This window comes from Marmota monax, unplaced genomic scaffold (assembly GCF_021218885.2).
Source record: "Marmota monax isolate L192 unplaced genomic scaffold, Marmota_monax_Labrador192_F-V1.1 WCK01_AAM20220418_F8-fsc00054, whole genome shotgun sequence".
NCBI lineage: Eukaryota > Metazoa > Chordata > Mammalia > Rodentia > Sciuridae > Marmota > Marmota monax.
Window position 1 is genome coordinate 4,601,934 of NW_026692145.1, and position 102,350 is coordinate 4,704,283.

The 102,350-nt window shown below is 35.7% G+C and overlaps 1 protein-coding gene across 3 annotated transcripts; it reads left to right on the top strand.

Moving 5' to 3' along the window:
* The first annotated feature begins 39,793 nt into the window (after positions 1 to 39,793).
* On the top strand, positions 39,794 to 101,816 carry Znf280c (zinc finger protein 280C). 3 transcript variants are annotated; one of them, XM_046468314.2, is made up of 21 exons: positions 39,794 to 39,972; positions 41,613 to 41,682; positions 42,038 to 42,118; positions 48,534 to 48,580; positions 53,521 to 53,670; positions 56,854 to 56,919; positions 57,019 to 57,155; positions 61,353 to 61,443; positions 64,358 to 64,534; positions 64,680 to 64,786; positions 68,669 to 68,889; positions 71,765 to 71,922; positions 72,364 to 72,464; positions 73,197 to 73,343; positions 80,224 to 80,355; positions 83,084 to 83,394; positions 84,448 to 84,588; positions 96,692 to 96,754; positions 99,716 to 99,834; positions 99,981 to 100,017; positions 100,143 to 101,816. In XM_046468314.2, the coding sequence occupies exons 4-21, from the start codon at positions 48,550 to 48,552 to the stop codon at positions 100,156 to 100,158; spliced, it is 2,205 nt and encodes a 734-aa protein (XP_046324270.1). In that variant the 5' UTR covers positions 39,794 to 39,972; positions 41,613 to 41,682; positions 42,038 to 42,118; positions 48,534 to 48,549; the 3' UTR covers positions 100,159 to 101,816. The 3 variants fall into 3 exon arrangements, with proteins under 3 accessions (XP_046324270.1, XP_046324269.1, XP_046324267.1); XM_046468313.2 differs by lacking the exon at positions 41,613 to 41,682; XM_046468311.2 differs by lacking the exons at positions 41,613 to 41,682; positions 42,038 to 42,118.
* The last annotated feature ends 534 nt before the right edge of the window (positions 101,817 to 102,350 follow it).

Consider the following 102,350-nt stretch of genomic DNA (forward strand, 5'->3'; position numbering starts at 1 on the left):
TAAACATGATGGAAAATGTGCAAGACCTGCACATTGGAAACTAAAAACAAATTGCTAAGAGAAATTTAAAGAAGGCTTAAATACAAAGATTTACTGTATTCATCATTTGGAAGACCAAATAGTATGAAAATATCAGTTCTCCTCAAATTGATCAATAGATTCAACACAATACCAACCAAAATCCCAGGAGACTTCCTTACAAAAATGAGAAGCTGATAATAAAATGTTTACAAACGAACCTAAAATAGACAAAACTCTTTTTTTAAAATAAAGAGTATAAAATTTAAAGGAGTTGCACTTGCCTTATCTCAAGATTTATTAGGTTAAAGTATTCAAGATAGGGTAGTTCTGGCAGAAAGATGGACACATAGATTAATGGAACAGAATGCAGGGTCTAGAAATTGACCCACAAATATTATAACTGATATTCCTTAGCAATCCAATAGGGGAAAGAATATTTTCAACATGATTCTGTCAAAATAGAATAATGTTATATGAAAAAATAAAAACAGGTTAGAGCCTAATTTCATGACATATTAAAAATTAAAATTTCAAATAATCACAGACTTAAGGGTAAGAGTTATGTAAACTATTTCTTGAGAAAATTGTGTAGCAAACTGAATTCATAACTGACACAATTAATAACTCTGTTCCATAGTACAGAGAGATTCCATAGTGTAAAAAATTATGAACAATTATATTCCCTTCTTAAGGATTTATAATTTATAACAACTCATTAAAACTTGGCAAATTCATTAATAAATAAATCTAATTTTGCTAAACCCAGTAATATTCAAATATATTTGACCACACAGCTCTTTATTTATGCATTAGAAATATTCTATGTAACATACTTGGGAGACTGTAATCTTGTTCAAAACTTTTGCTTTAAATATGATAAATCTAAATGTGCAGAGAGTAATTCCCTTGACTAAGATCATTCATCTAATGGGAAATATCTTCAGGAATAAATCCTCTGCTCCTTAAATTACATAGTAGATTTTTATTTTCATTGGCATGCAATATATCTTGAAGGTTTTTTTTTTATCTTGAATTTTCCATAAACAAATATTGCTTTTATTTCTCTGCTTTCACTATTTCCTGGGCCAACCCTATAATAGCATTCATCCTATAAAATAATTTGTCTTCCCCATAAGACTGAGGACTCCTTCTGCCCAGGAGATGCTTAAATCCCACGAGCAATCTATTCAAGAGATATGGCATGTCATAAAAAAAACAAATTTGAGAGTCATCGGGATAGAAGAAGGCATAGAGATTCAAACCAAAGGAATGGACAACATATTAAATGAAATAATTCTAGAAAACTTCCCAGAGATGAAAGATGGAATGGATTGCCAAATCCTGGAAGCCTACAGGAACCCAAGCATTCAAAACTGTAATAGACCAACTCCAAGACAAATAATTATGAAGATAGCCAACATACAGAACAAGGAGAGACTATTAAAAGCTAAGAGAGAAAGGATGCAGATTACATTCAGGGGTAAACCAATTAGGTTAACAACTGATTTTTCATCACAGACTTTGAAAGCAAGAAGATCCTGGAACAATGTATTTCAAATGCTGAAAAATAATGGATTCCAACCAAGAATACTGTATCCAGCAAAATTAAGCTTCAGATGTGACAATGAAATTAAAATCTTTCATGATAAACAAAAGCTGAAAGAATTCGCAGCCAGAAAATCAGCACTGGAAAGCATTTTGAGCAAAATACTACAAGAAGAGGAATTGAAAAATAGTGCCCAAAGCTAACAGCAGGAGGTATCTAAGTAAAGGGGGAGGAAAATAACCAAAAAGTAAAAACTAGCCAAACTAAAATAAATAAATAAATAAACATGACTGGAAGTACAAATCATATTTCAATTGTAACCTTAAATGTTAATGGCCTAAACTCACTAATCAAGAGACATAGGCTAGTAACCTGGATCAAAAAAACAAATCCAACAATATGCTGCCTTAAGGAGACTCATATGATAGGAAAAGACATACACAGGCTGAAGGTAAAAGGTTGGGAAAAATCATACCACTCACATGGCCCTCGGAAGCAAGCAGGAGTGGCCATACTCATATTGAATAAAATCAACTTCAAACCTAAGTTAATCAAAAGGGATAAAGAAGGACACTATATACTGTTAAAAGGAACCATCCACCAACAAGACATAACAATTATCAATTTGTATGCACCAAAAAATGGAGCTGCAACGTTCATAAAACAAACTCTCCTCAAGTTCAAGAGTCAAATAGACTACAACACAATAATTATGGGTGACTTCAACACACCGCTCTCGCCATTAGACAGATCCTCTAGACAAAAGCTGAATAAAGAAACTATAGAACTCAACAGCACAATCAATAACCTAGACTTAACAGACATATATAGAATATATCAACTATCATCAAGTGGATACACGTTCTTCTCAGCAGCACATGGATCCTACTCAAAGATAGACCATATATTATGCCATAGGGCAACTCTTAGTAAATATAAAGGCAAGGAGATAATACCATGCACCATATCTGATCATAATGGAATTAAACTGGAAATCAATGATAAAAGAAGGAAGGAAAAATCCTACATCACATGGAAAATGAACAATATGTTACTGAATGATCAATGGGTTACAGAAGACATAAAGGAGGAAATCAAAAAATTCTTAGAGATAAATGAAAATACAGACACAACATATCGGAATCTATGGGACACAATGAAAGCAGTTTTAAGAGGGAAATTCATCGCCTGGAGGTCATTCCTCAAAAAAAGGAAAAACCAACAAATAAATGAGCTCACACTTCATCTCAAAGCCCTAGAAAAGGAAGAGCAAAACAACAGCAAATGTAGCAGAAGGCAAGAAATAATTAAAATCAGAGCGGAAATCAATGAAATTGAAACAAAAGAAACTATTGAAAAAATTAACAAAACTAAAAGTTGGTTCTTTGAAAAAATAAACAAAATCGACAGACCCTTAGCCATGCTAGCGAAGAGAAGAAGAGAGAGAACTCAAATTACTAGCATACGGGATGAAAAAGGCAATATCACAACAGACACTTCAGAAATACAGAAGATAATTAGAAATTATTTTGAATCCTTATACTCCAATAAATTAGAAGATAGTGAAGGCATCGATAAATTTCTTAAGTCATATGATTTGCCCAGACTGAGTCAGGAGGATAGTCACAACTTAAACAGACCAATATCAATGGATGAAATCGAAGAAGCAATCAAAAGACTACCAACTAAGAAAAGCCCAGGACCGGATGGGTATACAGCGGAGTTTTACAAAACCTTCAAAGAAGAATTAATACCAATACTTTTCAAGTTATTTCAGGAAATAGAAAAAGAGGGAGCTCTGCCAAATTCATTCTATGAGGCCAACATCACCCTGATCCCGAAACCAGACAAAGACACCTCAAAGAAAGAAAACTACAGACCAATATCTCTGATGAACCTAGTTGCAAAAATCCTCAATAAAATTCTGGCGAATCGGATACAAAGGCACATCAAAAAAATTGTGCACCATGATCAAGTAGGATTCATCCCTGGGATGCAAGGCTGGTTCAATATACGGAAATCAATAAATGTTATTCACCACATCAATAGACTTAAAGACAAGAACCATATGATCATCTCGATAGATGCAGAAAAAGCATTCGACAAAGTACAGCATCCCTTTATGTTCAAAACATTAGAAAAACTAGGGATAACAGGAACTTACCTCGACATTGTAAAAGCTATCTATGCTAAGCCTCAGGCTAGCATCATTCTGAATGGAGAAAAATTGAAGGCATTCCCTCTAAAATCTGGAACAAGACAGGGATGCCCTCTATCACCACTTCTATTCAATATAGTTCTCGAAACACTGGCCAGAGCAATTAGACAGACGAAAGAAATTAAAGGCATAAAAATAGGAAAAGAAGAACTTAAATTATCACTATTTGCGGTGACATGATTCTATACCTAGAAGACCCAAAAGGGTCTACAAAAAAACTACTAGAACTAATAAATGAATTCAGTAAAATGGCAGGATATAAAATCAACACGCATAAATCAAAGGCATTTCTGTATATCAGCAACAAAACTTCTGAAAAGGAAATGAGGAAAAACACTCCATTCACAATATCCTCAAAAAAAATGAAATACTTGGGAATCAACCTAACAAAAGAGGTGAAAGATTTATACAATGAAAATTACAGAACCCTAAAAAGAGAAGTAGAAGATCTTAGAAGATGGAAAAATATACCCTGTTCATGGATAGGCAGAACTAACATCATCAAAATGGCGATATTACCAAAAGTTCTCTATAGGTTTAATGCAATGCCAATCAAAATCCCAACAGCATTTCTTGTAGAAATAGATAAAGCAATCATGAAATTCATATGGAAAAATAAAAGACCCAGAATAGCAAAAGCAATTCTAAGCAGGAAGTGTGAATCTGGAGGTATAGCGATACCAGACTTCAAACTATACTACAGAGCAATAGTAACAAAAACAGTATGGTACTGGTACCAAAATAGGCGGGTGGACCAATGGTACAGAATAGAGGACACAGAGACTAATCCACAAAGCTACAACTATCTTATATTTGATAAAAGAGCTAAAAGCATACAATGGAGGAAGGATAGCATCTTCAACAAATGGTGTTGGGAAAACTGGAAATCCATATGCAACAAAATGAAACTGAATCCCCTCCTCTCGCCATGCACAAAAGTTAACTCAAAGTGGATCAAGGAGCTAGATATCAAATCAGAGACTCTGAGTCTGATAGAAGAAAAAGTTGGCTCCGATCTACATACTGTGGGATCGGGCTCCAAATTCCTTAATAGGACACCCATAGCACAAGAGTTAATAACAAGAATCAACAAATGGGACTTACTCAAACTGAAAAGTTTTTTCTCAGCAAGAGAAACAATAAGAGAGGTAAGTAGGGAGCCTACATCATGGGAACAAATCTTTACTCCTCACACTTCAGATAGAGCCCTAATATCCAGAGTATACAAAGAACTCGAAAAATTAGACAATAAGATAACAAACAACCCAATCAACAAATGGGCCAAGTACCTGAACAGACACTTCTCAGAGGAGGACATACAATCAATCAACAAGTACATGAAAAAATGCTCACCATCTCTAGCAGTTAGAAAAATGCAAATCAAAACCACTCTAAGATACCATCTCACTCCAGTAAGATTGGCAGCCATTATGAAGTCAAACAACAACAAGTGCTGGTGAGGATGTGGGGAAAAGGGTACACTTGTACATTGCTGGTGGGACTGCAAACTGGTGCTGCCAATTTGGAAAGCAGTATGGAGATTCCTGGGAAAGCTGGGAATGGAACCATCATTTGACCCAGCTATTGCCCTTCTCGGACTATTCCCTGAAGACCTTAAAAGAGCGTACTACAGGGATACTGCTACATCGATGTTCATAGCAGCACAATTCACAATTGCTAGACTGTGGAACCAACCCAGATGCCCTTCAATAGATGAATGGATAAAAAAAAAATGTGGCATTTATACACCATGGAGTATTACGCAACACTAAGAAATGACAAAATCATGGCATTTGCAGGGAAATGGATGGCACTAGAGCAGATTATGCTTAGTGAAGCTAGCCAATCCCTAAAAAGCAAATACCAAATGTCTTCTTTGATATAATGAGAGCAACTAAGAACAGAGCAGGGAGGAAGAGCAGGAAGAAAAGATTAACATTAAACAGAGACATGAGGTGGGAGGGAAAGGGAGAGAAAAGGGAAATTGCATGGTAATGGAGGGAGACCCTCATTGTTATACAAAATTACATATAAGAGGTTGTGAGGGGAATGGGAAGATAAACAAGGAGAGAAATGAATTACAGTAGATGGGGTAGAGAGAGAAGATGGGAGGGGAGGGGAGCGGGGATGGTAGAGGATAGGAAAGGTAGCAGAATACAACAGTTACTAATAGGGCATTATGTAAAAATGTGGATGTGTAACCGATGTGATTCTGCAATCTGTATTTGGGGTAAAAATGGGAGTTCATAACCAACTTGAATCTAATGTATGAAATATGATATGTCAAGAGCTTTGTAATGTTTTGAACAACCAATAAAAAAAAATGAACATCCTAAAAAAAATAATAATAAACAAATGGGACTTACTTAAACTAAAAAGTTTTTTCTCAGCAAGAGAAACAATAAGGGCTGGGGATGTGGCTCAAGCGGTAGCGTGTTCGCCTCGCATGCGTGCGGCCCAGGTTCGATCCTCAGCACCACATACAAACAGAGATGTTGTGTCCGCCGAAAACTAAAAAATAAATATTAAAAAAAAAATTCTTTAAAAAAAAAAGAGAGAAACAATACGAGAGGTAAATAGAGAGCATACATCCTGGGAACAAATTTTTACCCCTCACACTTCAGATAGAGCCCTAATATCCAGAGTATACAAAGAACTCAAAAAATTAAGCAATAAGAAAACAAATAACCCAATCAACAAATGGGCCAAGTACCTGAACAGACACTTCTCAGAGGAGGACATACAATCAATCAACAAGTACATGAAAAAATGCTCACCATCTCTAGCAGTCAGAGAAATGCAAATCAAAACCACCCTAAGATACCATCTCACTCCAGTAAGATTGGCAGCCATTGTGAAGTCAAACAACAACAAGTGCTGGCGAGGATGTGGGGAAAAGGGTACACTTGTACACTGCTGGTGGGACTGCAAATTGGTGAGGCCAATTTGGAAAGCAGTATGGAGATTCCTGGGAAATCTGGGAATGGATCCACCATTTGACCCAGCTATTGCCCTTCTCGGACTATTCCCTGAGGATCTTAAAAGAGCGTACTATAGGGATACTGCCACATCAATGATCATAGCAGCACAATTCACAATAGCAAGACTGTGGAACCAACCTAGATGCCCTTCAATAGACGAATGGATAAAAGAAAATGTGGCATCTATACACAATGGAGTATTATGCAGCACTAAAAAATGACAAAATCATGGAATTTGCAGGGAAATGGATGGCATTAGAGCAGACTATGCTAAGCAAAGCTAGCCAATCCTTAAAAAACAAATGTCAAATGTCTTCTTTGATATAAAGAGAGCAGCTAAGAACAGAACAGGGAGGAAGAACATGAGGAAAAGATTAACATTAAACAAACACGAGTGGGGGGAGAGAAAGGGAGAGAGAAGGGAAAGCATATGGAAATGGTAGGAGACCCTCAATGTTACACAAAATTACATATAAGTGGTTGTGAGGGGAAAGCGGGGGGAACAAGGGAGAGAATTAAACAACAGCAGATGAGGTAGAGAGGGAAGATGGGAGGGGAGGGGAGGGAGGATAGTAGGGGATAGGAAAGGTAGCAGAATACAACAGTCGCTAATATGCCATTATGTAAAAATGTGAGTGTGTAACCGATGTGATTCTGCAATTTGTATTTGGGGTAAAAATGGGAGTTCAGAACCCAATTGAGTCAAATGTATGAAAGATGATATATCATGAGCTTTGTAATGTTTTGAACAACCAATAAAAAAAGATATTGTGTCCACCTAAAACCATAAAATAAATATTTAAAAAACTATTTTTAAAAAAAGTATCAATTAAATATGCCAAAGGAAATAATTTCATTTATTTATTTGTTTTTCTCGTCTGGGGATCAAACCCAGGGCCTTGCGCAAAAGGGCTCTACCATTGGGCTACACCCTCAGCCCTATTTATTTTATTTTAAAAAAAATAGATTTTTAGTTGTAGATGGACACAATACCTTTATTTTATCTGTTTATTTTTATGTGGTGCTGAGGATTGAACCCAGTGCCTCACACATGCCAGGCAAACACTCCACCACAGAGCCACAACCCCAGCCCCAGCCCTACTTATTTTTTGAGAGCAAAGGTCTTACTACATTTCCCAGGCTGGCCTTGAACTCCTATGTTCAAGTGATCCTCTGGCCTAAGCAGCTGTGACCATAGACTAGGAAATCATTTAAAACTTGTTTTCAAAATGAAAATCATAGAATAAAGGGAAAATGTCGCAGATGAGACAAAGGGGAATGAAGAGAAGGGAAGGGGAATGGGAATAAGAAAGACAGTAGAATGAACTGGACATAACTTTCCTATGTTCATATATGAATATACCACGAGTGTAACTCCACATCATGTACAACCACAAGAATGGGAAGTTACACTCCATGTATGTATAATATGTTAAAATACATTCTACTGTCATGTATAACTAAAAAGAACAAATAAAAATTATTTAATGTATGTCACAAAAGAAATTAACATTTATTGACCTTGGCATACATAAGCTCATCAAGATTCTATACCTACTCTGTCAGGTAAGTATCTTCCTTCCCTTTAAAGGGTTAAGAAACTTATGCATTATCATTGTACATATGCAGGGATACATTCATGCAAATAATATAGTTTGATCAATCTTATTTCCCAGTGCCTTCCCTTTCCCTCAGGCATGAACTTTTCCTTTTCATATACTTAATTTTTTATATTATTTTAGCTATGATGTATTTATTTATTGTAAATTATTATTACATTATTACATTAAATTATTATTGTTCAAATATAACATACACAGAAAATGCACAAGGAAGTTTACTGCAACTGCACTTCAATGAATTTTCACACAATGAACACACATAACTGGCATCAAGTTCAAGAAAAATCATTACCAGCACCTCAGAAGCCTGTCAAACCACCTTCTAGTAACTAGTATCTTCCCAAGGTAATCACTTTGCCAGTATAACACTGTGGGCTCTTTTGTCTCTGTTGAACTATATTTAAGAGCTATCATAAAATAGCTCTTGACTTCTTTCACTGACCATGATGTTTGTTAACCCATCCATGTTGTTGCATATTTTTGTAGTTTATTCATTCCTGTTGCTGCATGGGTTTCCATTTAATGAGCATGGTTCAAATTTATTCATCTAACTAATCACAGATGAACATTTGGCTTATTTTCAGTTTTTCATTATTTTGAGTAGTACTATGTATCATCCTTAGGATAATAACACACCATGTCCCTGGAACACTCCTTTAGTTACCAGAAACCCTGGCCAAGTCAAGGGAAGAGGGAGCAGATCCAGACTCAGAATGTCTAGAAAATAGAACAACACTGACTTTCTCTCACATGTGAGAGGATATATGTACATAGTGCTAGCTGTAGAAAGCTGCTGCTTTGCATGTATGCCTGGACAGCTGCTCCTTGGCATGCTGGTCACACAAGGAACAAAGCAGACTAAGAAAGCTAATGCTGATGATGTCACTGCTTCTATAGACTAATTTATGAAACCCCTCTCTATGGTAACTGGTGCAGAAATGAGGGCACTTTGGAAAGAATATATGTCCCTCATCCAGCTATTCACCACAAGATAAGATGTTCTGAGGGGGAGAATATGTTCTTTTTCTGGTGTAGTGTTATGAGGAGAGGAGGTACTACTTGGCAAAGCACCATGAGGGACAGAGGTGTTCCTATCCAGCCATTGCCCCTGAACTCTCTGGTAAAGTTACCTTCAGGATTTCCCAATAAACCTTATGTCTCAACTCCCCCACAAAACAAATCTTTATTAAAAGATAAAGATTTACGAAACTGAAGTATCCTCTCTTCTAAAATCTGCAATCTGTCTTAAATATCTAGGTTGCCCCATTTTTCCCACAACAATTTCCAAATCACAACATTTTTAATGCAGTGAGACTTTATAGTGAACCCATTTTTTAAAATAGTTTGATTTTCATGACTTGCAGAACCTCTTATGGGACACTTAAAAATGATAGTGTAGGGCTGAGGCTGTAGCTCAGTGGCAGAGTACTTGCCTAGCATGTGTAAGGTACTGGGTTTGATCCTCAGCACCACATAAAAATAAACAAATAAAATAAAGGCATTCTGTCCATTTACAACTACAAAAATAAAAATAAAAATAAAAATAATGATAATGATAATGTAGCTCAGTGGTACAATGCATGCTTAGCCTTCCTAAGGCCCTGGGTTTAGTCTTTAGCACACACACAAAAAAAGGGTAACAGGCCCATCGTCTTGTTCAGAACATACTCTAGAAATTCAAAACAGTCCCTGTCCAAGGAGCATCCAAGACTTGAAGAAGTTCCTAACAGTTTTAGGTCAAAATCAATTTGTAACTGTTCATGGAATCACAAGTAAAAAGGAAATGAACACTTATACAGTGTTTAATAAATTCTACATATTATGTTAAACACTTTATAAAGCTTCCCCTAACTTAATTCTCACACTCTCCTTATGATCTTTTAAAAATGGACTTTGCTTCTTGAATGTTTATTTAAAATTATGAGTTTCCAAAAGTTAGAAAAACAAAATACATAAATGGAAAAATGTTTAATAATGGAGATTAGTCATAAGTACACAAAAATAGGGCTGATGATGTAGCTCAGTATTTGAGTGCTTGCCTAATATGCTTGAGGCCCTGGGTTCAATCCCCAGTACTGAAAAAAAAAAAAACTTGATAAATACACAAAAAAATAAATTTAAGACAGAATTATTGTAGGAATTAGAATCTAACTTACTCTAGATACTAGTAATATAATATGAATACAGGACAATATAATAGGTTGCATGTGAAGATCAATCTAAACTTCTATTCATTTGTATAATTTGTTTCATTAATAGTCTACAAATAATAGGCCAATACATCAAGAAATACTATTTACTAAGACTATTTGAAAATTACTGATTATGTTCTGGAAAACCAGTCAATTATACAAAAGGTTCTACCATTATATAATCTGTAAAATTTTGCCTATAAACTTCACTTTGGAATAAAATGAATCAAATTAAATTTACATTATTTACCAATGTGCAGGAAAAATTCATGTCCAATGAAATTAATACAAACAGAAACTCCAGAGGTAGTGGAGCACAGCTGTAATTTCAGTTACTCTGGAGAGTAAGGTAGAAAGATCTTGAGTTACAATAGCACAGTTTGGACAACACAGGGATACCCTGACTGGAAAAACCAAAAAGAAAGAAAGAAAGAAAAGGAGGGGGAGGGAAGAGAATACAGAAAAAAAAAGCATAAAAATTCAATTCTAGGGGCAGGGGTTGTGACTCAGTGGTAGAGCCCTTGCCTAGAACGTGTGAGACACTGTGTTCAATTCTCAGCACTGAATATTAATTAATTAATTAATTAATTAATTAATTAAAAGTCCATCAACAACTTAAAAAATATTAAAAAAAAGATTCAGTTCTACAGGGCAGGTGTTGGTCTTGCTTCCTACCAGCAGTTAATGATGAAATTCAACCCATTAAAAGTAAGGGCACACAGTCTTTTGCTTTTAGTTGATATTTTTGACACTAAATATTTCCCATGTCAAAAAAAAAAAAAAAAATCCTGAAGCAGTCTTAACAAAAAAAGTTGCACAGCTTAAAAGGCTGGAAACTCTTGTCCTGAACAGGCTTTCTTGTAACTGACATCTTTCCCATATCATAAATTCTATCAAGCAGATCTTCGAGAGGAGAATGTACAGAGATGTTGAAAAATTTTATTGTCTATATATATAAAATTTCAAATTCCTAAATCTCTAATAAACATCAGGGTCAGAGGGTGACTCGTGTTTACACTGTTTTCCTTTTCACTAGGTAAATCAAATGACTGCTCCAGCATTAAAGTTTTAAATCTGCAAGTCTAGACATGACATCAAAGTTCAGATATCCACTTTGGGAAGCTGGACTCTAGTCCCAGAAATGCTCAAAGCAAATGTAGTTGACGCTGCCTAATTTCCACATCGCTTCCCTCCCTCCCTTGTTCCTTCCTTCCTCCCTCCCTTTGTTTCTTTGTAAACCTCAGCAAAACCCCAAGAAGCCAAAGAAAAGTCCACACTGCACTAAAGTCGGTCAGATTACTCAGCTACTTGTGGGCCCCTATAGCAGCCAAATGCTGCTGCTGGGATTTATCTTTGATCCTAAGGCGAAGAAAAAGAGTTCAGGGAGAGATCACCAAAGCCCAGTGTGGGGAGTGGGGATTTGGGGGCAGGCCTTAGAGAAGAGGAAGAACAAACTTCCAACACCCTCCACTGGTTCACAAAGCCCTGAGAGAATGGGCGGTAGAGACCAATGCCCGAACCCAGGGCGCTTAGTCCACGTGTTCCTCCACGCTGCCGAAAACTGGAGGCCTTTCTTACAAAAATGCTGGCAGAGTTTTGGCGGTCTCCAGCTACCCTTACCCAGGGGTGACTCGGGTTCCCAGGAGTGTGGGGTCCAAGTCCTATGAGTGGTCAGTTAGGCTTTTATGTAGCAGAGCAGCGGCAGCCAGAGATTTTTTTTTAAATTTTTTTATTAGTTATTGTTGGACCCTTATTGATTGATTTACCTTTATATGGTGCTGAGAATCAAACCCCGGGCCTCACACTAGCTAGGCAAGCGCTCTACCGCTGGGGCACAGCCACAGCCCCAACCCTGGCAGCCAGAGATTTTAAATGACCCGCTCCTCCAGCAATGGCAACAATAGAATTGACAAGTTGGAAGGAGCTTAGGCTCTGTCAGGAACATGTCTGCGGCCACCACACTCGGACGTCCCCTGAGGGTCCCCGGGGATCAGAAAGCTCCCCTTTGGATGTCCTAGGCTTGTTATTAAAAACAACACACAAACAGGCGTCCTCCTCCCCAGTTCAGCCTCCTCCCTCTTTGGCTACCCTGCCCGCGGCACCAGTCGCTCCGCAATCAAAGTCTCCAGCTGTTTCACATGTCCCAGACCCTGGGAGCCCGCCTGAGCCAAGCACGGAGTGGAAGGCGCAAAGTGAGTGCTCCAAGTTCCGGTCCTCGACCTGGGACATAAGCCTTGGGACCCACTCAGCACCCCAGTGTAGAGAGGACTCTGGACTTGGTGCTTTGCAAAGGAGCGCCAGGGTGCCGCTTCTTCACCTCCAACAGGCCCCCACCACCCACCAGCCCGAAATTGCCCGCTGCCCCATCACCACATCCAACCACTCCAATTAAAATTTCCTTGGCCTAATGGAGCGGGCTCGGGTTTCCCCTTCCAATACCTGCCTCAGGGTTCCCTATTCCCGGCACTGGCTCTGTGATATGAGTGGGGGAGGTGGCTTTCATGTCTGGCTGCCCTTTCCTCCCAAGGAGGGCTGGCTGTCCCTCTGAAAACAACTGGTGGGACTTAGGCGGACATTTTTTTTTTCCCCTGGGGTGGTTTCAGCACAGAGTCCGGCCCCATCTCCTCCGGTGCCCGCGCCTTCCACCCCTGGCTGGGCGAGGGGTAGGAGGAAAGGCCTTAGAGAACCATTTAGTCCCAATTCGCTCCAGCCACCTCACAAAGGAAGTGGGAGGCCGCGGGGGCAGGTGTGGAAGGGCCACTGCATAGTTGCCAGACAAAGCGCCCAGTTGGGGGTTGGGGAGAAAGGCGCCACCGAGACCCTGCCAGCCTGGGCAGCAGAGGACAGCCCTCTTGAGAGCGTGGCGCCTCCTCCCTCTCTCTCTTCTCACTCCTTCCTGAGGCCCTAAGGGGGACCCAGAGGAGATGTAGGAGAGGACACATCTGGATCATAGGCTCAGGCTACACAGAAGGATGACATGCCTGAGCCAGCCGCCTTTGAAGACGATGGCACAGGTCTAGAAGGCTCCACTGAGCGAAACGCAAAAGATGCTTGAGACAAGGGAGGGAGGATTCTGGTACATTGGTCAAATTCAGGGCTGAGCTCTATGCAAGAGAAAAGGGAAAGCCCCACTCAAACCCCACAAAGCCAGGTGGGCTTCCAAACATTCCATTCATTCAAACTCTCATGTCTACAGTGACTGAATAATTTGATTCAGGGCCACAGAATTGCACAGCTGGATGAGTCCTTAGAAAATAGATCAGGACAACCTCTTTAAATTTTCAGAGGAGAACCAGACAGCTTTTGTCACACAACCACTATGGGCACAAGTTCTGAATTTGTCCTGAGGAAGAACCCTCAAATGGAGTAAAAAGGAAACAATTAATTGCTCAGCACTAAAAAAGAACAAGATAATAGCATTTGCAGGTAAATGGATGGCGTTAGAGAAGATAATGCTAAGTGAAGTTAGCCAATCCCAAAAAAACAAATGCCGAATATTTTCTCTGATATAAGGGGGGTGACTCAAAGTGGGGTAGGGAGGGAGAGCATGGGAGTAAGATTATTTCTAGATAGGAAAGAGGGGTGGGAGGGAAAGGGAGGGGAAGGGGAATATCAAGGATGGTGGAAGGTGATGGTCATCATTATACAAAATACATGTATGAAGATTTGAATTTGGTGTCAACATACCTTACATACAAACAAAGATATGATAAATTGTGGTATATATGTGTATTAAGAATTGTAATGCAAAAAAGAGAGTACATGTATAATGGCATAATTTGGCATGAACATATTTTATATACAGAGTTATGAAAAATTGTGCTGTACATGGGTAATAATGAGTGTAATGCATTCCAATATTGTCATGTAAGTAAGTAAGTAAGTAAATAAATAAATAAATAAATAAAAAGAAACAATTAAACGTCAGTACTGTTAAATCCAGGAGTGAAAGTGAAAATGTCTCCAGAGATAGCCAGTCAGTTTGAGGTCAGTCAATGCAGTAAAGGCCTGTGAGGCCCAGGCAGAAGAGACATTGATGAGAAAGAAGTAATAAATTGCAAGAAACAGACAGGGTCTAAGGACAATAGCATAGCAAGAATGAACCATTGGATCTCAGAGTTGGATAGGAACAAGGAAGTGGATTCAGAGAAAGATATGAAAACCCTTCCTTACAACCAGAGTTGTTGTGCAAAGGAAGGAAATTGCAGCTTGGGATGGAGATTTTCCTGATTTTGTCAATGGCTAAACCAAAACCCTGTGCCAGACCCTGTGTAGCCACCCCAGTGTTCATTCCTTTTTCTTGGTGCCCACCCCATGTTCTTTAGTGTCCATCCCTACTCTGGCCCCCTTTGGAACACTTGAGTCCAATATAGGCAAATTAGCATAATTCATATCCAAATAAATCAGGGTAGTCCTGTGAGCCTATGCTAGCACAAACAGCATAATTCCTATCTAAATAAATCAGCATAGGGGCTGGGGTTGTGGCTCAGTGGTAGAGCGCTTGCCTGGCATGTGTGAGGCACTGGGTTCTATCCCTGGCACCACATAAAAATAAAAACAAATAAAATTAAGTTATTGTGTCCATATATATATTTATGCCTCAAAGACAGCCCAGAGATTAAGAGAATAATATTTAAAAATCGTAATTTTCAAAGGCCTACTATGTAAAATATTCAAATAATTATCATACCTAAAATATATATATCACCATAGTCCCAGCTATGAGCTGGCTATGACCATGACCCAGCTGAGGCCAATGAAAACAGTTACTTCCTGAGAGTGAGGGGGAAAGAAAAGTTTTTCTTTTTCACTCTAGAGGGGTTTCAGAGGTGACCCTCTCTTTTGCATGACTCAAAGAAACAAGATCCCTGGGGCTATAAGCATCCATATTCCAGCCACAAGAGGCAAGTTAAAATTAGGCAGACATCAAGAAAGCATAGACAGAAAGAAACTGACTTTGGTGCTATTTTTGAGTCTCAAAATGAAACAGCTTCCAAGCCTACATTTATTCATTAGGTCAAAGAGATTAGAGTTTTCTGTTACTTAGAATCTAGTTTTTTAACTAATATAAGCCCTATGGTTACTTTTGGTAACAAAAGGCCCAAGCATGAAATAGGCAGATGAATTAGATAAGTTTTAAGGACTCATTCCAGTGGCAAAATGCCACAACTCTGTGGGAGATTGCACAGCTCAGTCGTAGAGCTAGACAGAAATCCTGGGGAAGGAGGAGGCATGTAATCTGATGTGGTGGATTAGTATTTGGTTTCAAGAGTAATGGAGAGCCAACTTTTCACCCTTCATCTACAACTGATTCAGAGGAAAAAATAGCCATCTGCTCAAATACACAGTCATAACAACTCCAGTGGGGAACTAACTGGTGAAAAGGTTTCATATTTATTAAGGCCCATAATGGATTATTTTATACTTTCTTTTCCTCGTTAAACTTTGAATTCCTTAAAGATTAGGGCTGCTAGGCATCTTTCTGCACCATTCAATGAATAAATTAGACACTAAAAATGAGGGCTGAAATGAAATCTATCAATCATTGGACATAAAAGGCAATTTTTTTCATGCTCTAAAACAGCCTTTGCATGTGTCATTTTGATGGGGAAATATTATTCCTACCAGCATATTTCCTATAATATCTCTATCCACCTGGGACTAACAGGCACAATGCAATGTAAAAATCAGTTTAATAACAATTGAATCCTTCAGTTCATGGTGTACCAGTCACAGTTGAATTCTCATGATTCTTGAAAAGCCAGCAAGAATATATCACATCTGAGATTTCCTATAGAAAATGTATTTACATTTACTCTTCTGCACATTTTAGATGTGGATTTCCCTAAACCTTGCTACCATGCTTGTTTCTTTTAAAAGTGAAATTCAGGGCTGGGGATGTGGCTCAAGCGGTAGCACGCTCGCCTGGTATGCACGCGGCGCTGGGTTCGATCCTCAGCACCACATACAAACAAAGATGTTGTGTCCTCCGGAAACTAAAAAATAAATATTAAAATTCTCTCTCTCTCTTAAAAAAAAAAGAATAGTTTCAATTAAATTCATTGTTAGTGTTCCTAAGTCAAAACAAATAAAAATTATAAATAAACTTAAAAAAAGTGAAATTCACCTAAACAATTAACCATTTTGAAGTGTTCAATTCAATGGCATCTAGTACTTTCACAATGCTTTGCAACAACCATCTCTCTGCAGTTTCAACTCCTTTTATGATCCCAGAATACTTTATACCCAGTAGGTAATCATTTCTCATTCACTCCTCCACCCATGCTCTGGGAATTACTCATCTTCTGCCTACCTGTATGGATTTGACTAATCTGGATAGATCATATTTTTAAAAATCATAATAATTGGCTTTTGTGTCTGGATTCTTTCAGTTAGCATTACATTTTCAAGGTTCTTCCATATCATAGCATGTATCAGTACTTTCTTCCACTTTATCGATAAATAATATTCTTTTTGTGAATATACCATAAACCCATGACCACTTAATGAGGAAAAATAGTCTTTTCAACAAATGGTTCTTTTTTTTTTTTTTTTTTTAAAGAGAGAGTGAGAGAGATAGAGGTAGAGAATTTTTTTTTAATATTTATTTTTTAGTATTTGGCGGACACAACATCTTTGTTTGTATGTGGTGCTGAGGATCGAACCCGGGCCGCACGCACGCCAGGCGAGCGCGCTACCACTTGAGCCACATCCCCAGCCCAACAAATGGTTCTTGAAGAAACAGATATCTACATGCAAAAGAAGGATTTTTTTTGGGGGGGGTGGGTACCAGGGGCAAAAAAGAAGGATTATATGCCATACCTCATACTGTAAATAAAAATTAATTCAAAAGATATCAAAGATCTAAATATAAGATTTAAAACTCTAAATATTTAAGAAGAAATATAGATGTCAAATCTTATTACCTTAGATAATAACATGGTTTCTTAAATATACCAAAAACAGGGGCTGGGGTTGTGGCTCAGTGGTAGAGCACTTGCCTAGCATGTGTGAGGCAGTGGGTTTGATTCTCAGTACCACATATAAATAAATAAAATAAATTTCCATCGACAACTAAAAGAATAAAAAATTATATATATATATATATATATATATATGTGTGTGTATATATATATATATATATATATATATATATACCAAAAACATGAAAAGAGGAAGTATATAAATTGGTCTTCATCAAAATAAAAATTTATGCCTCAAAGAACACCCTCAAGAAAGTGAAAAGACAGCACAGAGATTAAGAGAATAATATTTAAAAATCATAATTTTCAAAGAGCCTACTATGTAAAATATTCACATAATTATCATACCTAAAAAAGGTAAACAATTTAGTTAAAAATTAGCAAAGGACATAATATGTATTTCTCCAAGGAAAGTAAACCAATGACCAGTAAATACATGAAAAGATGCTTAGTGCTATTAATCCTTAGGGGGTTATCTGGTTTGGTTCATATGTTGGAAGCTTGGTCCCCAGTGTAGCAATGTTAACAAGTAGCAGGACCTTGCAAGAGGCAGGGTGTAGTCAAAAGTCTTTAGGTCATTAAGGGCATTGCCCTGGGAAGAAATTGATAAATTCTCATCAAGTCCTGGTTAGTTCTCACAAGAAGGCTGTTATAAAAGAACAAGATTGGGGCTGGGGCTGTAGCTCAGTTGTAGAATGCTTGCCTTGCACATGTGAGGCACTGGATTCGATCCTCAGCACCACATATAAATAAATAAAAATATTGTGTCCATCTACAACTAAAAATATATTTTTAAAAAGGAACAAGCTTGGCCACTCCCCAGCTGTCCTAACTTCCTGTCTTGCCATGTGATCCCTCTTGCTTGTGCTCCTTCCATGATGCCATCCACCATAAGGCTTTAATCACAGCCAGCAAATGCAAGGGTCTTTCCCTCAAACCTCCAAAACTGTCAACTAAACAAAACCCTTTTCTTTAGAAAGTACCCAGCCTCAGGTATTTAGTTATAGTAATAGAAAATCAATTAATACAGGGAAATACAAGTTAAACCCGCAAGGAGGTACCACGTTATACCTAAGAAAATAGGTATAAGTTTTTAAGTGTTTGGAAAGAATGTGTGGAAATTCCACACTCATTCAAATGGGAAAGAATATTAAAAATATGTGGCCATAATGGAGATAGATTTAGCAGTATCTCACAAAGTTAAACCACAGTTGTCAGGTGCAGTGGTGCATGCCTGTAATCCCAGTGGTTTGGAAGGCTAAGGCAGGAATATCACAATTTCAAAGCCAGCCTCAGCAACTGTGCGAGGCTCTGCAACTTACTGAGACCCTGCCTCAAAATAAAAATATTAAAAAGGGAGGGGATGTTGCTCAGTGGTTAAGTTCCCCTGGGTTCAATCCAGTTACCATATAAAAAGTTAAGCTATAGTGACCATATGACTCATCAATCCCACTTCTAGATATATACCAAAAGAACTGAAAACATATGTTCACACAATAACCTGAACACCAATGTTCATTTCAGTTATATTCTTAATACACAAAAAGGGCTAACAACCCAAATGTTCACCAACTGATGAATGGAATAAAAATGGTATATACTCATATATGGGATATTTATCATGTAGCCATTAAGAGGAATGAAATAATGCTCCATGCTATCCCATGGAGGAAATTTGCTAATGTTAAGTGAAGGGATACAGAGACAGAAGCCCACATATGGTATGATTCCAGTGATAAATATTCAAAAGAGGCAAACAAGTAGAGTCAGCTAGGAGATTCATGGTTGACTAGGGCTGGGACAGAGGGTGGGAATGACAGATGATAGACATAAAAAGTATAGGGGGGTTTCATTTTAAAGTGATCAATTATAGGGGGTTCATTTTGAGGTGATTAAATTGTATTTTGATTAACTGCAGTATTGATTGCATATTCCTATAACTGAAATAAAAATTATTGAATGTGTAAAATATAGGCCTGTAATTTATAGCTCAGTTGTTTTAAAAGACTATTATTTTTATATTCTAACACTAATCTGTCAGTACTCTGTCTATATTTTTCTCTTTTTAAATATTTTATATAAATAGGATCACACGTGATATTTTGTGTCTGGGCTATTTTCACATAGCATAATGTTTACAGGGTTCGTTCATGTGGTAGCATGTAGTAGTGCTTCATTCTTTTTATGACTGAATAACATCTATTGTCTACCTTATTTTATCAATCTATTCATCATGTAATAAACATTTTTTGTTTTTCTACTTTTTTGCATTAAGAATATTATTTCTATGAATATTCATTGATAAGTTATTGTATGTTTTCATATCTCTTGGGCATACACATAGGAGTGGAATCTGGGTCAAATGGCAACTCCACCCTCTGTCTCACTGATTACAAAAATCACCTCAAAATGGATTAAAGACTTAAATGTAAGACCCCAAAACTTATGAAAATGCTATAGGAAAACATAGGGGAAATGCTTCAGAACATTGGAATGGGCAAGGATTTTTTGGATGAGGTCCCAGATGCACAAGAAACAAAAGCAAAAAATAGACATATGGGATTACATCAAATTTAAAAAGCTTTTGCACAACAAAGGAAGCAATCAACAGAATGAAGAGACAAGCTACAGAATGGAAGAAAAATTGGCAAATTTAAACATCTGACAAGGGGTTGATATCCAGAATACATAAGGAACTTAAAAAAACTCCATAGCAACCCTCCTCCAAATAACCTGATTTTAAAATGTTTAATAAGCCTAAATAGTTATTTCTTAAAAGAAGACAAAAGATGGGCATAGTGGCTCATGCCTATAATCCCAGCAACTCTGGAGGATGGGACAGGATTGCAAGTTTGAGATTAGGCTGGGCAACTTAGTGAGACCCTGTCTCAAAATTAAAAATGAAAAGTACTGACGAGGTAGCTCAGTAGCAGATGCCCCTGGGTTTAATCCCCAGTATTGAGGGAAAAAATCAAAAGACAAACACATGGTTAACAGGTATGTGAAAACAATACTCAACATTATTAATTGTCATGGAAATGCAAATCAAAACCAAAATGATGGTGAGATTCACATACTGGAGACTGAATTAGAATCAATTATATTCCATGCTTTTATAATCATGTCAAAATGAGTGTAATATTATGTATAGCTAAAAAGAACCAATAAAAAGGAAAAAAAAATCACAATGAGCTATCACCTCAACACAGTAAAAATTGGTATTATTGAAAAGACAAAAGAGAGCAAGTGCTTGTGGGTATGTGGAGAAAAGAGAGCCCTTGCATATTGTTGGTGGGAATATAAATTAGCATAGCTATTGTGGAAAACAGTATGAGGATCGACAAAAAATTAAAAATAGAACTACCCTATGATCCAGCAATCCCATTCCTGGGTATACAGCCAAAGGAAATGAAATCAATATGTCTAAGAGACAGCTGCTCTTTCATGTTCACTACACCACTGTTCACAGTAATCAAGATATGGAATCAACCTAGAAGTCCAACAACTGATGAATGGATAAAGAAAATATGTATACTGGTAGTCAGCTTCTCTTTTTTTTTTTAAAGATAGAGTGAGGGAGGGAGGGAGAGAGAGAGAATTTTTAATATTTATTTTTTAGTTCTCGGCGGACACAACATCTTTGTTTTGTATGTGGTGCTGAGGATCGAACCCGGGCCGCACGCATGCCAGGAGAGCGCGCTACCGCTTGAGCCACATCCCCAGCCCCTCAGCTTCTCTTTTTCTGTGACAAACTAACTGAGAAACACAGCCTAAAGAAGGATTGATTTATTTGGCTTGGGATTTCAGGGTATTCAGTTCCATTGCTTTTAGGCCTGTGATGAGAAAGAAACATCATGGCAGAAGGGCATGGTGGAAGAAGGCTGTTCACCTAACGGTGGTTGGGAAACAGAGAGTGAGAATGAGGAAAGATCGAGGGCAAGATATATTCTTCCAGAGCATGCCTCCAACTAGGCCCCACTTCCAATATTTTCTACTGTTAGAGTCTGTAAACAAGTCTGGATGGCGCCTGGTATTTTGCCAGGGGGAGTGGTTTGTGAGGTGGCACCAGCGAGCCATTAAGTGTGGAGATTCCTTATTGGTTGACTGATGTATCTAGTTTATGTTAATTAAGATAAGCTGTGTGTAATGTATATATACCCCTCCTGTCCTACAATAAAGGGCTCCCACTCCTGCTGTATCAATCTACACAAGTTGTTCGACACCCCCCGGTTATTCTGCTGCAGCCGGACTGCGGCAGATGGTGGCCCATACGGGGAGCCCCGGGACACTCGGGGGTAAGTGATGAAAAAAAAAAAAAAAGCTGCCCATCCATAGATAGGACGGGAGCAAATCTGCTCGTCCCTAGGCAGATAGGGCGAGAGGAAAAATGGCCATTTCGAGAAAATGGAGAAGATTGATACAGTATGTTTGTGCCTTGTTTTCTCTTGAAATGTTGTATTGTCTTTGTGATGAAAATATGGAAGGGGTGTTAAGTAAATTACTAAGGGAAGAAGGCACCCCAATGGAACCAAGAATAGTTAGGGCATGTGTTGATGGAAGCCCAGGAACTTTAGTCAGAAAGAAAAAGAAAGTTCAGAAGAAGAAGGATTATCAGGAAAAAAGTTGCAGCAAAAGGCTATTACTGAATACTTTTTGTTACCGGAGGGTGCATAAATCGGCACAGCGGCTGCCATGTGCGCGAGCTGGTTATGGCGCAGCAAGGACTTTTCAAGTGGCGGCAGCGGGCTCTTCCCCGCCCCCCGCCCGGGGAGCAGGACACCACTGCCGGGAGCCCAAATCTAGACCTGACCTGGAGGCACAGTCTCCCAGGCTCTTGCTCCCTGTGCTGGGAAGCAGTTTGAGCCCTGGACTCTCCCCAGTGGCAGTTTGAGTCCGGAACACTCCCCAGGGCCATCTGGGGCTGCCCGGGAGGCTGCAGGCAGAAGATGGCCCGCGTCCCTGAAGTTTGATCGCTTCCAAGGCCAGTAACTACAATGGTTCTCCCACACTTGGCAGCTAATGAGTAATGAGCACTATTAAGGCTTATTTCAAATGTAAAAAACCTTGAGATAATGTACTAAATTGTTCAGAAGGTTGTTTTCTTAGCGCCTGCTGGAATACTACAGGATTTTCTTTAACATCATTGCTGGAGTTCCTGCATTCGTCCCAGTGCTGGTGAAAACGAGGGTGGAAGAATGTCCAGTGTTGCTGAAAACCGGAGGAGACTTCGGCTGAGAACCAGACGGGACTTCGGATTAAGCTAGCTGCCTGCAGAACTTACCTGGACTGTGATTTATTTACCTGGATTGTGAGTTAATCTATTGAAACACTGCTTTACCTGGACTGAGACAACAAACTGTAATCTACAACAAATTTTAACTCGGTATCTTTGCTAACGGTGTCATTGCTGGTATAATTTTCCAAAGGGCTTCTTGCATGGAGCCATCAAGTGGTTTGGTATTGTGACATTTTGTATCCTCCCCTTCTGCTTGTAGCAGATTATTTATGGTGTTTGTGTAAAAACCACTATGGTCGTTATTTAAATTAAACAAAAGGGGGAAATGTTAGAGTCTGTAAACAAGTCTAGATGGCGCCTGGCATTTTGCCAGAGGGAGTGGTTTGTGAAGTAACGCCAGCGAGCCATTAAGTGTGGAGATTCCTTATTGGTTGACTGATGGAGTTTATGTTAATTAAGATAAGCTGTGTGGAATGTATATATAGCGCTCCTGTTCTACAATAAAGGGCTCCCACTCCTGCTGTATCAATGTATACAAGTTGTTCGTCACCCCCCAGTTATTTTGCTGCAGCCAGACTGTGGAATTCCACCATGTCTCACTAATGCTATCAAATTATTAATCCACCAATGGATTACTCGATCAGTGAGGTTAGAGACCTCATGATCCAATCAATTGCCCAAATCCCCACCTCTGGACATTGTTACATGGGAGGACAAGTCTTCAACCATAAATCTTTAAGGTATACTTCATAACAAACCCATAACATACATAATGGAATACTATTCAGCCATAAAAAGAATGAAATCCCATCATTTTCAATAACATAGTTGGAAATAGAGATCATTATGTTAAATTAATTAAGCCAGACACGGAAAGACAAGTGACACACATTCTCACTCATGTGGAATCTAAAACAGTTGATCTCATAAAAAACAGTGATTACCAGAAGCTGGAGTGGAGCAGAGAAGGTTGAGAAAGGATGACAGAAGAATGAAGAAAGGTTGATCAATGGGTACTAAGTTATAGTTAAATAGGAACAAGAAATTCTGCGTGCTATTGCACAGTAGGATGAATATAAAGAGCAATAATGTACTATATGTGTCATAAACCTAAAGGAAAGTTTTTTGAGAGTTTTCATCTAAAAATGATAAGTGTTTGAGGAAATAAATATGTTTAACCTGATTTAATATTTCCCTCAGTATACATGTATGGAAACATAACGTAGTTCTCCATTAATATGTACAACTTTTAATGTGTTGTTGTTGCTGTTCCAGTACTGAGGATTGAAACCAGGGCCTTTCACATGTTAGGCCAGCGTGCTACCAATGAGCTACATCCTCAGCCCATTTAAAATTTTTCATTTTGAGCCAAAGTCTTGCTACATTGCCCAGGCTGGACTCAAACTTGCCATCCACCTGCCTCAGCCTCCTTAGTAGCTGGAATTACAGGCACACACCACCATGCCAGGCTTATTTATTTATTTAATTACTGGGGATTTAATATAGGGATGCTTTACCATTGAGCTACATTCTCAACCCTTTCTCTTATTTTAAATTTTGAGACAGGGTCTCTCTGAATATCTAAGGCTGGCCTCAAACTTTCAACCCCCCTGCCCCAATATCCCAAATCATTGGGATTAAAGATATGTACCACTGGACCCAGCTTTAAAAAAAAAAAAAAGATACATAAAAACATAAAAGTTGTAGCCAGGTACAGTAGTGAATGCCTGAAATACACATCACAACAATCACAATGAGATACTACTTCACACCTACTAAACTAGCTATAGTTTTTTAAAAAAGTACAAATAGCTAGGTGCAGTGGTGCACACACCTGCAATCCTACCAATTTAAGAGGCTGAGTGATGGAGGAGGATTACAAGTTCAAGGCCAGCCTCAGCAACTTAGTGAGGCCCTAAGCAACTTATTGAGACCCTGTCTCAAAATAAAAAATAAATAGGGCTGGGGGATGTAGCTCAGTGTTAAAATGCCCCTGGTTTCCATCCCCATTACAAAAACAAAATAAAATAAATGTTGGAAAAGATATTGAGAACTGGGAAACTTCATGCAATATGGTGGGATTGTAAAATGGTAGAGTTGCTTTGGAAATACTTTAAACTCAGCCATTCCACTCTAGATGTATACATTAGAGAATGGAAAACATATGTCCATATGATAATTTATACCCAGGAGCATTATTTATGTTCACTTCAAAATGGAAAAAGAAATACCAATGTGAATTAATCTGTTTCTCTGCAGCCCTGTTCTAAGAAAATTACATTTCCTCAACACATTCAGGGAAGATAATGTGGTCAATAATTGAAACAGCCCACATGTCAATCAGTTGACAAGTGGCTAACAAAAAGGAGATATACCAGGGCTGGGGTTGTGGTTCAGAAGAAGAGCGCTCACCTAGCATGTGTGAGGCACTGGGTTCAATTCTCAGAACCACATAAAAATAAAATGAAGGTATTGTGTCCACTTACAACTAAAAAATTAAATGTTTAAAAAAAGTTATACTCATGCAATGAAAAATTATAGTAATAAAAAGGTATGAAGTATCATTTTGTGCTACTACATGGATGAACCTTGAAAACATGATAATTAAAAGAAGCCAGACACACAAGACTACATATTATATGCTCCCATTTGTATGAAATGTCCAAAATAGATATAACTTTATAGACACCAACTCTCATGGAAGTTGTTTATGACTAGGAAAGAAAAGGAGGTTAGCAAGTTACAACCTAATGGGCATGAGTTTTCTTTTCTGCATAAGTGAAAATGTTCTGGCACTGGATTGGTAATAGTTGCACAATATTTTGAATACATTAAGAAGCAATTAATTGTATACCTTACAAGTGTTAATTGTATGGTACATGGATTTTGGATCTCAATTAAAAATGTTTCCCATATACAAAAAACACAGAATCCAATAAAAAATATATTTCATATTTAATCCTACCAACAGTAGGGATTTTTTATGCTTTCTTATACCCCTAATCTATGTATGCTCATATGCCTATATAATGTATATTTCAACATAAAAAATAAGAACTTTTTCTAAGTACAATTTTACAGCCTAAATATATTTTATGAAAAGCAATACCTTTCTTTAAATATTCTTTTTTAGTTGTAGGTGATATAACCTTTATTTTATTTTTAAGTGGTGCTGAGGATTGATCTTAGTTCCTCCCACCTGCTAGGTGAGCGCTTTACAACAAACCCACAACCCCAGCCCAAATAATACCTTTTTAATGTGAATACAACAGTATAATTAGCTCTTATGTATTTACCATCTAGATGAACAATTTTTTAATAATTATTTTTTCAGTTTTCGGTGGATACAACTTCTTTATTTTATTTTTTTATGTGGTGCTGAGGATCGAACCCAGCACCCTGCGCATACCAGGCGAGCACGCTACTGCTTGAGCCACATCCCCAGCCCTAGATGAACAAATATTCATCTCATGGCCAATTTTGGTTCATCCTTACTTTTTGATTAATTTAAATCAAACAAATTTGTAAAGATCCAGCACACATATCTAAAAAATAAGGATACTTCTAAAAATGTAATAATAATAACTTTATTATACCTGTAATTTTTATAATGAAATTTTAAAATTTTATTAATGCATTATAGTTATACATAATACTGGGGTTCACTTTGACATAATTATATAAGCATGGAACATAATTTACTCTAATTTAGTCCCCAGTACTTCCACATTCCCTCCCTCCCTCCCCCTGTTCCCTTTCCTCTATTCTGCTAATTTTTCTTCTATTTATTTACAGTTTTTAATTTAGTGCATTATAGGTATACATAAAGGTGAAATTCACTGTGATATGTTCAATATGTACACAGGATAGTTTGGTCAGTTTCATTCCACCATTCCTCCCTTTTCCTGTCCCTCCTCCCTTCCCCTAAATCCCCTTCCTCTACTCCACTGATCTCTCTTCTGTTTTCATGGGGTCCTCCCCCCTTTTATTTCCTCATTTTGGTCTAGCTTCAGTGGTAGAGCACTTGCTTAACATGCTCAAGGCTTTGGGTTCAATCCCCACTACCACAAAACAAGTTATAATAAGTTTTTTTTTTTTTTTTTTTTTTTTAAAGAGAGAGTGAGAGAGATAGAGGTAGAGAGAGAGAGAGAATTTTTTAATATTTATTTTTTAGTATTTGGCGGACTATAATAAGTTTTAATAGCAACAATAGTCAGTGTTCAAACCCTCCCCAATTGTGTCATGAATGTTTTTGTTACAGTTAGTTTACTCAAACTGAGATCCAAATACATTTCATATACCACACTTGTTTGATAGGTCTTAACTGTCTTTTAATCTAGAGTGCCTCTTCCCTCTTTCAATTTATTGACACAATACTGGGTTGTCTGTCCTATGCAGCTTTCCATAGTCTGTGTTTTTTGATTGTGTCACTTATTCTCTGCATTTTTTGTAAGTCATTCTATAGACTTAGAGGCTTGGTGGGATTTTAGTTTGATTTTTTTTTTACAAGAACTTTTTATATGTGGTGCAATACACAAGGCATCAGGGCAATGTTTTCATGAAGTTAACACTTGCGGATTCTGTCTGAGCTGCACTGTTTCATTAGGGATACTAAAATGATGACATTCTATCATCTGTTCCTCATTTATTAGCTGGAATGTTTCTGTAAACAGAAATGTCCCTTTTTAAACTATGTGTTTACCCTCAGGTAAAACATGTAAATGAAAGTGGACTAAATACTTGCTATATTCTTTTATTTTTGCTTCCCAAACCATACTGATTCCCTAGTATTGATTTAGATTATCAATCTGAAGAATTCCTTGAATTCAATTTGATATATTTAAATCCATTTTCATTATTATTCCAACTGATGCTCTAATTGCCCCCTTTGAAGCAGCAGGAGAATCTTCAAGTTGGCTCCTGAGTTTTTGACCTGACCCAATGACCTTTGATATTTAACTTCTGGTACAAGATGTTCCAGGATTATCTTGTAATTTCTTGCTGCAATCATATTTAATATTTAACAAAAATCTACTCAATTGGCTCCTTTATGGCTTGATACAAAAAATAAACTAGGGTGGATCATTCGCCCATTAGGAGTACATGCCTATAAAGTGAGGCTTGTAAACATTGAATTAAAAGGTGGCTGGACAGTTGGGTGTAGAGGCGCATGCCTGTAATCCCAGGAGGCTGAGGCAGAAGAATCACGAGTTCAAAGCCAGCCTCAGTCCAGCAAGGCACTAAGCAACTCAGTGCGACCCTGTCTCTAAATAAAATACAAAATAGGGCTGGGAATGTGGCTCAGTGCTCAAGTACCCCTGAGTTCACTCCCCATACCCCCCACCACCACCAAAAATAAAAGGTGGCAGGACACATGAAAATAAAACCTCTGTGAAGAAAAGTGTGTTTACTTAGTCCCTGATTCTCATTAGTCCTTCATTATATTCTGCTTCTTGGAAACATAGTCCCTCTGACAGTTCCTGGACATTTCATCATCAGTCAAGAACAAAAGATTTGGTGGGAGTATCATATAATAAATGAACAGTTTTGTTGGTAAGCTTCTTTGGAGGTGGCTCATTTCTTGTTCATCCATGCAAGAAGTTTATATTTAGAAAACTACTCCTATAAACAGAAAGCACTGAAAATTCACTGTGTGGTTGCTTGACAATAATTATACTGGCTAAAATGTTGAGGTGAATTAAGCAATCTTACACATAAAGGCAATTGGTATATATCTTTGGTTCCTAAAAGTTTTCTTTAATTTTTGAACATGATGCTTCTAATTATGATTGATATATCATTCAATCTGCCTCCTAGATAGAACTTTTTTTATTATTAGTTGTTCAAAACATTACATAGCTCTTGACATATCATATTTCATACATTTGATTCAAGTGGGTTATGAACTCCCATTTTTACCCTGTATACAGATTGCAGAATCACATCGGTTACACATCCACATTTTTACATTTTGCCATACTAGTGTCTGTTGTATTCTGCTGTCTTTCCTATCCTCTACTATCCCCCTCCCCTCCCCTCCCCTCCCATCTTCTCTCTCTACCCCATCTACTGTAATTCATTTCTCTCCCTTGTTTATTTCCCTTTCCCCTCACTTCCTCTTATATGTAATTTTGTATAACAATGAGGGTCTCCTTCCATTTCCATGCAATTGCCCTTCTCTCTCCCTTTCCCTCCTACCTCTCGTCCCTGTTTAATGTTAATCTTTTTCTCATGCTCTTCCTCCCTGCTCTGTTCTAAGTTGCTCTCCTTATATCAGAGAAGACATTTGGCATTTGTTTTTTAGGGATTGGCTAGCTTCACTTAGCATAATCTGCTCTAATGCCATCCATTTCCCTGCAAATGCCATGATTTTGTCATTTTTTTTAGTGCAGAGTAATACTCCATTGTGTATAAAAGCCACATTTTTTTATCCATTCATCTATTGAAGGGCATCTAGGTTGGTTCCACAGTCTAGCCATTGTGAATTGTGCTGCTATGAACATCGATGTAGCAGTATCCCTATAGTACGCTCTTTTAAGGTCTTTAGGGAATAGTCCGAGAAGGGGAATAGCTGGGTCAAATGGTGGTTCCATTCCCAGCTTTCCAAGGAATCTCCATACTGCTTTCCAAATTGGCTGCACCAATTTGCAGTTCCACCAGCAATGTACAAGTGTACCCTTTTCCCCACATCCTCGCCAGCACTTGTTGTTGTTTGACTTCATAATGGCTGCCAATCTTACTGGAGTGAGATGGTATCTTAGGGTGGTTTTGATTTGCATTTCTCTGACTGCTAGAGATGGTGAGCATTTTTTCATGTACTTGTTGATTGATTGTATGTCCTCCTCTGAGAAGTGTCTGTTCAGGTACTTGGCCCATTTGTTGATTGGGTTATTTGTTTTCTTATTGCTTAATTTTTTGAGTTCTTTGTATACTCTGGATATTAGGGCTCTATCTGAAGTGTGAGGAGTAAAAATTTGTTCCCAGGATGTAGGCTCCCTGTTTACCTCTCTTATTGTTTCTCTTTAGATAGAACTTTTGAAACCTATTTTTTTCTAAGACTCCTAGAGAGAAGGGCAAAAACTCTATCTTTAGAAAAAAAATGAAGTTGTTTCCAGAGGGTGACCAGCATGTATTTTCATATATTATCACACATCTTTATGATTATTTTTATTTGTTCTAATTAGTTATACATGACAGTATAATCTATTTGTATATGTTTATGTAAGCATGAAACATATCTTATTCTAATTAGAATCCCCGTCTTGTGAATATACACAATGATGAGATTGACTGTAGTGTATTCATATATGTACATAAGAAAGTTTTGTCAGCTTTATTACATTGTCTTTCCTAATCTTATCCCCCCACCTTCCCTTCATTCACCTTTGTCTCATCTACTGACCTTCTATTCTTTCCTCCCCCCTTTATTGTAGGTTAGCATCCACATATCAGAGAAAATATTCGAACTTTGGTTTGGGGGGATTGGCTTATTTCACTTAGCATGATAGTTTCCAGATTCATCCATTTATTGGCAAATGTCATAAAATCAGTCTTGTTTATGGCTGAGAAATAGTCCATTGTTCATATATACCACAATTTATTTATCTATTCATCTGTTGATGGGCATCTAGGTTGATTCTGGAGCTTATCTATAAGACTCAGTTCACAACAATAAACAATATGGAAAATAAATAAACAAAAAAGGAGACTCGGTTCATCCATAATTTAAAAAGATTGAAAGTAAGGTTCTGTGGGATACAAGTATTGTAGCTCAGCTGGAGAGCACTCTCCCAGCACACACAGGCCCTGGATTCCATCTCCAGCAAAAAGAAAAAAAAATGTACTGTTGGTCAAAATTAAGTAAAAGTAATTGAAATTCATAAGTATACTTTTAAAACAAAACCTTATTCAATGGAACAATCAATAGAGGAAGCCATACATCCTTCAAATTATAGGGACCTCAGGTATGCTTATGCAGAACTCAGAGTGCGTTTGAAATTGTAGTCTACATGTTCTGCTCTCATGCTGGTTATAATCTCCAGTACTCCAATAAAAAGTTGGTGTGCATACATTCCTATAGGCTATCATATCCATTTCTCCTGGATTGGTTCATTTTGCTAATTGTGGGGCCAGGGCTATGTGGATGAGTTGGGTTGCCAAAAAAAAAAAAATACAGCACATAATTATACTAAAAATGATTCACTGTTTATCTTGAAATTCAAATCTAAGTGGGAGTCTCATTTTTTAATTTGCTAACTCTAGCAACTCTGTGGATGAGTGGAGAATAATTGTGACTATTCTTTGAAAATTAAAAGGGACTGCATATTATATAATGTATAGCAGCACTTCTTTTTGGGGGGGATGGGTAGCAGGAATTGAACTCAGGGGTACTCGACCACTGAGTCACATCCCCAACCCTATTTTGTATTTTATTTAGAGACAGGGTCTCACTGAGTTGCTTACTACCTCGCTTTTGCTGAGGCTGGCTTTGAACTCGTGATCCTTCTGTCTCAGCCTCCTGAGCTGCTGGGATTACAAGCGTGTGCCACCGTGCCCAGCGTAAAGCAGTACTTCTAAACTTTAATGGACACACAAATTGTCTGAAGTGTTTATTTTATAATAATCTAATTCTGATTCTGAAGACATAGAGCAGGACTAGAGGTTCTGCAGATGCTGGTGTGAGGATTTCAGTTTGAGCAAGGCTAGAATAAAAAGCATGGTGGGGAGGGGGGAGCAGTGTGAGCACGCATGTGCATATATTCCACCAACCCCTGCACTCTCTTTCTGCACTAAGGAAATTCATCAATATATGAGTCTTGGAAGAAAGTGAACATGGTTTCGAATATGGAAGCTAATAGAGATGTCAAATTCTCACTTCACCTTTCTTGAAGTGTAGATTTAGTTGCATGAACTAAACACCACCAATCACAATTCCCACATAGGAATTTTCATCAGGAATTAGCAACCCAGAAAAGCTAAGATAGCAGTGAATTATCTCTATTTCAATAGCGACAGCTGTGGGCAAATTGAATGCCCAGGGCAGTGATGGTGCTGGAGAAAGGGGGAGAGTTCAGTATATACTCAGCACTATCTGTTAAAGCAGTCTTCTCACTGGGCTGAATCTGCATCATGCTTTAGGGTGTGGACCATTTTTAGAGAGGAATAACTTCTACTGTGGAACTATACTATTTCCAGGTATACACCTCTATGTCTCTTTTATTACTACCTTGGTTGATGACTGATCTTCACATAGCAACACTAGATTCATATGCTAACTCTATCATAACTATTTGTGTTACTTTTGGAAAATTCCTTAGACTCCATTTCCTTGGTTGTTAAAGGAGGATAAGTCTCCATAATACTGTTGTTGCATATATTCACATTGTACCATATGTTTTTTCAACTTTTATTGATGTGCAAACTGCCCTTTTCAAGTTACAGTTCAGTGACTTCTAGTAAATTTATCAAGTTACACAACCATCACTGTAATCCAGTTTTAGAATATTTCCATCACTTCATCCAAATCCTTCAGGCACATTTACAATTAATAATTTTTTGAGAATTTTTTTAATATTTACTTTTTAGTTTTTGGCAGACACAACATCTTTATTTGTATGTGGTGCTGAGGATCGAACCCAGTGACACGCATGCCAGGCGAGCTTGAGCCACATCCCCAGCCCCTACAATTAATAATTAATCCCCATATCCACCCCAGCCCCAGGTGACCATTAATCTAATTTCTGTGTCCATAGATTTTCTTTTTCTAGCCATTTCAAATAAATTGGCTCATACAATCACAATGATTTATTACACAAGTTTTTTTTTTCTGCTAAATAGTGAGTTTCCAAACGGCCTATGTCTATGAGCAGAAATCAATGCAATTGAAAAGAAAAACAATAATGAAACCAATTTAAAAAAAAAAAAAAACCCTCGGGCTGAATGTAGTTCAGTGGCAAAGCATCTGCCTTGAATTTGAAAAGCCCTGGATTTGACCCCCAGTTCCAAAAAAGGCGCACACACACACCCCACACACATACACAAAGAGATGGATCTTTTTAAATATCAATACAATTGGCAAACCTCCAGCAAGTCTGACAAAAAAAAAAAGACACAGATTACAGATATCAAGCATGAAATGACAGGGCACAGTAGCGCATGCTTGTTATCCCAGTGGCTCTCAGCAAAAGCAAGGCACTATGCAACTCATTGAGACCCTGTCTCTAAATAAATTACAAAATAGGGCTGGGAATGTGGCTCAGTGGTCAAGTGCCCCTGAGTTCAATCCCCAGTCCCCCCCCTCCCCCGCAAAAAAAGAATGAATCAGTTCAGGCATGCCTGTAATTCCAGCGGTTTGAGAAGCTGAGGCAGGAGGATTGAGAGTTCAAAGTCAGCCTCAGAAACTTAGTGAGGCCCTAAGCAATTTAGAGATACCCTATCTCTAAATAAATATTTAAAAATGGCTGGGGATGTTGCTTAGTGATTAAGCACATCTGGGTTCAATCCATAGTTTAAAAAAAAAAGAATGCAGTACAGAGTATCACTACCAATCCTGCAGCCATCAAAAGGATAGCAAGGGAATAATACAAAGGCTTCTACATGAATATGTTTTAGACCTTATATGAAGCAGAACAACTGCTTAAAAATCACAAAATAATAACATGGATTGAAGACAAAATAGATCATCTGAGTATTCATATAATTATTAAAGAATGTGAATTCATAATTTTTAATTGTTCTTTTTAGGTATTCATGACAGTAGAGTGTATTTTGGTATATTATACATACTTGGAGTATAACTTATTCTAATTAGGATCCCACTCTTGTGGTTGTACATGATGTGGTTTCACTTATCGTGTATTCATATATGACATAGGAAAGTATGTCCTATTAATTCTACTGTGAATTCGTGCTTTAAAACCTTCTCAAAAGCAATCGCCAGGTTCATATGATTTTTAGATGAATAATTTAATAACATTTTCAGAGAAATCACATTAATTCTCAAAATCTCCTCCAGAAAGCAGAATGGGAGATAACATTTCCCAACTAGTTTATGAGCTCAGTGTCACCCTGATAACAAAGCCAGACAGATGGTGCAAAATAAATAAATAAATAAAATTATGGACGAATATCTCCTATGAACTTCAATGCAAAATCCTCAGCAAAATCCTACCAAACTTAATCCAACAATGTGTAAAAAGAATTATACACCACGAGCTACTGGGATTTATCCTGTGCATGAAAGGCTTAGTCAACATTTAAAAATTATTATACATAATCAATCGTATTAATAGCCTAAAAAGGGAAAATTCTATGATTCTAGCAATTGAAGCTGAAAAATCATTTGGCAAAATCCAATTCCCCATTCATGAGAAGCACTCTGAGTAATCTAGGAATGGAGGAGAACTTCCTCAAGTTGATAAAGAACAGCTACAAAAGCCTTCAGCTAACACCATGCTTAAGGATTAAAAAAAATCCTACTTAACCATAGAAGGCTGTTTTCTCAGAGGTGCAAAATCCACACCAGAGAGGAGCAGAGTCTAGCCCACTCACATTCCTCTGTCCTAGCTTCTGGTCGGTGCCCCAAACCCTGTAGGAGTGACTATTTGTCCTTCCAAGTGGTCCCCCACAGCAAGAAGTTGTGGCCCCAGCATCTTTGTCTGCAAGGATGTATAGCAGTACATTAGGTTAGTGCTAATCCACAATCACCTCACTCAAAGCCTCAATCTTCTTCACACATGCTCCCTTTCTACCCTGCACACTTTTCTTCTAAGACTTTTCTGCCTTGCACCTCCTCCAAGACCAGATCCCTTGATTTCTCTCTCTAAAGTGAAAATAAATGAGAAAATAAGTCAAATTGTTGGTTAGGTAAACAGTACTTAGCATTTCTATTAAGGTTTAGAACTAAATCTTCCACCAGCGTCCAGGCCTTTTTCACAGACTGCTTGCAGAGTGAAGCCCTTGAGACTCTTCTGTGAGGAGGAAGCAAAGGTATCCCTTCTGATTTCTTAGACACTGTGGAGAACTCTTCCAACACTCTTGAGTGTCCTATGGAAAGAATGTTAAATTGGTTAATTTCTCAGCTAATTTCCGGCTGTGTTCCAATCAGAGCACTTGTTACATGTTTCTTTTCACATCTGGAGAAAACAAAAAGCACACAACTAAAACACCACCACATTCTCCTGAACACGTTTTCAGACTTATGAGGCCACAGTTGATATATCTGTGAAGGTAGATTCAACAGAAGTGAAATGAGGACATTTAAATGAAATATGACTCAATCTAGGCTGAGTCAGGAGGCCACATGGAACACATCTCTATCATGGTGTATTTGTGTTTCTGAACCTGTTTCTATCACTTGAATATATGAAAGTTGGAGACATTTATCTCAGTATTCCCAACACATGACATAGTGCTCAATAGCATTTGCTATATGAGTGAATACATAAAAGAATAAATTAATGTTCACTTATTTCCCTTAACACTAATATACAACTCCTCTAATCAGATGGATCACTTATTGTCTTACAGAACCATACTTTTCATTTATGTCTCATTACCTTCCTTCATGTCCCTACTGTTATCTGAAATGCCTCTTCTTTGCTTTATCAAGTTGTATTCATCCTTCAACAACCTGCTTAGTCAAAACTCAGCTTAACACAGGCCTTGCATGTCTACTTCCCTTTGCTCTAACTTCCCATTTCTCTAAATTCTCTCTACACTTGACAGTGTAAACCACACAAAGTTAATACTTGATTATCCGTGTTCTTGCATTGCTCACTAATCATTTCTAGGGTGTCAATCCTAGATTGCACAGGTTCACCAATTATGATAAGTGTAACACTCTGGTAAGGGCTATCGATAATGGGGAAGGCAATGCATGTGGGAGATAAAGAGTATACAGGAATTGCTGTACACTTTGCTCAATATGCTGTAAACTTAATGCTGCTCTTTACAAAAGGTCTAATTTGAAAATTAGCAAAAGGATTTGGATAGATATCCAAAGAATATGTAACAAATGGCCAATAAATACATGAAAAGATGTTCAACAATATCAGTCTATCAGTCATCAGAGGAACACAAATCAAAACCACAAGGAAATTCCCCTTTATACCCACTAGGATGGCTATAACCAAAAAAGCAAAAACAAAAATGAAAAAGACCAAGTGTTGAGGCTAGGGCTGTGGCTCAATGGCAGAGCACTGGCCTAGCACATGTGAGTCACTGGGTTCAGTCCTCAGCACCACATAAATAAATAAAAGTATTTTAAAACAGCTCTACCTTTTTAAAAAAGGGAAAGTTTTGGTGAGGTTGTGGAGAAATTACAAACTTAATAAATCCTAGTGGGAGTGAAAAATGGCACAGACATTGTGGAAAAGCTTGGCAGTCCATTAAATAGTTAATCATAATTATTAATATTACATATTCTAATATTTACACTTCTAGTTACATAACAGAGAATAATTTAAGCATATCTGCATACAAAAATGTACACACAAATATCCATAATATCCAAAAGATGGAAACAACACAAATGTCCATTAATTGACAAATGGGTAAACAAAATGTGCTAAATCCACACAATGGAATATTATACAGTCACAAAAAGGAAAGAAGTATATGTTGAAACATGGAAGAACCCTGGAAACATGCCAAGGGAATGAAGCCAGTCACAAAAGATGGCGTATTATATACTTCCATTTATATGAAATATCCCAAACAGGGAAATTTATACAAAGAGCAGACTAGTGGCTATATATGTCTGGAAGATAACTGGGGAATGAGGGTGTGTAAGTAGAGTATGATAGCTAATGTATAGGGGTTTCTCTTGGGGTGATGAAGGTGTTCTAAAATAGACTGTGGTGATAGTCACCATACTGATGAATATACTAAAAGCCATTAGATTATACACTTTAAATGTGTGAATTATGGTACGTGAACTATACCTCAATAAAACTTCTTTTTGGAATGTTATATACCAATGTTCATAGTGACTTTTTTTTAATCATAGTTGAAAAGTGTAAGCAACTCAATGTCCATCAACTAAAGTATGGATAAACAAAAACTGATATATTTCTGCAATGAAATATTATGCAGCCATATAAAGAAAAGAGGCACTGGTAAGTGCTACAACATGGGAGAATCTACCTTAGAACCATGTTAAGTGAGCTGGGTGTGGTGGTGTGCACCTGTAATCCCAGCAGCACAGGAGGCTGAGGCAGGAAGATCATGAATTCAAAGCCAACCTCAGCAAAAGCAAGATACTAAGCAATTCAGTGAGACCCTGTCTCTAAATAAAATACTAAATAGGGCTGGGGATGTGGCTCACTGGTCGAGTGTCCCTGCCTTCATTTCCTGGTACCAAACAAAACAAAACAAAACAAAAACATGCTGAGTGAAATGAACCAGACACCAAAACTACATATTGTGTGATTGATTCCATTTATGTGATATCCAGAATAAGCAAATCCATAGATATACACAGTTAATTAATCACTGCTAGGGAATAGAGGAAGGAAGGAATTGAGAGTGGCTACTAATAGGGTGTGGTTTTCTTTGGAGGGGATAATGAAAATTTTCTGGAATTAGATAGTGATGATGAATATGCAGTATTTTGAATATATGCAAGAAATGAATTTTTATGTGAATTTATGATTATTTTAAAAATTATCACCACAACAGGCTATTTAGAAGCAAATCTTTATTTAATGGTAATTGTGAAAAAAAGAGAACACATGGCCAGGTAGTCAGGAGAACCAAAGATCAGTTTTCTACAAGCACAGAAAGGAGTTTTAAGGATAGACAAGTTGAAATCACCCAATTTCCCCATGTGTCAATTCCATTTTCATCAGATATCCTTTCCATTATGATTTGGCTTCTCATGTAGATTTCCTTTTCTTTTTCTCCTTTGTTAACAGAAAGTTTGCTAACTAGAGTTTTCTGGTCTTCTTGGCAGTTACATTTTTCATGAAACAATAATAAATTAAATTGAAATTTTGGTGTATAAATGTTTTCTAGTTATTCTGTTACGGGGCCCTCCTGCTTCCTAATTTTAATCAGATGTGGAGGCTCCTGAAACTATTATTCATCAAGGATTCTGGGAGAAATTTTATTACCCAGGGAACTCCAGGTAGTGAGATGGACATGCAAACAGGTCTGGGCTGACTTGAGAGAGGCAGAAGTAGTCAGTTGGGCCTTTATAGTGTCTAGGGGGTGGGGATGGAGATTAATGTGTTTAAAATTTCTGCCTATTATAAAGGAAATGGCTGGCAGATTGGAAACTTGACAGTTTAAATTTCCCACCTGCCTAAAAAATGGGTGGGTGAGTTGGAGACTTGAAGCTTTACATTTTCTACCTGCACAGAAGAAAATGTCAGGCATGTTGGACATCTGCCAGTTGGTGTTTGTTTTTTGTTTTTGGTACCAGGAATTGAACCCACTTAACTATCAAGCCACATCCCCAGCCCTTTTGATTGATTGATTGATTGATTGATTTTTTTTATCTTGATACAAGTTCTTGCTAAGTTGTTTAGGCCTCACAAAGTTGCTGAGGCTGGCTTTGAACTTGAAATCACCCTGCCTCTGCTGGGGAGACATCTGCCAGTTTTAAACTTTCTGCTGGAAGTGCCAAAGGAGAACACTCATGAGCTTTCTTATTAGCCTGCTTGGTTTTGAAACTTTTTCATGTTTGTAATTCTGGTTATTCTCTGTCATTTCCTGAAAAGCTTATTTTTAGGGCCAAAAGCAAATGGCTGTATAGATGAGAAAAAAAAAAACAGCACAAATAGGAAACATTAGGATTCAGTGAATTTCTGGATTTGTGTATGCGTTAAAGACGGGCGGGACCCGGGTTCCATCCTCAGCACCACATAAAAAAATAAAGGCATTGGGTTGTGTCCATCTACACCTAAAAATATAAATATTAAAAAAGAATAAGCCACAGTTATATCTGAGTAACTCTTGAAAAGTGAAGCACTAGTGCCACAGGCCTCATGAGGAAAATTGGAAGAGGAAATATTCTTTACAGCTCAAAACCTGATGCTTTGAAAATGTGCCAGGCATGGTGGCACACTACTGTAATCCCAGCAACTTGGGAGTCTGAAGCAGGAGGAGCACAAACTCAAGGCTAGTCTCAGCAACTTAGCTAGACCATGTCTCAAACTAAAAAATAAAAATAAATAAAAAGGGCTAGGGATGCATTTCAGTGATAAAGTGCTCCAGTGTTCAATCCCTGCTGCCCAAAAGAACCAACCAAAAAGATGAAAAAACAAACAAAAAAGGGGGTGGGGGAGGGACAAAAAACAACAAGCAAAAAAGAAAAAAAAGAGAGAAGGGAAAATGTGCAAGCAGTATTTTATCAAGTGTTTATCTGGTAAATATATTTTTTTCTTAACCTTCTGGTAATCATTATAGGCACCTTTATGACAGAATTAAGAATAACAGGGGCTGGGGATGTGGCTCAGTGGTAGGGCACTTGTCTCTAATGCGTAAGGCACTGGGTTCAATTCTCAGCACCACATGTAAATAAGAAAATAAATGTCCATCAACAACTAAAATGAATAAAATAGATAAAATTTTTTAAAAATAACAGAGTCAAGCAAAAACATATTTAAGACAAACTTGGTGAAATTTACCAATTAAATGACTTACATTTCTTTGGTAAAAGATGAGGGATGCACCAAGTACAGATTTTAAAACTGGTTCCTCTAGCAGTCACAACACAAGGAGGAATCAGAATTTGCATTTCCCTGTGATCAGAGACAATATGCAGCTCTAATTTTAGACTGCAATCGGAGGTTGAAGGGCAGGGCAGGTTCACTGGGGAGACTGACATCCCTGTTAGTTCCTCCCCTTGCCCAAGGTCCACAGCCTACAGCTCTTGGCTCCTGCACAGTTGCCTTCGAGGGTGTGTAAAGCGGTGCACATGTTTGCACCCGCCATCCAGGGACCGTTAGAAAAGGTACCCGGATGTGCAGAGGCGGAGCGGGTTCTACCCATGAGGCAGCGCGCTTCGTTATATGCTTTGCACTCGCTGGGGCGCTCATTGCGCGCTGAAAATCTCAGGGGCATCCGTTGTTGCTGTGGCGGTCGCCTAGTATTTTCGCGCTCCTCCCTTTCCTCCTCCTCTTTCTCCTCCTCCTCTGAGCCCCAGTCAGGCCGATCTGCACTGCTCTAGGTAAGCGGCCCCCGCCCCCGCCTCCGCCTGTGCCCTGAGGCAGCGGCTCTCTGATGTGTCTGTGAGGGCAGCGGTGGCTGCCCAGCTCTGAGGGCAGCGGGCTGAGGGTCGAGATGCGGAGCGGGTATCCGGTATTGATTAGGTGGCGGGGGAGGGGATGGGCTTGGCGGCGCTACGGCGGGTGGGCCACCATTTTGCGTCGGCCTTAGAGGGGGAGGGATCTTGGAAAGATAGCTGCTCCGCGGCGAGGTTTGGCCGCCCAAGGCGGGTCGCGGTCTCGTGGGCAGCTGTCTATTGGAACAGGGCCGCGCGGGCCACAGTCGCCACCCCCTCACCACCAGAGGCCTGTGAGTTTCTCCATCCCCAGCTTGCTTTTGGCTTTTCTTTCTGGAGACAACTCCCTTTGGTCTTTTGTACGATTGATGCCAAGGTTTGGCGGAGACCCGCCCACCCCCCAGTCTGTTCAATGGTGGGAAATACTAGGGGGCATCTGAACTTTCAGGCATCAGGGCTCCTTCGTACTGCCTAGGATCTCCCTCCTCTCGACCCAGGTTACCAGTAATTCCAGGCTCACACCCTTGTTCTTGCCGGAGGGACTGCCTTTCCTCTGTCATAGAAATCGTGCTCCATCCCGTTATTGTCTAGAGGATATGAGCCCGGAGGAGAAACGTGGAGTTACACGGTTTTCTAACAGTGAGCTGTGCAGGTTTTTCATAATGAGATGGAAAAAATTATCTCATTCCGAGGTTTTCTTCACAAACCTATAAAGAGGAGGGAGTTCCTATTAACTTAACTAAACTTTTTATGCTTTTTTAAGGAGAAATTTGAGGACATTGTCAAGTGAAGCAGTTTCTACAAGCATGGGAGACCTTCATCCATGGAATTTTCTTTGTTTGAAAATATTTGTTTTGTACATAGATTTTAATCTGAAAATAAATTCTTGGCTTTATTGTTTCAGGGTTTGGACTAGGAGTTTTTAGATCTTTTAGTGTCATTAAACATAAATTTAAAGCCTAGAAATGGGATTTTAAATTACAAAAATATCCTTTTAGCATTTGTGAGGTGTCCTGCTTTGGGGCTGCAGTGCAAATTGTGACTCAAGCAGAAACTACACTGAGCCTATGAAGGCAGGGTTTGCTTTATTTTATATATTTTTTTATGTTTTGTGGTGCTGGGGATTGAACCCAGGGCCTTATGCATGCAAGGCAGACCTACCAAGCTGTATCCCCAGCCTGGCAGGGTTTGCTTATCAGTACAAATTCTATTAAAATTATATCATATTTGTATATTTCATTGAAGCCCTTTTTGAGGTGGGGTGTTGATGGAACTGTTGTTTTTTGGTTGGTTGGTTCTGGGTGTTTTGTTTTTGTTTTTGTGATACTCCCAAGTATCATTGTCCCAAGGACATTGTACCACTGAGCTTCATCTCTGCCCCCCCCCCTTTTTTTTGAGACAGGGTCTCTCTAAGTTGCCCAGGCTGTTCTTGAAATTGAGATCCTTCTGCCTCAGCCTTCTGAGTCACTAGGATTACAGGTGTGTGGTCACCACACCTGGCAATAGAACTATTAAAAAAAATTTTTTTAGTTATACATGGATACAGTATCTTTATTTTGTTTATTTATTTTTTATGTGGTGCTGAGGATCAAACCAGTGCTTCCAGAGGGCTCTGCCACTGAGCCACACCCCAGCCCCAATAGAACTATTTTGAAGGTGAGAAAATAGCCTCAAGGAGAGGAATTGAGCAGGGTTATGTGGTTTGGAAGCAGAACTAATTCTTGAGCGGTGGTCTCTGACCCTCATCCAATGCTCAGTTCACTAAATTATGCCCTGCTCTATGGGAGTGGGGGGCGGGGTGGAGAGTAAGCGAGAAGGTTCACCTTAAAAATTCTACAAAATATTATTCAATTTCAATTCCCTTCTCCTTTATATTTTTAAGATGCCATGTTTTCAGCCTTTTAGTATTTCAATATTATTTCCAAACATGTTGAAAAATAACCTATTGAAAAAGTTCTGATATTGAAGAACTCCAAATCTCAGCTTTTTCTGTTTAATTTATTTCTTCCAGTTAAATTTTCTAGTCCAGTCTTGATTTTTCAGTCCAGCGTTTTACTCTGCACCATTGTCTTTTTTAGAAGGAAAGAGAAAGGTAAGACCAAGGGCTTTATAATTCCATACCCTCCTTCCCTCCCACTTGTTTTGTTTTCTTTTTTTCAGGAGGACGTTTAGAACCATTCCAAGATTTTATGTGTGTGTGTGTGGTGCTGAGGAAACCAGAGCCTGTGCATGCTAGGCAAGCGCTATACCTCTGAGCTACGACCCCAGCCCACCAAGAATTTTTTGTTGCTGTTATACTAATTGGGAAGAGGAAATCCTAAATCGAATAACATTTTTTGTAAATAGAAAGTATTCTATAGCTTTAAAAAGTGATAGATAGGACATTGAAAATTTATATTGAAAATATTTCACTACTCAAAAGTAACTTTTCAAAGACCAGAAATATTTATTGTTTATATTCACTAATTAGACATATAGCCCTGAATACTTTTTCTGTCTTCCTACTTTGGAGAAGAACTTAATATTTGGTTTTTAGTCAGGTTGTTTTAAGTAATGATTCATAAAGACTTGATTTTCTCAGTAATTTGAATAAAATGTGTCCAGACTTTTAAAAATTCATTCTCTGCAAAGTTGTTTTCTTTTAAAGAGTGTTTCACCTTCAGTATATCCATTCAAATAGTCATCACTATGTACCAATTGGGTTCAATGGACCATTATAATTTTATTTTTTATGCTTTTAGGTCATTTACTAATAATTGACATTTAAAAATGAAGGAATAATGAAAACAACTTTTTAGATACTTAATAAGAATTTAGAGCCTGGTGCAGTGGTGGTGCATGCCTCTAATACCAGCTGCTCAGGAGGCTGAGGCAGGAGGATTGCAAGTTGAAAGCCAGCCTCAGCAAGTTAGTGAGGCCCTAAGTAACTCAATGAGACCCTAATATTTTGTCTCTAAAATAAAATATTAAAAAGGGCTGGGGATGTGACTCAATGGTTAAATGCCCCTGGGTTTAATCCCCAGTACCAAATAAAAAAGAATTTAGAAATACTTCTAGTTTTCTTTTAAGACAAGTGTTAAAGACATTGGCAAAAATGTAAATGCCATTTTTCTAACTATATTTTTTGTTTTAAAAATATTTTCCTTAGGGGCTGGGTTGTGGCTCAGCAGTAGAGCACTAGCCTCACACATGTGAGACACTGGGTTTGATCCTCAGCATCGCATAAAATAAATAAACAAAGGTATTTGTCCATCTACAACTAAAACTTAAAAAGAAATATTTCATTAAAAGTATATATAAACTTACAGTAGACTTTTTATTAAATATCAGATATAATCTACATAAACATAATTATCTGTGACGGTATTTTCTTTCTTTTTTCTTTTGATAATTGGGAATTGAACCCAGAGAGCTTTTTTAATTCTTTTTATTTTTTATTTTGAAACAAGGTCTTGCTAAATTGCTGAGGATCTTGTTAAATTGCTTAGGCTATCCTCGAACTTGTGATTCTCCTGCCTCAGCCTTGAAAGAAGTGGTAGGATTATAAGCATGTACCACGTTGTCCAGCTGAATTTTAATTTTTTTTAGTGGTTATACTCCACTTGTGCTATAACTTCAGATAAAGAATTATGAAGCAAAATAATTCAAAGTACTTTGCAAGAATTATCTCGTATGCTTTAAATTATTCATAGTTGTACTACAAGTAAGGTGCTTCTGTTTTTCTTTTACAGATAGAGAAACTAGGTCTCAAAAAGTTAATTAAGCTTCCTAGATTTGGCAGCCATAAAGTGGTAGACCCAAAATTCCCATTGAGGTTTTTAAGCCCTGTGCTCAGTGCACTTAATTTACACTTTCCCTGTTATTTTTACTCCTATAAAATGTGAATTAATAATACATGCTTCATGTATTATTTTAGGAATTAGTGATTATAGACTATGTTATTAAATTATGTAAAATATTTATTATATAGGTTGCTTTTGAGAGGCCAATAATAGTGCATCAGTCTTTTCCCCAGGTTATGTCTTTTACATGTGCATTGCTCCAAAATTACATTCCTGTAGCTATAGGCCTTAGCCAGAATATAATATAAACATTATTTTTCAGAAAGTAAATTTTATTATAGTGCTCTATCCCAAAAACTAATATAAAAGAACTTCACAAAATATTATGCTAGTGAATTTTAAATTCTAGTTTAAACTAGCTATTTTCTTAAATAGACAAAGAATGAAAAATCAAGACAAAATTGAAAACACAAATAAATTAGGAAAAACAGCAAAATTATTAAAGAAATACCTTCTCAAAATGTATCTGGAATAATTTGCTCAATATAAAAACTTCTTGAGAATATTTCCTTCTTGAATTGTATGTGATTTGTTCCCAAAACCTGGTTTGGAAGTTTGAATTGTTTAAATGCCAGTGAAATTCTCCAAGGAACCAAGGAATAAACAAATATGTCTTGGTTTTGAGTAATGTACTAGTTAATTACTATTATAAGAACATTTTTACAGGCACCCCATACTGAAAATGTTTAAAATAGTCCCAGAGTTCTTACACAACAATAAAACAAAATAAGCACTTGAAACTACAAAATCAATGATATTTCAATCAGTTTTTATGTATTGAATGAATAATATATTTTGCTAAAATAAAGTTACTGCCTATTTATATTGATTTTTTTCATATCTATATCATGAAGATCAAGATTTTCCTATTTCAACCATTTCAATACCTTCATTTCTGTAGCTAAAGATAACTGTAATTTGCTCTTTTAGTGAAGATACAACATTTAGATATTCTGTCCCTTTGTTATTTTATTATTGCCATACCAATAAAAGTAATAGTACTTAGTGACAATGCAGTAGTAAATACAGATAAAAACATCAGTACTAATATTTTGTGGTCAGGCTTAGTTATAAGGTGGTCATCTGGATGATCCCAGGAAACGTTTATGTTAATTTTTTTAGATACACAGCAAAACAAAAACAATTATATTGTTAATAGAGTTCTTTTGTACCATCTGGAGTATATCTTTTCCCCAGCGATCTGTTGACCTTGGTTTAAAAAATGTTGGGATAAACAATTGGTGAATGTATTTTTTACTCTTGAATAAAAATGCTGAAATCTGGTTTGAAGTGAAGTAAACTGAAAATGATTAGTTTTTTTCCTCTCTTAACTGAAACCCCTTAGTTGATAGTTTGCTTCCAATATGACTAGCTTCAGGTGTTTAAATGTTATTAGGACTTAAATGTCTCCATATCTTACCTCTTCGCTTTCTCTACCCCCAAATCTTACAGCTTTACTATTCTCTTTGTTGGCTTCTTAAGTACTCTTTCTGTGCAGAGTGACTCCAATACTCCTAGTCTTAACTGCTACTATCTTATTATTTTAAATACCCTTATTTAAATATAATTTATATGACATACAATTTGCCCATTTAAAGTGTACAACTCAGTGGTTTTCATACAAAGTTCTATAAGCATCACCACAATCAACTTTAGAACATTTTCATCACTCCAGAAAGAAACCCTGTACCAATTAGACCTTGGTAGCCACTACTCTACTCTGTCTCTGTGGATTTAACATTTCTGGACATTTCATTATAAATGAAATCATATAATATCTGGTTTGTTTGACTGGCTTTGTTCAGCTAGTCTAATGTTCTCAACATTCATACATATTGTACATGTGTCAATGTGTCATTCCTTTTTATTCCTAAATATTATTGCATTGTGTAGATGTATCACATTTTATCTATTTGTCAATCTAAGAGTGGTATTGTTTGGTCTTATATCTATGTGTTTAACTGTCTGTTTCCCATAGTAGCTGTACCAGTTCACATTTCTGCCAGCAGTGTATGAGAGTTCCAATTTTATTACATTCTTTTCAATGCTTGTCATTATCTATCTTTTGATTACAGCCATCCCAGTGAGTATGAGGTGATACCTCTTAATTTTTAAAATTTTTGAATTATGTTAATCCATAATTTTAAAAAATTAAAAATATGGTTACATTTTACATGTATAAAAACCAAAGCAGCCTGTAATCCAAGTGACTCAGGAGGCTGAGGCAGGAGGATCACAAGCTCAAAGCCAGCCTCAGCACAGTAGTGAGGCCCTGTCTCTAAATAAAACATAAAACGGGCTGGGGATGTAGCTCAGTAGTAAAGAGCCCCTGGGTTCAATCTCCAGTACAAAAAAAAAAAAAAAACTGAAGCAAAAACCAAAAACTAAATATTATAATTATACATAATACCCCCCAAAATGAATGGGTTGTGTTCAAGAGGTATGTCATTACTTGGAATTCATTTTCTCTCCATAAGAAAAATATATTAAACATGGGTATATTTATTTACCTGAATCAGTAGCTGAAATGGAAAGTTCTTTCCTCCTTTTTGAGAACTCTTAGTTGCAAATGTAGAGACCCTCTGGAGTTGCTATTATTGGAGCTCTAAGATCCCCCACTGCATATTTTTTGCTGAAAATTCCATTTCTCTAACAGCTGACTTAATCCCCCATATTGTTTTTTGCCTTGCCACTACAACTCTAAAGTGATTACTTGAGAGGTTTTTATGGCCTCCAATTCTTCCCCAAAGGAATCTATGAATTTTTTTTGTTTATTTTTTTTTAACTGGAACTAAATATGGCAGTGATCCTTTAGACTTGTGTTGTCTGATGGAAATGTTCTGTGGCTGCACTATCCAATACAGTAGCCACTAGTTAGCTGCTTGTGGCTTTTGAGCAATTGAAATGTGGCTAGAGTAATTAAAGAGCTGAATTTTTTATTTTAATTAATTGAAATTTAAGTAACCACATGTGCCTAGTGGTTACCTCATTGGATAACACAACTTTAAAATGAAGTTATGGTTCAAATAGCATCTGAGGATTTCTGACTTTTTAAAGTATTTATGAATGTACCAATTGAGGCTCCCTGGTGGCTGCTATGGGCCTCAAGACATCTCTGTAGCCACATTCAGTGCATATAACTTATTCATAAACACTATTTACACATTTAGTATTCATTTTAGGGTATTTATACTAATACATATTTATGATAATTTAATAAAAAATATTATTTGAGTCTTGCAGACTTGCACTTATGACCCTTAAAATACATGCTGTGTCCTTCTTTAATGTTAAGCAAGAATTGTCATATATTTATCGAATTGACTTAGGTATTATCTTAATTCTAGTTTAGAGACAAGAACTAATGAAATAGTTGAGTTAGAGACTAAATAGGCCTCAGAAGTAAGGAAATTTATTAAAGGACAAAATTCACTCAGAGTAGAAATTCAGATATTTATGCCAGTAACTTTTTCTGGAGTTAAAGTAATATCTTTTTCTTGGGATTTAGGCCAAGTGATTTGGAATTAGGGAAAGTATACTTTTGCAAATCTGAGGATAAAGACAAATGTAAAGACTGAATTAGCTCTGTTTATCTTGCTACTTTAGATTTCTGATGCCTAGTTTTGATCTTTTCTGTTTTGTAAATGAAAGCTTTTTTTTTAAAAAAAAGAATATTTTGTATGTAGAATATATGATATGTGTATGAGAATTCAGAATACAACTCAAAATAAAATTCTTACTTTAAATAAACCAATTCAAATGGTTTTGGTGTTTAATGTAATAGCTGTTTTAAAAATCCAAATAAGACTGGGGGTGTAGCTTAGTGGCAGAGTGCTTGCCTGGTATGTGTAAGGGCCTAGGTTTGATCCTCGGCACTGAAAACAAAAAAGCCCAAATAATTCTAGACAGATTGTAAACTTCTGAAAAAAAGAACTGTGACTTATTCATCTGTTTTTTTCCCTAGAACTATGACTCATTCTTCTTGGTTGTTTTCCCTTGAACTTAACACATTACACTGAGCACAGAAGGCAATGAGTAATTTTATTAAATGAATTAATCTATGGTGAAATGTAGCCAACTAATTTTCTGTTATTTTCACTAAGAATTAACAAGTAAAAAAAATTATATAAAATGAAAACTTATTTAAATACGTGGGGTTTTTTAGTAACAATAGCATTTTCCCTGAAATGTGAAGAAGAGATAGCAGTTAAATATAAATGTCACTTAGCATTTCAAAATTCAGATTTACAAAACATATTACAGCATAATTACTCATTTTTATATAAAGTTGTCTAAAATTTATTTGTAATTTAATAAAACATTCAGCATTTTATTCAATAAATTTACATTCATTCATGAATGAATCAATTATACAAAGTGAGTTGCATGTGTATGTTAAACATAACCAAATTCTAAAGGTAAGCTTTTATGGGAGAAAAAGATTAGGTACGTGTACATTTAATTAAGCAAAATCCACTCTAATAGTAGGTCTCTATTTTTTAGGGTGAAAACTGAGACCTAACTTGCTACCTTGCCTGATGTCACATGAGTTTGCTGGAGATTGAAATTAGACCCAAAGATTTCTGAATCAAGTTTCATATTTCAGTATTTAGTGTTACTTAAAGTGACTCATAAAATTGATTGATGTCATGTGTTTGTTCTTAGGTGACTCTGCAACTTGATGGATGACGACAACTCTTTTCAACAAAAAAGTAAGTATTGCTGCTGCAGTTGATACTAGTATGCATGACTTTTGTATTGATAACCTTTCTTAAGGAGTAAAGTTGAGAGATAAGTGGGCATATTTTGTTAAAAATAAAAATAGTTAAATGTATTAAAGTAATACATATTAATAGTAAAAATGAATACTATGCAATAAAAATGAAAGTAAAGTAGAAATGAAATGTTTCCTCCTTATTCCCAGAGATAACTTACAGGGTTGGTGTACATAAACCACAAAAAATAAATTATAGACAAAAAATAAATTTCTAAATAAGATCATACTGTACTTGCTATTATGTAACTTCTAAACTTCTTAACAGTACATCTTGACTATATTGACAAGGGCAGCACCTAGTTAAAAAGAATGAGGAAAAACTTTTGTGTCCACATGGTATCACTATAATATCAATGAGTATATAAATGATTTTTAAAAATTATCAGTATATATGAGTCTCCCTCATTTCTTCACATTTGGTTTTGCCTGAGTTTACCAAGTTTCTTAGCCTGTAGATTAAGGGCTTGGTACATATCCAATAGACTACTGAATATTGGAGGAAGTGCAAAGGAACAAAATGTGTTCTTTAATCTGAAGGAGCTTATTTTAGTTGAACATGTACAATTACAACACATTTAAAAACAGTGAGAAATTTGAAATCATACATACTAAACCTTGAATTGCATGACATAGATCGTCGGTATAGTAAGAGGTGGAAGAAAAATAGGTCTAATGGGTTTATTGAGCAAATTATAATTGAACTGAAAGGGCAGGGGATTAATATTTTTTGAGTATCTTGGGTATTTCATGTGGCATTTTCCTGAATTTCTCTTAGCATTTTTTTAGATATTATAGGCATATTAGAAGTAAGGAGAAAGAGGCTCAAGCAGTTTCTCCAGATTCACATGACTAGAAGTAGTACAGTGAAGATTTATGTTATAGTGGTCACCTATTTTCTGGGGGATATGTTCCAAGACCCCCAGCTGATGCCTGAAGCCAAATTGTACCAAACCCTATAACTTAGTGCCTTTTCCATCTTTAAGCACTTACAATGCACTGTGGCTATAACTTTTGCATTTTGAGTTGCAACAGTGAAATTAGCACACATTTCTTTTTTCTTTTTCATAATTTCACAGATTGAAAATTTGTTCTTACCATAGATCTTTGCAAACTTGGTGTACCAATTTTTCTTTCATTGTTAAATCAATAAATTTCACTTGGAGCAATTTCCAGGTTATTTTTGGCATATCCAAATCACCAGCATTATTACTCATGTGCTTGGGGGCTATTATTAAGTAAAATAAGAGTTATTTGAACACAACTAGTGTGTTACCACTGATAACCAAGATTGCTACTAAGTAAGTATAGGCAGATAGTATATATAGTTGTAAATAAATTAAACAAAGGGATGATTCACATTCTAGAAAGAACAGCAGAAAAGTGCAAGAATTTATTATATTCCTTAGAACAGATTGCAATTTAAAACTTATGAATTGTTTATTTCTGGAATTTTCCATTAGTGTTTTCACACCATGGTTGACTACAGGTAACTGAAACTATGGAAAGTAAAATTGTGGATAAGAGGGAACTACTATGTTCAGTTTTATGTCAAGTACATGCTCTTTCCACTGTACTTGAATGATATGGACAGTATAATGTGAGGAGAATGCATATTCTAGGTAGATGAAATAGGAATGAGAGCTCCAAGGAACATAATGAGGGTGGTATTTTCAAATATTCAGAGTATATAAGTGCTAAACCATTAATTATGCTTTTAATTATTTAACTTAGAACATCGTATGTAATGTTTTGAGGTATCATTTAGAAAAGTAGGGGTCAGTTCATAATATTGATTGTATTTGAGAAGATAGGATGGTGATTTTCTTTTAAGGGGATAGATGAAATACTAAGCATTAAACAACTTTATGTTAAGAAATGATTTGTGGACTAAGGCCAAGCACAGTGGTGCATGCCTGTAATCTCAGCTATTCAAGAGGCTGAGGCAAGAGGATTACAAGTTTGAGGCCACCCTCACCAACTTAGCCGAGACCTTGTCTCAAAAAATAAAAGGGACAGAGGATATAGCTTAGTGCTGAAGCACCCCTGGGTTCAATCCCTAGTACCATACACACACACACAAAAAAAAGATTTGTGGGCTGGTGGTATAGCTCAATGGTAAGAGCAATTGCTTTTTAACATCTTTAAAGCCCGGGGTTTTAGCCCAGTGACCACAGGAGAGAGAGTGAGAGAGCATGTGTGAAAGCATATGCACACAAGTACTTTGTGAAATACCTGAATTGAAGGGGAAATTAAAATAAAACAAAATTAAATTTAAAAAAAGATAGCACCAGTTTGTTAAGATTTTTTGTGTGTGTGTGTGTGTGTTGCTATTCCCAAATCATTGCTTATAAATGACTTTTAAAGCATGACCTTAAAAGTCTTAATTTTGGAACAAAAGTTAAAATGACATCATTTTTAATGTTATTTATTACCTTTATAAATTATGACATTTAAAAGATAAATATATCCGTGTATAAGCCAGACTCCTGAAGTTGTTTTATTTATTAGTTGTTTCCCCCATCCATTTCTCACTAAATCACATATATACATGCCCATTGTTATTATTTTAGTTTAGGTTTCCTTCAATACTTTTTAAGCCATAACAGTGAGAATTTCATGTTTCTTACACTTTAGCCCTCTCTCCAACCATTTCTCAGTTATATATAAATTTTTAGTTAAATCATATTCAGTATTTTTATTATGTTGACCATAATAAATATTGTTCACTGATGAGCATAGTACCATGGTATCAATATGTTTTGGATACATTTTCTTTTCTCTTTTTTTCATATCCTGCAATTAAATATTTTTAGCCTTTAAATTTTTGTTAAACTCTATAGCAAAGTCTTTCTACACCCTTCCATAGCCTTTTAACTAGATTTTCTACATGGTAAAACTTGTCAGATAATCTAACAATTTAATATTTAATCTTTTTGCACGAAAGATTGTCAAACCTTCTTGAAATAATGTTCTGCTTTATTTACTGTGAGTGGTTGCTCAGTACTGAACAACTATTGTCCTGATTGTACCAGGATATGGCTCAATGGCAGAGCACTTGCCTAACCTGCTTAAGGCCCTGAGTTCTACCTCCAGAACTGAAAAACAAACAAAAAACTATTTTCCCAGGACTTTCCTTTATTTTTGTATTGTGTTGAATGTAATGTTTTTTGCATACTTCATTTTCCTTCTTCTTAAATCTCATATGTTGGTGGATTCTTCCTGAAGAGGAGAGAATGGTAAATAATTTTTTTGATGTTGCTAGTCTTTATTCTTGATAAAAGAATATCTATCTCATGCTTGATGAAAAGATTAAGTTTAGAAAATTATTTTCCCATGATATTTAAAACCATTATTTTAACTTTATTCTCCTTCCACCCCAGTTTTAGGATATACTTTTATTTCCATCATTCTGAAATTTCATAGGTCCCTCAGAGTATTTTTTCTTGATCTTTGTGCTGCTTGATGGTGGGCCCTTTATTCTTTAGAACTGGGAATTTTTCTTGTATTTTTCTTTGATTCCTTCCCCTCTCCTTTCTCTCTGTTCTTTCGGTGAAGTTTTTATTAGATGAATGTTGTACATTTGAAATTAATTTTATAACAATCTTGGCTTTTCTATTTAATGTATATGTATATTTTGTTTTCAGTTCCACATTTACTCAACTTTGGCATTTGGGTTTTTTGTAATGGATTTTGCTGTGTTATTTTTAATCTTTTCGTGGATTTTATTGTTTATTATATTTTTTCTAAAGATGCTAATTATATTCTCTTTACTGTTTTCTCCATTGTATTATCTCTATTTTCTTTAAGATCTTTTCATGTTGGGGCTGGGGATGTGGCTCAAGCGGTAGCGCGCTCGCCTGGCATTCGTGCGGCCTGGGTTCGATCCTCAGCACCACATACAAACAAAGATGAGTCTGCCGAGAATTAAAAAATAAATATTAAAAAAAAAAAAAGATCTTTTCATGTGGTTTGTTGCTTGGGTCTTTCACATAGTAGGTTTTCTTCACATTTCTGGTGCTCATTGGCAGTCCGTGTGTGTGTGTGTGTGTGTGTGTGTGTGTGTATATTATTTGGTACTAGGGAGTGAATCCAGGGGTGTTTAACCACTGAGACACATCCACAGCCCTTTACTATATTTTATTTAGAAACAGGGTCTCACTTAGTTACTTAGGGCCTCACTAAGTTGCTGAGGCTATACTTCAACTTGTGATCCTCCTGCCTCAGCCTCCTGATCATGCACCACCACTCCCAGCCCATAACCATATTTATGAGTGAACACTAAAATTCTTCCTAAGACCTCTGTGTGCTTAGTCAGAACTTACAGCCTGATGGTATTCACAGTATGTTATTTGCTTAATTTCTTCCAGTGAGAAATGTCTAATGTGTCTTAGTATGGAATAGACTTCATTTAATGTCCTTATTTTCAGTCTAGGGCCTTATCCCTGCTTTGTTCTGTGCTTAGTATTCATGAATCTGTATCAGTGTATTTCCTACCTATTGCTTCATATTTTTAGTTTATCTCCCTTTTGTTAATATAGGTGGATTTTTTTTCAGATAATGATTAGGTACAATCCTTTTGGTAGATATTATCGTATCCTAGTCATATAACAAACTCACTTTGGATTTGATTTTAAAATTTATTGGCTACTGTTCTCTATCATCTATTAACCTAGCCAAGTTTTTTTTTTACTAATTTAGATCTTACAGATTGAGTTCTGAGTTTTTTATTTTTGCTACCATGTACTAATTACAAATATCAATCTAATAATTGCTTTATATATATTAAAGTATATCTTACATAGCATGTTTTGTATTACAAAACCAAGTACTTTTCTTTTTGAAAATAAGAGTTGTTTCTCTCTGCTTGAAAATTAGATAATTCAAAAATGGCAGAACTCTTCATGGAATGTGAAGAAGAAGAGCTGGAACCATGGCAGAAGAAAGTAGAAGAAGCTCGAAATGAAGATGATGATGATGAGCTGATCTTTGTTGGAGAGATATCAAGTTCAAAACCAGCCATTTCAAGTAAGTATTTACTTCAGTGAAATTTCATATAATGTCTGTTGTTTCAAGTGGAAAAACCTTTGGTTGCGTTAATGTACTTGATTTACATGTTCTTTTATTGGAACTGGAGATGAGAAGAAGGGTAAAGGTTAGTAAGAACTTGTGATAATCCTGATGGGGATGTGGTTGGGATGGGAGTAAGGAGGTGAGAGGTTAAAATATCATATGTGAGAAAAAAAATGAATAATTAACTAAGGATTAAAATCACTTGACAACATTATAGGCCTTTTAAGATTAGAATTCCTACTATTTATGGAGACATTATAATTATTATAGTGGGATTCATTATTCACTAATATAATTTAGTCAGTTTTATTCACCAGCACACACCCCCACAGTACTCCTGGTACCCTTCCTCTACTTTGCTTGTCTCCCTCTATTTTAATGAGATTCCTCTCTTCCACCCCTGTTTTTTTTTTCCTTTTTTTCTCTCTAGCTTCCACATATGAGAAGATATTTGACCCTTGGCTTTGAGTGTGGCTTATGTTGCTTAGCATAGTGCTGTCAAGCTTGGAGTGGGACTGTAGCTCAGTGACAGAGCACTTGCCTAGCTTATGTGAGGCACTGGGTTTGATCCTCAGCACCACATAAAAAATAAATAATGTCATGATGGCCATCTACAACTATTAAAAAAATTTTTAAAAAGCTCTATCCATTTTCCTGAAAATGACATAATGTTCTTTAATGGCCGAAAAAAAAATTCTATAGTATATCCACTGTATCCATTCGATTGTTGTTGGATATCTAGATTGGTTTTGTAACTTGGCTTTTGTGAATTGTGCTGCTGCTATAAACATGAGTATGAATGTATTACTGTAGCATGCTGACTTTAATTTTTTGGATAAATATGAAGAGGTATAGCTGGGTCATTCCTATCACTAGGAGATTCCATTTCTCATCTTTTTAGGAACCTCGTACTGATTTTCATAATGGCTATACTAATTTACAATCATATAAGTGTCTTAAGTATTCTTTTCCCCACATCATTGCCAGCATTTGTTATTATTTGTATTCTTGGTGACTGCCATTCTAACTGGAGTGAGATAAAATTTTAGTGTAGTTTTGATTTGCATTCCCCTGATTGCTAGTGATGTTGAACACTTTTTAATATATTTCTTGGCCATTTATGTTTATTCTTTTGAGAAGTGTCTGTTTAGTTTATTTGCCCCATTTATTGATTGGGTTATTTGTGGACTCTTTGGAGGTAATTTTTTGAGTTATTTATATATTCTGGATATTAATTCTATGTCAGAAGAGTAGCTGGCAAAGATTTTCTCCCATTCTATAGGATATCTCTTCATTCTCTTTAAGTGGGAAATGCTAATTATTAATGGAGCCAAGTAGTCTGGATTTTTTCTTTTTCTCCCTTCAGCCCAGATGTACAGAAAATGAAGTATTTGGAATGCTTTGCTTAAAATATCAAAATATACTGAATAAGTTTGTGTTAGTGTGTTATAGTGATTCTCACATATAGGCAACTGACTCATCAAAGTATCATCTTGATTCATGGCTATAAAATGTATAGGCACTGCAAGATTATACAGTCTCTGTTCTGTGTGCCTACATGTGTTATATGTACCTTCTGGCTACACCCATCTTACAGCAAGTCAATTGTAGACGACTATTAATAGCACTGAACTAGAATAGTGTCTCTTCATTTTAAATGATTCTAACAAAAAAGGAATTGGACAACAGTGGAATTTCTTTTCTAAATTATTAACTCAGAATTTAAATGTAAATAAGTTTATTGGTGTTTTATGTATAAATCATAAAATACTTTTAGCAAATGGAGTATGAACCTAAATGTTTATGTAGAAGTACCATAAAGTGCAGGAGGGAAGGTACTAAAAGTTTGTGTTCAGTAGACTCCCAACAGAAAAAAGTAGAGATAACTCTTTTAAGGGAGTGGATACTGGGAATTTACCCCATGGTCAGTTTGCCACTAAGCTGCATACACAGCCCTTTTTATTTTTTATTTTGAGGCAGAATCTCACTGAGTTGCTGAGACTGGCCTTAAACTTGCAATACTCCTGTCTTAGCCCCCCAAGCCTCTGGGATTACAGGCATGTGCTACTGGGCCAGCAGGAATAACTCTTTAATGATTTGAGTAAATACTTATCTTGAAATTTCTGAATGAAAACAATACCAAGTTTTTTGAATCAACAAAGAAATCTATTTTCCTGGGAAAGTTCTGTAGTGATCAAAAAATAACCCTTTGTGTGACACTTTACTTTGTATAATTATTTTGTGAGATTAGTTATTTTCATTTTTGAATGAATATTTTTACTATTCTATTGAACAGTCTTTAATCCTTATAACAAGGGCCTGCAGTTTACAGCCTGCCAGCCAAATCTAACCTGCCTCCTACATTTTTTTTGTTCTTTTTAGTTATAGATTTGGTTCTTTTCTACTAGGAGATGAAAAAGGAAAATTTCCTATTCACATGGGTGCAGTGGCACATGCCTGTAATCCCACTGACTATAGGCTTTGGCAGGAGGATTGCAAATTCAAGGCTAGACTCAACAGTTTAGCAAGTTTAGCAAGTGTTTAGCAAGGCCCTAAGCAACTTATTGAGACACTGTCTCAAAAAGTTAAAAAAAAAATTAAAAGGGCTGGGGCAGTAGCTCACTGGTCAAACACCCTTGGGTTCAATCCCCAGTACCAAAAAGAATTCTTATTTAGAACTCAAGAGTAATGGTACTGTATATACCTATAATATCAGTGACTCAGGAGGCTGATGCTGGAGTATCACAAGTTCTAGGCCAGCCTAAGCAATAGCGAGGTCCTAAGCAACTTAGTGAGACCCTTCTCAAAATATGAAATAAAAAGGGATGAGGATGTGGCTCATTGGTTAAGCAGCCCTAGGTTCAATCCCTGGTACCAAAACAAAAAAGAGTAATGGTACTGAGTAATCAAGAGCTGAGTAATCCAGTCAGCTCACCCCTAATGAAACTTATAGGCATTTAGCAAAGTAAACGTGGCATAGAGATTGAGGAAGGTCTTGTATTTAGTCACAATCTTGTCACCATTAAGGGAAAGAAATATATTTCTGTTATTGGTTATAAATGGATATACTTTTGGAAAAATTTTATTACTTTTATTTCATTAAAATAATGAATTTTAAAATAAATATTATTTTTATAGATATTTTGAACAGAGGTAATTCCAGCTCATCTTCAAAGGGAATGAAAAATGACTCACTCAGTTCAGGTACAGTATTAATGTACTATTTTAACACTAAAGTAAAGTAATTTGACAGAATTGATTATGTAGAAATATATTCAATCTATGGTATAATTTTACATATAGGTATTCCTGGTTTATTCAAGTCTACAAGTCAACACTACAAAGACCCAGCATCAAATCCAGTGACTGCCTTGCCTAGATTTCATCCTGAATCTAAATCTTCACAGAGCTCTGCTATTGTTCAGAATACATCTAAACCTGTAAGTATTTCTGAAAATGCACAATTGGTTCAGAGACATACTAGATACCAAGTTAAAATTATGAACTCTCATAGCTAGTTACCATTCCATTATAAGTATAATTGCCTCAGAAAATGTCACCACTTTTATGATATACTTCAACTAATACCCAGAATAATAACTACAAAACTAATTATCTACCATGTTAATAAATCAGGTAGCTTAAATAGGTATAGTATTGAAAACTATGCAATCTAAATATGAGTTAAAAAGTATAATTAGTAATGAATATTGTATTGTGGCAATTTTACTTAATTTTTTATTGTAGTTGGACACAATACCTTTATTTTATTGATTTATTTTTATGTGGTGCTGAGGATTGAACCCAGTGCTTCCAATATGCTACATCTGAGCCACAACCCCAACCCCTTTATTTTAATTTTTTAAAAAATATTATTTCGCTGGGCACAGTGGCACATGCCTGTGATCCCAGCGGTTGAGGAGGCTGAGACAGGAGAATCACGAGTTCAAAGCCAGCCTCAGCAACTTCGAGGTGCTAAGCAACTTAGTGTGACCCTGTCTCTAAATAAAATACAAAATAGGGCTAAGAATGTGGCTTAGGAGTCAAGTACCCCTGAGTTCAATCCTCGGTACCAAAAAATATATTATTTCATTGATACATAGTTGTACATATTTGGGAGGTATGCGATATTTCAGTACATGCATACAACATGAAGTGATCAAATAAGAACAATTAACATCCATCTCCTTCAACGTTAATCCTTTGTCTGTGTAAGAAGCATTTAAATTCTTTCTTCTAGCTATTTTAAAATGTACAGTGAAATATTTAATAGTCATTTTACTGTACTATAAACACCACTAATTGTGTTTTTTAAAAGATGTGTATATGTCTTTTTTTTAAAGAGAGAGAGAGAGAGAGAGAAATGAATCTTTTTTGTAGATGGACACAACCCAATGCCTTTATTTTTTTTTTTTTTATGAGGTGCTGAGAATCAAACCCAGGTCCCGCCCGTGCTAGGCAAGCGCTCTAGTGCTGAGCCACAATCCCGACCCCTAATTGTGTTTTTATACCAATCTTTGACTATTCCCTCTCCCCACTACCCTTCCCAGCCTCTAATGTTGCTTATTCTTCGGTGAAATCAACTTAAGATCATAAACAGATATTCTTAACTGAGAAAATTATTCCAAAGATTTTTATTCTGAACATACTTTCATTTTTCAGTTTTTTAAACTTAACATAATAGGTAAAGTAATACCATTTAGGGGTCTGTTAATTTATATATATATATATTTATATATTCTTTCTTAGAACATTCCTATGAGGTAGGCACTATTGTCCCATTTTATGATTGAGGAAAGAGGCACAGAGAGGCTAACTGATCCACTCAAGGCCACAGAGCTAGATATGGGATTTTGATCCAAGTTAACACTGAGTTTTAAAAATGTGCCTATTCACAAATCTGTATGTATATTTAAGTATATTCTTTTAAAAATGAAAACATTGCTTAAGGCAATGGTGATGTGCACAGAACCTTGAGGTTTCTGAGACTCTTTAAAGTGTCCAGGAGGTTAAAGCTATTGTCATGACTCTAAGAAACCTGCCTTTTTTACTGTGTTGACATTGTAAAATTCTCCAGGTGATTATATTGTACAGCCAGGGTTAAGAATGATAGATTCAGCTGGGCATGGTAGTACACACCGTAAGCCCAGTGATTCAGGAGGCTGAGACAAAAGGAATGTGAGTTGAAGACCAGCCTCAGCAACTTGGTGAGCCCATAAGCAACTTAGTGAGATCCTTTTCTCAAAAAAAAAAAAAAAAAAAAAAAAAAAAAGTGGCTGGGGACATGGCTCAATGGTTAAGTACCCTGGGGTTCAATCCCTGGTGCAGAGAGAGAAAGAAAGAAAATGATAGATACATATTCTCAAATAAATTGAGAATCCTATTAAGAGTTTTATTTAATTTTTTGAACTATTTTATTCTCTCTGCCCCAACAATGAGGCAGGGAGAGAGATTAGAATCACTTTTAAAGTCAGTGCACTATAGCTTATGGGCAAAGTCTTTGCATTTTGGCAGACCTGGATTCTAATTCCACCTACTTCATCAGCAATAAACTGAGTTGTACTGAGAACCTTATTTAACTGCACTAAGCCTGAGCTTACCTATTTATAAAACAGGAGATTATATAAGGTCTTTATTAATATTATTGTAACAACTACTTAGTATAATACATGTACTACGAGTAAAGCAAGTACAACTGGGCATGGTGGTGCACACCTGTAATCCCAGCAATTTGGGAGGTTTAGGCATGCCTGTAATCCCTGCAAACTTAATGGGATCCTGTCTCAAAATAAAAAGGGCTGGGGGATGTAGCACACTAGTACAGTGCCTCTGGGTTCAAACCCCAGTACTGCCAAAAATGAAAAATAAAAATAAGAAAGAAAAGGAAAGAAAAAAGGCAAATGCATTTTAAATTATTGGTGGCTATTATTTCTGTTGAAAAGATAAATGACTTGAAACTCAGAAGTGAATTTTCCAAAGTTATATAGTTTAAGTAAATAGACAGGTCTTCTAAATCCCAGTATATCACCTCTTCTGGTACCTTTTTGAATCATTATGAGACATAAGAAATTTCTAATTGGAGAATTATTTTAACAAGTTATTTGTCAAATAATGTGTCTGTACTCTGAAATTATGGTACTTAATTGATCATATTTGTCATTTCAGAAACAGTTTAAAATATTAACTTTATTTTGAGAACTTCAGTTAGAGAACTATTTTTGGAAATTGAAATGAATATTTTCCATTTTTAAGTGCAACTATTTAGAGAAAATACCTTTCAGTAAGATTGTGCTTGATTACAATTAAGTATAACCATTATTGTTTTTCTACAATAAATATAAAGGCTTATGCAGAAATCTACCTGTTATGCCTCAAATTCTAGAGATGGAATGGTTTGGGTCACTTAATATTTATCTTCTTAACAAACTAACATCATTAGAAAACAGTAGCAAAGTAAAATTCTTACAATCTACTGAACTCAACTTCTAAGCCCAAAACAAGCAAGCAAAATCTTTATATTCCCGTTACAAAAGTAATGTATATGGGAGGGGTTAGAAAACAAAGAAGACTTTTGTTCTGGTACATGGTTAGTGTGGTATATAGAGTATAATAACCAGGGCCATATTAATATTGGTTTGATAACCTATTCCTCATTTTTCATTGAACACTGTATTGAGAACATATTTCTTTGTCAAAAGAAAAAGATATTTCTCAAAAGCATGATGGTGAATGATAGTCTATCATTTAATTTATTTAACCATTCTCCATTACCAGATATGAGCTTTTATTTCTTACTCTTCTAAATAATTCTCCATTAAACATTTCATTTGCATATCACAAATTCTTAGAAGTGGAATAATTGGATTAAAGGATATGAACTTATGAAAGCCCTTGAAAGATACTGCTAAAATTTTCTTAGAGAAAAGTTGTATCAAGCCGGGCGTGGTGGCACACGCCTGTAATCCCATCAACTTGGGAGGCAGAGGCAGGAGGATTGTAAGTTCAAAGCCAGCCTTAGCAAAAGCAAGGCACTAAGCAACTCAGTGAGACCCTGTCTCTAAATAAAAATACCAAATAGGGCTGGGGATGTTGCTCAGTGGTTGAGTGTCCCCGAGTTCAATCCCCAGTACCAAAAAGAAAAAAAGAAAATTTATTTATTGTCTCTTAGAATAATTTAAAAACAAACATAGAATATAAGGGAAAGAAAGAAAAGTTATACCAAAATATAACCTCCATTTTGGGCTGAGGTCATGGTTTAGCGGTAGAGCGCTCACCTAGCACATGGAAGGCTCTGGGTTAGATCCTCAGCACCACGTAAATAAATAAAATAAAGGTATTGTGTCCAACTACAACTAAAAATATAACCTCCACTTTGCCAATAATATTATTAATTTTAAATTTCAACTTTTAGTTTCAAGCTAATTTTAAATTTCCAGAAAAATTACAAAAATAATGCAAGGAGTTCCCATATATCCTTACCCAATAGGGGTTAATTTTGGCAGAAACTAGTAATTACCTTTTTGTTTTATAGTTTATAGTAATTTAATCAATAAGGTTTTCTTCATTATGTTGGCACACAATTAATTTTGCCATTATAAAAACTTATGAAACAAAATTTTAACTATAACTTTTTACAGGATTTTTCAAAGAATTCGTCACAAGTTGAATCAGATGATTCTTCAGTCTTATTGTTTGGCTCGACCCAGGATACAACACCACTGTCCCCAGGTATACTGAAAAATTTTTGGAAGGTTTGGTTTAGCACTTTTTAATAAAAATTACAGAAGGAGGCATGATGAATATACATAGGGAATTAAATTCTATCTTGAAGTCCATACATTTTGTTAATTTTTTGTGTGTATTATAAGAATAGAGATAACCATTTCTTATTTTTTCTTTTTTTTTTTTTTTTTTTTTGGTTTGTACTGGGGATCAAACCCAGGAGTACTTAACCATTAAGCCACATTTCCAGTCCTTTTTTTATTTTGAGACACAGTCTCAAGTAAGTTGCTTAAGGCCTCATTAAATTGTGTGAGGCTGGTCTTGAATTTGTGATCTTCCTGCCTCAGCCTGTTGAGTCACTGAGATTACAAGTGTTTGCTACCACATCTGGCTAGAGCTAATCATTTCTGAATTCCTTTCTTGGGTGATTTTATGTAAAACCATATTTAATAATGGAATTTTTTTCTATTAAGTTTGCTAGCATGTATTCTTTGAACATATTCTCACATGGAACCAGCAACGGGTTTAAAAACCTTGGTACAATTTCTGTGAGTTCAAGAAGTCCTCTAATGCTCTAAATATTTTTAAAAATAAAGTATTGATTATTTGCAAGTCTATTAGTATGAGAACAAATGTATGGTTATAGTTGATTCCTTACTAGACTAGTATCTTTCTGTTCAAATGAATGATGTGTAGATATTGTAGTTAAATATCATTATAGAGTAGTACTATAAAGTGACAGAACTAAAGAAGTAGTGATTTGCACATGATAAATACTCAGTACATACCCATTGAAGGAATAGTAAAATTTTCTAATTGAATAATAATTACAGTTCTTTGTCTGCCATAATGAAGTTCTTCATTAACCAAAATAAATTATGTGCCAGTGAAGGAATTTTATCTAGCTGAAAACTTCTCTATAATCAGAGAAATTACTATTTCTGTATTAGCTAAATTGATATATTTCATTAAATGGAGAAAGTGATAATTTTTTTTCAGTACTGGTGATTAAATTCAGGGGCATTCTACTACTGAGCTATATCCCCAGCCCTTTTATTTTTTATTTTGAGACAGTTTCATTAAAATGCTTAGCCTGGCCTCCAACTTGGGATACTCAGCCTAAGCCTCCTACTGAGTAGCTGGGATTATAGGCCTGAGCCACCCTACCCAGCTCACAAAAAATTTTTTTATGTTAAAATTTTTTACTAACAAATTAGTATACAACATTTATCAAACCCAAACTAAAAAATTATAGTAATATTAGTGCCCAAAGTATTTTCCCATTTTTTTAATACTTGTTTGATGTTCACCTGTCTAGGTATCTAGTTAAATACCCATGAACCAAAATAAATAGGGAGATAAAATAGTTGTCTTAAATCTGAATTTACAAAGCCCATTGTTTATTTATCAGAATAAGTCTGAATTTCTAAAATTTCTAGTGGTTAAAGACAGTGACTTCTAGCTGGGTACAGTGACTCATGCCTGTAATCCCAGCAGCTCAGGAGGCTGAGGCAGGAAGATAGCAAGTTCAAGACCAGCCTTAGAAATTAAAAAAAAAAAAAATGACCAGCCTCAGCAACTTTATCAAGGCCCTAAGAAACTTAGCAAGACCCTGTCTCAAATAAGAAATGAAAAGGGCTGGGGATGTGGCTCAGTGCTTAAGTGTCCCTGGGATCAATCTCCAGTATCGCCCCCCCCACACACAAAAAAAGACAGTGACTCCTATTCTTACTTTAAAAGTTATTATATTGCAGAGAGTGGAACTTTGCCCTGAATGATAAACACTGTTATAGTTGGCTAGGAAGATATATATATATATATATATATATATATATATATATATATATATATATATATATAATTAAGCCTCTTTTCTTTTTTTTTAAAAGAGAGAGAGTGAGAGAGAGAGAGAGAATTTTTTAATATTTATTTTTTAGTTCTCGGGACACAACATCTTTGTTTGTATATGGTGCTAAGGATCGAACCCGGGCTGCACGCATGCCAGGCAAGCGCGCTACTGCTTGAGCCACATCCCCAGCCCTAAGCCTCTTTTCTAATGATTTTTGTTGCCTTTATCAGGTCACCTAAGCTCTTTACACTTCAGTTTTCTCACATTAAAATAGATACTTTTACTTTTCTCACATAATGCATTCATTCTCTAGATCTGAAATGAGCCATTTGGAGATAAAATTGCTTATCTCATGGCTTTTTTTGAGGCCCACATAAGTGATAAGTGAAAACTGCATCATAAGTTTTTAAATACTTAAACTGTTTTTTTGTAGTGATAATTATGAATGGTTGTATGTGGTATTTGTTTGGAAGCATGATTATTGAACTTGTGTCCAATATGATCATAGAAGGTTCTTAGAGAAAATTGGATATGAACTTGATTTTGTTTTGTTTTGTTTTTGTGGTACTGGGTGGAGATTCTCTGTGCTTTTATTTTTCTTTCTTTTGGCTTGGAATTTTTGGGCCTGACTCCTTTCATGATAACCTGTTTAAATATTTCTTTTGAAAGTATCTTTAGAATTTTCCTGCATAAAGTTTATTTCATGAATTTGCTAAATATATATAGTCCATAAAAGCTGTTTATACAGGGCTGGAGCTGTTGCTCAGTTGGTAGAGTGCTTGCCTTGTGCATGCACAAGGCCCTGGATTCAATCCCCAGCACCAAAAAAAAAAAAAAAGCTGTTTGTACAGTTTCTACCTTTTGTTTATATAAATTATCAGCATGGTTTTTTTTTTTTTTTTTTTTTTTTTTTTGGTCATTTGTATAACACAGTAATTCAATTATATTACCTTTAGCCCCAAGGTAATTTTTATGTGATTTTAAACATAAGGCTATTTTAGTAGTAATGTTATGTAATAGTCTATACTAAAGTATTTATAAATATCTTTCCCACTATTTAAATCTTTGTAGACATGGATCAATCTTCCTTTGGATTAAAACGTCCTTCTACTTCTAAAGTAAACAGTGTTAATCCAAAAAAGCCAAAAGCCAGCGAAAGTGTTTCTGAAATAAATCCCTCATCTTCATTGTCTTTAAATAACTCCCCTTCAGAGGCATCTTCCCAGGTTATGGTATCAACAACAACAGGTAAGTATGAAATCTGGCATATGAAAAAGAAATTGTATTATTTACAGAATTTTAGAAATTGTGATGAATTTTACAATGGTTAGTGGTTATTTAAGGTTTAAAGAAAAGATGAATTTGAGTCATTAAAGTCCTTAATCTATTTTAGGTTCAAATACCTCAACTCAAAATAAAACTGGAGTACCTTTCCTAAGAGCTTGTCCAAAGTGCAATATTCAATTCAATCTTTTGGATCCTTTGAAATACCACATGAAGGTAAAGGTTTTTTCAAAATTTGATTTTTTAAAATATGTACAAATCCATGAAAATATTCAGGATTGATCCATAGTAAAGCTGGTTTGTTCATATATTTAGATAATAAATCATCTCATTGGTATTTCAGTATAACTCAAGTAAAAATTGATATTTGTAATGATTGTCTTTATAGAAGATTATAAAATCTTCCCATTCCTAAAATTTAAATTTTTTTTGAAAATTTAGTTCATATACATGCCACAGTGCATTCATAGTGCACTTTAATTTTAAATGAAAATAGTGTTAATCAGAATGCTCTAGTGACTATATCATGCCATTCTTCAAACTTTTTGTAAAGCAGGCATTTTATTAAGCACTTGATTCTACATAAAACTTAAAATTCCTTTTGTGTATTTTTAAAAATATTTTTTAGTTGTTGATGGATCTTTATTTTATTTATTCGTATGTGGTGCTGAGAATCGAACCCAATACCTCACGCATGCTAGGCAAGTGTGCTACCACTGAGCCACAACCCCAACCTTCTTTTTTTATGTATTTTTTATCCATTGTGACAAATGCATGCCACATGACTTGTTGAAAATCTTAGTTTTCCCATTTAATTTTCAACAGACTTCTAATGATAGGACATTGTATATGAAATGATAGTTTTAACTCAATCTGGAATATACTTTATATAGTTTCAAATGAGTTCTAGCTTTTCAGGAAACTCCTGAAATTAGGATTTAGGTGATTTTCAAAGTACTAATGAAGGTGTGGGATTTAGGAGAAACTCCACTTAAAATATTTTAGAAGATATTGCAGTATTCTGTTTTTTCTGTATAAAGATAGTCTGTATTCTCTTTGCATGCCCAGTGTAAATGGCACGAAGTGGGGAAGGAAGCAAGAAAAAAGGTAATGTAGATGATATATGGGAAAGAAGGGATGAGAAGAGTGCAAAGCAAAGAAGCAACTTAGGAAAAGGTACTGCTCACTATTCTGAAGATTGGCATATTTTTATTGAAATTAAGCGTTTTACAAAAAAAAAAATAGGGGGAAAAGACGTATTTTAAAATTCCAAATACAAATCTCTTTGGGGGCAAAACTATTGAATAGATTACTACACTTACTTCCCAGAGTGTATTTGAGAAAGGTGAATCCAAGTCTCACATTATCAATATTTTCTTTGATATTTTCCTGTTCTAGTTTGTGGTGCTGCTCTTTAGGATATAGGTGGATATCTCTCTCTTTTATAATGTCATTGTGAATGTACCATTGACATTTTTTTTAAATACCCTTTTTATCTGATCGTTTCATGCTTTTCATCTAAATTCCATTTTATGTGAATTTTATGTGATAGCAAGCTTACAACCCTTGCTTTTTTATTGTTTGCAATTTACCTGTTATTTTCTTATTTAGCCTTTTATTTTCAACCTTTCCAAATCACTTTATTTTTTGTAGATTTCTTATTTTCACTAGTTTCTTTTGTAATCCTACATGAAAATCTTTGTTTTCATTCATTTAAGCCCATTTATATTCATTGATAGGAGAGATTTAATTGGTAAGATACATTTAATTGGTCTTGGTTCTGTTTTACTTTATTATGTTTTATTTTTTGAGTCTTTTATGTTGTACTTATTTTTTGTGTACATAGCTTAGACTTTAGGAAAGTTACTGTTTCACAACCTAACTTGTTTTGTTATATAGGCTTGTCCCTTTTTTAAACCACTTTACTGAGGTATGACAAGAAGCTGTACATACTTCATACATACAATTCAGTGAGTTTGGAAATTAGTTTACAGCTGTGAAACCATCTACAGTCTATGCCATAAATATATTCATCACCTTAAAAGTTTGCAGCTGCCCATTGTATTATTTTTGTGATAAGAACACAACATAAAATCTACCCTCTTGGCAAATTATTTTAAGTATGCAATACAGTATTGTTGACTGTAGGCAATATGCTGGTATAGTAGGCCATTAGGGCTTAGTCATGCTGAATAACTGAACTTTCATACTCTTTGACTAATACTAAACTTCCCCATTTGCTCTTTCTCCCAGATCATGGCAACTACCAGTCTATCCTCTGTATTATTAGTTCGACTATTTTAGATTTCTCTTAAAAGAGGAATCGTGGTATTGTCCTATTGCTGATTTATTTCACTTAATATAATATCTTGCAAGTCTATTGTTCAAATGGTAGAATTTCTTTTTTAAGGCTGAATAATATTCCAGTGTGTATGTGTGTGTGTGTGTGTGTGTGTGTGTGTGTGAGACACACACACACACACATACCACGTTCTCTTTATCCATTTGTATTTAGATTGCTTTTAGGTCTTAGCTATTGTGAATAATGATACAATGAACACAAGATTGCAGATTTGCCTTTGAAATCCTAATTGCAATTTCTTTGGATGTGTACCAGAAATAACACTGTTGAATTTTTTGGTACTTGTTTTTAATTTTTGAGGAACTTCCATATGTTTTCCACTGTGGCTACACCAGTTTATATTCCCATTATGGGTATACATTTTCTCCACATTGTCACCAACACTTATCTTTTGTCTTTTTGGTAAAGTTTGAGGTGATAATTTGTTGTGGTTTGATTTGTATTTCCCTGATAATTAATGTTGTTGAGTGCCTTTTCACCTACCTGTTAGCTATTTCTATATCTGCTTTTGAGAAATGTCTTATTCAGTTCCTGTATACATTTTTAAATCAGTTTGGTTTTTTTTCTGTTGACTTATAAGAGATCTTGTATGTTTTAGATATTAACCTTTTATCAGATCTGTGGTTTGTGAATATTTTCTCCTATTTATTTTTGTTTTTAAATGATTCTAAGAGACAATAAATAAATTTTCTTTTCTTTTCTTTCTTTCTTTCTTTTTTTTTGGTACTGGGGATTGAACACAGGGGCACTCACCCACTGAGCCTCATCCCCAACCCTGTTTTGTATATTATTTAGAGACAGGGTCTCACTGAGTTGCTTAGTGTCTTGCTTTTGTTGAGGCTGACTTTGAACTTGAGATCCTCCTGCCTTAGCCTCCCAAGCTGCTGGGATTACAGGAGTATGCCACCATGCCTGACCCTGAATACATTTTCTTATTGAGAAAAAAGGCTTATGTATGAAAGTATTCCACAATAGGATCAGTTTATGTGAGGTTTTGATTTTATTCATGAGATAGACTTCCCTGTCTAATATTTAAGCATTCCAGATAGAATGTGTTGAGATTTGCAAGATATAATTGATGCTTCTTTCTTTGTGAGACACATATCTTCTAGCACCTTAACTCTGGAGAATGGCAGGTTAGCAATGCTTAGAGTCTGCTTCCAACCAAGCTTACTAAAGTACTACTTTGTTATTTAATAATTAAGCTTATACATAGTCATTTCAATCAACCCTTTCTTTAAGCTATATCTTGCTGCAAATATGAAATATATTATTTTTGGCCAAGAAGCAAATTATTAAGTATTTACATTTATAAATATATAAGTCAAATATATAGATATCCCTGACCTTAAGGATTTCAATTTGTTTTTGAAGCTATTTCTTTATCAATATAGTAAGTATTTATTGTTAGAATTGTTCAAAATTTATAAAAGAAAGCCAACATTTTGGTGAATGTCCTTCCAGATATATTGCCATGCACAGTTTTATATGATCTGGCCCTAGATGTAAACACAGAATTCATTTTTATTTATTTAAATATTATTTTAATTGTAGATGGACCCAATATCTTTATTTATTTATTTTCATGTTGTGCTGAGGATTGAACCCAGTGCCTCACACATGTGAGGCAAGTGCTCTACCACTGAGCCACAACCCCAGCCCAAACACAGAATTCATTTTTGACCTTTCATTTTTAAAAGAGATATAAAAAAGGCTTTTTTACCCCTTCTTTTTAGCGTTGTTGCCCGGACATGATAAATAACTTAATGGAAAGTGTTAAAACAGAACTTTCATGTGCCGAAGACAAAACTAATACTGGTTCAGAGAAAGGAAAATTGATCATGTTAGTTAGTGACTTTTATTATGGAAGACATGAAGGAGCCATGGAGGAAGAACCGAAGACTTACACAACCTTTAAATGCTTCAGTTGCTTGAAAGTTCTTAAAAATAATATTAGGTATGTAAATACTTACTTACAATTGTTTCACAATTAGATACTACAATGTATAAAATACTGAATTTTGGAATATGAATATTATATTATTTTTCTTTCCCACTCTAGGTAAAACAGTATGTTGAAAAGATTTTGCCCTCTCTTTATTTTTTCTTTTTTTAATATTTTTTTTTATTTGTAGATGGACATAATACCTTTATTTTATTTATTTTCGTGTAGTGCTGAGGATCAAACCCAGTGCCTCACATGTTCTAGGCAAGCCTCTACCACTGAGCTACAATCCTAGCCCTTTTGCTCACTTATATTTTAGTAGTAATACTACTATTATTAGTAATACTTGTATTACTCCTGGATCTCCATAATCATATTTTTTCAGTTAGTTTAAGAAAGGACAAAATATATTATAACTTAAGGAAAATTACTTCTTTGCTGTCTATATAACAGTGAACTAAGAGTTTTGTAACATGTTTTTATTTTCTAGTTGCTTGTGAATCTTACATAGCTTTTTTTATATTTTTGTGTTGTATATGGACACAATACCTTTATTTTATTTATTTGTTTTTATGTGGCACTGAGGATTGAACCTAGTGTCTCACAGATGCTAGGCAAGTGCACTACCACTGAGCTACAGCCACAGCCCCTTAAATTTCTTTATATCACAAGAAAAAATACATTATCTAATCTAACCTCCATGCTGGTCTTATTTAATGCTCAAATTTTTCTGTTTGTACTTAAATTTTTTAACATATTTACCTATAGAGATAGTGATCTTTTTTGGTGGTCATCTTTTAGAAATTTTCAAGTTCTATGAAACATGTTTGCTTTGATTTTATGATTTAATACATTTAAAAACAGATTTAATTTCCAGTGAATTTTTAAAAATTTACTTATTTATTCTAATTTGTTATACATGCCAGCAGAATGCATTTCAGTTCATAGTACACATATAGAGCACAATCTTCATGTCTCTGGTTGTACACAAAGTAGAGTCACACCAGCCAGTGGAATTTTAAAGATTTTATACATGTATGCTTTAAATTTTAAGAACATGTACTTTGTAGTCTTTGAGTTATGTGTTACATTACATATCTTAACATTTCAAATGAGGTAGTAGCAAAACAAAGTAACAAGACATCTCAGTAGGTATTTTTCATTGCTTGTGTAGCCTGACATTTATATTAAGTGAGGTTGTTTTTCTAACATTTTATAATAAAAATTTTTGAATATTCAACAAAATTAAAAAAATTTACAGTGACCATCTGTTTATTACCTCAATTATTTTTTGTAAAGAGAGAGAGATAATTTTTTTTAATATTTATTTTTTTAGTTTTTGGTGGACACATTTTATTTTATTTCTATGTGGTGCTGAGGATCGAACCCAGCACCCCGCGCATGCCAGGCGAGCGCGTTACTGCTTGAGCCACATCCCCAGCCCTTATCAACACAATTCTACCATTAACATTTTACTATACAAGTTGAGTATCCCTTATCCAAAATTCTTGGCACAAGAAATGCTTCAGATTTGGGATATTTTATCAGATTTTGGAATATTTGCATATATCTATAATGAGATGTCTTGAATTCAAGACCCAAGTCTAAACACAAATTTTTTTTTGTTTCTCATGTCCCTTATACACATAGTCTAAAGGTGATTTTATATAATATTTATGGTATACTTGGCATTTTGCCTGTGACTCATCATATGAAGTAAGGTGCAGAATTTTCACCTTATGATATCGTGGTGTGCAAAAGTTTTAGATTTTGGAGCATTTCAAATTTGAGATTTTCAGATTAGGGATGCTAAGCTTGTACTTATTTTACCACGTATCTATTTATTGATAGAACCATTTGATTTTTTTGGGTAGTTTTCAAAGTAAATTGCAGACATTTTCCAAAACCAAAGGAATAAAGAAGATATTGCAAGATATTTCATAATCAACTCTAAAAAGAAGCAGTGTTTTGAAGGTGTAAAAAAGAGATAAATTTTAAACTTTCACAATGATTGCTATCTAGTCCACCCTGTTTCAAGATTTTCTTTAGGAACTTATAGTGAGTTATTGTAAGTAGTTGACCCATTCTTAAAATTGTTGCTTTGATTGAAATTTTACTTTGAAATTCAGCCAAAAGCTTCAGTACACTCTTCAAAGTAGGCATGCCCATTTATTGTATACTCTGTGCCTTAAATGACATTCTGTAAGGAAGAATGAACAATTTTTTTAAGAGAGAGGGGAAAGAGAGAGAGAGAGAATTTTTTAATATTTATTTTCTTTTTGGCGGACACAACCTCTTTGGTGGTGCTGAGGATCAAACCCAGGCCGCACGCATGCCAGGCGAGCGTGCTACCACTTGAGTCACATCCCCAGCCCAACAATTTGTAACAACAGTAAGCCAGTATCACTAAATAAAGCAAAAGGTTCTTTTAATTATTATTGTTATTTTTACATGCATTTTGAAACCAATATACAAATACATACATATATATCTTCAAAATCTTCAAAAGATTTCTTTCATGACTCCATAGCTATTGTTGGTAGTAGTTTTCTTTCTATAAGTGTTTTATTTTGAAATGCAAATAGTATTTCATGTGTTGAAAAGAAGCCTGCTATTTTTCTTTACGCAGAACGTTTTGAAACAAGATGAAAAGAAAAATTGTTTAGTGAGCCACTTAATGAATAAAGTACACACTTTTTTGTGTGTGATGGGGTCCTGCTGTTTTGCCCAGGCTGTTTTTTTTTTTAGAGGACTTTAAGGCCTTGGAGATATTATTTTGATTTAGTCAGACAACTGTATTTTTAAAATTTAAGATCAGACATTTATTTGTGAGGTTTCTCTCTGGTTATAAATCTGAATCTTTGTACCTGTTGACAATGATTTATAGGTTCATGAACCATATGAAGCACCACTTGGAACTCGAGAAGCAGAATAGTGAGAGCTGGGAAAACCACACCACCTGCCAGCACTGCTACAGACAGTATCCCACGCCCTTCCAGTTGCAGTGCCACATTGAGAGTACTCACACTCCCCATGAGTTTTCTAGTAAGTGATAATCCTTGAAATTATGAATATTACTGATTTTGATCATCTGAACTATGAAAGAACCTTAAGAATCCTGATGGTAAAATAGACTTTGAGGGTAAAATTTAAAAAACAGTTTTTAACTCTTATACTTAAATAAAATTTGTTACTAAAATTGAAATGCCTCTTGTAAACAATTCATTAATATTTCTATATTTTTGGTTCATCTGAAAAGTGTGGCTAAAACTAGTAGTACACTTCCCTCAGTGATGTTATGAGAATTAAATAAACTAAATAATGCCCTTAGAACAATGTTAATAGTGATAGAATTATTAGAACACCCTCACTGTTATTTCTACCACTATTACTGTTACTACTTGTTGTCATTGTTACGGATTTACAAAATGCATCCTTTTTAAATATACATCCTTAAAATTGTGTGATTTTTTTCCCCACTTGCAGCCATTTGCAAAATCTGTGAATTGTCATTTGAAACAGAGCATATTCTTTTACAACATATGAAGGATACTCATAAACCTGGTGAAATGCCATATATTTGCCAGGTAAACAGATTTTTTGTATACTTAGGTATCTATTTAATTTTCAGGTGCCATGAAATAATGTTGTTCTTTGGATTTTTGACCATTTAAGGTAGTTATCGTACTAAAATTGAAGAGCCTCTTCATTAGTGAAAACTCCCTTGGGGGTGATAGGCTAGATTTGCCTTGTGGGCCATAGTTTGTTGACCCTCCTGTTCTGGGCAAAGAGATATCCTACTGGAGAAAGAAACCTAAAGGCTTATCGTATTAGGGGAGAATGTAGACATTACAGGAAAACAGGAAATGCTTCTAGTTATAGAGAACCCAATTACATGTTTTGGGACCATTGTTTTTCCAGAATTTAAAGTGACTGTCAGTAATAAGAAAGCAAGGTAACGATAAATTGCCACTGTTTCATAGCCTTTAAAAATCTAAAGAAGAAAATACTTTTTTGTATAGCAGGAAAAACTTTACAGAACAAGAGGCATCAAAGTTTGAAAATTCAAGTCAAGATGGGGATGGTGAAAAGAAGGGAGTCTAGCTATGTTTTGGAATATACCCCTAACTTTGAAAGATAACTCTTCAGTTTCAGAGTTATCTTTATTACTTTTACTAATAGGACTCTTGGTTGCATAGACAGTAAAGCTAAACTAGTAGTTCAGAATATTCTTAACAAGTACCTCATCATGGCTAATTTGATATCATTTTATGCAATTATAAAGCTTCAGTTAAACTAAAACTTCTTTTTATTTTTAGGTTTGCCAGTTTAGATCTTCAACATTTTCTGATGTAGAAACTCATTTTAGAGCATCCCATGAAAACACGAAGAACTTGCTGTGTCCATTCTGCCTCAAAGTTAGTAGAATGGCAACCCCCTATATGAATCATTACATGAAACATCAGGTGAGATTTAGTAGTTCATATTTGTTTGCATTGTTTTGATGAAATGTTAGACATACTTAGAACATTGGTTAAATTTCTTCTGAACAGGAAGCAAAGTTGCTCTGAAAGACATAATTAATTTACAGTTTATGTTTATGCTTGTGAAACTTTCATTTCTTTCCCTTGCCTGCTTTCTGATGATGTTGAGGCTTATATACAATAAAAGTTCTGAAAGGTAGTTAGAAAGGGAACCTCAGAATAGAGGGAAAGGGGAAGATGAGTGGAATATTCAGGTTGGATATTTTGGGGTCCAAGAGTGGTAGACACAGGAATGATTTTGAAGGTGGTTATCAAGAGTAGGGAAAAGAATATGTGAACCAAGGAAGCTTAAGACTGAGTCTTAACCTTCTGTTTTCCTTTTTTCCTCCAACCTTACTTCTACTTCCCAACCCACTTTGTATTACTGGAAGACCTGTAGTTGTCATTAGTGACCCAGAATGGTCTCTTATAGCAGCTGATAGCAAAAGAAACAGCAGTGACCCTTATTACCAGATATGTGAATTATGCTGGAGAACTATATTTAGGTTGCAATTCTTTCCTGTATGACTTTGTACAGTTCTGCTATGTAATTTCTATGATACCAGTATTAGTGCTTGTACCTTTCCCTTGAATTCTCATTTTTCTCCCCACTGGTTCTTTTCCTGAAACAATTAGACTGTCACTTGGGCTGAAAACTTTCCTGAAGCAGTGAGCCTGTTCTTGGATGTTTAAAAGAGTAACAGTGCTTCTGTCAAAATCAGAAGTCAGTGGATTTACTGAATCTGATTATGTAATCAAGCTTTGCCTCCTCACTGATCAGCTTATTATATTTTCTTATTATTGACTGCATTGTCATGGCCAATTTATTAAGTACTGGTGCTAATATGGGTTTTGGTTATGGTCATTAGATAATCATGAAATCAACTTGTAGTTGTTAATTGGAAAAAATTATTAAAGAATTTTCAGACACATCCAGGATTGTCAATGTTACCATTGCCATGGTACCAATGTATTTTTTTTTTTATCCTGGTCAGCTACCATGTTCTTAAGAAACTCTGGCAAAATCTTTCCATTCAAGGATTTCCCCAACAGTGTTCCATCAGGTATTAATAGGTATTCTCACAAATTGTTCTTAATAAATTTCACAAATGGCTGGGTTTACAAAATTAGTAGAATTTTTTGCTGTGTTTAAAATCCAGACTTTTTAGAGCTTTTAATATCCTAACAGAAATTATAAATCTTGGGCTGGGGTTGTAGCTCCGTGGTAGAGCACTCACCTAGCATGTGTAAGGCACTGGGTTTGATCCTCAGTACCACTTAAAAAATAAATAAATAAAATAAAAGTATTGTGTCCACCTACAACTAAAAAGAAGAAGAAAATATAAATTTGAGGTGCAATGGCACATGCTTGTAATCCTAGCATCTTGACAAGCTGAAGGAGGAGGATTCCAAGTTCTAGACCAGCCTCAGCAATTTAGCAATGCCCTGTCTCAAAATAAAAAGGTCTGGGGATGTGGCTCAGTGGTAAAGCAACCCTGAGTTCAATCCTCAGTACCAAAAAAAAAAAAAATATATATATATATATATATATATAAATTTTCAAGTAGGACACAGTACATAATATTCCCTAAACTTGTTTGACCATTCTACCTTTTTTGTTGTTGTTGTTTGTTTGTTTTGGTACTAGGGATTGAACTCAGGGGCACTTGGCCACTGAGCCACATCCTCAGCCCTATTTTGTATTTTATTTAGAGACAGAGTCTCACTGAGTGGCTTAGTGCCTTGCTTTTGCTGAGACTGGCTTTGAACTCATGATCCTCCTGCCTTAGCCTCCCGAGCCACTGGGATTACAGGTGTGTGCCACTGTGACCGGCTTCTACCCTTTATTTGTATAATACCTATTAACATTTCTTAAGGAATAGAATTTGAGAAACACTATTCTTTGTGCTCTGTATTTCACTTTTGGCTTTTGATTTTGAAAAGAATGAAATAAAAAGCAGTACTCTCCCTGCTTCATAATAAGGCTTTTAGCATAATTCTTTCCTTTGCTTTACTAGGCTCCAGAGTATGTGGATATAGACATGGAGTGAGTGATACATGCTTAGAAAGGTAGAAATTGATAGGTAGGCTATGTGGACTGTGTCTCTTTAAGTTCTTTATCTGATCTGTAGTCACTCTAAATGCCCTAGTTCATATGTCCTAACTTACCAGGTGTGTTGGAAAGAGTTATCCCAGCAGGTCTGAGTTGTCTGATGAGGGCCTGCTTCTTAATTTATAGATAGTCATCTTATCACTGTGTCCTTACATGACAAAGGGGTCCCAAGAGAGCTTTCCAGGGTCCCATTTATGAGGGCCTCAGCTTCATGACCTAATTACCTTCCAAAAACCCCACCTCCCATGCTATCACATTAGAGGCTAGGATTTCAGCATATGAATTGGCGTCAGACTTAAACATTTGACCCATCACAGGAGTTCAATTTCTTTTTTCTTTCCTTTTTTTAAATACATGGACACAATATCTTTATTTTGTTTTTTATTTTTATGTGGTGCTGAGAATCGAACCCAGTGCCTCCTGTGTGAGGCAAGTGCTCTGCCACTGAGCCACAACCCCAGCCTTTTTTTTTTTTTTGATAAGTTTCATGTATCTAAGAGGTAGGCAGTCACTAATAAAAAGGAAAAGAATCTATTGATCAAAGGATCATCAGGCATCCCTCAAGTTATTTTCAGTTTGTGTATTATTCACTAAATACTCAAAAGCTAGAACTGAGCAGGATTATAATCTTATAATAGAAATGACATTATTAGTGCAATTTTAGACAATAAGAATTATTAAACCTGTAGTTTATTCTACAGATTTTTGAAGACTTCGATTGTAACTTTTTTCTAAAAAAAAATAAATACATTATCACATCTTGAGTGATTTTAGCGCTAGCAATCCAGTTTGTATAACTTTTATGAAAGGATGAAAGAATTCAGATGTGTTAAATATCTTCATTAACTCCTTAGTAATAAGAATATGCAGTTACCATATACTAATCATTTGCCATATGACAGCCACTGGTGCTTTTATGTGCACTATTTTGTTTAATATTTATAGTCACACTATTAAGCAGGTATGTAATTGCTTCTATTTTATAGGTGAGGAAATAAAGCTTTATAGAGAGTAACTTGCATAATATCACATTCTCCAATAAATGGCAAAGCCAAAAATTGACTTAAGAGTCCAAGTTTTTACTACAGACCCATATTCCACACACTGATATGAGGCCTAAAGAGAGATATTAGTCATTACCCATGAAAAATCACTCAAATCACCCAAACATTATAATATGCTTGTCAAAAAGTTCAAGTCAGACAACTTTCTTCTTTACTCTTGGAACTTCACATTACTGTTTCTTTGGTTGAATATAATGTTATTTTTAAAAGGTACTATATCATCATCATCATCCTTAGCATCTTGAATGTATACAAGCATAAGAGGGAATAGTAGATTAATGTCTCCAACCTCAGGGCTCTGTGCAAATGCTCACTGAATGGAATGGTAGACATTTTGAACTAGCTAAATTGTGCCTGCTGCTTGTGTGTGGTCTGTCAGTCTCTTACTGTCTGCCTCATTAATTAACAAACATTTATTGAACCTAATAAATGCCAGGGACTGTTTTAGGTATTGGGGATACAGAAGTGAGAAAAGCAAAGTTTGTGCCCTCTGGAATTTACATTGTTGTGGAAAAACAACATGTTTGCATATGTTTGTGTGTGCATGCACAGGTGTGCAAGCAAGGAGGAAGATCTGAATGTATGTGTATGCTAGCTGGTGGCAAGTACAATGGGAAAAATACAAATGGATAGGAAGTTGCCAGGTCTTAGGTGAAGGAGTGGTTTCTGTTTTTTGTATAAGGTAAAAAACAGGGGGCCTCTTCAAAGGAGATAAGGGAGTAAGTCTTATAGCTATCTGGGACAGGCAAAGGATAATGAAGTGAGCATATAACTAGGATGTTCAAGAAACAGCAAGGAGGTTAGTGTAGCTGGATCACAGTAAACAAGTAGGAAGAGATGAGGTTGCAGCAATAGAAAGTAAGCCGGATTATATAGGACCTTATAAGCTAGAGTCAGGATTCTGGAGTATTAAGGAAAGCCACTTTCAGAAGTTTTCGTATATGAAAGATATGCATTGTATTTAACATCGCTCTGGCAGCCATAAGAAGAATTGACTGTAATGGGATTGAAGGGTGGAAACAGGGAGAAAAATAGAAGCCTATTGCAAGAGTTTACATGAGTGGTTGGTTTTATACTAATGTGAGTGGTAGAAGTGGTTAGAGGTGATGAATGATGAGTTTTTTTGTTTGTTTGGTACTAGGGATTGAACCCAACCCAGGGATGCTTTGCCTTTAAGCGACATCCCCAACCCTTTTTTAAAAAATATTTTTCTTTAGTTGTAGATGAACACAATGACTTTATTTTATTTATTTATTTTTATGGTGCTGAGGATCGAACCTAATGCCTCACATATGCTAGTGAGCACTCTATCACTGAGCCACAGCCCAGCCCCCAACCCTTTTTAATTTTTATTTTGAGACAGGATCTCCCTAAGTTGCTTAGGACCTCACTATGTTTTGAGGCTGGCCTTGAACTTTCAGTCCTCCTGAGTTACTTCAATTACTGGCACACACCAGTGTGCCTGACTTGATGGAGATAATGAGAAGTGAAAAGATTATAAATGTCTTTTGAAGATATTGCTAATACATTTTATTAATGGGTTGAATGTAAGGTATAAGAAAAAGGAGTTAAGAATAACCAGACTTTCTCCTTTTTTCCTTTTGTCCTACACAGCTATAGAAATAGAGTTCCCATATACCGAGACATTGGCAAAACTAGGGAGGAACACATTCTCTCGCCATCACATCCACATACACACAAACACATATACACACACATACACAGTGAAACAAAGATGTCAAGTAGGTATTTGGATTGTGGCTATTTAAAGCCATGAAACTGACCCTTGCTGACAACACACCTGCGGTCCCAGGGACTTGGGAGGCAGACGCGGGAGGATTGTAAGTTCAAGGCCAGCTTCAGCAATTTAGCAAGACCCTGTCTCAAAATAAAAAACATAAAAGGACTGGAAATGTAGCTCCATGGTACCCTGGGGTTCAATCCCCACTAACAAGTAAATAAATGAAGCCATGAAACTAGATGAGGTATAGGTAGAGAAAAGATTTCTGGGAATTATACTTTGTAGGATTTTCTTTCTGGTTATCTTGATTTCTGTTTCTTGGGTGAGTTTTCCCCTTCCACCTCTCTCTTGAGCATATATAGGTGAGTTTATTTATGTTGACTGTACTTATGATATAATATAAGACACCACACCTCCCAAACAGTCTGAAGATAAAACTAACATAGTAAAATACGTTTTATATAATATGTAGTTTGAGCTTTTTATAGAAATTTTATTCACCACATGCCTGCTGTGCATCAGTAACTCCTGGTATTTTTCATATGTCAGCTCATTTTGATTATTCTGAAAGATTGGGTCTTATATAGTGATATGAGCTGGGGTTGTGGCTCAGTGGTAGAGTGCTTGCCTAACACATATGAGGCTGGGTTCACTTCTCAGCACCGCATGCAAATAAATAAAATAAAGGTCCATCAACAACTAATAAAAATATTTTTAAAAAAAAGATTGTTGTGCTTATGGAGCTAGAGCTTTAGAGAAAACATGTATTTATGTTTTGAATTTACATATAATAGAAAAAAATTTAATTAATGCAAGCATATACATAAAGATTACAATTAATAATATATAGTGGAAAGAACATTAACCAGCTCTGCGCAAGTGACAAATTTTTCTTGTGTCATAGTTCTCCTTTTTTTTTTCTTTGTGGTTCTGGGGATTGAACCCAGGGCCTTGTGCATTCTAGGCAAGCACTCTACCAACTGAGCTATATCCCCAGCCCCCCACTGGGCTATATCCCCCAGCCCCATATTTCTTATTATTAATAGGACTTTACTTGAGGAAGAACTCAGTCAAGTGGTTTTCAAACAGTAAATTGGAAACAGTGCTCATTTAAAACCCTAACCCTAACCCTCCATACTCATGCTAACAATATTATAGCCTCTAGCCACAGGTGTCTGTTTAAATTTAAACTTATTAAAATTAAATAAAATTAGAAAATCAGCTTTTCAGTTGCAATTGTCCACATTTAAAGTGCTCAGTAACCACATATGAGTAGTGAAAATAATGGATAGTACAGCTGTAGAACATCATCATTGCAAAAGGCTCTATTGGATAGGTTTGCTTTTATAACTATTTCTGTAGCATAACCTTCTTGGGAGTTTCTGGTTAGATTTGTTTGATTTTAGAAAGTTCAGTTTATATTACTAACTTGGAAGACAAATGGAAATAGCTAAAATTGTACTTTACTTTTTCTAAGGATAAAAATGTGGTGTAATTCATTTTCTCAGTATAATGTGTTTGAATAGTATATACTTCAAATTTATAATTAAAAGCACCTTCCCATTACAATTGGTATAGGACTTTCCCAATTAGATCCTAATTGATATAATTTTTATATTGGATATTTTTATGGTAACAAAAACTTTTGAAACTCAAATACCAGTGTAAGGATTGATTTTAAAAGAAATAAAGCACTTTGCTAGTATGCACAATGCCCTGGGTCTCATCCCTAGCACCAAAAAAAAAACATAAAGAGGGTATTATGACATTATTTATAGTGAGAGATGGTAAGATACTGGTTTTAAATGGTTTAGTTATTAGAATTAAGATGAATTTCAGGCCCCAGAATTTATGGTGGTAAAAGTTATTGTTCCTACTATTATTTCTACTATTTTATGTAAACAGAAAAAAGGAATTCATCGTTGTACAAAATGCAGGCTACAATTTTTGACCTGCAAGGAGAAAACAGATCATAAGACCCAGCATCGTACATTTATAAAGCCTAAAGAACTGGAAGGATTGCCTCCTGGAACAAAAGTGAGTATCAACTATGTTGTATTTTAACATTTTTTATAAGAGAAATAAACTCCTGCCTAGTTTCATCTGTTATCTATAATATACAAAATAACATCTGATTATAATTAAGACCTTAATTTTAGGTTTTATTGTTCTTTATCTTGGAAAGGAAAACTTCAAAACTGTATTTTTGAGTTGATTGACGTGTGCTTTGTTGAAGCAATATTACTTTGTAGAGAGTGCAACTAGATTAACTATAGGCTGAGACAGCTGTTGTTTCAGTATTCTGTAGGCTGTTTTTGAGCTATTCCAGTTATTAGTATGTGTCTGTTTCAGGGGCTAGACTATAAAATGTTTTAGTTCAGGAATCTTGTTTAATTTATCTTTGTGTCCCAAGCATCTGTCCTAATGCCTTGAATGCCATAGGTTTGTTGAAACAAGTTCTGTTCCTGGATAGCATTGCTGTTTTTAGTAAGAAACACACATCTAACTACAAACTTTCCTTTTCCTGTTTGCCTTATATACATGTTTTCTCTGACTTCTTTATATGAAGTTATTACTTGAATATTTGCTCCAGAGAAGGGATGGATAATCCAAACTGAAATAATCCCCAGACATTGATATTTAACTTTGAGTACATACTTTTGAATGTGAATATTTTAGTTAATTTAAATAGAAGATATAATGTGAAGCAATGATCTGAGATTTTAGAATGAGAAAAACTATCTGGTGTCCTTCTCTGCAGTCATTCATTCCATGCAGAATACTAATGTAAGAAGTACACACTTCTCATATCTTCCCTTGCAAGTAACAAAGTGCCCCAATATTAATATTAATATCTTAGAGCATTTGGAATAAGCTTAATTCCAAATTTAAAAAGTTTATCAATGTGCCTTTTCATACATTCTTTTTATTTCATCTATGCAGTGCTCTAATGAGATAGGCAAGGTACATATTCTCCCCATATTACAGATAAGAAGGCTTAGGTGGGATAAATTCCTTACCCACAGTCACATGGCTAGAAACAAGTAGTATGGAAATTTAATTTCAGGTCCTTTGACTCCTTGTCCTAGGCTTTTATATGATACCAAAGTCACGTGTATTTCACAGAACATCACATAGACTATTCCTCAAGTACATAGAGGGAATTATAGTCACATGATTAAAGAGAGTGTTAATAAGTGATTGCTTTCCATCATTAACTATTGGGTATAATTGAATATTTTCTTTTTCCAAATGTTAGGTGATAATTTTTATATTAGCTACCATTAAGGAACTTCTGAGCATTATTAAAATCTCCATGCTGTACGATAAATTGATTTAACCTCCATTATGATATTTGGAAGCAAAAATCATGCCCAATGAGTCCCCAGAAAGAAAGAGAAGGTCACATTTACTGACGATCTGATAATGCAGGCCTTTACAGAGTGATTTTAGGCTGTGGGATTTATTTGTTTACATATGTAGGTAGGAGTAGTTAGGTAGTTCGTAGGTGCTAGAGTTTGAACTTGGGGCCTTCTACATGCTAAGTGCTCTACCACTGAGCTATATCCTCAGCTTTTAATTTTGATCTCTATTTGTGAAAACTTTTTACTTATACTGAAGTATAAAAATAGCCAGGGAACATGCTTTTTTAATATTGCTAAAATTGCACTAACACTCCTAATTATCCATTAATATCTGTGTTAACATAACTGCTACCAATAGAAAAAAAATATATATATATAATAGCAGGAAATTAATACCAAGCTAAATTTCATTTAATTGGTATGAGCATTTAGAATAAATGAGAAAATTGATTGTTTTTTATATTTACTATTTTCAAAATAATTATATTTTTAACTTTTTGTATTACAGTGATTTTTTTTGTAACAACTTTGTTGAAAATGCAATTCATACCATGTAATTCATCTAGTTAAATTGTGCAATCCAATGATTTTATTTTAGAACATTCTCAGAGTTTTTAAAACATCACCAACAGTCAATTTTAGAACATTTTTATCACCCCCAAAAGAATCCCCATGCCCATTAGCAGTCACTCTGTTTCTCCTCCACCATCCCATGCAAACTTACATCTACCTTCAGTCCCTATGGATTTTCCTATTATAAATAAAATCATACAGTATGTAATCTTTGGGGGCTGATTTCTTTTGGCTGCCATAATGTTTCCTAAGTTCATCCATATTATAGCATGTTTCAATATCTCATTCCTTTTTATGACTAAATAATATTTCATGTTATGGATATTCCACCTTTTATTTATCCATTCATCATTTGGTGGGCATTTGAGTTGTTTCCTCTTTTGGCTGTTATGAGTAATGCTGCTACAAAAACTCATGTACAAGTTTTTGTGTCGTTGAAGAAATGCCTATTTGTCTATTTTTTTGTCTGCTGTTTTTGCTTATGCTTTGGGTGAAATATTTCAGAAACCATTGCCTAACTTATAGCCATGAGGATTTACTATCATATTTTCTTATAAAAGTTTTACCTTTTGAGGTCATAAAATTTGGTCTTTGGTACATTTGGAGTTAAATTTTGTATTTACTATGCAGTATGATTTGTGTATAGATATTAGTTTTTAACAGCACCATCTGTTGGTAAGAGTATTCTTTCCCCATGGAATTGTTTTGGCAACTTGTCTAAAATACATTGATAATAAATGTGAGAACTTACAGATGATATTTTTAACACTACTGTGAAATTAATTTTCTAGAATGAATATATAATATATATATTATTGTTGTTTTAGGTTACTATTCGAGCTTCATTTGGACCTCTTCAGCCAAGACCATCAAGTACACCATCCAATTGTGCTCCAAGTACTTCTTCTCTTCAGGTCTTACCTCCAAAGTCTAAAAGCACAACTGCTAAAAATCTCACAAAATCTAATGCAAGTAAATCTAAGACAAGTAAGCCTAATGCAGCTGCCTCTGCTGCAAGTAAACCCAACACAAGTAAACAGAGTGGAGTTACAACTAAAAGCAAAGCCAAACACTCTTACAAGCAGAAGAGACAACGCAACAGAAAAAATAAAATCAGCATAGCTTTGAAAAACTTAAGGTACTTTTTATCTTTATTAGTCCTGTTAAAAATACTAATTTAATTTTAAATATTAAAAGTTCATTTTAATATAATTTACTATATCACAGAACCCTCTTGCACATTTACATGATAATCACTTATCTGGCATAAAGGCAAGTGAATGTAAAAAGTAGACCTTTTTATTACCATTTACATGATAAAAGATAGACTTTTTACGTTTGCTGAGCAAAATTCAAATTACTGTGTTTATTCCATATTTTTAATCTTGTGATAGTTGAATCAGCTAATTTGATCCATTTCATTCCATGGAAATATTAACTGGTGTTTGACTTTTTTTTTTTTTTAGAAATAGAGAGAGAGAATTTTAATATTTATGGTTTTTTTTAGTTTTTGGTGGACACAACATCTTTGTTTGTATGTGGTGCTGAGGATCGAACCCAGGCCACACGCATGCCAGGCGAGCGCGCTACCGCTTGAGCCACATCCCCAGCCCGGTGTTTGACTTTTTAAAAAAAAAATTTGTTAGTTATTGATGGACCTTTAGTTATTTGTTTGTTTATATGTGGTGCTGAGAATCGAACCCAGTGCCTCACCCATGCTAGGCAAGCTCTCTACCACTAAGCCACAACCCCAGCCCCTGATGTTTGACTTTTTGCACTTGTTCTAACTTATTGTTTCAAAGTATATTTTCAAATTTTAAGTTTCTATTTAAGAATATTAATTTAAACATCTTGTCTTTAATTAATGAATTCTTTATATACACATATATTTTAGTTGATGATGGATCTTTTTTTAATGGGGTTCTGAGAATTGAACCTAGTGCCTCAATCATGGTAAGCAAGCACACTCTACCACTGAGCTACAACCCCAGCCCCTCAATTAATGAATTCTTTTTAAAATTTTTTTATTTGTTCTAATTAGTTATACATGACAGTAGAAGACATTTTGACACATCATACATAAATGGAATATAACCTCCTTTTTTAATTAATCAATTCTTAATAAGACATTGCATTATTGTTTTTGTTTTACAATATGTTTTTATCATTTTTTTCCCTTTGCCTTCATAAGGTGTCGTCGGGGAATTCACAAGTGCATTGAATGTCATTCCAAAATAAAGGACTTTGCAAGCCACTTTTCTATATATATCCACTGTAATTTTTGCAAATACAACACTAACTGTAACAAAGCCTTTATAAATCATATGATGAGGTAAGTTAAATATGTAAATTATTGTTGATCAAAATTGTCATTCAGGGATGGGGGTTTAGTTCAGCAGTAGAACCCTTGCTTAGCATGTTGCCAGGCCCCGAGTTCATCCCAAGCACCTAAATAATAATAATAATTAAAATATCCATTCAAGAAGTTGATTTTTTAAAAACAAAGTTCCCATATTAGAAGCAAGTTTGTCTTATCAAGGAGCTAAAAGTCTAACATAAGGGAACTTCAAGGATGTTCCTTGCACTGTTTCAGTACAGTAACTGATCAAAATACTAGGAAAGAAATTGTAAGAACAGTTAGACTAATGAAATAAGAATGGCTTTATTAGGGAAATGTGTTTTGCTATGGGAATTTTTTTTTTCTTCTCAGTAAAAAAGTGGTTATTTTCAAATACAAAATTTTGATTTAATTTAGTTAAACTTGGTACTGGGTATTGAACCCTAGGCAACTTTACTATTTAGCTTCATTCTCAGCCCTTTTTACTTTTGAGTCAGGGTCTCACTAAGTTACTTAGGGTCTCGTTGACTTATTCAGGCTGGCCTCAAATCAGGAATTCCCCTGCCTCAGCCTCTTTAGTCACTGGGATTATAGGTGTGAGCCACTACACCCAGCTTAAATATAAAATTTTAAATGTCTTCAATATATTTATCAAATAAACACATGTAACTACACGAATTACCCTCTTCAAATGATCACTTTGAGAGGCTCCAGGTTTTTCAGTAATGCTAAGAATATTATTTACTTTTTCTTTTGGCCTGCTACTCTACCTGCCTCCCTCTCTTTCCCTCTCTTTTTCTCTCTTCTTTTCCCTCTTCCACTCTTCCCTTATCCATTTATCCATTCCTTTCTCTAGCCATCCATCTATGTTTAAATTCATTCAGTGAAATATGAAATAAGAAGCTATAAGAATACTCCATTCATACTATTGCTATTAGAATTCTGTTTTCAACATTTATTTTTTAATTGTAGATGGACACAATACCTTTATTTTATTTTTATTTGGTGCTGAGGATCAAATCCAGTGCCTCACGCATGCTAGGCGAGCGCTCTATCTTTAAATCACAACCCCAGCCCTGGAATTCTTTTTCATATATTGATTCAGCTGCCTTAATTTGTGTACCTACTGTGTACTCCATGCTAGAAGAAAGACTTCAGAGTTCATTTTACTTTCATTTGGACTTATTTTGTAGGGACTTATTCCTTTAGGATGGACTTTTTTAAATAGCCAAAAAAATTCAGATATAAATATTGAGGTAGTTCTATTTCAGTTAGTAAAAAGATATAACCAATAAAAGTAGTTTTATCGAAGATTGTAACAAGGTCTATTTGTTGCTTTCTGGTCCTAGTAGGCTACCCCAGGTATGAAGGGTTTTCCCTCACTTTTTGATGACTTCAGCATTTCCCACCCCACCTCCATAACGTTCAGCCTGACCTCAGGATACTTTGACTTCTTTGTGCTAGCATTTCACGTCCACTTCTAACTTCTTTCGCGTCCACTTCCCTTTCTTTTTTTTTTTTTTTTTTTTTTTATTTATTTATTTTTTTTTATTTTATTTTTTTTTATTGTTGGTTGTTCAAAACATTACATAGTTCTTGATATATCATCTTTCACACTTTGCTTCAAGTGGGTTATGAACTCCCATTTTTAGCCCATATACAGCTTGCAGAATCACATCAATTACACATCCATTGATTTACATATTGCCATACTAGTGACTGTCATGTTCTGCTACCTTTCCTGTCCTCTACTATCCCCCTCCCCTCCCCTCCCCACCCCTCTTCTCTCTCTACCCCCTCTATTGACCTTCATTTCTCCCCCTTGTATTATTTTTCCCTTTCCCCTCATTTCCTCTTGTATGTTCTTTTGTATAACCCTGAGGGTCTCCTTCCATTTCCATGCAATTTCCCTTTTCTCTCCCTTTCCCTCCCACCTCTCATCTCTGTTTAATGTTAATCTTCTTCTCATGGTCTTCGTCCCTACTCTGTTCTTAGTTACTCTCCTTATATCAAAGGAAACATTTGGCATTTGCTTTTTAGGGATTGGCTAGCTTCACTTAGCATAATCTGCTCTAGTGCCATCCATTTCCCTGTAAATTCTATGATGTTGTCATTTTTTAATGCAGAGTAATACTCCATTGTGTATAAATGCCACATTTTTTTAATCCATTCGTCTATTGAAGGGCATCTGGGTTGGTTCCAAAGTCTTGCTATTGTGAATTGAGCTGCTATGAACATCGATGTAGCAGTGTCCCTGTAGCATGCTCTTTTTAGGTCTTTAGGGAATAGACCAAGAAGGGGAATAGCTGGGTCAAATGGTGGCTCCATTCCCAGCTTTCCAAGAAATCTCCATACTGCTTTCCAAATTGGCTGCACCAATTTGCAGTCCCACCAGCAATGTACAAGTGTACCCTTTTCCCCACATCCTCGCCAGCACTTGTTGTTGTTTGACTTCATAATGGCTGCCAATCTTACTGGAGTGAGATGGTATCTTAGGGTGGTTTTGATTTGCATTTCTCTGACTGCTAGAGATGGTGAGCATTTTTTCATGTACTTGTTGATTGATTGTATGTCCTCCTCTGAGAAGTGTCTGTTCAGATCCTTGGCCCATTTGTTGATTGGGTTGTTAGTTATCTTATTGTCTAATTTTTGGAGTTCTTTGTATACTCTGGATATTAGGGCTCTGTCTGAAGTGTGAGGAGTAAAGATTTGTTCCCAGGATGTAGGCTCTCTATTTACCTCTCTTATTGTTTCTTTAGCTGAGAAAAAACTTTTTAGTTTGAGTAAGTCCCATTTGTTGATTCTAGTTATTAACTTTTGTGCTATGGGTGTCCTATTGAGGAATTTGGAGCCCGACCCCACAGTATGTAGATCGTAGCCAACTTTTTCTTCTATCAGACGGCGTGTCTCTGATTTGATATCAAGCTCCTTGATCCATTTTGAATTCACTTTTGTGCATGGCGAGAGAAAGGGATTCAGTTTCATTTTGTTGCATATGGATTTCCAGTTTTCCCAGCACCATTTGTTGAAGATGCTATCCTTCCTCCATTGCATGCTTTTAGCCCCTTTATCAAATATAAGATAGTTGTAGTTTTGTGGATTGGTTTCTGTGTCCTCTATTCTGTACCATTGGTCCACCCGCCTGTTTTGGTACCAGTACCATGCTGTTTTTGTTACTATTGCTCTGTAGTATAGTTTGAAATCTGGTATCGATATACCGCCTGATTCACACTTCCTGCTTAGCATTGTTTTTGCTATTCTAGGTCTTTTATTTTTCCATATGAATTTCATGATTGCTTTCTCTATTTCTACAAGAAATGCCGTTGGGATTTTGATTGGCATTGCATTAAACCTATAGAGAACTTTTGGTAATATCGCCATTTTGATGATGTTAGTTCTGCCTATCCATGAACAGGGTATATTTTTCCATCTTCTAAGATCTTCTTCTATTTCTCTCTTTAGGGTTCTGTAGTTTTCATTGTATAAGTCTTTCACCTCTTTTGTTAGGTTGATTCCCAAGTATTTTATTTTTTTTGAAGATATTGTGAATGGAGTGGTTGTCCTCATTTCCATTTCAGAGGATTTGTCGCTGATATACAGGAATGCCTTTGATTTATGCGTGTTGATTTTATATCCTGCCACTTTGCTGAATTCATTTATTAGCTCTAATAGTTTCTTTGTAGACCCTTTTGGGTCTGCTAGATATAGAATCATATCATCTGCAAATAGTGATAATTTAAGTTCTTCTTTTCCTATTTTTATGCCTTTAATTTCTTTCGTCTGTCTAATTGCTCTGGCCAGTGTTTCGAGAACTATGTTGAACAGAAGTGGTGAGAGAGGGCATCCCTGTCTTGTTCCAGATTTTAGAGGGAATGCCTTCAATTTTTCTCCATTCAGAATGATGCTAGCCTGAGGCTTAGCATAGATAGCTTTTACAATATTGAGGTATGTTCCTGTTATCCCTAGTTTTTCTAGAGTTTTGAACATAAAGGGATGCTGTACTTTGTCGAATGCTTTTTCCGCATCTATCGAGATGATCATATGGTTCTTATTTTTAAGTCTATTGATGTGGTGAATAACATTTATTGATTTCCGTATATTGAACCAGCCTTGCATCCCAGGGATGAATCCTACTTGATCATGGTGCACAATTTTTTTGATATGTTTCTGTATCCGATTCGCCAGAATTTTATTGAGGATTTTTGCATCTAGGTTCATTAGAGATATTGGTCTGAAGTTTTCTTTCTTTGAAGTGTCTTTGTCTGGTTTAGGTATCAGGGTGATGTTGGCCTCGTAGAATGAATTTGGAAGTTCTCCCTCTTTTTCTATTTCCTGAAGTAGCTTGAAAAGTATTGGTATTAGTTCCTCTTTAAAGGTTTTGTAAAATTCTGCTGTATACCCATCCGGTCCTGGGCTTTTCTTAGTTGGTAGTCTTTTGATGGTTTCTTCTATTTCCTCAATTGATATTGGTCTGTTTAGGTTGTCTATATCCTCCTGACTCAATCTGGGCAGATCATATGACTTCAGAAATTTATCGATGCCTTCACTATTTTCTAATTTATTGGAGTATAAGGATTCAAAATAATTTTTGATTATCTTCTGTATTTCTGAAGTGTCTGTTGTGATATTGCCTTTTTCATCCCGTATGCTGGTAATTTGAGTTCTCTCTCTTCTTCTCTTCGCTAGCATCGCTAAGGGTCTGTCGATTTTGTTTATTTTTTCAAAGAACCAACTTTTAGTTTTGTCAATTTTTTCAATTGTTTCTTTTGTTTCGATTTCATTAATTTCAGCTCTGATTTTAATTATTTCTTGCCTTCTACTTCTTTTGCTGTTGTTTTGCTCTTCTTTTTCTAGGATTTTGAGATGAAGTATGAGATCATTTATTTGTTGGTTTTTCCTTTTTTAAGGAATGAACTCCAAGCAATGAATTTTCCTCTTAGAACTGCTTTCAATGTGTCCCATAGATTCCGATATGTTGTGTCTGTGTTTTCATTAATCTCTAAGAATTTTTTAATTTCCTCCTTGATGTCTTCTATAACCCATTGATCATTCAGTAACCTATTGTTCATTCTCCAAGTGATGTATGCTTTTTCCTTCCTTCTTTTATCGTTGATTTTCAGTTTCATTCCATTATGATCAGATAGGATGCATGGTATTATCTCTACTCCTTTATATTGTCTAAGAGTTTCCCTGTGACATAATATATGATCTATTTTTGAGAAGGATCCATGTGCTGCTGAGAAAAAAGTGTAACTGCTTGATGTTGGGTGGTATATTCTATATATGTCAATTAAGTCTAGGTTATTAATTGTGTTATTGAGTTCTATAGTTTCTTTATTCAACTTTTGTTTGGAAGATCTGTCCAGTGGCGAGAGAGGTGTGTTGAAGTCTCCCATGATTATTGTGTGGTGGTCTATTAGACTCTTGAACTTGAGAAGAGTTTGTTTGATGAACATAGCTGCACCATTGTTTGGGGCATATATATTTATGATTGTTATGTCTTGTTGGTGTATGGTTCCCTTAAGCAGTATGTAGTGTCCCTCTTTATCCCTTTTGATTAACTTTGGCTTGAAATCTATTTTATTTGATATGAGTATGGACACTCCTGCTTTTTTCCGAAGTCCATATGAGTGATATGATTTTTCCCAACCATTCACCTTCAGCCTATGTATGTCTTTTCCTATCAAATGCGTCTCCTGTAGGCAGCATATTGTTGGGTCTTGTTTTGAGATCCATTCTACTAGCCTGTGTCTCTTAATTGGTGAGTTTAAGCCATTAACATTTAGGGTTATTATTGAGATATGGGTTGTTGTTCCAGCCATATTTGTTTATTTATGTTACTAAACATGGTTTGTTTTCCTCTTTGATTATTCCCCCCCCTTTACTGTCCTACCTCCCACTGTTGGTTTTCATTGTTATTTTCCATTTCCTCTTCCTGTAATGTTTTGCTGAGGATGTTTTGAAGAGATGGTTTTCTAGCTGCATATTCTTTTAACTTTTGTTTGTCCTGGAAGGTTTTAATTTCATCTTCCATCCTGAAGCTTAATTTCGCTGGATACACAATTCTTGGTTGGAACCCATTTTCTTTCAGTGTTTGAAATATGTTATTCCAGGATCTTCTAGCTTTCAGAGTCTGTGTTGAAAGATCAGCTGTTATCCTGATTGGCTTGCCCCTAAATGTAATCTGCTTCCTTTCTCTTGTAGCTTTTAAAATTCTCTCCTTATTCTGTATGTTGGGCAACTTCATTATAATGTGTCTAGGTGTGGATCTCTTATAATTTTGCACATTCGGCGTCCTGTAGGCTTCTAGAATTTGGGATTCTGTCTCATTCTTCAAGTCTGGGAAGTTTTCTCGTATTATTTCATTGAATAGACTGCTCATTCCTTTGGTTTGGAGCTCTGTACCTTCCTGTATCCCAATGACTCTTAAGTTTGGTCTCTTAATGTTATCCCATATTTCTTGGATGTTCTGCTCATGGTTTCTTAACAGTCTTGCTGAGCTGTCTATGTTCTTTTCAAGTTGAAATACTTTGTCTTCATTGTCTGATGTTCTATCTTCTAAGTGTTCTACTCTGCTGGTAGTACTCTCAATTGAGTTTTTAAGTTGGTTTATTGCTTCCTGCATTTCTAGGATTTCTGTTTGTTTGTTTTTTATAACCTCTATCTCCCTGTATAGTTGATCCTTTGCTTCCTGGATTTGTTTGTGTAATTCCTTGTCAAAGTGATCTTTCATTGTCTGATTTTGCTGTCTAATTTCTTCCTTGATACTCCAGATCATCTGAAGCATGTATATCCTGAATTCTTTATCTGACATTCCATCTGCTGCAGCTGTTACCTCTTCTAAAGTTGAGCTGACCTGCATTGCTTGTAGTCCTTTCTTTCCTTGTCTTTTCATACTGCTTGCGTTTCTTTCTTCTTGGTGAAACTGTTGTGTTTTTGAAATTTTTCCCCCCCTATATATTTATATTGCTCTTGTATAGTTGAAAATTCTCCCTTGCAGGTGCGGGCAGGGGCTCTGCTCTGCCCCTCCTCCAATTGGTGTGAGGTGTCTACCACGCCCGCGGACCCCTGGGCCTGATCCGCTGTTCTGTCGCAGGTCTGCCTACCTTGCAGGTGGGGGCGAAGGCTCTGCCCTGCCCCTCCTACCACGCCCGGGGACCGCTAGGCCTGATCCGCAGGTTGGTCGCAGGTCTGCCCACCTTGTGGGCAAGGGTGTCAGTTCCGCTCCGCCCCCACTCCAATTGGGGTCACTTGACCACCACACAGGCGAGCCGCTGGGCCTGATCTGGGCGCGGGCTAAGGCTCTGCTCTGCCCCTACTCCAGTTGGGGTGAAGTGTGTACCACGCTGGCAGGCCGCTGGGCCTGATCCACAGGTCTGTCGCAGGTCTGCTTACCTTGCCAGCGCGGGCGGTGGCTCTGCCCTGCCCCTCTTACCACGCCTGCAGACCGCTGGGCCTGATCTGCAGGTTGGTCGCAGGTCTTCCTACCTTGTGGGCGCGGGCGGCGGCCCCTCTCCTCGCCTCTGGCTCGATGACAAAGCGAGAGAGACTCGGGTATCTGTGACTCACCCTCCCTACCAGGGGACCAACTGTTTCCGTCGCCGCTGGCACCGATGAAGTTTTCTCCTCGGCCGCTCTCCGATGACATCAGATCTCTGCCATGCTGGCATCCCCTGTTCTATGGCTGAATCCCATTTTCTTCTCTTCCAATAGGCGGAGCTGTGCCCTCTGAGCTGAGCTTCTGCCCTCTATGTGCTGACAGAAATCCCGTCCACTTCCCTTTCTTACCACAGTCTCATTTTATCTTATTGTACACAATATTGATTTCAAATTCTCATTACATTACTTTCAGGGTCTTGATCACTGTTTCTATTCCAGCAGCATCAATCCAATTTTTTAGTCAACCTCACCAAGCCTTAAGGGTCATCTGTTTTGAATGGTGCTTTGTTTTTTGTCCTAGAATCCTTTTACATCTTCAGTCATGCTTAGTCTTGCTGTTCTTGAATCTTTTATCCTTTTTGAAGTATCTGTGCTTGCTTCTAGTCTATCGAGCCACTTGTTTCAGCTATGAATTAATGATCTTTAATTTGGTCTTTTAAAAATATCTGTTTTATCAGCATCAGTTGTCTAAATACTTTTCATGACCTTAAGAATTTTATTCTGTTTTCTCAGTTATTAATCTTGCCTACAGATTACTCAGAGGTCATTGCTTTTGATTTTCCCAAGATTAACTTTTTCCTACCTCAAATTTTTTCCTTCATCCATAGTTTAATCTCAGAAAATAGACATGATCCACTTTTATAATCATCTATATTTCCTCCACAACTTTATTCAGCTGTTTTGGGCATTCATTTAATTTCTTTCTACACATATCTTCTGCCTATAAGAGTTCTTGGATTTTGGGGTTTGTTTGTTTGCTTTGTAGGATGAGGGTGATTTGTTTTTATTTTGTGTATTTGCTTATCTTTCTTTTACCATCAGCATTTACAAAGAATATTTTTTACTAGCTTATTTGTCATTTTTTACTCTTTGTAATATGAGTATTATCCCTACCTATAGCTAAAGTTACTCCTTTAAAAGGTAGTTTAAACTTTTAAACTAGGTGGCCAGGTGTGGTGGCACATGCTTATCAATCTCAGTGGTCGGGGAGGCTGAGGCAGAAGGAGTGTGAGTTCAAAGCCAACCTCACAACTTACCAAGGCCCTAAGCAACTCAGTGAGACCTTATCTCTAAATAAAATATTAAAAAGGGCTGGAGATGTGGCTCAGTAGTTAAATGCCCCTGGATTTAATCTCCGGTATAAAAAAAAAAAAAAAAAATTATCAGTCATGTCCCAATACTAAATATGCTCACTAGTTTTCATTCTTACCCCTCTGTGACTTCTTTAGAGTATTTGATAATTTTGACTAATCACTTTGATTTTGGGACCAGGGATGGAACCCAGGGCCTTGAACATGCTAATCAAGTGCTGTACCACTGAGTTACACCCTCTGTCCCTAATCACTCACGTTTGAAACTCAGTTTCTGTTAAACTGTCACTACTTTAACCACTCTCAGTGTTTTCTCTTTTACCTTTCAACTGTAAATCCTCCCAATTTCAATGATGAGTTTACTGAGACCTAGTTCTTCATTTCTGTTTGATATTAAGTCAAACATCATTGTATGTCTAGGATTCAAACCACCTTCATCCCAATACCCTTTATACTCAGTCTGCTTCAGGGTATTATTTGCATAAATGTGAAGCAACAGCTGGAAATAATTCACTGTCCCAAGTTTCTGAAGCTGGTGAGGTTTTCTTGCTCTGCCACCATATATTGTGGCTTCCTGAGAATCTACCTTCTGCAGTTTATCACTCTACCTTCCCACTACCTCAGTGGTTTTACACCCTTACCTCAGTTGTTCTAAATAGAGCCCCAGCCAGCCTTTTCCTCAGTATGCTGCTGGGAACAATGTTGATCTCACTCTATGCCAAACACATGACTGCCCTAATGGTACATTAACTCTGCCCCTCATTTATAAAGGATTAAATTGGAAAATATTTTTGATGTTTCTTAAACCTATGTGTGTTAGAATTCTGTGACTATGACAGAATACCTAAGATAAACAACTTATAAGGAAGAAAATTTTATTTTGGCCCAGGGTTTCAGAGGTTTCAGTCCATGGTCAGCTGGCTTTGTTTTTAGGACAGGGGCAAGGCAGTGCATTATGGTGGGGAGCACAAACTGGGGCAAAGCCCTCACTATGTGGTGGTATGGAAATGAAAAGAAAGAGTCTGATGTCCCATAGACTTCTAGAGCACATAAAGACTTCACCACTTCACAGTAGTACCACAGGCTGATGATCAATGCTTTAGCATGTGGGCTTTGGAGAACATTTAAGTTCTAAACCCTGACACCATGTGTCATTTCATTCTTCTTTTCCCATTTTCCATAGAAGCCCCAAAATATCTCATAGGACCTCTAGTCCCATTCTGCCCCTTATCATTCTCAATAGGCCACAGGCTCCCAAATTCCAGTGAGCCCCAAACCTGCACTGTCATTCCACACATTAAACTCTTATTTATCATTAGCCTTATATAGAACTGAAAGATTCCAGTTCTCTCTAAAGGCCTTATGGGTCCCTTTCATATTTCCTACTTTAGTAGCACTATGCTTTCTTGCCTCATACCTCACTGTAAGTGGCATACCCTTATTCCTACCTGGTATAAACTTTTTCTCATAGGACTAAGTTCTCTATAAGGTCAAGTACCTTTATTCCCAAACCATAACCAAGTATATTCTCAGAAGAAAGGCCCCCAGATTATTGATCTTTTTCACAAGATAGTTTCTCCATATTCAACATCTAAAGTGAATTTCCTATTCTTAGTTATTTCCTGGAATGCCCCTCTCCTTCCCTCAGTTCACCTTCTGTGAAGTGTCTGATCATTGACACTCAACAGGGATAATTTCTCTTGAGTTCTGTAATATTTCATTATTCTGTTTCATGTGTGTCTATATTATCTTGTGAGAGAAGCTCTTTATATTTACCATGGTACCTATTCTGAGAGTATTTTCTTGAGATTGTAAAGATTCTTTCATTAAAGAATGAAAATAGGTTTAATGTTTAATGTCAGATTCTTTCCCCATGCATGCATAGTTTGCTGGTGGTGGTTACCTTGTGTTTGAGGGTAGCTATTGCCATGGCATGTTTACTCATTTGTATCTGTTAGTGCAAAATACAGTTAGTGCTTCTCAAACTTTAACTTGCATAGGAATCAGCTAGAAAATGCATTAAAATCAATTTCTGGGCTCCACTGCCAGAGATTAATTTGTTAGATTTATGGTGAGGGAGAGCTGAGATAACTGCATTTCTCATAAGATCTCAGGTGATGCTGATGCTGCTGGTCCATGGACCACACTTTTAGTGTTGCTGCACTAGGCTAGTTTCTAACAGGAAAGCTTTCCTTGTGAGTTAAAAGGCGGGGGTATAAAAACTATTACCATTGTCTACAAAGTTTAGATTGTTGTTGTTTTTTGGTTCTTTGCATAGGAGAAGCATTCTTTTAACTCACAAGTTCCACTTCCTTAAATTTGCTTTCTTTAAAAGTTCTCCTAGTAATCCAGGCATGGTGGCAGCACATGCTTGTAATCCCAGGACTCAGGAGGCTGAAGCAGGAGGATCTCAAGTTCAAGGCCAGCCTGGGCAACTAAGTGAGATCCTGTCTCAAAATATTTAAAAAATTTAAAACAAACTGGGGATGTAGCTCAGTGGTAATGTACCCCTTTCTTCAATCCCCAGTACCGCAAAAAATAAAAAATTTACTTCTAGTATCATTAGGACTATTGCCCTCCCCCAATGTTTTAAGATTAGAAAATAAATAATTATTATTCATAGCAATTTCTATTATAGCAAAATACATTAGTAGCAAATAACTTTTTAATTGTTTTTACTCTTAATAATTGAAAGAATTAATTTGATGCTGTTTGCATTTTTAACTCTTTGAGTATTTTTTTTATAGTGGTGAAGTACTGAACATCTTAAGAATGTTCTCAGGGAACTATGTCATTAGAAAATATACTACAGGTAAAATGGAATGTAAGATAAAAATATTGAATTAAACAGAAATGACTGTCTTAGTCCATTTGGGCCAAATACTATAGACTGGGTGGCTTTTTTAAACAACAGAAATTTATTTCTCATAGTTCTGGAGGCTGGGAAGCCCACAATCAAGGTGCCAGCAGATAACAGGTTTCTGGTGAGGGCCCATTCCTGATAGCATTTTGTTACTGCATCATCACCTGGTGAAAGGGGCAAGCCAGAGTCTTTCTAAGGTCTCTCTTACAAGGGCATTAGTCTCATTCATAAGAATTCTGCTCTCCACTCAAAGGCTCTACCTCCTAATAGCATCACAATAGGGGTTAGGTTTTAACATATGAATTTGGGGGGAGGGACAATAATTCAGATCATAGCAGTGATCAACAGAATCTTATCATTTAATAATGATCTTTTATTCAAAATTGAAAAATTAAGAAAAGAATTGAAATGTGGTCATGTAATTAATATAATTTTTTATATAATAAAAGTTTTTAAAAATCTTGTTTGTGTTTTATCTCTCCAGTTCTCATAGCAACCACCCAAGTAAACGGTTTTATATTTTCAAGAAGCATTCAGGAATTCTCAGGTAACTGGTTGATCTTTTTCCATTCTTTTACTGAAAAATTATAGTAACTTTTAAAAACGTAATAGTTGGGTACCTGATTTGAAACTCTCAGTGATTGTTACTGGACATGATACAATTCTGTTCACTATATTCTTTGATCATAGTGAGGGATGGCCTGTCATCTCTGACTGAACTTTGGTTCAGTGGTGCCAGGCATTGAGATCAAATCTTCATGCATTTGCATTGTAAAACAAAAAATAAGGCTAATAATATTTGAATAGAAATGAGTTCATTAAAACATTGTAATAGTTAAAATTAATATATAGCTTTCAAATTCTTAGTTTTTCTTTATGAAATAAAAGTACATAGCTTGCTTACTGTACAGAAAGAATTACTGATTAATATTTCTAAATGATAATTAACTTTAGTTATATCGCAAATATTTAGAAGCTGCTAAGCATTGTGGGTTTTTCAGTTTTCTAATTCCTTTTTCATCCATCTTTCCTTGTTTGTTTTGCTCATATTGAATAGTGCGTGGCATGTAATAGGCATTCAGAAAATATTTGTTAAAGAAGTTAATGTACATATTAAAAACAACGTGGATGATGTTGAACCAACAACTCATAAATAGAGGGAAATTTGATTCAATTTTTAAAACATAGTCATGCTATTTTAAATCATTACTCAATTCAGTGACTTGGGGGAAAAAAGTAAAATAAGTGTTACCTTTACTGAATATTTTTAAAGAATGAAAATAGGTTTAATGTTGAAGATGAGATTTTAATTTGATTTTCACTTTGTTGACAAGCTCACTTGTGTGCTTGGTTTCTAAATTAACTGTATGATTTTAAAGATTTAAGATGCTTTTTTCCTAACTTGGGTGGTTCTCAATTTTAAAAAGAAAATTGGTCATTTTTTTTATATATGGTACTTAGTATGTTTATAGTTCTATAGAATAATATTTTTGTAATTACTATTTTATTAAAATGAATTCTTTATTTTTTAATTATTTGTTGTACATCCGCCACATATACAACAGGATATATCAGATCCTATACAAATTATAGTGATAAAGAAGGCAGCCAGCTTGGTACCTCTCTTCAAGGAACGTACAATTTATTGGAGGGATATAAATGTATGAACAAAAATAACTACATTAATACAAGGAGGTTTGTAATAAGTACAATCAAAGCAACTGATTTCAAAGGAGAGAGATGTTTTCTACTTCTAAGAGGCACAGGGGCATTCTAGTTGGAAGAAATATCATGAATAAAAGTTTGCATAATGGGAAACAGAAAGCATACAGTACACATTCAGACATTCACAGTGGATAACTTGTAGTGTATTTTGGGAAAAACACAAAGTTTATATAATGTGGTATTAAAATCAATGTCTGCAGGAATATTTTTTATTTTATTTATCTTTATTTTTATTTATTTATTTTTATGTGGTGCTGAAGATCAAACTCAGTGCCTCACACGTGCCAGGCAAGTGCTCTGCCACTGAGCCACAGCTTCAGCCCATGGGAGAATGGTTTTGAGCTTAGATCCAGAGTTTAGAATTGTTTAAAATGATTCCAAGTCACTTATACTTAATTTTAATTTGGAGAACATTGGGGAAACCACTATTGTTTTGAGTAGAATCAAGGGTTCCAAAGGAAGACTGTGATTGGGTATATAAGGTAAGTTGTAGTTGCATGAGGCATAGACTGATAAAGGTTATTGTGGTAGTTAAAACTGATTTAATGATGACCTAGGTAGTGAAGTGTTATCACATCATATTTAATATCATGAGCTCTGGAATCAAAGGGTTCAGTTTCAAACCTCATGCTGGCCTTGGTAGTTAAGTAAACTTGATCCTGTCCTCTATAGAAAAGTGCTAATGACAGCGCCTGCTTCTCTGGGTTGTTAGAAGATATAAATCAGCTGATATGTCTAAAACCCTCAACCTGCCCAATAAATTGTTACTGTTCTAGATGTTTGAAATATTGAATGTTTTAAGGAAAAGATAACTACTGGTTTGTATCAGTGTCAGGGAAGTGGCACCATAAGAGAGAACAAACAGGAAGGATGATTTGGGGGAGGAAAGCACACAATTTCAATTTTACAAAGATAATATGTGATTCATCTGAGTAAGAGCTAGGTATAAAAACAGACTATTAAGACTAGAACTTCAGGGGAGAATGAATCTAAGGGATGTTACTGGTTTTTTTTTTTTCACAATATCTTTATTTTTTTTATTTTTACGTGGTGCTGAGAATCGAACCCAGTGCCTCACACATGCTAGGTGAGCGTGCTACCATTGGAGCCACATCCGCAGCTCTGTTACCATTTTTTTTTTAATTTATTTATTTTTATGTGGTTCTGAGAATCGAACCCAGTGCCTCACATGTACTAGGCTAGCGCTCTAGCACTCAGCCACAACCCCAACCCATATGTTACTGTTTTTTATTCCTATACAGGAAGGATATTCCAATTCAAAGTATCTGATGAACTTGAAAAATATATTTATGCTTTGTTAATAAACTGATAATAATTACATTAAGGAATTTATTTTTAAATCCTCACATTTTCTTTTTTAAATATTTTTTAGTTGCCAATGGATGTTTATTTTACTTATTTACACATGGTGCTGAGAATTGAACCCAGTGCCTCACATATTCCAGGCAAGCAGTCTACCACTGAGCTACAATCCTAGCCCATCTCACATTTCCTTTCTAATTTTGTCTTAAATTAGACACAAGATTATAGGCTGCATAGACTGTACCCTATTTCTTCACTAATTGTGTCTGTGATACCTAGTAGTACAATGTGCAAAGGAAGTCCTCGGCAAATGTATATTTCATATTACAGAATTTGAAAATGATAATCTTGGTACATAAAATAAAAAGTTATATTATGTGGAGCAGTAATCATTGAACTTGTGTATTGATTTCTATACAAGATAAGAGTCTCTCTTACCATCTAATTCTTTTTTCCGTAGGGGCATTACTCTTGTGTGCCTTAAGTGTGATTTCCTAACTGATTCTTCTGGCTTAGACCGTATGGCTAAACACTTAAGTCAACGTAAAACTCATACTTGCCAAGTTGTAATAGAGAATGGTATGTATATATAATAGTGTTACTTTGAATTTTAGATATTTAATCTAGTACTTTTGATCAGCCACAGTATGGACTTTCAGGTATTACAAATTAATTTATTCTTCATATATGCTGTTTTAAATGTAAAACTCTTCTTCTGGTTACAGTTTCCGAAAGTACCTCAACTTCTGAACCCACTTCTGAGTAAGTTTAATTTTAATTCAGTGCATTTTACTTTGATGGATTTTAGCACTGTTGCAATTTTAAAATGTATAATTAATAGAAATGAAAAATATTAAAGTATTTTGTTTTTGTTTTTGTTTTTAAAGCGGCTTGTTGAAATAGATTCCTGCTCTATGGAGCTCGTGCAACCTGGTGCAAGACAAGTTGGAATTTCCTAAGTTCAAAGTTCTGAAGTGTTTTCTTACACAAAGGCAGTTTCCTAAGTTTAAAGTTCTGAAGTGTTTTCTCACATGAAGGTGGTTAAACAAAGTTCATGACATTCAGCTCTTTTCAGCTTTCAGATGGCACTAGATTCTTATTCCACCTTATCTTTGTGTCAGGTTAACATGTCTTAACGTGTTTTTTTTTTCCTCTAGTTGACTTTCTCCAAAAATAACTTTTGTTGCTATGATCTTTTCTTGCTTTGCTTAAAATAATTTGTGTTTTTTTCTCCTGTACTTGCCTTCTGAATATTACATTCCAAATGACATGGCTGTTCATCTTTTTTGTCTGTTTTGTCTGCTTTCTTAATTTCTTATAAGTCTTACATTTTTAGGTCAGATAGATGTTTTTTCCCTCATTCTTTGTCTGTCATTGTTCTATTTTTTTTCCTATTTTTCAGATGCAGAAGCAACACAGAAATTTCAAAAAATGTCCAGTGTACTCCTGGACAGTGTCCCCCTTCGATGGACACAACTGATGCCTGTTCTGTCTTTCCAAGGAATGTGAATTATTTGACTGTGAGACTTCTTCTAGTTTGTGGCCTTAAGGAATCAGATCTTGGGGAGAGTCCCTTCCTACCTGACTGGCCTCCCATAATGCTGATGCTGATTTGGCCAGAGATGACCTCAAGGCCCACCAAATTGAGCACAACTCCCCACTGGGGGCTTTCGTTCTTGATCTTAAGCTTATGGGTTGATTCTAACCAAGAAAAGCCCATCAAATCAGTGCTTCAACATCCAAGTTGAAGTCGAATCATTTTGGCTGCTGCCCTTTAATCTTCCTATAGCATGCATGCAGTCTAAAGAAAATGAAATTTCTGTTGTATAGATAACCAAGATTACTTTTATGTTTTTGGAAAAGAGAACTTTAAATTTACAGTTCCAAAGTAACAACTATTCACATTGTCATTTAAAGTTTTATCCAGTATTAATCCTAGGAGTTTTCAGCAATACTAATATTTAGATTTTTTAATTTAAATTTTTTTCATTAAATTTTAGTAGCTTGATGTTATGTTGTTCTTCATCAAGTTTATTGATGTCCGTTTTGTTATGTCTATTTTTGTACTCTTCTCTTTAAAGCTTTTGTTTTGTGTTTGTTTTGTTTTTGTTAAGAACTCCAATAATTTTCTTTATAATTCTCCACAGATTTCATGTGGCTACCTACTGGTAGCTTCTTAATTTTGATACTTGTTCAGCTCATTAGACATTATTACATGCTCTATCTTGGGACTTTCATTAACATCTTAGGGATTGTGAGTTCAAAGACATAAAGAATTGGCAAAAACTCCTCTTTCAGACCTTAAAACAAATTTTAAAGTTACATTTCTGATTATCTAATACATAATATCTTCTTAGCCATTAATGTAATTCCTTTGGATAAAGATAATATATTCAAAAATATTGGGACCAAAAAATGCACTTGTTTCTTGCCCATATATATATATAGATGTATATTTTTTTTAATTTGGTGTTTGTTTATTTTGGTTACATTGAATATAGATTTGCTGAACAGTTTTGATGTTACTTATTTTTTTAATAAAATTTGTATTGTTAAAGGGCCTTGAGAATTGTTTTCTAATAAATAACTTCATATAAAACTGTAGATTGTATCATATAAGTAACTAGAAAGATTGCTTTGATTCTCACATGAAAGCCTGATTGCTTGGCCTACAGATCAAGAACATTATCTATTGAATGCATCTTGCACTTTTTCTCCCAGCATATTTAGAAGCTCACTGTTTATATTTTATTAAGTAATTTCTTGAACATTTTTCCTGCATTATTGGGAATTAAACTCAAAGGCACTCTGCCACTGAGCCACATCCCCAGCCCTTTTTATTTTTTACAATGAGACTGGGTCTTGCTGAGTTGTCAAGGCTGGCCTTGAACTTGTTATCTTTCTGCCTTAACCTCCCAAGTATCTGGGATTACTGGGGTGCACTACTACACCAGGCTTCTTTCTTGAACTTTAAAACCTAGCAAAAGCCCGCTTTGTGATCTTATTAAACATAAAGGTGGACAAGCTCTGAAGTCATTTGACTCAATCATGAGTGTTTTTTTCCTTAAACTCCAAAATCAAAACTTCATGAATGT

What these genes read in the sequence shown, in the direction of transcription:
- Znf280c (XM_046468314.2), top strand. Translation starts at nt 48,550, where the DNA reads ATGGATGACGACAACTCTTTTCAACAAAAAA. An exon ending in AAATGACTCACTCAGTTCAG is followed by an intron (nt 56,920 to 57,018) that starts GTACAGTATTAA and finishes TTTTACATATAG; the next exon opens with GTATTCCTGGTTTATTCAAG. An exon ending in CACTCCCCATGAGTTTTCTA is followed by an intron (nt 71,923 to 72,363) that starts GTAAGTGATAAT and finishes CCCCACTTGCAG; the next exon opens with CCATTTGCAAAATCTGTGAA.